Source organism: Tenrec ecaudatus, chromosome Y (assembly GCF_050624435.1).
Source record: "Tenrec ecaudatus isolate mTenEca1 chromosome Y, mTenEca1.hap1, whole genome shotgun sequence".
NCBI lineage: Eukaryota > Metazoa > Chordata > Mammalia > Afrosoricida > Tenrecidae > Tenrec > Tenrec ecaudatus.
Genome location: NC_134549.1, coordinates 19012825 through 19117121, shown reverse-complemented (window position 1 = coordinate 19117121; position 104297 = coordinate 19012825). Strand labels below are relative to the sequence as shown.

General features: G+C 46.7%; 2 protein-coding genes and 1 pseudogene across 9 annotated transcripts; 2 read left to right on the top strand and 1 right to left on the bottom strand.

Moving 5' to 3' along the window:
• Nucleotides 1-7274: 7274 nt before the first annotated feature.
• LOC142435521 (uncharacterized) lies at nucleotides 7275-31683 on the top strand. Of its 5 annotated transcripts, none has more exons than XM_075539747.1 (6): nucleotides 7275-7397; nucleotides 11284-11522; nucleotides 13375-14029; nucleotides 21777-21903; nucleotides 23410-23542; nucleotides 30128-31683. In XM_075539747.1, exons 3-6 carry the CDS (start codon nucleotides 13712-13714, stop codon nucleotides 30201-30203), a joined length of 654 nt encoding a protein of 217 aa, XP_075395862.1. In that variant the 5' UTR covers nucleotides 7275-7397; nucleotides 11284-11522; nucleotides 13375-13711; the 3' UTR covers nucleotides 30204-31683. The 5 variants fall into 5 exon arrangements, with proteins under 5 accessions (XP_075395862.1, XP_075395858.1, XP_075395860.1 ...); XM_075539743.1 differs by lacking the exon at nucleotides 30128-31683 and adding an exon at nucleotides 24639-26769; XM_075539745.1 differs by lacking the exon at nucleotides 30128-31683 and adding an exon at nucleotides 24639-26768 and having other exon boundaries at nucleotides 23413-23542.
• Nucleotides 31684-33341: 1658 nt separating this feature from the next.
• Nucleotides 33342-77780, bottom strand: LOC142435523 (uncharacterized). 4 transcript variants are annotated; one of them, XR_012781562.1, is made up of 5 exons: nucleotides 76925-77780; nucleotides 75941-76183; nucleotides 62401-62527; nucleotides 60603-60753; nucleotides 33342-42650 (listed from the first exon to the last, which is right to left on the bottom strand). XR_012781562.1 is itself a non-coding variant. In XM_075539748.1 (5 exons), exons 2-5 carry the CDS (start codon nucleotides 75941-75943, stop codon nucleotides 58047-58049), a joined length of 2160 nt encoding a protein of 719 aa, XP_075395863.1. In that variant the 5' UTR covers nucleotides 75944-76183; nucleotides 76925-77780; the 3' UTR covers nucleotides 57714-58046. The 4 variants fall into 4 exon arrangements, 2 of the variants coding, with proteins under 2 accessions (XP_075395863.1, XP_075395864.1); XR_012781563.1 differs by lacking the exon at nucleotides 33342-42650 and adding an exon at nucleotides 55359-55541; XM_075539748.1 differs by lacking the exon at nucleotides 33342-42650 and adding an exon at nucleotides 57714-59925.
• A 2860-nt stretch (nucleotides 77781-80640) lies between these two features.
• LOC142435543 (midkine pseudogene) lies at nucleotides 80641-81407 on the top strand (annotated as a pseudogene).
• The last annotated feature ends 22890 nt before the right edge of the window (nucleotides 81408-104297 follow it).

Genomic DNA, 104297 nt, shown 5'->3' with positions numbered 1-104297 from the left:
TTTATTATTGACCAGCCCTTTTGTATTTATTTCCTTTAAATCACATTATTGGGGGCCCCCTACACCTCTTATCGCCCCCCACCCATCCACTGTGTGTCCCGCACATCTGCACGTCCGCTGCGTCGTCCTGCTCCACCCAGTCGCTCTCTACTTGAGCCCTTGGTATCAGCTCCTCCTACCCCCTCCCTCCCCACCTGCTCTCCCTCCCCCCTGATATGTTATAAATCATTTACTTTTCCATTTCTTGCCCTGACCGACATCCCCCTTCACCCCCTTTTCTGCTGTCCATCCCCCAGGGAGGAGGTTCTTGTAGATCCTTGTAATCGGTTCCCCCTTTCCACCCCACCCTCCCAGTATCGCCACTCACACCACTGGTCCTGAAGGGATCACCCGCCCTGGATTCCCTGTGTTTCCAGTAAACAAGCGACCACGAATTGGGGAAATTTCTCTCCCAATGGCACCCGGCCCGGGACTGATGACTAATGGGCGGGGACTCTTTATTGCAATCAATACAATTCTGCAACACCTCCATCGGGAGGAAGAAAAAAATCATCTAATTAAAAATTAGGCAGACAGAAAAATGACATGAATCGGCAATTAATTCTCCAGGGGCAGCGCGCCAACAGCTAACGAGCACACGAGGACCCTCGCCCAGTTTCTCGCCGCCTGGGGGAAGCCAATCAGGGCACAATGAGGAGATGTCACCTTACAGCCACCGAGTGGCCCAATTAAAAATCAACAACGGAGGACAAACGTTGGAGAGGTTAAAACCCTTCTGCGTGGCGGGTGGGCTCGCTGAGCGCGTGCAAACACAGTTTGTCCTTGGGGATTAAGGAAATGAGAAATGTACCCACCTGGGCTCAAGGGGGATGGGGCATCGAATAAAATGTTTGGCAAAAATAGATAAATGAGCCTATTCCCGTCCATAGGGCCCAATGGATAAACCAGAGCCGTTTCCCAGGCAATGACTTGGGGTTTTTGCTGTTTTAAAATCAGATACATTTTCTTTATTACATGCTAAGTGGCTTCCTTCTAAAGGACACAAGAGAGGGGCACTGGACGTTGATTTTTTTTGGTTTGTTTTTAAAGGGGTCGAGACCCACAGGTTGGGAACCGCTTCACTGGGCCTGTTACAAGGTTGTAGGCGTCGGACACAGCGATCTCTCCGAAATCTAGGAAGGACTTTGCTTTATCACGGTGGCTCCCTGGTCATGCGTTCGGCTGCGGTTCAAACCCACCCGCCGCTCTGGGGCAGAAAGGAGAGGCGGGTCCAGGGCCTTGCTCTGTGTCGCTGCCCCTCCGCTTGACCCAGCAGGACGTTCGTCCTTCTCCGGGGACTGGCCTCTCCTGTCCGCATGTCCAAAGAGCAGGGATGGAAGTCTCATCTTTCCCACTCGGAGGGGCTCGTGGTTTTGAACTGCTGGCCTTTCGGCTACCACCCTGCGCCCACCGGGAAGGGCTGGGCCTTCCTGTGGGATCTCAGGACAGCCTGGCGGGAGCCAGGAAGCTCCGACAGGGATGCTGGGGGGACAGGCTCCTCCCAGGCTGCTTCCCGAGGGGCACCCCTGCCCCCAACTCACTCAGCAGCCCCCTTCCTCCAGCCCCGTGTTCTTTGGAAGCATCAGGTCTTATTCTTCATTTTAATAGGCAGGGGGTAGGTGTGCCCCCCATCTCTGAGCACTGGCCCCCCACCCAGAGCCATGCCCACTGTCACCCTCCCTGGACACCCCTCGTCCTTCCGAGGTCCCCAGTTCCCGCCCTGGAAGCTGAGTGAGCACAGAAGGGTCACAGGGAAGAGCCGCACCGAGGAAACACAGACACTCCTCTAGCTCTTTAATGCCCCCCCTGTCCCCCCACAATCATGACCCCAGTTCTGCCTCACAAATCCCGCAGGACAGAGTGTACACTGGGACGGAGACGAGCTCTCCATACACGGAATTCCAGGACAGATAAACCCATCTCAGCGCTGGCGTGGCCTCCACGCGGCTCCTCCAGCTCCACCTGACTGGCCAGCGGGAGGACCAGCAAGTGACTGCGAGGGTCCCAGCCAGCGAGCTATTTATCTCCTGCGGGGCTTCCCCGTGAGGTCATCCGGCTGCGACCTGGTGGACAGGCTTGGCTCCACCCCTTCACGCTCTGGGCTCCAGGCGCCAGTAGATGACGTCACGACCACAGACGCCCAGGGCTCCATGAGAAAGAAGGTGTTTTGGAAATGATGGTGGCAACCTGTGCGCACAGCGTGTCCAAGAACACCCCCTAGAGGCGGGGACAGGGAGGTTCTGTGTCAGAGCACCCCCTAGAGGCGGGGACGGGGAGGTTCTGTGTCAGAGCGCCCCCTAGAGGCGGGGACGGGGAGGTTCTGTGTCAGAGCGCCCCCTAGAGGCGGGGACGGGGAGGGTCTGTGTCAGAGCGCCCCCTAGAGGCGGGGAAGGGGAGGGTCTGTGTCAGAGCGCCCCCTAGAGGCGGGGACGGGGAGGGTCTGTGTCAGAGCGCCCCCTAGAGGCAGGGACGGGGAGGTTCTGTGTCAGAGCGCCCCTTAGAGGCGGGGACGGGGAGGTTCTGTGTGAGAGCGCCCCCTGGAGGCGGGGACGGGGAGACTGTGTCAGAGCGCCCCCTAGAGGCGGGGACGGGGAGGTTCTGTGTGAGAGCGCCCCCTAGAGGCGGGGACGGGGAGGTTCTGTGTCAGAGCGCCCCCTAGAGGCGGGGACGGGGAGGTTCTGTGTCAGAGCGGCTTGATGGCCTCATCTGGAGGGACCCCAGCAATAAATAGCTCCCTGGAGGACAGACACACTCCCTCCCCGCAGGACACTCCTGCTGACAAGACGCAGGGAGCCACGCGAGAGCCCTGGAGCTGGAGGAGCCACGTGGAGGCCACGCCGGCGCTGAGATGCTTCCACGGCCACTGGATCCACAAGACTCTGCACCCGCCGGCCTGTAACTGCAAGTCCATTCTGCAACCGACAAGGGCCCGTGGGGACCGCCTGCCCCCACGTGGTCACTCTCTGCAACTGCAGGACGGCGTGGCACAGCCTCCCACCATTTGAGGACAACACCTTGTCACCTGCCAGGTATCACCTGCGTGAGCGGTCACCTGAGTGGAGGGCCGTGGGCGTGGCCGCTGGCGTTGCAAACTAGAAAAAGAGCATGCGGCTGTCAGAACGGGCTAGTTCACGTGCACTGTTCATGTTCTAGGAGGAAAACACAACGATATTTGCATTAGGGTTGATTCAGACGCATGCTGACCCTATAGGCAGGACCCTATAGCGTTGCCCCTGTGTGATTCTGAGGTTGATCTTTAAAAGCAACACGCAAACCGCATTGACACGTCATGCACGTGTCTCACGAGTCAAAAGTCCCCTCGTATCACGGGGCGCGGCAGCACCACGTTCAAGTCTAGAGTGTTTTCTTCTCCTTTGTTTTTCATGTGTTTTGTAAGTGGTGGCAAATAGAGACACCGTAAGACAATCTCCAGGGGAACCCACAGTTGCTACGTGTATCATTAGGTGGCATCGATGACTCCGTTCTTGCTGTGCATCGATCGTTGATTCGCTATTCCAAATGACTCCAGCAACATTCACATACACTCCATGCCCCCCAAGCAAAAATTATTTTTCTGTCTCCAATGGAAGCCGTTGGTCGAGTTTGGCTTGTTGGATTTTTTTAAATCATTATATTGGGGACTCATATAACTCTTATCACAATCCATCCATCCATCGTGTCAAGCGCATTTGTGCATTTGTTGCCATCATCATTCCAAAAACATTTGCCTTCTACTAGGGCCCTTGGGATCAGCTTCTTGCTTTCTTTTTGAAAATTGTTTTGTTAATGTCGCACGTCAATACGGTTTGCGTGTTGTTTTTAAAGATCAACACCATCTGCGGTGCATTTCAGAGGATTGAGAGTGAAGGGGTGGAGATTAGCCTGTCAACTAGGTCAAAGCTTGAGGACCTCATTTGGAGGAGCTAAGGAGATCAATACCTCGCTGGAGGCAGGACGCAGGCTCAGTCCCTGTGAGACATTCCTGTTAAGAAGCCACACGGAGCTGCACTGACGGAGCCGGAGCCCTGGAGCTGGAGGAGCCACGTGGAGGCCACGCCGGCGCTGAGCTGCTTCCATGGCCACTGGATCCACAGACTCTGCACCCGCCGGCCTGTGACCCTCCTGCATTCGGCGACATTGCATGTGTTTCGTGAGTCTGAAGAGGAATTTATTCACTGGTATCGAGCATATGGGCCAATATCGGGCTTATGGACTTGACCTGCACTGGGATGTTTTCCCAATATTCAGTTGCTCTTGCATTAAAAGGTCTTTCTTAGACACACATGAGTCTCCCTGGATTTATTTCTCTAGTCTACCCAGACTCACGCACATAGCTTTTTAAAAAATCATTTCACTAGGGGCTCTTACAACTCTTATCACAATCCATACATGCACCAGTTGTGTAAAGCACATGTGTACATTCCTTGCCCTCATCATTCTCAAAGCATTTGCTCTCCACCCAAGCCCCTGCCATCAGCTCCTCATTTTCCCCTCCCTCCCTGCTCCCCCTCCCTCATGAACCCTTGATAACTTATAAATTATTGTTATTTTTCATATCTTACACCATCCGACATCACCCTTCACCCCCTTTATGTTGTGCTGCCCCCAGAGAGGAGGTCACATGTAGATCCTTGTAATCGGTTCCCCCTTTCCAACTCACTCACCCTCCACTCTCCCAGCATCGCCCCTCACACCCTTGGTCCTGAAGGTATCATCCACCCTGGATTCCCTGTACCTCCAGCCCTCATATGTACCAGTGTACAGCCTCTGTCCTATCCAGTCTTGTAGTGGGGGAGGAGGAAGTATTTAGAAACTAGAGGAAAGTTACATTTTTCATCGTTACTACGTCACACCCTGACTGGCTCGTCTTCTCCCCAAGACCCCTCTGTGAGGGGATCTCCAGTGGCCGACAAATGGGCTTTGGGTCTCCACTCTGCACTTCCCCCTTCATCCACTATGACATGATTTTTTGTTCTGATGATGCCTTATCCCTGGTCCCTTTGGCACCTCGTGATCGCACTGGCTGGTGTGCTTCTTCCATGTGGAATTTTTTGCTTCTGAGCTAGATGGCCGCTTGTTTACCTTCAAGCCTTTAAGACCCCAGACACTATCTCTTTTGATAGCCAGGCACCATCAGCTTTCTTCACCACATTTGCTTATGCACCTGCTTTGTCTTCAGCAGTTGTGTCGGGAAGGTGAGCATCATGGAATGCCAGTTTAATAGAAGAAAGTGTTCTTGCATTGAGGGAGTACTTGAGTGGAGGCCCAATGTTCACCTTAATACTAAACCTATGAATATATGCACATAGATCTATTTCCCCGTCCTCATATATAAATATATTTGTATAGGTACATGTCTTTATCTAGACCTCTATAAATGCCCGTTGCCTCCAAGCTCTTTCCTCTATTTCCTTTGACTTTCCTCCTGTCCCACTGTCATGCTCAGTCCCCACCAGGGTTTCAGTAATTCCTCTTGGTTACATTACCCTTGATCAAGCCCTACCAGGCCTCCCACACCCTCCTCACCAACAATTTGCATCACTTGTTGTTCCCTTGTCCCTGGGTTTATTAACAACTTCCTTACCCCTCACCTTCCCCATCTCAGTCCCCCCGGAATTGTCAGTCCTGTTGTTTTCTCCTACAGATGATTCATCCAGCCTGTCTTTTAGAGACAGACCTGCAGAGATTATAACATGCACAAAAACAAGACAGACCAAAGCCAAGCAACAAGATACAACAAAAGTCGGCGCTCGGAATCTTTACTGAAGTAGACAACCTCATTGCCCTCCCACTCTCACAAGCAAATAAACATTTGTGTCGGTCTGGGTTGACTAGAGAAGCCAATCCAGAGACACTCATATGTGTAAGAGAGAACATTATATCAAAGAGCAATTGGTTATTGAGAAAACATCCCAACCCAGATCAAGTCCGTAAGTCCGATATTACCCCATATGTCTAAGACCAATCTATAAATTCCTCTTCAGACTCCCGTAGCTCATGCATGATACCGAATGCAGGAAGATCACAGGCCGGCGGGTGCAGAGTCTTGTGGATCCAGTGGCCGTGGAAGCATCTCAGCGCCGGCGTGGTCTCCACGTGGCTCCTCCAGCTCCAGGGCTCTGGCTGCCTCGGTGTAGCTCCATGTGGCTTGTCAGCAAGAAGGTGAAGCAGAGAGAGTGTCTTCCACCTCCAGGGAGGAAGACAGGAGTTTCCAGAATCCTCAGGAGAAGGCCACGCCCACACAGAAGCCTCATTGGCTGTGGCACGATTGACAGGCCAAGCCCCACCCCTTTGCAAGTTGACAGCAGGTGATGTCCCTGCTACGGAGGTCTTCCTCTGCTTCACTGCCCTTGCACATTCCAAAGCAGGATGCCCTTTTCCAGGGACTGGTCTCTCCTGACAACCTGTCCAAAGTACATGAGACCCAGTCTCACCAGAGTCACTTCTCAGCAGCATCCTCCCTGTACTTTGTGCAAGATGTTTGCTCTCCCGGACGTCCACGCTGCTTTCCAAATCCTTCCCCTGCAACGTGATTCGAAGCCATCGATTCTTCTTCTGTCTTCTTTATTCAACGTCCAACCTTCACCCTTTGTCTTCAAAGAGACATCCGTGCTCTCTCACATTTTGAAGAGGTCTCGGGAAGCAAATTCATCCAAAGCGACAAATCATTTACTTTCTTAACTAGTGACTTTGAACGCAAGCAAGTTAAAATCCTTGACAACATGCATGTTCTCTCCAGTTACCACCATGCCATGTGTTGCTTCCCTGGCGGCCTGAGAGTCAGTTTGCTAACGGCAGGGTCTGCAGTTCAAGACCACCAGCCGTCCCAAGGCGGCAGAATGAGACTGTCTGCTCCTGTGAAGGTTGGCCGTTTGCGGAGTCACAGGGGGCAGTTGCACCCCATGCTTTAGGGTCTCTGTGCATTGGGCTGCTCTCAATAGCAATGCTTGCTTCTTTGGAAAAATACCAGTTAATGCAAAGCAAGAAATAGAAAGCAAAGTGGAGATTTCCATTATTCCAAAGATGGGGAGGTGTTGATGGGAACACAGGGATGATTTCTCGAAGGAACGCAGTGCACTGTTTGCCCCGGGCCTCGCGCGCGAATACCCAATGGGAACCTGGGTCAGTGAGCCAAGCCCAGGCCAGGCGGAACCACGGAGCCCAGCGGCCACCAGTTCAGGCGCCTCTGTTTCCGCACGGAGTCCTTCCGCTGTGACACCGACCGGTCCTCAAACCGGAACCGGAAGTGTGTGCTCGCGCTTTGGCTTCCCCCGCGCTGCGAAGACGCCGCGGAGCCGGGCGGCGCGTCTCGGGGCGCAGTCGGGGTGCCGCGCCCCCGTCGGGGGACCCCGGAAGCGGTGAGGCAGCGGGGCGCGGACGCGGGCGGGTGCTCCCGGGCCTGGGCGCGCGCGCGCCGCCCTCCTGCCGGGCCCCGCTTTGTCCGCCTTGGGCCCCGCCCCCCCACACGCCGGCCTTGGGGGGTCGCCATCGCGGCGGCCGGTCCCCCCCCCCCCGTTAGCCGAGGGCCCCCCCTTGCTGGTTCCTCGGGGCGACGCGTCTCCCGGGGATGCTGGTTCCCATGGCGACGCGTCCCCCCCTCCAGTCCCCCCCGCCCCCCCAACCTGCAGGGATTCCTGGTTTGCGTTGTTTCCCGGGGCGAGGAGCCAGCGCAGGAGGGGGCGGCCTTGGACGGGAGGGCGGACGCGGGGGTGCAGCGATCGCCTCCAGCTGCCGACGAGCCGGATCCCGGCGGGGCCCCCTGTGTTCCTGCAGCTGCGCCCACCGCCCTGCGCGGTTGCGGTTTTCCTGCGACCGGTGGCTGCGTGTCTCCCTGACTCTGTGTGTGTAATTGTGTGTGTGTGTGTGGGGGGTCTTTGTGGAAAGGCCCCTCTTACTTCCTGGCCCATTTTTGAAAAAGGTTTTTGCAGCTGGAAGCGGTTCTGTGTGTCCTGGATCCCCCCCCACCCCCAAAGCAGGATGATTCCCTGGGAGAGCCGGGAACTGTGCAAGCTGGAAACCTCTCAGGAAAGGGAGGCACCAAGGGATTGTGTTAAAATGAGCAACACCCCCTGCCGCCCCCCCAGGACCCATCATGAGAAGCCGTGCCAGGAGGGTGAGGGTGAGGTGGGGGGAGAATAGGGGGACCGATCACAATGATCCACACATAACCCCCTTCTTGGTGGGCGGACAGCAGAATAGTGGGTGAAGAGAGACATGGGTCAGGGGAAGACATGACGAAATAATAATAATTTACAAATTATCCAGGGTTCGTGCTGGAGGGAGGGGAAAAAATGAGCCGATACCAAAGGCTCACGTAGAAAGAAAGTGTTTTGAGAAGGATGGTGGCGACCTGTGTACACATGTGCTGGACACAATGGATCGATGGGTTGTGATAAGAGCCGTACGAGCCCTCAATAAAATGATTTTTTTTAATGCAAAATAAAATGAGCAAAGGAAAAGTCCTGTCCCTGTCCAGAGTGGGAATTCGAGAAAGGCAAGGCGGACCCGTTGCGTTCCGACAGCTTTCTTCCACTGGGTTGGTTGTCCTTTATTTTGCTGAGCAGATCCTTTGGATGAGCGAGGCTTGGTTTGCCTTTTATTGCTGGTGATATTGATAACGTAGGAGCCCTGGCAGCTTAGTGAATTTCACACCTCTAGGCAACCAAGGTCAGTGGTTCCAACCCACCCGCAGCTCCGAAGGGCAAAAGCTTTCTTCTATAAAAATTTATCTTTTTATAGAGTCAGGGTCTCAGCAAGTCGCAGGGGCGGTTCAGACTTGCCCTGCTGTGTTGTGGAGAGTCAAGGTCGATTCAACAGCAGTGAATTTGGTCTGGCTTCATTTGGCCGCTCCCTTACACAAGAATGTGTCGCTGAAAACGAGTGTTTGAAGACAACCAACGCTTTGTAAAAAATACTATCAACAAAACTCACGGGGTCGATTCTGACTCATGGCGGCTGTAAGAAAAACCATTTTACTGGGGGCTCTTACAGCTCTTACCCCAACCCATGCGTGCATCGTTGTGTCCAGCACATTAGGGCAGACGTTGCCATCATCATTCTCAAAACATTTTCTTTCTACTTGAGCCCTTGGTATCGGCTCATTTTTTTTCTCTTCCCTCCCTTAGGAACCCGTGATAATTTTTTTTTTTCATGTCTGATACCGACCGCTGTCTCCCCTCAAAGCGGCTTTTGCATCCCCCAAATCTCAAAAATGCTGAGAGTAAAAACCATCAGTGAGTGAGCACCATTTAGCGTCTCAACCTTGTTAGAAAAATTCGAGTCCTTTCTGCTCCTAGAGAGAGAGAGATAAGAGTTTGCTCTCTTTGGATGAAAGTTCCCTGCGGAGATGTGGAGCCCTGGTGGCTTCGTGGTTGTGTGTTAGCCTGTGGTCGGCAAGATCAGCAGTTCAAAACCACCAGCCAGCTGCTCCTCACAACCAAGAGGGGAGTTTCTACTCCAGTTAAAGTCTCGGAGATCCCCGACGGGCAGTTCTCTGTCCTGTCAGGGTTGCTGTCAGTCGGAGACAGGACTGGAAAGTGCACGGGCTTCTTATCAAACAAACCTCCGTTCAAAACTACTGGTTCAGAGTCTCCGATAACAACACGGTGTTCCGTCTCGCTTTCCTGGGGAGATGGCGTCGTGGTGGTCAGGGGCCAGGGCGTTTGTTCTAGCTCACAGGCCCCCCTCACCCCCCGTGCCTAATAGAAGGCAGCACTCTCCGATCCTGCGTGACGTCAGCGTTGCTATATTTGAGCGCCTGGCGGCGGTCACTATTGAATAACTCCCTCCTCTTACTGACCCCGTGCCAGGCGTGGTGTCCTCCCCAGGGGCAGGTCCCTCTTGATCCCATCTCCAAGGTAGGTGACGTTAAAGCCTCGCCCTCTCTGCTGCTCAGGGGCATTTGGTTGTAATTCCCTTCAGACAGATCTGTCTGTCCTTCCGGCAGTTCACATGGATTTCGCGCTGGGCTGCTAATCACGAGGTCAGCGGTTTGGGACCACCGGCCACTCCTTGGGGAAAAGAAGAGGCTTTTCTGCTTCCTTAAAGAGTTGCGGCTTTAGAAGCCCATGGGGTCGGCTCTGTGCCCTAGAGTCTCTGTGGATCGGAATCTCCTTGATGGCCATGAGAGAGAGAGAGAGAGTGTGTGTGTGTGTGTGTGTGTGGGTCTCGCTGCAGAGGGCTGGGAGCATGTGTGCAGTAGGTGGAAGGGGGTAGGAGCATCTTCGTGAAGAAGAATGAGGATGTCAATCTCTGAGCAAGAAAACCCCCAAGAGCAGCCGTCTCCCTCGATGAAAGGTTTCAGGGGAGGAGAGGAGCCCGTCCTCAGGGTGTAGGGTAGCCATGGTGAAACATACAACTTTCCTCTAGTTCCTAAATGCTTACTCCCCCCCCCCCACTATCATGATCCCAGTTCTACCTTACAAATCCGGCTAGACCAGAGCATGTACACTGTTACAGATAGGAACCGGAAACAGGGAATCCAGGACAGATAAGCCCCTCAGGACCAGTAATGACAGCAGAGATACCAGGAGGGGTGAGGAGAAGGTTGAGGGGAACGGGGGAGCCGATCACAATAATATACACATAACCCCCTCCCTGGGGGACAGACAACAGAAAAGTGGATGAAGGGAGACACAGGACAGTGCAAGACGTGAAAAAATAATTTTTAAATTATCAAGGGTTCGTGAGAGGAGCAGGGAGAGGAGAAAAATGAGGAGCTGATACCAAGGGCTCAAGTAGAAAGCAAATGTTTGGAGAATGATGATGGCAACAAATGTACAAACGTGCTCGACATGATGGACAGAAGGACGGATTGTGACAACTGTACGAGCCCCCAATAAAATGATTTTTTTTAAAGAAAGAAGTTTGGATTGAAGCAGAGCCAGCAAAGTATGGTTGGGGAGGGGGCTTCGTGTGAGCCCAGACGGAGGCAGCACAGCCTGTTTGGAACCAGGCTGACGATGCTGAGCCCTTTAGAGGCCCGTGGGCAGCCACTGATGACCACGCAGCACGTCCTGTGCTGCCAATAGGATTTGGGAACGATGACCATGAGGGAATGATGGCAGGCAGGAGCTTGTTAGGAGCAAGTGAAGACCAAGGGGAAACCTTTAAAAAACAAACCAAAACTCGGTGCCATCGAGCCGATGCAGACTCAGCCGACCGTGTAGGACAGGGTAGAACTGCCCCTGCGCGTTTCTGAGACTGTAACTCCCTTTTGATGTTGTTTGCTTGCTCTTTGCTCAGGATAAGACCCTGTTTGTGCCAGCGCAAAAGTACGCATCGAGCGTCAGTGGGAGAAGGCCCCGCCGACATCCAGAAAGCCAGGGAAGACTTATCCGTCATGGAATGACTAATCGATGCTTGCACCCCTACAGAGTCTGTCAGGAGGTCGGCTGGCCAAGCGTCAAGTTCGATCCAGCTGCACCAAGGTCTCAATGGTCTCCGCCTGCGCGCTGGGCTCCGTCAGACTGTGTCCTTTCCAGGTGGGTGAGGCTGTAACGTTTTTCCATCAGTACAAAGCCCTGTCTTTCTCCCTCAGAGCCCCTGGTGGTCTCGAACCTCCAAACTTGTGGATCTCAGCCCAACACATAAGCACTGCACCACCAGGATGCCGTGCGAAGGCCTCCATGGGGGGCTTGACTGTGGATCAGGGAGACCGTGCAGAGATGTCTGACGGATGCCGATGGTCCAGAGCGCGTCCGCTGACAGGATGGTGGTGCACAGAGCTGGAGCCTGGGCCGCACTGAATGCCTGCCATCCTTGCATGTCTGTGTGGGTGCCCAGGGCATCTTGTTACCACGTGGGTTTCCAAAGAGGCACCTGCTTTGTGCTGGAGAGTAAAGACACTACAAGCAAAACTACGGACGAGAATCAGGGAGTTGGACGAGAATCAGGGAGTCGTGGCGTCCAGGGTACCCATTGGCCGATTAACCTCCAGCTCAGCAGTTTGAAAGCACTCAGCACTCCGGAGGGGGGTGCAAGGGTAGGGAATGAGGCATTCTGCTCCAGTAAAGTGCTGCAGTCTTGGAAATCCACAGGGATCGCTCTACCCCGGGCTCTTGGTTGCTCTGAATCAGAATCGGCGTGACAGCAGAGAGGTTTTGTTTTGGTTTTTTCTCCGTATTAGAACACATGGAGCCCTGGTGGTCTGGGGTGGGGCTGCTAAGCACCAGGTCCGCAGTTGGAAACTACCAGCCGCCACCCAGGAAAAAGGCGGCGTTCCACTCCCTCAAAGCGTGTCAGTCTTGGAAACCCACTGGGGGGCGACCCTACCCTGCCCTGTCGGGTCGCTATAAGTCGGACTTGACCCGGTGGCTGGGAGCGATTCCAGAACCAGTCGCAGGAAGGACCTGGGAGGGAGGGAGAGAGAACATTTGCACGGAGACCCAGAAATGAAAGCATGGGCGTCGGATTAGGGGAGTAGGGGACACGCAGGGTGGAAAGAAATGGGAACCAGGTTGGAAAAAACCGGATCCTTCGAGAACATGCAACGGTTTTCTGGTTGACTATTGACTGATTGACTATTAGGTTCAGGAATCGTCTTGGTCAGTGAGAAGCTTAGAGACTGGCTGTGTCCTCGTTTGAGACAGGAACATGGGGCGCTCCCGGAAGAGGAAGAAAGTCCTGCTGACCGCACACCCCCGGGAGCAATTCCCTGACAGGTAGTGTAGAGCGGTGTGGGCTGCGTTCATTGCTCTTGAAAACCCACCTGTGGAGATCTCAGAGACGAGCAGAGATAAACTCGCAGACGCTCCTAAGAAAGAGCTTTCTAGAGAAGAGCAATTGAATATGGAGAAAACTTCCCAGCCCCGTGCAGGTCACGTCCATCAGTCTGATGTCAGCCCATCTGTCCAGTATCGATCTATAAATCCCTCTGCAGACGCAGGCACCTCATGCAATGACACGGATGCAGGGGGACCCCAGGCCGCCGGGTGCAGAGTCTGTGGGTCCAGTGGCCGTGGACGCGGGTCAGCGCCGGCGTGGCCTCCACGCGGTCCCTCAGCTCGGGGCTCCGCGTGGCTCCGCGTGTCTCCCAGGGCGGGAGCGTGTCCGCCTCCGGCGCGCGATGAGGCCATCGAGCTGCGAGCTGACTGACAGGCTGGACCGCACCCTTCGCACGTGGACTCCGCGTTACGTTGGGGGGGTTGGGGCGCAGGAGGGGCCCCCACGATTCCACGCGCCCCCCCGGAAGGCGGGCTGCGCTTCTCCAGCCTGACCAGGCCCGGCCGCTTCTGCTCTGGGAAACGGGGTTTGGGTTTCGCTGTGAGAACGAGACCCCGGAGGAAGCCCAGCGCCCGGCCTGCTCGCCCCTCACTGTGTCCTTTCCCCTTCCAGGTCCCGCCGGTGCCTCAGGGTCAGCTGGGGGGCCATCGGCTCATCCGGAGCCCTGAGGAAGGCGCGGACCGGACACGCTGCTTCTGCGCCTGCACCGCACCGCCCCCGGAAGTGACTTCGAAGACACGGACCTAACTCGCTGCTTCTGCGCATGTGTCACGCTGCCTCCGGAAGTGACTTCGAAGACACAGACCGGACTCGCTGGTACTGCGCCTGCGCCACACGGCTCCCGGAAGTTACTTTGAAGACAAGGATCGGACACGCTGTTTCTGCGCCTGCGCCATACCGCCCCCGGAAGTTACTTTGAAGACACGGACTGGATTCGCTGCTTCTGCGCATGAGCCACACGGCTCCCGGAAGTGACTTCGAAGACACGGACCGAACTCGCTGCTTCTGCGCCACACCGCCCCCGGAAGTGGCTTCGAAGACACAGACCGGACTCGCTGCTACTGCGCCTGCGCTACACGGCTCCGGGAAGTGGCTTCGAAGACACGGACCGGGCTTGCTGCTTCTGCGCATGCGCCCCACCACTCCCGGAAGTGGCTTCGAAGGCGTGGGGAGCAGACACGCTGCTTCCGGCCCTCGCTCCGCGCATGCGCCACACCGCCCCCGGAAGTGGCTGCAGAGAGCGTCCGGCATGGGGAGCGCCAGAGCGGTGAGTTCCCGGCAGAGCCTGGCTCCAGGCGGTGGGGATGGTGGCGGCCGCTGGGTGCCCGGAGGCTGTTGGCCCCGGGAAGGGACCAGGGGCCGCAGAGCGAGCAAGGGGCGGAGTCGCCGCCTGGGAAGCCCCGTGGGCTTGCACGGCCGCTCGTGGACTGGCTGCACGGGGCCCAGGGGCACCTGTCGAGGACGGGGGGGGGGGGGTCCCTGTAAGGCTGCGACGCGTGCGAGACACGAACCACACGACTCACAGGTCGCGGTGACCGTTCCAATGCTGTTCCTGCAAAGCCTCAACTCTTCGTGGCTTAAAGCCTGTGGCCTGAGCGCCTCCATCCATCAGGAAATGCTCCTCAGGCCACAGGACCGTGACAAGCTACGTCAATCACATCTGGATTCTTGGTTAAAAATCACACATCTTGCAGCCAAAGCGCTGAAGCACAAGGGTGATAGACGCAAGCCTCCTAACGGTAACGGAGCACTTTCCAACGAGGGCGCATTGTTCTCCCTGTGAAGCCAATAAATCATCAATACATTTCATTATCCAACATTACTTCACAGGCTTTGCTTGTCCTTCCTTAGGCTGCTCCTCTGGGGCTTTCACTTCTGGTTCTTACTCTTCCACTAAGTTCCCATAAACTAAACTCCCCAAAGTCTTTCTGTGCCCAGGTGTGAGTGGCCTCACAACAGGTAGCTTTGCTGCAGTGGACTTCAGACATCACGGAGGCCCTCCTCGTGCTAACCTTTCCGTAAAACTTAAACTACTAACAGGAACTTGTTCACCTTCTTTGTTAGCTATTCTTATGCCATTTTCATTACAAGCCCCTGTATGAGGTAAATCAGGGCCAGGAACTCTATTTCTCCTCGGGTGATTTCCTGGAGGGGGGTGCCGCATTTTACCCCCATGTGGTAAACAAGATAAGGAGGGGAAACCGTGGGAAGAGGATGATAAACTTTTTTAGAGTCTTGCACAAACGCTTCCAAACGAGCCTCTGAGATTTCTGTAGGTTTCGGTTGCAATAGCTCAGCCTGCTCAACATCTAACGTAAATTCCTTAAGGGGGGTTTCTGGCTTCCAGGTTCTAGTTTTATTATACAATACACTTTGCACGCAGTCAGGACGTGGATCTCTCAAAGCCACAGGAAGGGGAGTAACCTCAACTTTTGGGGAATCTTCCTCAGTTGACATCAGTTGTTTCCTAAAAGGGGAAGTGATCAAAATTATCAAGAATCAGAGAGCAGCTACAGTCATCAGTAATGATATCAGGCCAATAATTCCAAAAGGTTCACGGGAGAGACTTCCTTGGTGCAGCCTTCTTTGAACGCTCCTCCTCCATGCGCTGACTTTGTCAAGGCCCATGGTTGGAAGTGGTCTCGGCCACAGAGGGTCTCCAGGAGCCCGGATTGCCCTGATGGCAGTGAGTGAAGTGGTACTAAAGGTAGAAAGGTGGGATGCCTTCCCACCCCCTATCCCCCCAGTCCTTTTTTTTGTCTTCTGGAAATCTACTTGCCTTTCAGCTTTCGGGGAGAAGGACTTTCTGCTCCTGTGAAGAGCGCCAGTCTCAGAAACCCAGAGGGGCAGTTCTCCCTGTCCTGGAGGGTGGTTGTGTTAGTCTGCATTGACCAGAGAAATTCATAGACACTCGTGTGTAGAAGAAAGAGGTTTAAAAAAAAATAAAGTTTATACACAAGAGCAATTGAACATTGAGAAAACATCCCAGCCCAGTCTAGACCAACTCCATTAGTCCGATATTAGCCCATATGCCCGATACCAATCTATAAAGTTCTCCAGACTCATGCAGCCCATGCAATGATGCCGAATGCAGGAGGATCACATGCTCGATGATCACAGCCCTGGGGGTGGGAAGTCCTGTGGGTCCAGGGGTGTTTGTTGGAAGCCACTCAGCGCTGGCGTGGTCACCACGTGGCGCCTCCGGCTCAGACATCTGGCTGCATCAGGGCAGGTCCATGGGCTTCTCTGGCTCCCAGGGCTCAGGAGAGCGTCTCTCAGGGAGAGAGCAGAGATGTGTCTTGCATCTCCTAGGGGAAAATATAGGAGTTCCCAGAAGGCCATGTCCACACAGGCCTCATTGATTACATCCTTACAGGCCAGACTGAAATCCTCCCAGGTCCCAACCGACACCACGTGGTGTGACTTCCAGTCGATGAGAGCTGGCATGGCTCCAGGGCCTTCAGTCTGCAGTCTGAGTCGGGCAGGTGTGTGCAGAGCTGGGTCCCCAGCTGGGTCCCTGTCCCCTCACCTGCGTTTCCAGCTGGTGTTTATTGCCCGTAAACCTGGGGCAACAGAGTCGGCGTCTGAAAGGACAGCGGTCTCTCTCACTGGAGAAGCCCAACTTGGGGGCCGTGCGGTCTCGGTGCTGGGAGAGAATTGCTAAATGGCTGGATCTGTTTCCATTGAATTCTTTTCAATGTAACGGGCAGAAGCGACTCAACCCGGATGGCGCGGCGGGTTCCGAGCAGAGCTGCTAACGACCAGGTCAGCGGTTCGAAACCACCAGCCGCCCTGTGAGACACACGAGGCCCTGTGCTCCAGCAGAGTGACAGCCGGAGGATTGTCAGTGCAATGGAATGAAATTCCTCAAAGCCCAGAGGGATGCCTGTTTGCACGGATGTAAACGCAACCCTAAAGCGTCTTGGGCTGGTCCTTTGACCCCTGTGGCAGACAGCCTTGTACAGCACCCACCCTACACTGATGGATGCATCGCACGCAGAAGATTGGTGCCATCCTCACCGCAATCCAGTTCAGAAATTTTCTGAGCACACTCGATGTTGTGGGCTCCCCATTCCCCCGCACCCCAGCCTCCCATGCCATGCCCCTTAGGCGGTTACTGCCCTTACGGACCTACCTCTCCAGGATTTCATGTACAGGAAATCTTCCGAGGAGGTACCCCACCCCCCCCAAAAAAAGAGATTTCTACCCCCCCACACACAAAGCTGAATATTTAAACTTTTTTTACAGAACAACCTTATCACCTTCAAATTACGCTCCATTACACTTAATACAATTGCCAAGTCTGGGGGTTCTCACAACATTCCACTCATCAGTGTGTCCAGCATACATATGTTACCATTATCATTTCTGGGGGAAGCGGCCTATAAATCCAACCTTGGGATGGGTTCCCCCTTTCTCCCCCTACCCCTTCCCTGACCATGCCCCTATCCTGCTGGTATCATTACTGTCAAGATTGGTCCCGAGGGACTTATCTGTCCTGGATCCCCTGTGTTTCCAGCTCTGATCTGTACCAGTGCGCATGCTCTGATCTAGCTGGATTTGTAAGGCAGAATTGGGGTCCTGATAGTGGCGGGCAGGGAGCGGGGAGGAGGAAGCGAGCATTCAGGAACTAGAGTAATGATTTTGATTCGTCATTGCTACACTGCACCGTGGTTGAATCATCTCTTCCTTGTGGCCCTTCCGTAAGGGGATGTCCAGTTGCCTACAGATGGGCTACAGGTCTCCACTCCTGATAGGACTTTTTTTGTTCTGGGTCTTTGATGCCTGATAACTGATCCCTTCAACACCTCGTGATCACACAGGCTGGTGTGCTTCTTCCATGTGGATTTTGTTGCTTCTGAGCTAGACGGCTGCTTGTTTACCTGCAAACATTTAAGGTCCCAGATGCTGTATATTTTGATAGCTGGGCACCATCAGCTTTCTTCACCATACTTGCTTATTCACCCTCTTTGTCTTTAGCCATTGTGTCAGGAGGGTGAGCATCATGGAATACCTGTTTAATAGAGCAAAGTGTTCTTGCATTGAGGGAGTCCTTGAGTGGAGGCCCAATGTCTGTCCACCTGCTACCTTAATACTAAACCTATAAATACATGCACGTAGATCTATTTCCCCATCCTCACATGTAAATATTGAGTATGTACATGTCTTTCTCTAGACCTCTATAAATGCCCTTTGCCTCCTAGCTCTCTCCTCTATTTCCTTTAACTTTCCTCTTGGCCCACTATCATGCTCGACCATTCATTTGGGTTTTGGCAATTCTTCTCGGCTACGTTGCCCTTGATCAGGCGCCAACGCACCCCGCTCTCGACGTTTCCATTGTCCTTCTCGTTGTTGAGGGGCCCTGCTGGCCTAGGGGTGACAGGTTGGGCTTCGATCCACAAGGGCAGCAGTTTGAAACCACCGGCTACTCCGCTGGAGAAACGACTGGGGCTTTCCACCCCCATCAAGAGCTACCGTCTCGGGAACCCACAGGGCTTGCGACGAGTCGGCATTGACTCAGTGGCAGTGTTTGGATTTTGGTTTGCTCCCCATCTTCACACACACACACACACACACACACACACACACACACACACACATACACACGTGAGGAACCGTGGAAGCACTTAAAGCAGGAGAGTCCTCCTCTTTCTTTCAGTGTCGGGAAGCATCGTAGGAACCTTTAGCACAAACAGTATCGAAACGTGCTTCTCGGCTTCTCCTCCGGAAGGAGCGGTGCTCTTCCAAAGGGGGTGTTTCCATCCCTCGCAGCTCCCTGGAGAACTCTGCGCTCTGCCAGCTCCCCGGTCCCTGAGGGGCGCGGGCTCCTGGTTCTTAGAGAGAAGCCAGGACCAGGCCCTGCTAGATCAGGGCCACTTGCTGAAGGGGTAAGATTTCCCGGTGATATTCGCGTAGGACGGCATGGCCCTTGCTGCCCTTGAAGAGTGAGCGGATGCCTTGTGCCGATGGGAAAAACAATGGGAAACGCTTGGATACACCTTTCCTGGCTTTCTTGTTTCTCGCTGGGATAAGTTTTACTTTTCTTAAACATTCCTAACACTGGTCCCTCCTGATCATCTTGGGGCCTCGGACCTGCTTGAGAATAATTGTGCAGATGACGCTTCCTTCCCGAAGCCAAACCCACCGCCGTCAGGTGGATCCAGAGTCCCCTCGACTCCACAGCGCACAGGAGAGCTTCCCTGTGGCCTTCTTCACACCGAGTCTTCACGGCAGGAGCTGTCTTAACCCGCTGAGCCGACCTCTCTGCCGTCTGTGGAACTCAGTGAACAACCTTAGTTTCTGTTAGTATTTTGGGCATTTTTGTTTTGAAGGCGCCTTCATGAGACTGAGACCAGGGTCAGAGGCCCAGTCGGGCGCTGTCACTGATCGGATCACAGAGACACAGTCTGTTTTCATGCACGTGAGGACTGGGGCCCAAGTAGTCGTACTTTTTTTTTTTCTTTTTTTAAAAATCATTTTATTGGGGGCTCTTACAGCTCTTATCACAATCCATGCATCCATCCATTGTCAAGCACATTTGTACATTTGTTGCCATCATCATGCTCAAAACCAGAGTCTCACAATGTAGGCTCGGATACTACTCCCCCCTTCGATTTTGCATTATATGATTTATAGTCTTCATGACTGATGTTGGAATGCTTCTTCCATGTGTGCTTACTTAGCTGGCATCTAGTCGTACTTTTTTTAAAAGCTTTTTTTCTCAATATATTTTATAACCGTTTTATTGACACTTCATCCACCTATCATACAAAAGCAATAGCGCAATCATTTCGAGAGGAGCTGATCAATCAATACCACGGTCAATTTTTCCAGAACACTTTCTTCCTTGTACGGATGGTTACTAATGCAATTATCCTTTTCAATTGTGGCAAAAAGGTACCATACACAGGGGCACCGCGAGCCAGCTCCACAGAGGAGGGAGCTGGTGGGCTGGTTCTGCCTGACCACGTGGGGCCTCTGTCACACACCAGGGAGTCACGTGCTGTCATGCACGCGGAACCTCCGGAAGCTGCACGCTGGAGAACAGTGTCCGGAAAGCTGGTGTGCTTTTGCGCTCTGCATTTCACAGGCGACTTGACAGGCGCGCGGTCGGCACTGCCCCTTAGAAACCAGCGTTGACGCTGGCGTCTGTCGCCTTCAGCGTGCATGTGGTCACAACCACATGGGATTCACAGCCTCTTCTCAGCAGACACTGGGATCCCTGCTGCTCAAGCACAGTTCAGTTCTATCTCAGTGCCAGTTCTTGCTTGTTGGCTTTAATTTTGTGTCTTCTTAATCACTTTACTGGAGGCTCATTCAGCTCTTATCATAACCCACCCATCCATTGTGTCAAGCACATTTGAACATCTGTTGCCAGGGCATGTCGACATGCACGATTCTCCCAAGACGTACTATTTCCCCCCAGCAGGCGTGCCTATCCCCCGTTCTCACAGACGTTAACGTTTGACTGCTCCGATTCTTGGGTGACTGTCCGGGTGGGACACTGAGCCAACACAGGACACTGCCGCCCCCCTGCAGGAAACAGCACGGGGCAGCACATCCAAACCTACGGCTTCATCATTGCCCAGAGAGCCAGGCACCCTGCACAAAACTCTCTCCCTGTGCTCACACCAGCCATTCCCTCTGCTGGTGCGCCGGGTTCAACTGTTTGTTTCCGATGCCACGCAGGGCTCACGGGCCGCACCGACAATGGCGGGGGGGGGGGGCGGTTTACTCAGTCTCCCTCACTGCCAGGAGTCACGTCCCACCCTACGGGCCAGGGTAGACCTGCCCCCTTGGCTTGACCAGATGGTACCTCCTTGCACAGCAGTAGAAAACCTGGGTTTTCTACCCGAGGGCAGCCGATGGTTTTGAACACAGGTCTGCGGCCCAGCACACGGTCGCTACGTCACCAGGGCCCCCAGGGTGGATTTTCCGGGGCAGCTAGTCATTGACCACAAGGCAGCATCAGTAAAGAAGAGGGTACACTCACGACACAGTGTCCCTCCCGCCCTCAACCTCGTGGTTCCCCTAGATCTTTGCCACACAGTCTTGGCGTTGCCGCTCCTGTTCTGTCCCACCGTCTCGGCCTCCTTCTTGTCAACGATCTGGAAGGTGCTCTTCCCGTGGACCGTGGAACACGGTGCCGTGTTTAAGGAAGCGAGTGTAGTGGTGAGAGATGAGGCTGCTCGTGTGAGTCTGGGTGGACGAGAGAAACACATCCAGAGACACTAGTGTGCGTATAAGAGACCTTTCTATTAAAGAGCAATTGTACATTAAGAAAACAGCCCAGTCTAGTCCAGGTCAAGTCCATAAGTCTGATATTACCCCGTATCTCAATACCAGTCCATAAATCCCTCTGCAGACGCATGCACTTCATGCAATGACACGGATGCAGGAGGGTCACAGGCCGGCGGGTGCACAGTCTTGTGGATCCAGTGGCCGTGGAAGCAGCTCAGCGCCGGCGTGGCCTCCACGTGGCTCCTCCAGCTCCAGGGCTCGGGCTGCATCAGGGTCTCCATGGGGCTCGTCAGCAGGAAGACTGTGTTAGTCCGGGTGGACTAGAGAAACAAACTCAGGGAGGCTCATATGTGTGTACGGGAGAACTTTATATCAAAAAGTAATTGTTTATTTTGTTTATTAAACATCCAGATCAAGTCCGATATTATCCCATATGTGCGATACCATTCTATAAATTCCTGCACAAACCCCTGCAAAACATGCAACGACGCCAATTCCCGGGAGGGAGTGTGGGTCTGGCCTCCAGCCAGGTGTTTATGTCCATGGCGCCTCCAAATGGGGTCATCAAGCTGCGACCTGACTGACAGGCTGAACTCCACCCCTTCACACAAGTACTCTCCTTGGCATCAGATCATGTCCTGACCACACTGGTAGTTGTTCCGATCGGTAGAACCGTGGCAGAGAACACACCTTCTGTCGAGTGCCCAGAAATTCTCGGTTCTGCATCCGGGTTGGCGGTCCGTTGATGACCCAGAGCGTGTGGGCTGTTTCAGGGCTCCGTGGTCCCCGAGGACGTGGCCGTGGTCTTCAGCCGGGAGGAGTGGGCTCTGCTGGACCTCGCTCAGAAGAAGCTCTACAGGGACGTGATGATGGAGACGCTGACCAACCTGGACTCCGTAGGTAAGCATGGTGTGCGTGTCATCAATGCCTGTTCTTTCACAAACAAACGGTTTGATGCACCGCCTTCGTCGGTGTATTGGGGCCGCGGAATATGAAAACCCTGTTAAATCAGAGAGGCCTGGTCCCATGGATTTCCCAGGAACATAATGTTCCAGCTTTTAAAGTGAGTTTTCCTTCCTCCACTTAGCCTGAAGCACTTTAAATGTTGTGAGCGTCAACCTTGGCCTCTGTGCTAGTCCGGGTAGACTAGAGAAATTCATTGATGCTAAGAAAGAGCTTTATAGACAAAAGCAGTTGGGAGTTGAGAAAACATCCCAGCCCAGTCCAGATCAAGTCCATGAGTCTGATACCAGTCCGTAAATCCCTCTTCACACTCACGCAACACATGCAAGGATGCCGAGTGTGGGAGATCACAGGCCGGCGGGTAGTAGGTCTCGCGGGTCCAGGGGCGCTGGGGGAATCTCAGCGCTGGTGTGAGTCTCCACGTGGCTCCTCCAGCTCTCTGAGTGTCTCCAGAGCAGGAAAGGGACGGCAGAGAGTGTGGGTCTGGCCTCCAGTTACTGATCTCCATGGCGCCTCCCAGTGAGGTGATTGACAGGCTAGACCACCCCTCACTCAAGGTGACACGAGAGGAGTTCACTGCTGCAGCCTCCCAGACCACCTCGAGGGACTGACGGGTTGGGAACCTGCAGAGTTTCACAGTGCTAATTACAAGCGAGATTCCTTTGTTTGAATAATCCCACCTGTCTGGCTTTAAAGACCCTGAAGTGGAAAGACATTGGTTCACTCTCCGCAAAACTGTTTCTCGCTCTGCACCGGCGTTTCTGCATGAGCACCGTGCCAACGCCCCCTTTCGATTCCCTCGAGAACCAAAAAGATTAAATAAACCCCCTGCCACCGAGCCAGTGCTCCCTCACAGCTCCCCCCTGTGGGTTTCCAAGACAGCAACCATTAGCAGGAGAAGGGAGCCCAGTCCCTGTCCCGCAGAGCAGCTGGTGGCTCTGGATGCCGACCATGCGGATCACAGCCCAGCGCTCACTTTCCTAGAGAAGCAAGGGGGAAGGTCTGAGCACAGTGGGGGGAGGACTCCTCCAAAGCCGCTGTGCCGGGAAGCACAGCGAAGCAAGAGTTTGAAGCAGCAGCCCCGCGTGGAGGGAATTACTTCCAGACCAAGCAGACGGTGTCCTTAGGCGTGAGGACCCACCTCCACCAGCTGCTTCCCCGAGCTTCCTTCCTGACTTGAACGATGCTCTTTGTGGCTCTTTGCCATCGAACGTCACACCCGTGTTGTGTGCAGTGTGTGTCTTCCTCGCTCTCCCAGTTACCCTGTTTGTGCCGCCACCGTTGCCAAGCCTCGCAGAAGGATTTCCTCATAAGTTGTTTGTGAGCCCTGGACAGCGTGCCCCCGGGAAATGGAGCCGAGCCTCTGTCCATGGAGTCTTTCCTTCCCCCTGATAATTTTCCTTGTCCTTTCTTACTGGGAACCTCACCTTGGATTCCCGGAAGCAGTCTCTGGAGTGCGTGATGGTGGAGAAGAGTTATCCAGCGAGGAGAATGGCACGTGGTCCTCCTTGATAGGGGAAATCACCAAATCGCACAGCAGTAAAAGTGAGCCTGCAAACCGGGGGATGCATTTAAGGTGAGTATCATGCAAACAAGAGGAAACAATGTGTGTTGCTCTGGGTTCATTAAAGAAACCCACAGAAACTCATGTATACGAGGACTTTTAAATAAAGGGTAAGTGCACATCAAGAAAACATCCCAACCCAGTGCCGCCCAAGCCCACAAGTCCAACATTAACCCACAAAGTCCTCCTCCATCTCACAAAACACACGCAATGACGCCGACTGCAGGAGGAAAGCTGAGTCAGTGAGTGTGTCAGCATCTCAGCGCTGCAGGGTCTCCACACGGCTGCTCCAGCGCCCAGGGGTGCACTGGGGCAGGTCCATGTGGCTTCTCCTTGGGGGTGTCTTTCAGGAAGTGAGCCTTGCAAACTAAAGCAGGAAACTGACTAAGGCAGCTGCACCCTGGTCCGATCATCACAATGCAAGAGACCCAAGAACTAGAACAGCGAGGTTCCCTGAGCCATTTATCCCTCTGCCCTTCAATGAACCCCACGTTTGTCGGCCAGATTGGCACAATAAACTTAAACTGTATCATGGTGCCTTGGGACAAAGGTCCTGTAACAGTGACCTGCACACGCATACACGTGTTTACGTGTGATTTTGTGCATCCATCTGTCAGGGCTTGTTCCATTCACGACAGTTCAGCCAGAATCGAAATCAAATAGCGCCTAATAGCCAAGTCTTTTGCTGTCTATTGAACCAACTAGGAAACCGTCGGCAGTACCTGACTCAGAGACGGCAGCCAATCTTTTAGCTTCTAGCACGTGCTGTGAATTGTACTGTGCATGCTCCACAGTCTCACCAATCACGCAGCCTCCTGCAGGCATCCTGAGAGTTTCAGGAGGCTGGTGTTGGGAATGGGTCAGACTGGCTAGAGGGGTCGAGGCGTCAGGATGCGCCATTTTATAGACGTAAGTCGGACAGCAGGTGTTTGAAACATGCTTTCCTAAGACGTGGCGTTCAGAAGGACTCCGGTGAGAATTGCACAGGGAGAAAAAATAATGCACAGGCAGTGGTCGTGATTCTATTGGATGACGTCACCTACAGGGCACGCCAGGGGGACATACCGTGCACGTCCGTTCTGTTTTAACGGAATTTCTCTCCCAACAGCGTGCTGCCTGTTTCTAACAGAAGTTATCCAATAGAGAACCTCTGTGAAAGTCAAGGCAGTCAGTCCGGGGAAACCGAGAGCCGCCTTTCCAATCTGCCTGTGCTGCAAAGAAATCCTCGTGAAGGAAATCCCCTGGCCTGCGGTGAACGTGGGAAAGCCTTCACAGTTCAGTCGTTAGATAACCGTCCTCGTACCGGACCTCGCCCTGGACGCAGCATCTGTCGGTGCCAGGGATGTGGAGAAGCCTGCAGTTGCCCCTCTCAGCTAGCCTCTTCCGGGAGCATTCTGAATGGGAAAACCCCCCACAGATGTAAGGCATGTGGGAAGGACTGCATTCGTACGTCCACCCCTACAAATCCTGTGGCCACACTCGCTGGTGAGAAGTTCCCTGAAAGTCGCAAACGTCTGGAAGAATTCCACGGTTTATCCTCCTTCTGGACACATCAGAGTACATGCAAAGCCTATTGTCAACATTCCACCCCTCCCTCCCTGCGTGTACCTGAAAAACCTCACAAGAGAAATAAACTTTACGTGTGCAAGGAATGTGGGAAAGCTTTAAGTGACGCCTCGTCCCTGACTCAGCATATGCGAACCCACAGTGGGGAGAGGCCGTACACATGCACGGAATGTGGGAAAGCCTTCACCCAGCCCTCGAGCCTCACCATACACCGAAGAATCCACAGTGGGGAAAGGCCGTACGTGTGCAAGGAATGTGGGAAAGCCTTCCGGTGCGCCTCCCATCTCACCACGCACATAACCACTCACAGTGGGCGGAGGCCGTACAAGTGTCAGGAGTGTGAGAAAGCTTTCAGTCAGTCCTCATCCCTCACCCAGCACAAACGGACTCACAGTGGCGTGAAGCCCTACAAGTGTAAGGAATGTGGGAAACCCTTCAGGTGTTCATCCCACCTCAGTCGACACATGAAAACGCACAGCGGGCTGAGGCCTTGTGAGTGTAAGGAATGTGGGAAGTCTTTCATTGACTCCTCGGCCCTCAGCAAACACTTAAAAACTCACCGGGAGAGGCCTTATGAATGCAGGGCATGTGGGCGAACCTTGAGACAAGCCTCCAACCCCCCTGTATGTGGAAGAACGTACAGTGACGAGCGGCCTTACCAGTGTAAGGAATGTGGGAAAGCCTTTAGCCATTCCTCGCATCTGACTTCACACGTGAGAATCCACAGTTCGGAGAGGCCCTACATCTATAGGGAATGTGGGAAAGCCTTCAGGTGTTCCTATTGCCTCTCTGCGTAAGAAATTAACACGGAGACAGGCCTTCTGAGCATAAGGACCGTGGAAAAGCATCTAGTCGTTGCTGACACGCCACTACCAATGTCAGAACGCTCAGTGGAGAGGGGTCTCATGGATGTGTCAGATGTGGGACATTGTTCCGTGATTGCTCAGCACCCATTCAACATATAAGAGAGAAACCTGTGATTGTGAGGAGTGAACCCAAACAGTTCCTTATCCCTCCGTCCTCAGTGAGCCTGTGAGCAAAGAACTTACCGTGGGGAAGCCTGAGGAATGTAAGGAATGCTGACCCGTCTTCAGGTTCTCAGCCTTCCTCATGCTGCGGCCCTTTCATACAGCTCCTCATCTGGTGGTGACGCCCAACCGTCACATTATTTTCGTTGTTACTCCATCACTGTCATTTTGCTACTGTGATGAATCTGGCGGCCCTGTGAAAGGCCCCCCAAAGGGGTCGCAACCCACAGGTTGAGAACTGCTGGTCTAGAAGAGCTTAGAGTAGAAAGCAATAGGTTTTGGGGGTTGGGGAGATTTTGTTGGTTTTTTTACTGCCATCATTTCAAAAGGGAAGTTTCTGAATGTGTACAGTTAAAGAACTGATTTTTGAAGTGAGTGTGTGACCCTTATTAGCAGGAGGAAAAGGTCCTTATCAGTACTTTGTATCTGACTCAAGGGAGTGTGTCCTTGTGGTGAGGCCGTCTTCGTGCATGTGTGCGCTACCTTCTCATCGCACGACTGGTTGTGCTGCCTTAGTCTCTGATTATTACATTTAAGGCTATGCCGTCTGCTCTTGAGACAATGTGGTTTTATAACTTTCAGTGCCCTTGTTGGTGTCATTTTTGAAACAATTAAAGCTCCTCATTTTGTTTGTCTTGAGTGTTTTGTGTACTTGTGTAATGTATGGCCTTCCTTCTTCCCCTGTTGTAAGGGTAAATGCTTTATTTTTCTTCGTAAGTGTCAAGTTTCTCACAGGTTCTTCTCTGATACAGTCCAGATAACCTCCTTTGTGTCATCGCTTGATCGACTACTTTTTGTCTCCAATGACAACACCTGCCTATGATTATTGCTACTCCGGTGATTAGGAAATGGAGTTCTCCATTCCCATCTCTTCTCATTGGAATTCATCAAGAAGGGGCTTCCTCTTCCGTTCATCTCACTTATTAATTAAGATGTGTATAGCAGTACGGGAAATCAACAGATTACAAATGATTCTGTTTCTAAGTTGAAAATGTAGGTTAAGTCGGAACAGGTAAGTGTTTTTCATCGTACATCAGGGAGCTTCAAACAGCTCATGGAACAGGGGATTGAAAATATCCTAAAAAACTTCGGCAAACTTTTTGAACCGCCCCCCCATCCAATTTATACCAAACCAAAGCCTACTCTGATGCAGCTCATTTTGACTCAGAACAAACCTAGGTAGGCTTTTCAAGACTAGGAATCTTGACGGCAGCAGACAAGCTTATTTTTCTCCAAAGGCACGGCTGTGGGGTTTGAACCACCAGCCTTGTAGCCAAACATCAAACCCAAGGGCCGAGGGCTTCTAAATACAGCATGAAGCGTACCATTCTGCGTGTGGAATTGTAAGGACCTGCGTTCAGATACAAAGGAACACGTTTAACAGCAGTGCAGTTGAAATACTTTAGGGTGTTCGTTTACAAAGTAGCACTCACCAGCTAATTATGGGTCTTTGCTGCTGCAGTGCACCTGTCCCTCTCGGTCAGTGACGGGAGTCTCAGAGGTTGCATGCGTGGACACTGGGTATCAGGGACAGGGAAGAGCATGGGGGCGGGGCCAGACAGCCCCTGTGGCTCCAGCCAGTGAGAGCGAGTGACAGACAAGCATCTGATACCAATGGTCAACGGACGGTAGACTTGAGGCCCTATAGGAGGAGGCCTTAATTTCCAAAAGGCTGGACACAGATCAGGACCCCTGGTCGCATAAATGGTGGTGCATTGGGCCGAACGCACAAGGTCAGCAGTTCGAAACCAGGAGCCGCTGACCGGGTGGAAGGTGAGACTGTCTGCTCCTGTAGAGTTACTGTCTCAGAAACCCACAGGGCAAGTTCTCCCCTGTCCTGTGGGTTCGCAGTGAGTTAGTATCCACCCCACGGCAGTGAGTAAAACAGTTTGATTTGTTAACGACTGGCTGTATGTAAGTTAGACTCTTGCAGCCCAGGGACGTATAGAAAAAAAACCGTATTATTGTTTCCCGTTTTTGTTCAAATTGTTTGTGATCTGGTCATTAGTACTTAGAGATCTAAGTACCTTTATTCTTTAATAGCTTTAAAAACAAAAACAGAACATGGACCCTTGATCATCTGTGCATGATTTCTGGCCCACCCTCAAGGCATGTCTTGCCCTTTTTCTGTCCGAGGCCCAGCTTCAGACTTTTTCTCTATGACGCCCTAGTTCATTTTATTCAAGAATGATATTTACCAGCAATCATCTGAACATCCAGTGTGCCGATTGCTCCTGGGAGAACGTGTGCCCACAAATGACTAGACGGAATGTGCTGATTTGGAACTCAGCCATGGGTCTGCAGAGGGACAGGTAGCCATCTGCTACCCCACAGAGAAGCACCGTGGTGCCGCCCCACTCTGTGTGTGCTCGTGTTAGGTTTATAGATAGATATAGATGGGCATTTGTGTGTGTACACGCACACGCACATACAGAGATTTAAACTCATCTTAAAATGACCTTTCTGTAAATTCAGTGCATTATTGAACTCCAGCAGGCTTAGAAGATGGGAGCAGGGATCTCCAACGCTGAAACTGGTCTTCTTAGATGGAGAGAATGAACTCCCAGACTTTTACAAATTGGGTATCATTTTAACATCCAGCCTTGCAAACAAACATGCCTGCCTGACTGTCTGCCTGTTTGGCCACCTGTCTGTCTGAAGGATGTTGGTTTGACTTGTCCGTTCCCGCCGAGCCCCAGATAACAAGTGGAGGGAGATGCCTCTGTGAGGCACTGGTGTCAGAACTAGACAAAGACCAAGGACTTGAGACGACCGCACATTGCACTTGGCATGTGATGTGAGATGACTTAGCCTTGAGCTGAGCCAGTACATCGTTGATGCAGCAAAGCTCTGCGTGACGGTCAAAGGGAGGTCTTGCCGACTGTTGTGTTAGCGACCGGTGGACATCTTACTGACGTCGTCAAAGGGCTTGAAGCATACTCACGGCAAGGCCCCTACTGTTTGTAGTTAGCTTCAAACTCACTGCCATCGAGTCGATGCCAACTCGGCGACCCTGTAGAGCAAGGTCGAACTGCCCCTCTGGGTTTCTGAGACTATCACTCTCGATGGGAATAGAAACCCAACTCTTCCTCCCATGGACAGAGTCAGGACTCAGTTTTCAGTGAATGCTGGGAGGTGGGAGGGAAATAAGCAAGTACATTTAACAATAATCGGGCAAGGACTTACATAATTTTATGCCCTCGCCACACAAAAGATTCTGCTTCCACATCCCTATACTCTGTCGTGGAATAAACAGACCCTCCCCATGAGCTATGGGTCTCCTCCCGTCCTGATCCCTTGCACCGTCTCGTCTTTCTCAGCGTCTTTGGTGTCACCTCTGTCTTCACCCTGGACCCTCAGCACCCAATAGCTCCAATCTCATGCAGCCCTCTCCTCGTGCCGGCTCACCCCGCTTCATCCCCTTCTTTGGGAAGGTGCTAAAGCTGCCGGTGGTAGTTATACCATCTGGCGTCCACTTGAGAGGATTAGCAGTGAAGGGGTGGAGTCTGGCCTGACAAGATATTACCAATGAGGCCTGTGTGGGCGTGGCCTTCTGAGAATTCTGGGAACGCCTGCCTTTTCCTCCGTGGAGGTGGGAGACACTCTCTGCTCACTCCCTGAGAGGTGCTGTACTGACAGACACATGCTGCTACACCCAGGGAGCTGGAGAAGCCACATGGAGCTACCCTGATGCAACCAGACCTGTGGAGACGAAGAAGCCACCTGGAGATCCCTGTCAGCACTGAGATGCTTTCAACACCACTGGACCCACAGGACTGCCCCCCACCCACTGGCCCATCTTCCTGCATTCTCCGTCATTGCATGAGTTTCATGACTCTGAAGACGACTTTGTACATAGATTTCAGCCATATGGGCTGATATCAAACGTGTGCACTTGACCTGGACTGGGCTGGGATGTTTTCTCTATCCAATTGCTTTTATCTATAAAGCGCTTTATTATACACATGAGTATCCATGAATTTGTTTCTCTGGTCTACCCCAGACTAACAACACATGGCCCACGGTCTTGGCTGCAACTCACCCGCTCAACAGTCATGACGGAACCCACTGGCGTGTGATTGCGATTGACCCGAATACATCGATCACGTGGGGATGGACTGGAGTCCTCAGTATTGCACATCCCCTTGCCTCCACATGCAGTGGCTCTCCTTTAATGATCAGGATTCCAAGAGTCGTGGGGGCATGGTAGGTTACACGTTGGCCTGTTCACCTCAAGGTCAGCAGTTCAAAAGCATCAACTGATCCACAGGGAAAGATGCTTTCTACTCTCATAAAGAGTTACCATCTATTGATGAACCCCTCCATGACCCATCATGAGAGTAACAATACCAGGAGGGTAAGGGTAAGGTGGGGAAAACAGGGGGAATGAATCACAAGGATCTATATATAACCCCCTCCCGGGGGATGGACAACAGAAAAGTGGGTGAAGGGAGACACTGGCCAGGTTAAGATATAAAAATAATCTATAAATTACCAAGGGCACATGAGGGGGCAAGCAATGAGCTGATACCAAGGGCTCAAGTAGAAATAAAATGTTTTGAAACTGATGATGGCAACTTATGTACAAATGTGCTTGATGGATGGATGGATGGATTGTTGTAAGAGCTCCCAATTAGCAATGTAGCAGCAACGAATTACTAAACCCGAATGAGGGCTGAACATGAGGGTGGGACAAAAGGAAAGCATGAAAATATGTTTGTGTGTATATATATATATATATATATATATATATGAATAGATCTATACTCATATTTACATGACTAAGAATTAAGGTTGCAGATGGATATTGGACCTCGACTCAAGTACTCCCTCAACACACGAACACTTTGTTCTAACAATCCAGCACTTGGGGGGGCGGGGGGGGGTTTGGAAACAATCCAGCACTCTTTGATGCTCACATTCTCAACATGATCACTGAAGACAAAATGGGTGCATAAACAAATATGGTGAAGAAAGCTGATGGTGCCCGGCTATCAAAAGATATCCTGTCTAGGGTCTTACAGGCTTGAAGATAAGCAAGCTTCCATCTAGCTGAGAAGCAGCAAAGCCCACATGGAAGAAGCACACCAGCCCGTGTGATCATGAGGTGTCAATAGGATCAGGTATCAGGCATCAAAGACCCAGAACAAAATCATTCCAGGGGAGCATGGGGTGTAGATCCAATGCCCATCTGTAGACAACTGGACATCCCCTCACAGAGGGGTCACAGGGAAGAGATGAGCCAGTCAGGGTGCAGTGTAGAACCGATGAAACACATAATTTTCCTCTAGTTCTTTGGTGTTTCCTTCACCCCAATATCATGACCTCGAATCTACCTTACAGATCACATTAGACCAGAGCTTGCACGCTGCTACAGATAAGAGCCCTCAACACAGGGAACCCAGGACAGACAAACTCCTGAGGTCCAACAAGGAGAGTAGAGATACCAGGAGGATTAGGGGAGTGGTGGGGGAGAAAGGTGGAATTAATCACAAGGATCATCCTAGAACCCCCTTCCAGGGGGATTAAAAAAAAACCCAGAAGAGTGGGTTTGGGGAAACGGAGGACGATGTAAGATATGAAAATGATAATCTAGCTTATCAAGAGTTTTGGAGAGAGGGCGGGCGGGTGAGGAATAGAGAAGAATCGGGGAGCTGATATCAAGGGCTCAAGGGGGAAGAGAATGCTTTGAAAATGACGATGGCAAGCACACCAGCCAGTGCGATCACGAGGTGCCAAAGGGACCAGGTATAAGGCATCATGCAATATATATATATACATATATATGTATATATACATATACACATATACATATACAATATATATGTATGTATGTGTATATGTATATATGTGTATGTAGATATATGTATATATATATATATATGCCATATTGAATGAAGGGGGAAGTGCAGAGTGGAGACCCAAGGCCCAAGTGTCGGCCAATGGAGATCCCCTCATAGAGGGGCTTAGGAGAGGAGATGGGTTAATTAGGGTGTGAGGTAGTATCGATGAAGAACACAGCTTTCCCCCAGATCCTGGATGCTTCCTCCCCCCAACTACCATGACCCGAATTCTACCTTGCAGGGTTGGATAGGACAGAGGCTGTACACTGGTACATATGAGGGTTGGAGGTACAGGGAATCCAGGGTGGATGATACCTTCAGGACCAAGGGTGTGAGGGACGATCCTGGGAGAGTGTAGGGTGAGTGGGTTGGAAAGGGGGGACTGATTACAAGGATCCACATGTGACCTCCTCCCTGGGAGAGGGACAGCAGAGAAGGGGGGAAGGGAGACTCCGGATAGGGCAAGATATGACAAAATAACGAGGTATAAATTACCAAGGGCACATGAGGGAGGGGGGAAAGGGGAGGGAGGGGAAAAAAAAAAAGAGGACCTGATGCAAGGGGCTTAAGTGGAGAGCAAATGCCTTGAGAATGATTGGGGCAGGGAATGTATGGATGTGCTTTATACAATTGATGTATGTATATGTATGGATTGTGGTAAGAGTTGTATGAGTCCCTAATAAAATGTTTAAAAAGAAAATGACGATGGAAGCATAGGTGCAAAAGTGCTTGACACACATGATGAATGTCTGGATTGTGATAAGAGATGTAAGAGCCCCCAATAAAAGTATTTAAGGAAGAAAAAAAGAGCCCCCAATAAAATATTTTAAAAATATTTTTCAATTATTAAAAAATAAAAACTTACAATCTCGGAAACCCACAGGGTGGGTTCTAGCCGGCTTTATAGTTTCAGTGACTGAGTCCACTGGATGGCCGTCAATGAGGCCCCATCCGCATGGGAACAGGCTCCAAAGAGTTTTAGTTTTACCACAATCACAGCCCTCTGCTGTTTGACCACTGTCAGCCAGTATTCCGCTGGCTTTTAAACCCAGCAACCAATCCTGCCACTCTCCCGTTTGGCATCTGTGTTTCTACCTCACCTGCTTCGATGTTTCTATTTCAGTTTTGTCTGTTTATTCATTCATTTCACATCAAGACTTTCTATAAGGCGACCACTTCTGAGGACCCGCTGCTGTCATCCCACTGTGCCTTCTTCTACGCAGCCTTGGTGCTCCTGTCTGGCTCCTGGTACAGCACCGGCTGTGCTCCATCTCACTTGCTGCACAGAGCACCTCATGGGACAGAGCTTGTGAGTTTTCTGTTGTCTGTGCCTTTCAAGGGCCTCAGAGTTTGAAGCACAGAATGTGTGGGTGAACTCATTACTTAGAACACACCAAGGTCCTTTTTTAAAAAATCACTTTATTGGGAGCATAACATTCCTGAGTTCGAGCGCAACAAGCAGCACCGTACAATGGCTACCAGTCAGTCTCAACACATTTCTCTCTTCTTGGACTCCGTGATATCAGCTCCCTTTTATACCCTCCTCCTCCAGGAGGCATGATTACTATTATTTATTTTTTGCCGTGTCTCACGCCATCCAGCATATCCATTCACATACACAACTGTGGTTCACTCCCCTGGAGCGGGGGCTATAGAGTCATCAATGGACTCAGCTCCCCCTTCTCCCCTCGCCCCTCACTTCCTGTTCCCTCAAGGAGCCATTACTCCTGTTACTGTTTCTGAAGGGTTATCTATCTTGGCTTTCCTGTCTCGAGTGATCTTAATTCTACACATGAACACACAAAAGTCTAACATGATGAATGAGGCAAAGCGAATAAAAACCGTGACCGTCGGGCAGGAAATATTAAAGAACTAGAGGACAGTTATCTGTTTCATCAATGCCACACCGCACCCTGGATTTGTCACCCCTTCCATGTGGGCCCTCTGAGAGGGACTGTCCAATCATCTCGCAGGTGGATTTTGGTGTCCACTGCATCCATGGGCCTTCACATGGATTTGGTTGCTTGTTTGAGGAATGATACCTTTTCCTGCCAACCTTCAAGGTTCCTCTTGTGTCACCATCACACAGAACAGGGCCAGTCACACAGCAAGCAGTCCTTCGCTGAATGCGGACCGTATGAAATGATAAAGATCAGGATGAAAGGTGAGTGAAGTCCCGGTCACTCGGTGGGTCGTGCGTGGGGCTGCAACCCCAGGGCCAGCAGTTCGAAACCACCAACTACTCCTCAGGAGGGACACGAGGCTCTCTATTCCCGTCAAGAGCTGCATCCTCGGAATCTCACAGGGGCAGTCTTGCCCCTGTCCTGCAGAGTGGCCGCGTAGTGACCATTATTCTTCAGAAGCAATGTGCCTCTTGTGTGTGTCTCTCTTCTACTGAATGCCACTCACCTTCAATGAAGATCCAGTCGTTCAGGAGACGCGGACCACAAGGTGGACATGGATTCCCTCTGGGTTAGAATACAGGTCCAACACGGGCCTTTGGGATGAGGGGCCCTGTCCAGGTCGCTGGGCTGTGCGCTGATCTCTGCTACCCACAAGGTCGGCAGTTCAAACCCAAACCTTCCAACTTCTCTGCAGGAGAAAGATGACCTTTTTTTTCCTTTTTCTTTCCCGTCACGTTTTTATTTTTAAATCAGTTTATTAGTATTGCACCTTTCGGTTCCCCTAAAGATTCATTCTCAGAAACCCAAAGGGGATGTTCTATTCTGTCCCAAAAGGGGGTCACGGTGGCACGGAATCTGCTCTGTGGCAGCGAGTTTGGTTCTGGAACGTTTCGGGGTTTTGTTGGTCTTGAGAAAAAGAACCCCCAGGAAGCAATGATGGAATCCTTGGTGCTGGTCATGGCTGAATCTCAACAGATGGCTGATGGTAATAGTCTGTTTTTTAAGCAGCAGTTCTCCATAAGGTCGTTTGTCCTTGCTGTGCAGAATCCTCAGGGATGGCTTTCTTATCTAGAAAGATCCTCCTTCAAACAAATACCCACCTCCTGGACACACAAAAGCCAACTGTAATCCCTTGTCCTCAGGCAACTCTTAAAGTAGTCCAACACACCCCCTTACAGAAGGGTCTTAGGGAGCAGACGAGCCAGCAGGGCGCAGTATACCAACGATGAAACATACAACTTTCCTCTAGTTTTTAATGCTTTTTCTCTCCCCTCCCCCATCATGACCCCTCGACCTGACACATCCAGCAAGATCAAAGTGTGTACATGGATACAGATAAGAGCTGCAAACACAGGGAATCCAGGACAGATAAGCCCCTCATGACCAATAATGGGAGTAGTGATACCAGGAGGGGAAGTGGAAGGTTGGAGGGAGTTCCAAACTCATGACCATCACCGGGACTCTGACTCACAACAACCCCATATGACACACAACGGATTCTGGGGTCTCCAAGGCTGTAGACCTGCACAGGAGCAGAAAAGGCCATCTTTCTCCTACAGACCCAGGTGAAGTATTATGTCAATAAAACACTACAAGCACAATTGATGATGAAAAGAGCATATAAAGATTGTTAAAATTAAAACCAAAATTGTCTCCTGCACGTTCTCTACAATAAACTGGTTCTAGAACAATCAAAACACCTGTTCAACATACAGCACAAGCAGATCTACTGTGAACTCCAGTGATCCAGGGACTGACGCCTGGTTGCTGGTGAGATCTTGCCTTCAAGAGAACCCCCACCCCGCATCTTTGGAACCCTACATCAAGTGGACACCCCCCCCCCATTACCTTGTGGAAGAGTTGGAATTCCTCCAGCTTCACGGACAGGAGATCAAGTCTCCATTTCGTGCACCAGTATCCCACACCCTGAGTAACCATTCCCAGGGGATATTCTCCAGGCTTTTGCTTGTACGTATTTGAGAACTCGAGCAGGTCTTTATGTGTGTAGCGCACTTCTTCTTGGATAATCCTCTCAACCTCACCTGTAGGAGGTTTCTGAGACTTAATTTTAGTGACAGGTCTAGCGGAAATAATGGGTGGTGAGGGTGTGTCCTGGGTGCTCTCAGCAATATCTTGCGAGGCATCTTCCTCAGGTAATGCTACTGATGCAGCCCCACCTGGCACATCAACTTGAATAGTTTGGCTAATCTGCTCAGGTATTTCTAAGGGCTCAATATCCTCTTCTTCTGGATCATCAGCCCATATGTTCCCATCCCATGTTTCAGGGTCCCAACTTTTCCCAATTAATGCCCTTACTTTGGTTTCAGATACTACTCTAGATCTGCAATTCAGCTGCCGTTGTAATTCAGCCACTCGTATAATGAGACTCTGGACCTGGTTCTCAGCAATGTCAGCTCTTTTACTAGAGGAGAGAAGGCTCTCCTTTGTAGCACAGATGGAAGTTTTCAAATCTGTTAGTCTGCACCTGAGGCGTGCTTTTGAGGCTCTGAGATCATCCCTCTCCTTAATCACACTTTCCATCGTATGAAGGACCAGCCAACCAGCTTCCCTATACTTGTCATTATCACAAAACTCCTGGAACTTATCAAATATACGATTGTCTAGAGCAACTCCTTTATCCTGCACGTCATCTACTTTAGGTATTATCTTTGCTATTTCACTCCATGGATTAGTATGGGTAGTAGACGTATCCCCGTCAAGATTAAATAGGTTGGAAAACCAATTTAAGAAATCCATATTTATAGTTTATTTCTCTAGAAGCACTCCTGTACCAAATGTATTGGACAGGGTTCTCTAGAGAGACAAACCAGATTGCTAGTAATTATATATAAACATATTTATAAAGATAGATATATAATTCAAGAAATGAACCATTAAATTATATACAGATAGATAATACAAGAAATTAACAGTTAAATTATAAAGCAGTGAGACACCAGCAGTCCTTTAAGGCTTGAGAGCCGCCAGTTGCCAGTCCCCTTCTGTAGAGAGAGCTGGGCTATATATACCCAGGCAGCAAACAGCAAGGCAGGTCCCCAACTGTCAGTCCCCAGCTCCAGAGATGAACATTCCAATCGTGTGGGCTTAAAGGGACCTCAACTTACAGCGACACAGTCCACAGGCTAGGCATCCCACAGGTAGTGTACCCCTTTAACTGAGGCACAGAACAACAAAGGTGAGGCTCACCGAGCCATTTATCCCTCTGCCCTTCAGGTAATCCTACTTGTGTTTATCTGCCAGGCTGGCACAAACTATCACACTTACCCTCCCGACACAACTATTGAAGCCATGAAGATAAACGAGCATCCATCTAGCTCAGAAGCAACAAAGCCCACATGGAAGTAGCACACCAGCCTGTGTGTCCACAAGGTGTAGACGGGACCAGGTACCAGATATCAAAAAACGAGAAAGAATTATTGTAAATGAACTGAAGACCCAAAGCCCATCGGTAGGAAACTGGAAACCCCCTTACTTAAGGGTCGTGGTGAGGAGAGGAGCCAGTCAGGGTGCAGGGTATCAACGATGGAGCATACAACTTTCCTCTAGTTCTTAAATGCATACTCAGTGCACTATCATGATCCTAATTCGACCGTAAATATCTGGCAAAAGCAGAGAATGTACATGAGTACAGATAAGAACTGGAAACATAGAATACAGGACAGAGAATCTCTTCAGGACCAGTGGTGAGAGTGGCGATACCTGGACGGTGGAGGGAATTTGGGGTAAAGGGGGAACTGACTACAAGGATCGACATATAACCACCTACCTGGTTGATGTACAACAGAAAAGTATGTGAAGGAAGATGTTGCACAGTGTAAGATAAGAAAAAATTATAATATATAAAGTATCAAAGGTTCATGAGGGAGGGGGAGTTGGAGGAGGAGGAAAAATGAAGAGCTCATATCAAGGACTCAAGTAGAAAGAAAATGTTTTTAGAGTGAAGATGGCAACAAATGTACAAATGTGCTTCACACAATGGATGGACCTATGGATTCTGATAAGAATTGTATGAGCCCCCAATAAAATTATTTTAAAAAGGAGGGTCCTGAGAACCTCCACCCCCCTCTGCCTTCACCTTCCATCTGCTGACCCTGAGTGCTTCACAGCCCTGTGACGACCACCTGCACTGTACGCACTGTCCTGTGACCTCCTGCATTCTGCATCATGTGGTTGTGTGACTCTGAAGTTAGGACGAGTATCAGGACTAGTATCACACGCTAGTTGTGTGACTCTGAAGTTGGACTTCAGTTGCATTGGGCTGGGATGTGTCCTTGGTATGTAATTACTTCTTGATATAAACCTCTTTCTTACACGTGTGTCACTGGATTTGCTTCTCGAGTCAACCTCAGCCTAACACAATAAGGTATCAAAAATGTTCAATTATAGCACATTTATCAGGCTAAGGGAAGATGCACTGAAAACTGAAACGGGAGGAAAGAAAGAGGAAGTGCAGGATCCACTCCATTCGTCTGTCACCTAACCTCAGACACCTCTTAGAAAGAAAATCGTGACTAGACAACAAAAACGAATGACGACTATCAGAGAAGCTAAAATGTGTAAGAGTCCTTATGTAATTGTGATACATTCTTGATAATTCAAAGGATTCCCCTACTCTACAGGTACAACAATCCAGGAATCAGCAATACATCAAACCCCTCGCTCCTGTGCGGTGGAGAAGCACAATGGAGACACCAGCAACACAGTGGGGTCCAGAGCGGTGGCAGGGCCGAGAGTGAAAGCAGCAGCACTCACTGGACTCTTCAGACTGGACTTCACTGAACAGACGCACCAGAGCTGAGACTTGAGGCTGCAATGGGCACATCCAAAGGATCGCTGAGGAGAGATTTCCCAGACAGAGGAAACAGCCAGAGAACAAGCCTCAAGGTGGGAATTAGGCTCCTGTGTTCGAGGAAGAGCCAAGGGCTGGGCGTCACTGGAACAGACCGAGATGTGGAAGAGCAAGGGGAGAGGAACCTGACCTGTGATTTGTGGTCAGAGGACAGATATTCTCATTCTCGGGGACTTGTTGGAACTGAAGAGAGTCTGACTTCTTTCTCATCGGGGAGCAGAGCAAGGTAACATTTCAGAGCAGAAGAGGAAACTGATCACACAGCTGCCCAAGTATTGGTGTGTACAAAAGAGGCAGGAGGAACCCTTGAGTTATGGACAAAAGCAGGGAAAAAATTATAAGTTTAACCTGTGTGGGTGTCTAAAAAAGTTAAGAAACACAGATCCACATGACACGGCTAGAACCACACACCACATTTCCGATCATAAAGCAAGACTAGCAATAAACAGAGCCCACTGCAGAGTCAAGTAGAGAAGATCAAAGCGTAAATTTGACTTGAACCTTTAAAACTTTGGCAGCAGATTCCGACACCTGTGGGGGGAGGCCAGATGCTCAGACATCCCCCCAGAGTGAGATCAGTTACCAGACTCTATGGCAGGCCCCACTCCCTGCTGTCAAAGCCAATGGACGCCTGCAGCCATCTATCTGGTTCCAGCAGTGGGGCTTACACCCTACTGACAATGGCTCCTATGGAGATGTGGGGAATTAGGTCAAAGTTAAGCCGCCATCCTAAACTAGGACCTGTCCATCTTGTCACATGTAGAACCCCAATCCCTCCCCTTCCTATTGCCTGTGTATCCTTGGACCACCCATCTCTCCTTGCTGTATTGCTTATAGGACAGCCCCTTCCTGTGACGTAAGTCCTCACCTGTAATTAGGGGGCTTGCACGTCCCCAGAGAACATAAAAGGGCCCTGGGCTACCATTAAAGATCTCTCTCTCCCTCCACGTGGACCATCAGCGGGGCTGAGGTGAGCATGCTACCATGAATCGTGTATGACTCCATTTATTTCAATACTTCACTTCTATCTCTGATGCTCTCTGTAACTTTACTATGATCTTTTCTTGTTATCTCTGTACAATTGCACCTACCGGACCCGTAATGATGTGTTAGGGGCTGGCTCGCCCAGACACACACCCCCTTGGATGCGTGCTAGAACTGCTCTGGTGTCTGATAGTTTCTGTATTTGGGGTGGGTATTTTTTGTTTCCTTTTGGTTTGTTCAATGAGGGGGTGTTTGGTCAATGGGGTCACCCTCTTGAAGCTAAATTCAATCGTATTTTTTTTTTTGGTACAAGAAACCCAGACTACATGAGCCTATATCATAAATAGAAGTTTTTAGGGAGGAGGGGGTACAGTGTTGGTATCGAGGTGAAGTGGAGATGTCAAGCTCATGTGAAAAAGGAATGTTTGGGAGCTGACTGTGGAGCACACGTACAATTCTGCTCACATGAGTTTACTATGGAGTGATATATGTATTAATTCCCAATTAATACAATTTTTAAAAGGCAAGAAATACCCAAAACGGACAAAGACTAGCACAGGTGGCCCAGCACTCACCATTTCCTGGCTGCAGTTTGGAGGTCTAAGGGTGTGTGAATGGATTACATGGAGTTCGAGCCCCAAGCTAAGAAAAAGTCCTCCTTAGGTAATGGTGCTCCTCAATACTTGCCATCATGAGATCACTGAAGATATGGGGGCAATAGGGAAATGGAAAGAAACCAGAAGATGCCTGCCTCTCATGCTATCACACAGAATTGCATATGGCGGTCTTAAAGATTCGTCTAAAATCAAGCACCTGTCTAAGTCAGACATCAACTGTCCACCTGGAAGGACATCTAGGTGATGGTACAAGGATTGTGAATAATAAATTCATAATACAAAGGAAGAAAGAGTGTCCGAGTTTAAATTCTTGGCACAGCGTGCGGAGAAGACAATGGATGACAGTGGAAGACAAACGTCCATTTGTAGGATCCTCACCTGGATTAAATCTTCCCCGTGTCCTTTCAGACTGTCCTCTAGGGGTGTGAATAGCCTAGCTATCAGACAGAGAACAATTATGACAGTTATATAATCTGGTGTCCATTTGGGACTTGAGAGGATTTAGAGGGAAGGGTGGCGTCTAGTCTGTCAATCGGGGTGGCTATCTTACCTATGAGGCCTCTGTGGGCATGGCCTTCTCCTGAGAATCCTGGGAATTCCTGGATTTTCTCGTTGTTGGGACACAGACTGCCTCTCAGCTCACTCCTTTGGATAAGACACATGACACTATGCTGAGAGACCGCATGCCCTGGGACCTGGAGAAGCCACAGGGAAACCCCTGCAATTGCTGAGACCCTTCTACCACCACTGGATCCAAGGACTTTCTACACACTGGCCTGTGATCCTCCTGCACTCGGCATCACTGCATGTGTTTCTTGAGCCTGTGAGGACTTTATAGACATATGGGCTAACATTGGACTTCTAGGCTTCGAATGGACTGAGTTGAGATGCTTTCTTTTCGTTTTTAATAATTAATTATTGGTGGCTTGTATAAGTCTTATCACCATCCACACATATATTCATTGTATCAAGCACTTTTGTTTCCCTCATCATTTTCAAAACATTTGCTTTCTAATTGAGCTCACTTACCCTTCCCTCCGCACTCTGTCCCCCATGAACCCTTGGTAATTTATAAATTACTGTTTTTTCATATTTTACACCGTCTGATGTCTCCCTTCACCCACTTCTGTCTCTCTGACAGGAGGAGGTTACATGTACATCCTTGTAATCTCTTGGCCCTTTCTCGCTAACCTTCATTCCACCCTCCCAGTATCAGCATTCTCGCCAGTGGTCCTGAGGGGTTTATCCGTCCTGGATCCCCTGTGTTTCCAGTCCCTATCTGTACCAGTGTCCATCCTCCGGTCTAACCAGATTTGTAAGGTAGAACTGGGAACATGATAGTGATGGCCGTAGGAAGCAATTAGGAACTAGAGGAAAGTTGTATGTTTCGTTGTTGTAACATTGCACCCTGACTGGCTCATCTCCTCTCCATGACCATTCACTAAGTGTCCGGAGCCATGAGGCCCGGCCATTACTTGGAATTTATTAGCCTGAGCTCGGAGTATTCTTCCACCCCAGCCCTCGTGACAGAGCACTGCAGCTGTGTTTGACACACTTAGCTTGCTAGACATAGATATGGAAGTCTCTGTTCTGTGGTCAGCATTCCCAGGAAGTACCCAGCCTGTAAAGCTTAAGCAAACGTGGTGCGATGTTCTTTAGATAAGCACCTGCATCCTGCTCCCCCCTTTGCTGGCCCACATAAGCTGTAGCTCTTTACTCAATAGACGAGACTTGATCAGGCTATTGTCTTGTTTCCATTTCTCATGCCTCTTGTCACCACAATTCCCACTCCCTCCTCCAGGATCCGTGTTGAAGGTCCCACGGGACAGGACAAGTAAGGGGACGTCTAATTGCCTACAGATGGACTTTGGGTCTCCACTCTGCACTCCCTGTCATTCACAATGATGTGATGTTTTGTTCTGATGATGCCTCATACGGACGAAGCGATCTTAATTGTACACATGAACATAAAAAAATCTAACATGACTAATGAGGTAAAGCAAATAAAAACCGTAACCTTCATGGCAGGAAATATTAAAGAACTAGAGGACAGTTATCATGTTTCATCAGTGCCATACCGCACCCTGGATTTGTCATACCTTCCGTGCGGTCCTTCTGAGAGGGTCTGTCCAATCATCTCACAGGTGAGCTTTGGTGTCCACTGCATCCATGGGCCTACATCTTGATTTGGTTGTTTGTTTTAGGACCGATACCTTTTCCTGCCAACCTCCAAGTTTCCTCTTATGTCACCAGTACATAGAACAGGGCCGGTCACAACACAAGCAGTTATTCACTGAATGCGGACCAGCTGAAATGACAAAGATCAGGATGAAAGCTAAGTGGAGCCCGGGTCAATCGGTGGGTCGTGCGTGGGGCTGCCAACCCCAGGGCCAGCGGTTGGAAACCACCAAATACGCCTCAGGAGGGAGACGAGACTTTCTACTCCCGTAAAGAGCTGCATCCTCGGAATACCACAGAGACAGGCTTACCCCTGTCCTGCAGAGTGGCCGGTGTGTGTGTTGTGCAAGGAATGCAGAAGCAAACCCATACGTACCCAGTTGAGTACATTGCTTTTTGTGAATGTCACCTTCACTGCAGATCCACAGATGTTCCGGACACTCAGGCCACAAGGACATGGATTCCTTCTGGGTTAGAGTACAGGTTCAACATGGGCCTTTGGGATAAGGAGGAGCCCTGTGCAGATCGTTGGTCTGTGTGCTGATCTCTGCTACCCATAAAGTCGGCGGTTCAAACCCAAACCTTCTACCTGCTCTGCAGGAGAAAGACGAGCTTTTCTTTCCCCTCACATTTATTGTTAAATCATTTTATTGGCATTTGCAGTTTTCAGCTCCCTATAAAGATTTAAAGTCTCAGAAACCCAAAAGGGCCATCCTGTTCTGTCCCATGGGGGGCTCACCTTGGCTCAAAATCTGCTCTGCAGCAGTGAGTTTGGTTCTGGAAGGTTTTTTTTTTGGGGGGGGGGTTCTTGGTCTTGAGCAATGAGGGAATCCTTGGTGCCGGTCGTGGCTAAAGCTTAACAGAAGGCTGATGGTAATAATTTTTTGTTGTTTTGTTTTGTTTTTGAGCAGCCAACTCTCTACAAGGCTGTTTGTCCTTGCTGTGCAGAATCCTCAGGGATGACTTTCTTATCTAGAAAGATCCTCCTTTACACAAATATCCGCCTCCTAGGCACACAAAAAAAACCAACTGTAATCCCTTGTCCTCAGGCAACTCTTAAAATAGTCCAACACATCCCCTTACAGAAGGGTCTTGAGGAGGAGATGAGCCATAAAAGGGTGCAGTTTGTCACTAAGGAAACATACACGTTCCTCTGGTTCTTTAATAATTCCCCACTCCAGCTCCCCCACTGTCATGACCCCAATTCTACCTTACAAATCTGCCTAGGCCAGAGCAGCTACACTGGTACAGACGAGAGCTCACAACACCGGGAATCAGGACAGATGAACTCCTCAGGACCAATAATGAGAGTAGCAACACCAGGACAGAAAGGGGAAGGTTGGGATGGAAATGGAGAACCAATCACTACGATTCAGTGATTGACATCTAAGCCCACGCCCCCAGGGAGTCAGAAAACATAAAAGTGGGTGAAGGGAGACACTGGGTGGTGTGAACCTTTAAATTATAAATGGTCAAGGGATCACCAAGGAGGTAGAGTGGGAGAAATGAGCTAACACCAAGGTCTCAAGTAGAAGGAAATCTCTATGAGAATGATGTGGGCAACCAATGTGCAAATGTGCTTCACACCATGGATGGATGTATGGATTGTGATGAGTTGTATGAACACCCAAAAAATAATAAATAAAATGGTCCACACAGCCACAAAGACCACAGAAAGAAAGCAGGGTTTGGGACACGTGTAACCATCAGCCAGGTTCCAAAGCCAACTTCATGCATTAGTCAGACACTGCTGGGAGTTAGGCAGACTACTGGGAGGAATGGAGAGGATTTAACAGCCAAAAGATGTGAAAGGAACATGAAATTTCACAAGCATGGGGGAAGGTAAGCCCCTACATGGTACAAAAGATTGGGAACAATTCTGACCCTCCTGGGACTGGAGAGGAACAAAGCCTGTGAGATAAAATTCCAAGGGTGTGAGAAAAAATTGGACCCTCTGAACAGGTAAGTGTAAAATCCCGACACAACCCAGAGAAAGGAGACCTTTGAACTCCGAGATCACTAACCAACAAGAGATCTGGGAATAGCAGGAGTCAGGTTTACTCTTCCCACCTGTTTCCATGTCAACAGTGACTTATCCCATTCCGCTTAATGTTTCTCAGAGTGTCTTCCAAATTTCATAGCTCTGCTTCTGATTATGTGCATTTTGTCCTTACCTTGAAGGGTGTGAGACTTACCCTCTGCTGTTTATCCAATGATACTCAACCTGTCTACTCTCTCAAATGCGCAATAACCTCCTCTAAAATTGTGCGTCTGTTTCCGTAGAGAATTTGCAGTTCCCTCTTACAGGTGGTGATGTTTCCAGTGTCTCCCCTTCGTTTCTTGTGTACCCGATGATTTGTGGTTCCATGGTAGACATGGACTACCCACAGAGGATGCAGACACCTGCAGATGAGTGGAAGAGACCGGGGAACACCCTCACTGCACCAGAAAACAGGTACGTGAAACCCTCACTCAAGTATAAGCTGAGGGGATACTTTCAGAATAACAAATGTGCCGAAAACCTCAGCTTACATACGAGTATCTAGAGTATATCTCAATCGGAAAGAACTGAAGAAAAACGCAAGGCACAGGTTTCATGAGTGAAAGATTCTATTGGAAAAAAATATTCAACAATGTAGGAAACATCAGAAGAGGATGGAATCAAGGAATACCGAGGATGACTAGGCTAAAGGCTTGAACAGGTATGGAAGGAAGAAGTCTAAGACGCCCTGAAGGCAGTGGCCCCAATCCTCCAGGAACTGACAGGATACCAGTAAGGTGATAAAGCACCAGGAGCACTTATTAATCTGCCAGGAATCGAGGACAGAGCTTTATGGACAACTGACTGGAAGACGGCCATACTTACACCCATGCCAAAGACAGGTGACCACAGAACGTGCCAATTAGCAATAATGTCATAATTTCAATCAAAAGCAAATTTTTACTGATCGTAATTCTACGATGGTTGAAATGCCAGAAATCCGAACAGATCAGAAGAGGATGTCTCCTTTGGGCTATCACTGATGACATGAGGCATTTCTTGGCTCCAACCATCGAACACCAGAAAGATGCCTACCTGTATTTTACTGACTACGTACACGCATTCGATGGTGTACATCCTAACAAACTGTGGGTCAGCTTGAGGGAACTGGGAATTCCAGAATACCTTTGTGCTCCTGCACAACCTGTACAGAATCAAAAGGCAGTTGTTGGCAGGGGACAAGGCGTGAGGGAAGAGGGAAGGGACAAGGAAGGAGAGAGGGTGCGAAAATCAAAAACAAAACATATTCAGGGATGGGGGTATAATGAGATACTGTCCCTGATTGGATGCCATGGGCTGCATGACTACCCAGAATGCCTTTCTTTGTATATTTTAGATCTCACAACAAAAGCTTGCTGCCCTTGCAGTAAGCAGCCCAATGAATGAACATTGTGCCACCAGGGCACCCGTGGGGGCTGTGCGCTGGCCTGTTCACTGCATGGTCAGCAGTTTAAAGCTACAAGCTACGCTACGCAGGAAAAGATGATGCTTCTATTGCCAGAAAGAGTTTCAGTCGGATGGGGAGAAAATGGCAACCAGGTTGGACCCATCCCTCCGGAGCTCCTGATGCCAGACCAGAAAATCGGGAGGTAAGGCAAAGGAAACGGGAGGTAGAGACCTGAAATTCGAACTAGGATACCAGGGTTTCTCCTGAACCCCTTTTTGCGTGGGATTTCCACTCACTAAGCAAACCAAGAATGCTTTAAAGTACTCTAGCACTGGTGAGCCCACAGGCGCTGGCTGTGCCCTTGCCGGGAATAGTGATTTCTGCAGGCAGACAACCGAGAGAGGACAGAATCCCAAACACGTGGGAAACCTCACTCTGGAGCTCTCCATGTGGTTGGCTACCTTGAGCCCATGGCCAGTGGAGTGGTGGCAGGTAGCCATAATTTACAGTAAAAGAAAAAATATTGTATTACCTTAGGAAGATCATGGTGTGGGACAAAGTAAGCAGAAAGTTGGGAGTCCAGGGAGCAAATGTAGTTCCAATTGACCCAGAAGGAAATAACCCCCATATTAAACTGGATTTCTCCCTCTGAGGGCCAGCCTGACAGCCCCCAAATTGGAGCACATCATAAGCAAAAAAAAAAAAAAAGGTGAAATACATGAAATATATATGATTGGTTTAAAACTCAAACCCAAGTCTGGTTGCTCAGCTCCAAGGAGCACATAGGTGGAGGCTGGTAACATAAATCAGCATAAGAAGCAACCTAGATAAGGAACGCCAGCACTCAGCCACAGGGCCTGGCGCCTTTGAGCACAACAAAGACCTGCTGTAGCAAGAGTCAGCTTTAAACAGCCAAGAGCTGCAGCCCAGTGACTATGAGAGACAATTACATGAGTATATTCTAGCTGGCCAGGGAGATAAAAAAATAAAATCATCAGGCTCAAAGGGCTTGCTTTTTAACTTTTTTGTTTTCTCTTTGCCTCTTTCTTGGTCTCTCACATTCTACTGCTCACCTCCAGACCATTCTCTTAGCCTAGGTCATTTACACCTGCGCCACACCCAGCTAGGTGAGCTCCACCCTGTGTAGCTAGATATCCTAGGGAAAGCCCTGCTGACTCCCACCAGGGGATACTCTGCTCAATTTTTACCGGGCGATTCCTGCCTGTGTTAGCTGCTGCAGGAACCTCTGCCCAACCTCCAGAACACCAAAGCAGGCAACCCTTCTCGGTCACTCCCCTGAGAGGGAAGCCAAAGGAGGATAAAGTGGTAGATTAATTCCATAGTGAAATAAGCTATAGGCAGTTCGAAGAAGCACTCCTACAAGTCTCCCAGAGAGAGCCAGTGCTCTTCGACTCCCAGGAAAAATGACACCTGGCTCACCTAAAACCGCAATGAAAACAGCCATCAACCCCAACGACCTCAAAGGGAAAAAATAGGAGAAACAAAAGGCAATGCCAGAAGATGTACTGAACATAATGACATGCAGGGAGAAAGCAGACATTGAGCTGCCACAAAAAGAAATTTTCAGAATGCTACTTGGAGTCACAGAGGATATGAAGGAGACAATGAGAACAGAAATCTAGTAAGATCATCGGAGAAGCTGAAGAAAACTTAAATGCTATGCCTGATGCTATGAAGCAAAATAGCATTAGAATTATTGACTTACCGGAAGGAGACACAACAAAGTCATCTGCAACAATACTGAGAGAATTCAAGGGAAAAGCTTCCACAGCTCAGTGAATGAAGACCAGGCAACCATTCAGGAGGCTGAAAGAACCCCAGCTAGACTAAATCCCAAGAAGTAGTCACCAAGGCTCATAATAGTTAAACTATCCAACTTTGACAAAAAGGAGAAAATCATGAGAGCAGCCAGGGAAGAACAAGCAATCACATATAAAGGTTCCCAAATAAGAATATGCTCAGACCTATCAGCAGAAACTATGAAGAAGAGGACAGAGTGGAGTAACATATTAAAAACATTGAAGGAAACCAATGCAGAACCAAGAATACTCTACCAAGCCAAATTATTGATCAAGACAGATGGAGAAGAGTCTTCCCAGACAAGGAAAAACTCAAAGAATACGTTAGAAGAAACCCAGCCCTACAAAAGAGCCTTCCCGACCCAGTAGGGGCAGAGCAACACTCACCAAGTATAAAGAAAAGAGACCACCACATAGAAAAATCTCACCCAGAGGGTAAAAAATAGAAACCAGATCTAAAAATAGCATTGACTTACATATAGAAAGACTTCAAAGCTGCTGAGGTAAGTTTTAAAAATAAAAAAAGGCAAATGGCGCATAGGGAAAAAGCTACGGTACACGAATATTCAAGGGGTGAGGACCCAGGTGGTGTGGCGGGGACCAAACTAAATACAGGGATACACATGGTAGACAACTAAGAAAGGAGGTGGAGAAAGGAAAAAATGAAGAAAAAAAAAGGGTAGAGGTGGCACAGGGCACTAAGCCGCCCAAGGGGAGGATATTGTTTGCCTCCCCATAGGGAAAGCGGCACCAGACTTCAACCCGATGCTCCAAGATGTGAATGCAACATGCCGGCGTGGAGTGGGGAACCAGTGGAGAGGTCTGGGAGGCTGGCCACAGTACCAAATAGTAAGTGGATGCCTGTCCCTCCCCCAGAAGAATTTATTTCAAAGGACAGCATTGAATCTGTAGCTCCGGGAGAGGGACATATCTGATCCAAGCACTCGGGAGCAGATGACGGGGGAGTAGGAGTAGAGCACATCCTGGCCCACCAAGGCCTAAGGTCGATGACACCAATTAGAGCAGCCAGTCCACAGAGAGGACCACACGGCCAGCTCCACCATGAGACATGATGTCCCTCACTGACCCATGGCTCTGTAGGGGACAGCACTGGAGACACAGTATGGGAATTGCGCCCGACCTGATCCCACCATGCCGAGGAAGGCACTGGGAGAGTGCAGCGGAACAGCAAGGGAATGGAGTGGCAAGGTCCCCAGGGAATGCGGAAAGTGGACTTTGGGGCCAGGGCATGGTGCCCCAACAGACTGGACTGGAAAACACTCCTAAAGGCCAATAAACGGCCGTTGAAATAACTAGAAGCTTTTCTTTCTTGTTTTATTCTTCTGTCAGTGGTATGTGATGGTTGTTCTGTTGTATATAGTTGCTTGGTTTTGCTCTGTCTATATAAGATAGGCTGGACCTTGAAGTTAAACCCCAAACTATTAGGGCCATCAATGAGGGAATTGGGACTAACTTGAGAACTTTGGCGCAGGGAATACACAGGCTATCAGAAATAGGGAAAGACACAAACACAGAGGAGGCACAAATTGACGAATGGGATATACTGAAGATAAAACACTTGTGTACATCTAAAGAATTCACCAAGAGAGTAATAAGAGAGTCCACAGACTGGGAAAACATCTTTAGCAATGACACATCAGACAAAGGCCTTATTACTAAAATCTACAATACTCTGCTAGCTTCCAAAAAGAAAAAAACCAATAGCCCACTTGAAAGGTGGGCAAAGGACTTGAAAAGAAATTTTACAGGGACAGAAATTCGAATGGCCAACAAACATATGAGAAAATGTTCCCGATCTTTAGCCATAAGAGAAATACAAATTAAAACAACAATGAGGTACCACCTGACACCCTCAAAGGTAGCCCAATTCAAAAAATCAGAAAGCAACAAGTGTTGGAGGGGCTGTGGGGAGACAGGAACTCTCATCCACTGCTGGTGGGCCTGTAAATACGTACAGCCACTATGGAAATCAATCTGGCGATACCTAAAACAGATGGAAATAGAGTTACCATATGACCCAGCAATCTCCCTACTGGGCATATACACAGAAGAGGCAAGAAACAAACCAAGACCAGACATCTGTGCTCCAATGTTCATTGCGGCACAGTTCACATTTGTAAGGAGTTGGAAGCAACCCAAATTTCCATCAACTGACGATTGGATTAAAAAACTGCTATATACATACAATGGAGTACTACGCATCACTAAAAAGCAGTGATGAATGTATGAGGCACATAGCGGCATGGGAAGAACTGGAGGAAATCATGCTAAGCGAAGTAAGTCAGGCACAAAAGGACAAGTACAACATGAGCCCGCTGAGGTAAGCATTAAAAAATTTTTTAAAAAGCAAAAGTGGCATAGGGGAAAAAGCTACTGTATACCAACATTTTAGGGGTGAAGACTGTGTAGTATGGAAGAGACCAGACCAAAACCAGGGATGTACATGGTAGACAATGGTGGAGGAGGTGGGGAAAGGAAAACAAAAGGATGAATATAAGGAAGAAAAGGGTAGTGGGGTCATGGGGCACTAATCCACCCAAGGGGAGGGTATTGTTTATATCTCCACAGGGAAAGTGGGACCAGACTCCAACCCAGTGCCGCAAGGTGTGAATGCAATATCCCGGCGTGGAGTAGGGAACCAGTGGAGAGGTCTGGGAGGCTGGCCCCAGCACCATAAATTAAGTGGATTCCTGCCCCTCCCCTGAAAAGAATTTGTTCCAAAGGACGACATTGATTCTGCAGTTCCTGGAGATGGACATATCTGATCAGAGCACACGGGAGCAGATGAAGGGGCAGGAGGAGAGAGTGGAGCACAGCCTGGCCCACCAGGCCGTGAGGATGATGTTCCTGATTAGAGCAGCCAGTCCACAGAGAGAACAACATGGCTGGCCCCACTATGAGACATGATGCCCCTCAGTGACTAAGGGCGATACAGTGGACTGCACCGGAGACACAGTGTGGGAATTGTACCTGACCTGATCCCACCACACCGAGGCAAATCACTGGGGGAGTGCAGCGGAACAGCAAGGGAATGGAGTGGCAAGGTCCCCAGGGAATGCTGAAAGTGGACTTTGGGGCCAGGGCGTGGTGCCCCAACAGACTGGACTGGAAAACGCTCCTAAGGGCCAGCAAACGATCCCTGAACTAACTACAAGCTTTTCTCTTGTGAACTGTTTTGTTCTGTTCTTTGTCAGTGGTTTGTTTTGGTTGTTTTGTTGTCTGGTTGTATACTGTTGCTTTGTGTTCCTCTGTCTAGTTTCCGTGCATGTTAGTGACTCCACAGGTCTGTCTGAATAGGACAGGCTGGATGAACTATCTGGATGAAAAACAACGGGACCGACAGTTCCGGGGGGACTTGGGGTGGGGGGTATGGGGGTAAGGAAGTGGTGTTAACAAACACAGGGACAAGGGAAAAACATGGGACCCCAAATGGTAGAGAAGGGGGAGTGGCAGGCCTGGTGGGAAATGATCAAGGGTAAGGTTGCTTAGAGAAGAGGTATACTCTAGCCCAGGTGGCGATGAAGCATGGTAGTAGGGCAGGAGGAAAGTCAAGGGAGATGGAGGAAAGAGCTAGGAGTCAAAGGGCATTTATGGAGGTCTAGACAGACAGGTACATGCAAATATATATAGGAGGATGGGGAAATAGATCTATGTGTCTATATTTATAGGTCAAGTATTAAGGTGGCGGAAGGCCCTTGGGCCTCTACTCAAACACTCCCTCAATGCATGAATACTTTCTTTTATTAAATTGGAACTCTATGATGCTCACTCTCCCGATATAACTGCTGAAGCCAAAGTGGATGAACAAGTAAATCTGGTGAAGAAAGCTGATGGTGCCTGGCTATCAAAAGAGATAGTGACTGGGGTCTTAAAGGCTTGAAGATGCACAAGCAGCCATCTAGCTCAGAAGCAACAAAGTCCACATGGAAGAACACACCAGCCTGTGTGATCGAGTGGTCCCGAAGGGATCAGTTACCAGGCATCAAAAAACAAAAAATCGTATCATTGACTGCACACCTCCATGATAGGATCGCTGAAGACAAATGGGTGCATAAGCAAATGTGGTGAAGAAAGTTGATGGTGCCCGGCTATCAAAAGAGATAGTGTCTGGGGTCTTAAAGGCTTGAAGGTGAACAAGCGGCCATCTCGCTCAGAAACAAATAAGCCCACATGGAAGAAGCACACCGGCCAGTGCGATCACGAGGTGCCAAGGGACCAGGTATAAGGCATCATGCAAAAAAAAAAAAAAAAGATATAAGTGTGTGTATGTATGTGTACATATGTTTATATGTATATATGTATGTATATATGTATATATATCATATTAAATGAAGGGGGAAGTGCAGAGTGGAGACCCAAGGCCCAAGTGTCGACCAATGGAGATCCCCTCATAGAGGGGTTTAGGAGAGGAGATGGGTTAATTAGGGTGTGAGGTAGTATCGATGAAGAACACAGCTTTCCCCCGGATCCTGGATGCTTCCTCCCCCCAACTACCATGATCCGAATTCTACCTTGCAGGGCTGGATAGGACAGAGGCTGTACACTGGTGCATATGAGGGTTGGAGGTACAGGGAATCCAGGGTGGATGATACCTTCAGGATCAAGGGTGTGAGGGACGATGCTGGGAGAGTGGAGGGTGAGTGGGTTGGAAAGGGGGAACTGATTACAAGGATCCACATGTGACCTCTTCCCTGGGAGAGGGACAGCAGAGAAGGGGGGAAGGGAGACTCCGGATAGTGCAAGATATGACAAAACAACGATGTATAAATTACCAAGGGCATATGAGGGAGGGGGGAAGGGGGAGGGAGGAGGGGAAAAAAAGAGGACCTGATGCAAGGGGCTTAAGTGGAGAGCAAATGCCTTGAGAATGATTGGGGCAGGGAATGTATGGATGTGCTTTATACAATTGATGTATGTATATGTATGGACTGTGATAAGAGTTGTATGAGCCCCTAATAAATTGTTTTTAAAAAAAGATAGGCTGGATGAACTATCTGGCGGAAGAACAATGGGACTGACAGTTCCAGGGGGACATGGGATAGGGGAAGGTGGGGGGAAAGGGAATGGTGTTAACAAGTCCAGGAACAAGGGAAAAAATGTCCCAAATTGGTGGTGGGGTGTGTGTGGCTGGCATGGTAGGTCATGATCAAGGGTAATGCAACTAAGAGGTAGAGCTGAAACCCAGGTGGATATGGAGCATGATAGTGGGACAGGAGGAAAGTCAAGGGAAATAGATGAAAGAGATGTGAGGCAAAAGACATTTATAGAGGTCTAGACAACGACGTACATATGCAAATATATATATACGAGGATGGGTCCAGGTAGCTCAGAAGCAACAAAGTCCACGTGGAAAAAGAACACCAAGCTGTGCAATCACGAGGTGTCGAAGGTATAAGGCATCATCAGAACAAATAAATCTTACCCTAGAGAATAAAAAGGGGAAATGCAGAGTAGAGATCACAGCCCATTTTTCAGCCACTAGAGATCCCCTAGCAGAGGAGTCTAGGGGTGGAGATGAGTCAGTGAGGGTGCGCTGTACCACCGAGGAAGAATACAGCTTTCCTCTAGTTCCTAAATGCTTCCACCACCCACCCCGCTTCCCCCGCCTATTGTGATCCGAATTCTACCTTGCAAGTCTGGATAGAGCAGAGGAGGTACACTGGTGCAGACAGGAGCTGGAAGCACAGGGAATCCAGGGCGGATGATACCTTCAGGACCAGAGGTGTGAGTGGCAATAATGGGAGGGTAGAGGGAGAGGGGGCTGGAAAGAAGGAACCAATTACAAGGATCTACGAGTGATCTCCCTGGGGGACAGACAACAGGAAAGGGGGTGAAGGGAGACGTCAGACAGGGCAAGATATGACAAAATAATTATTTATAAATTATCAAGGGCTTATGAGGGAGGGGGAAGCAGGAAAGGAGGGGAAAAAAGAGGACCTTATGCAAAAGGCTTAAGTGAAGAGCAAATGCTTTGAAAATGACGAGAAAAACTGTACAGACGTGCTTTACACAACTGATGTATTGATTGTGATGAGTTGTATGAGCCCCTAATAAAAGGTTAAAAAAAAACCCAGCCCTACAAAAGAACCTACCTGACACGAAGCACAAATAAAAGATATCACCACACATAAAGCATCCTCACCCAGAGGGCAAAAAACAGAAAACAGACCTAAAGATAGCATTGACTTATATATGGTAAGACTTCAAAGGCTGCTGAGGCATTAAAAAAGAAAAATGAAAAAAGGCAAATTGGGGGATAGGGAAAAAGCAATGGTATACAAATATTCCTGGGGGGAGGACCAGGTGGTGTGGTGGGGAGCAGACCGAATACAGGGATACACACGGTAGACAACTGAAAAAGAAGGCAGGGAAAGGAAAAAATAATAAAAAAGAAAACGGTAGAGGGGCACAGGGCAGTGAGCCACCCAAGGGGAGGGTATAGTTTGTGTCTCCACAGGGAAAGAGGGATCAGACTTCAACCCGATGCTCCAAGATGTGAAGGCAACATGCTGGCGTGGAGTGGTTAACCAGTGGAGAGGTTTGAGGGGCCAGCCCCAACCCCAACTACTAAGGGGACATCTGCCCCTTGCCTCAGAAGAATTTATATCAAAGGACAGCAAAGCATCTACAGCTCTGTAATAGGGACATATCTGATGAGAGGATATGGGAGATGAAGAGGGAGGAGAGTGGAGCACAGCATGGCCAGGGGGTTGATGGTACCAATTAGGACAGCCAGTCGACTGAGAGGACAACATGGCCGGCCCCACTATGAGACAAGATGACCCTCACTGAATGATTCATAACCCCACAAGCGACAACACCGGAGACACAGGGAATTGTACCTGATTGGATCTGACACACCGAGGCAAAACATCAAGGGTAGTGCAACAGAACAGCAAGGGAATGGAGCAGCAAAGTCCCCAGGGAAAGCTGAAGGTGGACTTCGGGGCCAGGGCGTGGTGCCCCAACAGACTGGACTGGAAAACACTCCGAAAGACCAACAAACAATCCTTAAACTAACTACAAGCTTTTCTTTCTTGTGTTGTTTTGGTTATTGGTCTGATATTTTGTTGTATATTGTTGCTTGGTTGTGCTCTGTATTGTTTCTGTGCATGTTACTATCTCCGCAGGTCTAAGACAGGCTGGATGAAAAATCAGAGGAGAAAACTGGACCGATAGTTACATGGGGACATGGGATAGGGGGAGGTGGGGGGAAAGGTAGTGGTGTTAATAAACCCAGGGACAAGGGAACAACATGCGATCTAAATCTGTGGTGAGAAGGGTGTGGGGGGCCTGTTTGGGCATGATCAAGGGTAATGTAACTAAGGAATTACTGAAACCCTGGTGGGACTGAGCATGATAGTTGGACAGGAGGGAAGTCAAAGGAAATAGAGGAAAGAGCTGGGAGGCAGAGGACATTTATAGAGGTCTAGATAAAGACATGTACATATGCAAATATATTTATACATGAGAATGGGGAAAAATATCTATGTGCATATATTTATAAGATTAGTATTAAAGTAGCAGAGGGAGATCAGGCCTCCACTCATTGGCATTCTATGGTGCTCACCTTCCCGACACAACCGCTGAAGACAAAGTGGGTGAACAACTTCAATGTGATGAAGACAGGTGATCGTGCCCGGCTATCAAAAGAGAGCGTCTGAGGTCTTAAAGGCAAACAAGCGGTCTTCTAGCTCAGAAGCAACAAAGCCCACATGGAAGAAGCACACCAGCCTGTGTGACGACGAGGTGCTGAAGGGATCAGACATCAAAGAACAAAAAAAATCATATTTTTGCTCACTTCCTGATATGATCGCTGACAAATGGGTGCATAAGCAAATGAGGCGAAGAATGGATCAGGTAACATGACAACAAAAATCTTACCATAGTGCATGAGGGGGGGAATGCGAAGTGGAGACCCAAAGCCCATTTGTAGGCCACTGGACATCCCCTTACGGAAGGGTCGAGACAGGCTGCGACATAGCAATGATAAATAATACAACTATCCTCTAGTTCCTAAATGCTTCCTTTCCCCACCGCCGACTGTCAAGATCCGAATCCTACCTTTTAAACCTGAATAGACCAGAGGAGGTACACTGGCACAGATGGGAACTGGAAACACAGGGAAGCCAGGGCAAATGAACCTTTCAGGACCATTGGTGTGAGTGGCAACACTGGGAGGGCATAAGGAGGGTGGGTTGGAAAGGGGGAACCTATTTCAAGGATCTGCATGTGACATTCACCCTGGGGAACATACAACAGAAAAGTGGGGGGGAGACGTGGGACAGAACAAGATATAACAAAATAATAATTTTTAAATCATCAGGGATTCATGAGGGAGGGGGAGTGGAAAAAATTAGGACCTGATGCCAGGGGCTTGGAAGGACAGCATGTTTTGAGAATCAAGAGGGCAATGCATGTACAAATGGACTTTACACAATTGATGTATGCATGGATTGTGATGGGAGGTGAGTCCCTAATAAAATAATTTTTAAAAAATAAAAAAAAATGAGTTCCCCACTCCACAGGGCAGTTCAAGATTGTTCTGCAGTGTCACCGTGAATAAGTCGCCTATGTGGCAGTGAGTGTGCTACAAAGATACACATACATACACACAAAAATACTTAAGTACATACACATAAATATATACACGTACATACACAAAAATATATAAAACCTACACAGGTACACACACAGACATATATATACATATACATATTTGAACACTAAGAATCTTTTGTGTTTTTCAAAAAATAATCACGTTCTTCAAAGCACCCGACTCTTCACCTATCAGGTCTACAGTGTTCAGGATTGATATAAATAGGAAAAGGAAAACTAAGACAAATTTGGATGATTTTTGTGGCCAACAAGCTGGTTTTAAGCAAAACAATTATCTGTCTTCCAGACGCGTATCACATCACTGTTGAAACCTAAACTACTGAAGTCCGTTGGGTGATGACTCGCACAGGGACTCCACAGGCAGAGAAGACGTGCCTCATAAGATCGTACAGGCTTTAAAATCATTTTGTATGGTCACTGCACCATCTTTCTTCTTGAAGTGCCTGGTGGGTATAAAATGCTGGCTTTTCCATGAGCACCCTGATAGCTACTGCACCATGCCATCTTGCTGCCATTGAGCTAATGCAAGCCCGTGGGTTTCTGACACTGAAGCCGTTTACAGTAGACAACCAGTCTTTCTCCCGCAGTGATACTGGTACTTCCCACCTGCAGGACATGAAGATCAAAGCCCAACATGTGGCCACTACATCACCACAGCCCTTTATTTTAATGTGAAAGATGATTCAACACATCTGGGTGCATCTCTGCAATCTTCCTAATGCACCGAACCTGTCATTACAATCGAACTGGAGGAGCTGACACCAAGGGCTCCAGGAGAAAGAAAAAGGTTTAGAAAATGACGGTGGTCACATACGGACAGACGTGCTAGATAAGATTGATGTATGGGTTGTGATAAAAGCTGTAAGAGTCCCCAATAATCTATTTAAAAAAATCAAACTATAATTAGTTCATTCCCACATAGGAGGGACTTTAACTTACAGATAGACGAAGAAGAATGTGTTCATAATATGGAGGATGCCGGTACTGAATTTCTCAGAAACACCAGCACTCCAATTCATAAGTATTTGAACAAACAAGTAAAAAGAACACTCCATTAAGAAAACATACCACAAAAAACATACCACAAATCATATACTCAATAGGTATCAATGGATACTACAATTCATAGGATCAGATATGAAGAAAACCAAATATGTGAATACCTCAAAATATAATAGTGATAATTATATTAAAAGTCGAAATAATAGCATGGAAAGTCATCATATATAAAAGTGAAAGAAAATACTCTTGAATCAAACACAAGGTCAATGTAATTAATTACATTCAAGTTTTAATTATTGGTTAAGGGGATTTTCTGAAGCATTCTTGTTAAAAGCCAAAGATATGAAGAAATAGGTTAAAATCCACAAAATGGCATTTATCTTCAAGGCACAAAATACTTTAAATCTTCTGGGAATCAACATTCCTTTCTTACTAAGAAACACTGCTAATACAACACTTGGTGATTTATGTTTGAAATGATAGTAGCAAGCAGGAGACCTCGGATTTTCAATCTCTCAACTATAAGTTCTTGAAATGATGTAAAAATCTTCTCCCAGTCCTTATATTCTTAAGACCTCGCTCCTGTAAGTTGTGATACCAAAAGTGGTGTCAGACCTTAAGGATCTCCCACAATACTTAGGGCTTCTCTTTGCTGTGAATTTCTCTGTGTCTTCTGAGGTTAGAGGATTGCCTAAATACTTTGCCGCAGTCTTCACATGCATAAGGCATTTCCCCACTGTGATTTCTCAGATGGATCTTTAGCGTAGAGGAAGAAATGAATGCTTTCCCACACTGTTGACATTCATAAGGCTTCTCTCCACTATGGGTTCTTAGATGGACAGTGAGAGCTGAAGACTTAGCAAAGCCTTTGCCACATTTACACTCAAATGGCTTTTTTCCACTGTGTATTCTTTTGTGCCTTCTGAAAGCAGTGGAATCCCTAAAAGGCTTCCCGCATTCTTTACATGCATAAGATCTTTCTCCACTATGAGTTCTCTTATGTGCAGTCAGGTGTGTGGCTTCTCTAAAGGCTTTCCCAGGAACTCTGAATTTATGTGGTTTCTCTCCACTGTGGGTCCTTATATGTATCTTGAGGGCAGGTTGAGAAACAAAGGCCCTCCTACATTCCTTGCATTTGTAAGGCTTCTCCCCACTGTGAATTCGCAAATGTGTGTTAAGGTTGAAAGATCGATTAAAGGTTTTCCCACACTCTTTACATTCATAAAGCCTTACTCCAATATGAGTTCTTCTATGTACCCAGAGAGCTGAGGACTGTCTGAAGGTTTTACCACATTTCTCACACAGATACGGCCTGTCTCCACTGTGAGTTCGCATGTGTGCAGTGAGACCTGAGGAATAGGTAAAAGCTTTCCCACATTCCCCGCATTTAAAATGTTTCTCGCCACTGTGAATTCTTTTATGCAGAGCTAGGCCTGAAGAAGAAACAAACTGCTTCCCACATTGTTTACATTCATAAGGTTTCTCTCCACTGTGAGTCCTTTTATGAATATTCAAGTTTGAAGATTGACTAAATGTTTTCCCGCACTGATTACATTGATAAGGCTTCTCTCCACTGTGAATTTTTTGATGACAAGCAAGGTTTGATGAGCAATAGAAAGCTTTCCCACATTCTCTACATTGAAAAGGTCTTTCTTCACTGTGGGTTTTTAAATGTGCATTGAGGGTTGAAGAAGTTTTGAAACCTTTCCCACATTCTCTACATTTATAAGGCCTTTCTTGACTGTGGGTCTTTAAATGTGCCCTGAGGGTTGAAGTATATTTGAAAGATTTCCCACATTCTCTACATTCATAAGGCCTTTCCTCACTGTGGGTCTTTAAATGTTCACTGAGGGCTGAGGAAAATTTGAAAGCTTTCCGACATTCTGTACATTCATAAGGCCTTTCTTCACTGTGCATTTTTAAATGTTCACTGAGGGATGAGGTAAATTTGAAAGCTTTCCCACATTCTCTGCATTCATAAGACCTTTCTTCACTGTGGGATTTTAAATGTACCCTGAGGATTGAGGAATATCTGAAAGCTTTCCCACACTGCTTACATTCAAAAGGTTTCTCTGCACTATGAGTTCTTGAGTGTCTGGTGAGGGCTGCAGGAACCCTAAAGACTTTTCCACATTCTTTACAACCATGCCGTTCCACACCAGTGAGTTCCATCACAGGAGTTTCATGGGCAGACACACAAGGGGCATCCTTCTTCTGATCCTGACATGTAAGAGGGTACCTCCCTTTACGAGTCCTTACAGGAGTGCTTAAGTGACAAAGACACCTGCAGGATTCTCCACATTCCTTACACGGACAGGTGGTACATTCAGTGTGACATCGAATGTGCTGGCTATGAGATGCCTGATCCACGAACGCTTTTCCACAAGTACAGCATTCAAAACGATTGGGTTGGGGAGCATTTCTTTGTGGCACATCAAGACATGGAAGCTGGCCAAAGGGCTTCTCACAAGGATAGCCTCCATTTCCTTCAGCACCACTCTTTGCTTTATGGATCCTGTTAAAAACAGGCAGCATACAGTGAGAAAGACATATGTCCGCCTTTCACGACGACCAGACACGGTTACTGTGTATGGTATTTACGCCAACTCATCTCATGTTAAATGGGCTAAATGATCTGCCAGAAATGCAACAACTTCAATCACGGTTTTTCAAAAGTGAGACTTTCACATTATTGCGCTCAAGGGAAATGTTTCAAATATTCAATACATTAAATTCATGGATATATTTTTATTATAAAAACCATATGAATACTTCATTTCATGTCTAGTCTTTTCTTCAGGATCCTGAATCCCCGGGGAATCATAGCAGAAAGTGTACTACTGCCAGGATGCTGGAGAGGGACACATTCCAAGTAGCAAAAGCTGCCACCGTTTTTGGACAGGACAGCAAGGAATGTTTCTTTCATGGGTCACTATCTGATGAGAAACAAATCTGGTTGCTATGGAACATCTACTCTATCCTCATTTAGGCTGGGAGTCAATCGTAATTGGGGACTCACTAGAAGCTGATTTGAAGTCATGATATGCAAAGTTCATGGAAATATTCCATAACTTTTTATACCAATGTTCTGTGAACTTTTTGAATCCTAATCATAGAATCAGAAATTGTTTTTCTTGATACCTTGTGAATTTTCTCCCAGGTACTGGCTACCATTGCATGGATGGTACTCACCTCAAAAGCCTAACATGGTATCTCCGCTGGTCTTTACTGCCACGTGACTGCAAGATTTCCCCTAACATGGGGGATCCGGAGTTACTGAGCATGAATGCTGCCAGAATATGTTCAATGGATAACTTTCCTCCATCATTAAATCTTCCACAACCTGATACAGTAATACAGGTTGAGAATCACAATACAAAGCAAAAAGAAAGGATCAAGAATGAGAAAAAACAAGAACAAATAACTCATAAACAAAGATAGACCTGGCCACATTTTTGAAATTTCACCATGTTAGGAAGGTTTAAAATAACTTATGAGGAAATACTACCACGAAGATTGAGAGTGATGGAGACACAAGGAGCTGCAATTACAGATCTACATAGAAAGACAGTGTCCAAAATATATATGCAACTCTTGAAGGGGAGGCAGGGTCTCACGACAAAGAAGTGAGGTTTGCTCATCAGAGCAGTGTGCTCAGCCATCGGTGGGCCTTTGTCCACCCAACACATACATACTGATCTGTAAACTGCTGGACTCAAGTCTACTTCCCAACCTGCAATGCTGGTTATCCCAAAGTTCCCTCCTTTCATCCTGCTTCTTCTGCAGTATCCCTGGATAAAGCTGATCTCCATGGTCCTTGCTACTCTGGGAAAACGAGCAGGTATAGTGGGAATTGTACCTGTCACCAATGCATTCACTGCAACATTGCAGTGCAGAACAATGGACATTTTCCCAACACAAACAAATACTTCGCTCTTCACTCTCGGAAGATGGGCAGCTGTATGTTTACTTACAGCAAAATACTCAGGCAAACTTTAACAGAAAAAAGAAACATTTCAACAGTGTCTTTAAACAAAAGGGTTCCAGAAGGAACCACATGGTTTGCAAATGCACACACCTACACTGTTTCCTTCATGAAGGGCTCTTGTACCAGGGTCTTTAATTGCCACAGGGAGAAAGGAGCACACAATAAAACTTTAGGTTCATGGGGAAACCAGGATAGTGAGCTTGTCAAGGGGCTGTAACGTGTATTTAAAATCGCATTTCCACTCACTCATTCTCTCTCTCACTCACTCTCTCAACTAACTCTAACTCACCCACTCACTCATTCTCTCACTCTAAATCACTCTCTCACTCACTCACTCACTTATTCTCTCACTCACTCACTCTTACTCTAACTCACTCTCACTTACTCACTCACTCACTCTAACTCACTCACTCACTCTCACTCTCTCTCTTACTCACTCTCACTCTAACTCACCCAACTCACTGTAACTCACTCTCTCACTCACACACTCACTCACTCATTCTCTCACTCATTCACTCTCTTACTCTAACTCACTCACTCACTCACTCACTCACTCTTACTCTAACTCACTCACTCACTCTCACTTACTCACTGACTCTCTCACTCACTCACTTACTCTAACTCACTCACTCACTATCTCACTCACTCATTCACTCTCTCTCTTACTCACTCTCACTCTAACTCACCCACTCACTCTAACTCACTCTCTCACTCACTCTCTCTCACTCACTCACTCATTCTCTCACTCATTCACTCTCTTACTCTAACTCACTCACTCACTCATTCTCTCACTCACTCTTACTCTAACTCACTCACTCACTCACTCATTCTCTCACTCACTCTAACTCACTCACTCACTCTCTCTCATTCACTCACTCTCACTCACTCAAACAAAAAATAAATAAAATAAAATCGCATTTCCATTCTTCAGCGCAAATACTCAAACAAATGGCAACAGTGAAATATTGTTATTTACTGAGGGTAGGGATGAACCATTCTTACCTATTGAAGCTAGATTTTCCAACGTTTCCACCATCACATCTTGGTAGACTTTCTTCTGATAAGGATCAAGCAAATCCCACTCTTCCTGGCTAAAGACCACGATCACATCCTCAATGTCCACTGGATCCTAAAACAACCACGCATTCAAGATGAACACGGTATCATGTGTTCAAATGTTACAAGAACAAATAGCGAGGCTGACAGTTCTGGGGAAGGAGAATTCAGAAAAACGTAACACAAAATTCTGAGTTCTATCAAGGGATGCTGGATACAGTACAGACACAGTCTCATCCTCCCACAAATTGCCAATGACATCTTGCACCACAGCTTTCCAGCACAGTGACATCCCCTTTCCTCTGACTGTGACCCACTGCAGTTGTCCTCCCCTCTTTTTATAGTCAGGGACAAAGTGCAAGTTTCACATGTCCGTGAAGAGTGACACTGGTGAACTCAGGGGCAGTGCTACTCTGTCCTCCAGGTTGACACTAAGTTGCACAGAAAGAAGGCATGACCTTGAAGAGATAGAGAATAATCTATAAACACTCAAAACTAAGCTGCAAGATAAAAATGGGATGGAATATACGAGACCTGTGGGACAATCTTCAAAGGGAGCGATCCTCTCATTCAGAAGATCGCAAAGGAAAGACAACACAGATGCCCAGCAGTCAGGAAAGGTCATAACACCTGAGAAATTTAGAAAATTAACTATGCTCACCAAATCAGATTCAAGAAGTTCAGGAAACACAATCAAAGCTAAATTCAAAAAAATCAATTGAGTGCTACATGAAGACTACACATAATCTAACAGAAAACACTAGTGGAAGGTTGGCATACTAGGTTACTGAATTGCTAACTGCCAGGTCAACAGTTCAAAACTAACAGATGCTTCAGGGAAGATAGATGAGGTTTTCCATTCCTGTAAAAACCAGCAGCCCTGCAATCTCACAGCAGCAATTCCACCCTGTCCCATAGATTCTCTGTCATTCCTGACTCGGTGGTAGTGATAATTCATTGAAGAGGATGCTTAAGAAACCATGGAAGCAAAATGCAAGTGGCATGAAGCATATAATCTTTAGGATAGTGAGGAAACAAGACAAGTTGAAATTCTGTATCCAGCACAATTACCCTTTTGGAGAAGGCAGTGAAAATAAAAACAAGCATTATTGACAATGATAAAAATACAGTGTAAGCATCATGCATTGCTGTCTAGAATGAAGAAAGAAACAGCAGCTGTCCAAGATTTGGCAGTTCCTAAAAACAAAGGTTGACAACAGAATGACCCAGCAATCTCTAGGCAAATACACAAAAGATCTCAAAGCAGAGTATCATGTACAACCACTGAGGAAAGTGATATGGGACTATCTCTAACCGCTGGGGATAGAAACGCCATGGGCCAGCTGTATCTCTACTGGGCATTTACTCTAACGAATGAGGGAGCCTTAACAAGCACAGATCAGCACTCCCATGTTCCTCACAGCAATGTTTACGGCAGCAAGAAGCTCGAAACAGCCTGGATGCTCATCAGTTGACCAATGAATACAGGTATTATTATGTATACACAATGGAATACTACATGGCTAGACCTGGAAAACATTACTCTAAATCATTCACGAAGGATAAATAATGCCTGAGATCAAGACTAGCAGGATAAAAGCAGGACAGACCTGGTTCTCGCATACCAAAAAGAATACACAGTAGGGATTCCCGGGGGTGGGAGGGAACAGATAGGAAGGTAAAGGAACAGACCAGAAGGTAGACCAGGACTGACTCTGGTAAAAGGGAGGATGAATCCTGGTTAGCATCAGACTTAGGGACTTCAGGTGGCCTGGGCTGGGATGCCTTCTGGATATAAGACTGTTTCTTAATTTAAAAAAAAAGTGTTTTATACATACACGAGTGAGCACTGGGTTTGTTTCTCCAGACAACGCAGCCCAATACAGCCTCCTTTGATCACAGACCTGCCCGACCTGGGCAAGTGTGATTTACTCTACGTACACAAGGCTAGTAGCCAGTACAAAATCACCTGACATAAACCCTCATTTCAACAGGCTTAATAAGAAAAAGCATATGAACATATCAACTCTGGCAGAGAGATTACTTAACAAGGTCCAACACCTGTTCAAAATAAAAGTAATTAGCAAAGTGGGCAAAGAGTTTAATGGCTTCCTAATGAAAAAGAACATCTACCCAAACCCTACCACTGACATCAAGTTTACGAGCAAAAAACCAGATTTATCTGGAGAAGATGGGAAAGAAGGCAAGGCGTGTCCCAACTCACCACTACAACCTGACACTGTGCGAGAAGTCTGGGGTAATGAAAGAAAACAATAAAGGAAGTAAGGCAAACAGACTTTCACGGAAAACTCTAAACAATCGATAAAAATAATCATGAAATCAGTATTCATATTAAACTTCCTGTACAAAACATTAATGTCCAGTTCAATCTGCATGCAATTTAGCATACCAGATAGCAATTAAGCAATTGTCATTTGTAACTCAAAACACACAAGCATTTACACGGGTAACACCAAAAACGAAATACTCTAGAGGTCAGAAAACAAGGTAAGAAAATGGCAAAGCTAATGAATGAACTCAAAGGTCAGACTAACAGGAGACAAAAAACTATTTCCTTGAGGTGATTTCCACCCAGAAATATGTGGCTAGTGGGTTGTATTAACACTTAGGGGTCACCTCAAATCTTGTGATTCAAAAAAGTTACTACGCTTTATTCATCATTGTATTGGTAGCTCTTACCGATGTGTTAATTTTCCACAATTCAAAGACATGAACACAATTTCACAATGGCTACTGCAATCTGTTTCACACCATTTTTCTGTCTTCTTGAACTCTTTCCTATCAGCCCCCCTTTGTCCCCTCCCTGTCCTTCAATCAAATTATGATGGAGACTTGGAACCTTCTGTTAGGTTGTTTCTAAACCAATTACTTCACTGTTTCTCTTTAGTGAAAAGTGTCTTCCTTAAGAAGCATACACAAACTTTCTCCAAGGAGAGAGAGTGGTCCCATGAGGAGAGGCCACAACACAGTAGGGTATGTAAGTATATGGGCACACAAATACATGACTGATGGCCGTAGACATAGGTAGAAATCTGCAGTGAGCTTTTTTTGTTTCTGTGGGGAAAGGGTTTTTGGGTTTTTTTTGTTAAACTTTTATTGCTTATGTGTACCTGGTCCGACCAACTTTACTAAATTTGAATGTTGAAATGGCTATTTATTTATTATTATCTCCACCGACATCAATTTGCACAAACTCGTTAACAAAGGCAATAAAAGAGTTCTATCCCCTGCTTTGGGGATGTTAACTGCACTGAGTGGCCTTCCTTCCAGAAGAAAGGATGTTGAAAATCAAAGACACCTGGAAATTAGTCTGATGGAAGAGGCACATCTCTAATCAGAGCACACGGGAGCAAATGAATGTGGAGGAAGAAGTGGAGACCATCCTGGCCCAGCAGGCCTGGAGGACAATATCCCCTCTCCGAACAGCCAATGCAGAGTGGGCTGTATGGCGGATTTCACTATGAGACACGATGTCCGTCGCTGACCCAAGGGGGACACATGATGAACCAGGGTTTGGATTGGACCTGTGTGCTGACCGGACCACAGTGAGGCACAACACTGAGGGCAGAAGGGGCGGGGGGAGCAGAGCAAGGAGCTGCCAAGGGAGTACGAAGAATAGACTTTGGGGCCAGAGCGTGGTAACCAGTCTGACTCAACGGGAGGATACTCCTAGAGGTCAAAATCGGACCTTGAGCAATTTACAGGTTTTTCTTTTTAAAAATTAATGAATTTTTATTATTTTGGTTACTGGTTTTCATTTTTGTTGTCATTGTACTCTCCTTTGTTGCTTTGTCTTGCTACGCCTTGTTTTTTTGGTGCATATCATTACATCTGCAGTTCCACCTAGATAAGATGTGCTCGATGAAGAGTCTGGAGGAGAAAACAATGGGACCTACGGATCTGGAGGGACATGGGAGAGGGGGAGGCGGGGTAAGAGGACGGTGTTGACCAATCCAGGGACAGAGGCAAACCAAGTGATACAAAGTTACTGGCAAGGAGGGTCTGAGAGGCCTGGTAGGGATTGATCAGGGCATTGCAACTGAGAGCAATTACTGGAATCCAAATGCAGGTTGAGCATGACAGTGGGACAAAAGGAATTCATGAATAAGGAGGGTCCAGAGAGCTGCCGAACCTACTTCCTCTGACTGAGAAAGTGCAGGGTGAGGAAGGATTTCAACGTGATTGGGTTGTGAACCAACTCCACTTGACTTCAAACAGGGAGTGCAACGCTGGGCTTCCTGAGGACAGTTCTGGGCGGAGGACCTTGAGGTGAAGTAGGAGAGCGCCACTGTACAAGGCCCCAGGCTGTCCTGATGGTCACGATCTGAGATCTTTGATCATCTCTCTGAATGATACAATTCACTAGCCTGCAGATTGTGAGTCACCAGCAGATAAGAGGAAAGAGGAATAAGTGCTTCATTTTTGTATTATTATTTCTGGGCTGTCCTCATGAGATTCAAACACGTGAACATCATCAGAGCTGATCCAGGTAAGACAAAACAGACCATCTCATTTGCCGGCAGTGTTCTAAGGATAAAACAAAACGACCAATGCTCAGGAATCACTGACATTCAACGATGTGGTTGTAAAGTTCACCGGGGAGGAATAGGTGCTCGTGAACCCTGCTCAGAAGACTCTATATCAGGATGTGATGTTGGAGAACTATCACAACCTGGTTTCCATCGGTGAGGACAATTCTGAAGTCACTGGCTTTTCCTATCTAAGGTGCTAGAATCTAGCAGTGTCTGTGCTGTTCTGAAAGAGGTCAATTCTCATTGCATCCTCTGGTCCTAAGTTAGTGGGTAACGTCCTCTACCCTTGAGAGAACACCTTTTACTTTGTTCCTTTGGACATGAGTTTCCTAGAAATACAACATTCTGCAGGCTTTATGATCCTTAGGTAAATTTTTGTGTGTCTGATTCTGTAACTGCTCATGAACAGGTTATCGAGTTAACACCCCAGTAGCTTTTACTTAATTGGAACAAGGAGAACAGTGCTCTGTATTAGAAACAAGCTATAGTGCGGAAGAGAGCTGATGGTATCCACCTATCAAAGGATATAGTGTCTGGAGTCTTAAAGGCTAAAAGGTAAACAAGCGACCATCTAGTTCAAAAGCAATAAAGCCCACATGGAAGAAGCAAAACAACCTGTGACACCACGAGGTGTCAAAGGGATCAGGTATCAGGCATCATCAGAAAAAAAAATCTTGATAGTGAATGAGGGAGGGAGCGTGCAGTGGAGACCCAAAGCCCATTTGTAGGCTACTGGACATCACCTAACAAAAGGTTCTGGGGAGGAGACAAGCCGGTCAGGGAACAATGTGGCAACGATAAAAAATACAACTTTCCTCTAGTTCCTAAATGTTTGCACCAATCCCCACTATCATGATCCCAATTCTACCTTGCAAATCTGGCTAGACCAGAGGATGGACACTGGTAGGGGTAGGAACTGGAAACACAGGGAATCCAAGGTGGACGATCCATCCCTACAGTACAAGTGGTGTGCATGGTGATAATGGGAGTCTGGAGGGAGGGTGGGTTGGAAAGCAGGAACTGATTACAAGGATCTACCTGTGAGCTCCTCCCTGGGGGACTGACAAACAGAAAAGTGGGTGAAGGGAGATGTAGGTCAGGGAAAATTATGACAAAATAATAATTTATAAATTATCAATGGTTCATGAGGAAGGGGAAAAATGAGGAGCTGGTGCCAGGTGCTTAAGTGGAGAGCAAATGTTTTGAGAATGATGAGGGCAATGAATGTAAAATGTGCTTTACACAATTGATGTATGTATGGATTGTGATAAGAGTTCTATGAGCCCCTAATAAAAAGATTAACAACAAGAAAAAGAGAAAACAGAAAAAAAGAGACAGGCTATAGTGGACTTTTTCAGGTGTGTGGTCAAAATACCTTAAGAAGAACTGGCCAGGGTGATTGATTCAACTGGTAGACCACACAGCCATGATAGGTATGGCTGATGCATGAAAGTGTGTACGTCTTATTCGAATGTGAGAACTTTTCGCAGAAGTTGAGAGAAGTACTCCTGTAGCTCTTCTGAGATTACATTTCTATTTATTTGATTTACACTACCGTATGTTTGGTTCCATAGTGTTCTTTCTTGAAGATTCTCAAACCTTTACCTCTTTTATGTTCTTCCACCTTAGTATGAAAGCCCATCTTGGACCTCCACTCAAGGCCTTACTCAATGCAAGAACACTTTGTTCTATTAAATAGGCATTCCATGATGCAAAGCTTCTGAAAGAATCGCTGAAGACAAATATGTGCATAAGTAAATGTGGTAAAGAAAACTGATGGTAGAACAACATGGCTGGCCCCACTATGAGACATGATGCCAATCAGTGACTAAGGGCGACACAGGGGACAGCACCGGAGACACAGTGTGGGAATTGCACCTGACCTGATCCCACCACACCGAGGCAAATCACTGGGGGAGTGCAGCGGAACAGCAAGGGAATGGAGTGGCAAGGTCCCCAGGGAATGCTGAAAGTGGACTTTGGGGCCAGGGTGTGGTGCCCCAACAGACTGGACTGAAAAACGCTCCTAAGGGCCAGCAAACGATCCCTGAACTAACTACAAGCATTTCTCTTGTGAACTGTTTTGTTCTGTTCTTTGTCAGTGGTTTGTTTTTGTTGTTTTGTTGTCTGGGTGTATACTGTTGCTTAGTTTTCCTCTGTCTTGTTTTCGTGCATGTTAGTGTCTCCACAGGTCTGTCTGAATAGGAGAGGCTGGATGAACTATCTGGAGGGAAAACAACGGGACCGACAGTTCCAGGGGGACTTGGGGTGGGGGGGTAGGAGGCGTAAGGAAGTGGTGTTAACAAACCCAGGGACAAGGGAAAAACATGGGACCCCAAAGGGTAGAGAAGGCGGAGTGGCAGGCCTGGTGGGGAATGATCAAGGGTAAGGTTGCTTAGAGAAGAGGTATACTCTAGCCCAGGTGGCGACGAAGCATGGTAGTAGGGCATGAGGAAAGCCAAGGGAGATGGAGGAAAGAGCTAGGAGTCAAAGGGCATTCATGGAGGTCTAGACAAAGACATGTACATGCAAATATATATAGGAGGATGGGGAAATAGATCTATGTGTCTATATTTATAGGTCAAGTATTAAGGTGGCGGAAGGATCTTGGGTCTCTACTCAAACACTCCCTCAATGCATGAATACCTTCTTTTATTAAATTGGAACTCTATGATGCTCACTCTCCCGACACAATGGCTGGAGCCAAAGTGGGTGAACAAGTAAATGTGGTGAAGAAAGCTGATGGTGCCCGGCTATCAAAAGAGATAGTGACTGGGGTCTTAAAGGTTTGAAGATAAACAAGCGGCCATCTAGCTCAGAAGCAACAAAGCCCACATGGAAGAACACACCAGCCTGTGTGATCGAGTGGTCCCAAAGGGATCAGTTACCAGGCATCAAAAAACAAAAAATCATATCATTGACTGCACACCTCCATGATAGGATCGCTGAAGACAAATGGGTACATAAGCAAATGTGGTGAAGAAAACTGATGGTGCCCGGCTATCAAAAGAGATAGTGTCTGGGGTCTTAAAGGCTTGAAGGTGAACAAGTGGCCATCTAGCTCAGAAGCAAAAAAGCCCACATGGAAGAAGCACACCGGCCTGTGCGATCACGAGGTGCCAAGGGACCAGGTATAAGGCATCATGCAAAAAAACAACGATATAAGTGTGTGTATGTATGTGAACATATGTGTATATGTATATGTATATATATACCATATTAAATGAAGGGGGAAGTGCAGAGTGGAGACCCAAGGCCCAAGTGTCGACCAATGGAGATCCCCTCATAGAGGCGTTTAGGAGAGGAGATGGGTTAATTAGGGTGCGAGGTAGTACGGATGAAGAACACAGCTTTCGCCCAGATCCTGGATGCTTCCTCCCCCCAACTACCATGATCCGAATTCTACCTTGCAGGCCTGGATAGGACAGAGGCTGTACACTGGTACATATGAGGGCTGGAGGTACAGGGAATCCAGGGTGGACGATACCTTCAGGACCAAAGGGTGTGAGGGACGATGCTGGGAGATTGGAGGGTGAGTGGGTTGGAAAGGGGGAACTGATTACAAGGATCCACATGTGACCTCTTCCTTGGGAGAGGGACAGCAGAGAAGGGGGGAAGGGAGACTCCGGATAGGGCAAGATATGACTAAATAACGATGTATAAATTACCAAGGGCACATGAGGGAGGGGGGAAAGGGGAGGGAGGGAAAAAAAAAAGAGGACCTGATGCAAGGGGCTTAAGTGGAGAGCAAATGCCTTGAGAATGATTGGGGCGGGGAATGTGCGGATGTGCTTTATACAATTGATGTATGTATATGTATGGATGGTGATAAGAGTTGTATGAGTCCCTAATAAAATGTAAAAAAAGAAAAGAGGAGAAAAAATGATTAGGGCAAAGACCGTACAGATGTGCTTTATACAACTGATGTATGTATATGTATGAACTGTGATAAGAATTGTATGAGCCCCAATAAATTGTTAAAATTAAAAAATAAATAAATAAAATAAAATGTAAAAAAAAAAAAAAAGAAAACTGATGGTGCTCGGCTATGAAAAGATATAGCATCTGGGGTCTTAAAGGCTTGAAGATAAACAAGCGGCCATCTAGCTCAGAAGCAATAAAGCCCACATGGAAGAAGCACATCAGCCTATGTGACCACGAGGTGTAGAAAGGACCAAGTACCAGGCATCAAAGAACAAAAAATCTTGGGGATGGACAACAGAAAAGGGGGTGAAGGGAGACGTCAGACAGGGCAAGATATGACCAAATAATTTATAAATTATCAAGGGCTCATGAGGGAGGGGGTATTAGGGAGGGAGGGGAAAAGAGGACCTGAGGCAAAGAGCTTAAGTGGAGAGCAAATGCTTTGAAAATGATGAGGGCAAAGAATGTACAGATGTGCTTTACACAACTGATGTATGTATGGATTGTGATGAGTTGTATGAGTCCCTAATAAAATGTTTGAAAAAAGAAAAGAACAAAAAAATCCTATCATTATAAATGAGGGTGAGTGCAGAGTGGAGACCCAAAGTCCATCTGTAGGCAACTGGAAACCCATTACAGAAGGGTCGGGGGAGGAGAGGAGCCAGTCAGGTTTCAGGGTACCAAAGATGAAACATACAACTTTCCTCTATTTCTTTTTTTTAAAGGTTTTATTAGGGGCTCATACAACTCTTATAACAATCCATGCATATACATACATCAATTGTATAAAGCACATCTGTACATTCTTTGCCCTAATCATTTTCAAAGCATTTGCTCTATTGTTCAAGTGCATAACATACTAACCCACTACATGAACCCAATTCTACATTATAAATCTGGCTAGACCAGAAGATGTACACTGGTACAGATAGGAACTGGAAACACAGGGAATCCAGGACAGATGATCCCTTCAGGAACACTGGTGAGAGTGGCTCTACCTGGAGGGTGGACGGAAGGTGGTGTAGAAAGGGGGAACTGATTACAAGATCTACATATAACCTCCTGCCTGGGGGATGGACAACAGAAAAGTGGGTGAAGGGAGATGTCAGACAGTGTAAGATAACACAAAATAAGAATTTACAAATTATCAAGGGATCATGAGGGAGAGGGAGCATGGAGGGGGAAAATGAGGAGCTGATACCAAGGGCTCAAATAGAAAGAAAATGCTATGAGAATGATGATGGCAACAAATGTGCTTGACACAATGGATGGATGGATTTTGATAAGAACTGTATGAGCCCCCAATAAAATGATTTTTTAAAAAAGGAGGGTCCTGAGAACATCCATCCCACTCTGCCTTCATCTTCCAGCTCGCTGACTGATTCCAGAGACCTGCAATTACCACCTCCACTGTACCCACTGTCCTGTGACAACCTGCATTCTGCATCATGTGGCTGTGTGACTCTGAAGTTAGGACTAGTATCGGACTTATGGACTTGGTTGGACTGGGCTGGGATGCTTTCTTGGTATGTAATTACTTCTTGATAGAAAACTCTTACACATATGTGAGTGTCACTGAATTTGTTTCTCTAGTCAACCCACCCTAACACAATAAGGTATCAAAAATGATCAATTACAGCACATTTATCAAACTAAGATAAGATGTACTGAAAACTGAAACGGGAGGAAAGAGGAAGAAGTAGTTCATGGGAACTCTGCAGGACCCCCTCCATTTTATTGTCAACTAACCTCAGACACGTCCTAGAAAGAAAATAGTGACTAGAAAACAAAAGTGAATGACAGATTTTCAGAGAAGCTAAAATGTGCAAGAGAGTCCGTATGTAATAGTGATATATTCTTGAAAATTCAAAGGATTCCCTTACTCTACAGGTAGGGAGATCAACCATCCAAGAATCAGCAATACATTAAATCTCCCGCTCGTGTAAGGCAGAGAAGCACAATGGAGACACCAGCAACACAGCGGGGTCCAGAGCGGTGGCAGGGCCGAGAGTGAAAGCAGCAGCACTCACTGGACTCCTCAGACTGGACTTCACCAAACAGACGCTCCAGAGCTGAGACATGAGGCTGTGAAGGGCTGATCCAGAGGATCTCTGAGGAGAGATTTCGCAGACAGAGGAAACAGCCAGAGAACAAGCCTCAAGATGGGAAGGCGTCTTGTGTGTTTCAGGAAGAGCCAAAGGCTAGGTGTCACTGGAACAGACCGAGATGTGGAAGAACGAGAGGAGAAGAACCTGACTGCTGATTTGGGGGTCAGAGGACAGATATTCGCGGGAACTTTTTGGAACTGGAGAGTGTGACTTCTTTCTCATCAGGGTGCAGAGCAAGGTCACCTTTCTGAACAGAAGAGGAAAGTGATCGGACAGCTGTCTAAGAAGTGGTGTGTACAAAAGAGAAAAAGAGACAGGAAGAAGCCTTGAATTGTAGGCAAAACCAGGTAAGGCTCTTTTGCTGTGGTCTCTCTCTCAATCCTTTCTTTCCCCTTCCCCCCTCTCTCCCCTCTTTCTCTTCTCTTCTCTATCACCTTCTTCTGTCCTTAATAAAAACCCATTTGGATGACCAAAAAAAAAAAAAAAACTCACACACACACACAAAAAAACAAGGTAAGAAATGATACTTTAACCTGTGCCAGTGTCTAAAAATGCTCAGAAAGACGGATCCACAGCACACAGCTAGGCCCACACACCATTTAAGATCCAGCCTCACTCATAAGCAAAGAATAGGACTAAACAGAGTCCACTGCAGAGTAGAGAAGATAAAAGCATAAATTTGATATGAACAGGTTAAAACTTTGGTAGACCTCCCCCCCCCCCACCTCTGATGCATGCTAGAACTGCTCTGGTTTCCAACATTTTCTGTACTTGGGTTTGTTTGTTTTCTGTACATATGAGGGTATATCTCAGAGGCGTTTGGTCACTGGGGAGACCCTCTTGAAGTTGTGTCATATGTGATATCGTTTTTTGGCACATGAAACACAGAAGGCATGAGCCTACATAGTAAATAGATTTAGGGGGGAGTGGGGTACAGTGTTGGTGATGAAGTGAAGGGAAGAGGTCAATAAGTCCATGTAGAAAAGGAATATTTGGAAATTGATGTGGTGCAAACGTACAATTCTGCTCACATGATTGAACTATGGACTGATATATCTATTAATTCCCAATTAATACAATTTTTTAAGTGAAGAAATACTCAAAACATAAACAGACTAACACAGGTGCCCCAACACTCACTAGCTTGTGTGACCACGAGGTGCCCAAGGGATCAGGTATCATCAGAAAAAAATTCATCAGAGTGAATGAGTGGGGGAGACCGGAGTGGAGACCCAAAGCCTCTTTGTAGGCTACCGGACATCCTGGACATGCCTTGCATAAAGGTGTCAGAGAGGAGACGAGCCAGATAGGGTGCGATGTAGCAACGATGAAAAATACAACTTTCCTCTACTTCTTAAATGCTTCCTCACACCCCCAACTATAATGATCCCAATTCTACCTTGCAAGTCTGGCTAGACCAGAGGATGTACACTGGTAGAGAAAGGAACTGGAAACACAGGGAATCCGGGGTGGATGATCCCTTTCGTATCAGTGGTGTCAGTGGTGATACTGGGAGGATGGAGGGAGGGTGGGTTGGAATGCTGGAACCGATTACAAGGATCTACATGTGACCTCCTCTCTGGGGGACGGACAACAGAAAAGTGAGTGAAGGAAGACGTTTGACAGGGCAAGATATGACAAAATAATTTATAAATAAAGGGTTCATGAGGGAGGGCAAATTTAAGGAGTTGGTGCCAGGGGCTTAAGTGAATAGCAAATGTTTTGAGAATTAGAAGGGTAATGACTGTAAAAATATGCTTTACACAATTGATGTATGGATTGTGATGAGAGTTGCATGAGTCCCTAATAAAAAGATTAACCAGAAAAAAAAGGGGGGGGGGAAACAGAGGAAAAAATAAACAGGCTACAGTGGACTTTTTCAGGTGTGTGGTCAAATACCTTAAGCGGAATTGGCCAGGGTGGTTGATTCAACTGGTAGGAGACCACACAGCCATGATAGGCATCCGCTAATGCATAAAAGTGTGTACTTCTTATTAGAATGTGATAACTCACTTTTCATGGAAGCTGAAAGAAGTACTCAACTGTAGCTCTGTAGCTCTTCTGAGCTTACATTTCCATTTATGTGATTCACACTACTGTATGTTTGGATCCATAATGTTCTTTCTTGAAGATTCTCAACCTTTCCTTCTTTTACGTTCTTCTACTTTACTATGAATGTCCATCCATTCAAGTCCTTACTCAATGGAAGAATACCTTGTTCTATTAAATTGGAATTCCATGATGCACAACGTCCTGACACAATCACTGAAGACAAATGTGGTGAAGAAAACTGATGGTGCCTGGCTATGAAAAGACACAGGGTCTTGGGTCTTAAAGGCTTGAAGGTGAACAAGCGGCCATCTAGCTCAGAAGCAACAAAGCCCACATGGAAGAAGCACAGCAGCCTGTGTGACCATGAGGTGGCGAAGGGACCAGGTACCAGGCATCAAAGAACAAAAGATCATATCATTTTAATTGTGTGAGTGCGTGCTAGAACTGCTCTGGTTTCTACCATTTTCTATATTTCCCTTTGCTTTTTGTCTGTACACATAAGGGTGTATCTCAGAGGTGTCTGGTCACTGGATTCACCCTCTTGAAGCTGTGTCACATGTGAATTCATTCTTTGGTACATGAAACACAGAAGGCATTAACCTATATATTAAACACAAGGTCTTAGGGGGGAGGGTGACACAGTGTTGGTAACGAGGGAAAGGGGAGATGTCAAAATGTCCATATAGAAAAGGAATATTTGGGAAATGATTGTGGTGCAAACATACAATTCTGCACACATGATTGAACTATGGACTGATATATGTATTAATTCTGAATTAACACATTTTTTCTAAGTAAAGAAATACTCAAAACACACAAAAAGACTAGCGCAGGTGCCCCAGCACTCACCATTTCCGGGCTGCAGTTTGGAGGTCTAAGGGTATGTAGTCTCTACGGTCAAGAAGCCCCTTCAGGAGGAGGGATGGAAGGGGAGGCAGAGCACAGGGCAGGCTGGAGTGAGATGAGGAATGTTTCGTCCACACAGAGGTCAGAGCACTTGAAGTCCTTCCTTCAGACTGACAGATGTGCAAGATGAACGCCCATGTCCCCAGTTACCTGGGATGGACAGGGTCTCCTGCACCACAGAGAGAGCTGAAATCGAAGCAACACAAGGAGACAGAGGTGAGTAAGCAGCAGGCAGCAACAAGTGTTTGGTTTCACACAGTTTCCGGCACTGCACCACCCTGGGGACATGTGCACTGAAGGCAGAAGAGAACAGGCTCCAGCCCCCAAGGGAAATCCCGCTTTCTTCATTTCCAATTAACATAACTAATCATCATCCATCTCCCAGGACTTCCTACATTGACTGTTTTACTGTGTAAAATAATCATTAGAAATGTAGAGGAACTTTTTCAAAACTATAATTCGGCTGTCTTAGCACCCACTAAAGGATTTTGAGTAGTCTCTTGATACATGATTCGCATCTGACCCTTGATTCTAATGTTCACTCTTATGACATTGAGAATATACACACAGACTTCAAAATCCTTCACACTTATGTGATTCTTTGTTGTTCAATCTGGAGAATTCCATCCCACACAGCTCTCACCCACATTAGGTTCATGACTCGCATAAACCCTCACCACCTACATTAGGATTTCTCCTAAACATGGCAGTGTGGATCACAAACACTGGAAATGACTATACTGTTTCTCACATGCCACTGATGAAAATGTGTGGTTCACAACCAAAGAAATTCTACAAAGTATTAAATTGGGATATAGTCTTAGATGTATAATCCTATTTTCAACCCACGTTTCTTAAACCTTACGTGTTGTAAAGTCGCACAGTCCTTCAAGGAAGGGGGTACATTCCGCACCATCCCCAGTTTACCTGACCCGCAGGATGAATTCTTCCCTGGGTGCCTGGTCTGGGTCAGGAGCAGTCCTCACAAGTCCAAGGACAGGAAACACAGCAAACAAAGCGGGGCCACCTTCAGGTCGCGGCCTGTACCCGAGACCACGCCCTTGACGGAAGTCACACCTGATTTTGAGTCCAGGCCGTGAACACCCGAGATAAGCGTCCAGTCAGTTAACGTTCCTAGTTGACTCCTTGTCTGGAAGCCGCCCACGATCCCTACCTCACACTGCACTTCCGTGCGTTACAGCAGGCGCCGTGCGGACCTGCTCCAACTGCTGCCCCTCCGACCGGCGGAGGCGGCCTTCCTGAGGGGGCTCCGCGTGACGGGCCGAGGGGGGAGGGGAGGCCACGTGACGGAGCGCGCGCCACTCTGAGGACCGAACACGACGTTAAAAGAGAAAGAAAAGCAAGGGCCCCGCGTGGGGACTGCGGGGCGCGCACGGGGACGGGGCGCAGGCCGTCAGCCCGGGGTCCGGACGCTGCACGTGTCTCCACACGCGGGGCGCCGGCAGAGACGCCGAGACCGCGCGGAGACGGGCGACCCCCGCCCGGCGGGCTGCGGACGGGCGCGCAGGGGGCGCTGGGGACCCGGGAGGACGCGGAGGGCGCCCTCGGGCCGCGGCAGGGGCTGCGGGACCCCGGACGGGGCGCTGGGACCCCGGGAAAACTCACCTCAGACGCGCGCGGAGAAGCGCGACCAAGCGCGCGGCCTTTCAGGGAAGAGCACTTCCGCTTCCGGTGCGAGGTGCCTCGGGCTTGAGCTTCCGGGCGGGAACAAGGCGTGTCCGTAAGCAAGTGGTGAAAACCACAGAAGGTGCAGAGAGCCAGTGCAGCTGGAAAAGATTTGTTGGCTTCAAACTCAGACTCAGCGCGGAGGGGCCACACCAGGCTCTGTCGAGTAGCGAGTGTGGACCCCGAGCTTCCCCTGGGACAAGCTTTTATAGGCCGACCTGTGATAGTAAGCCTAAATAGAGCCATTTTATATTAAGCAATCATTCTGCACCAGTCCTAAGTGCAACCTCAGGCCTTATAGCATTTTCAAAACAAAAAAAATAAAGATAAAAGCCCAACTAGCGCCTTGTTCCTAAAACCAGCAAAAGACTATCCTGTACCAGGAAATTGTGCAACCGCAAAGTCGGTTTGCTCAGTTGGACTGTTTAACCGCAAGTTCTGCTTCTGTACCAGCCTGCTTGCACAGTATAGCAATCTAATGAAATCTTATAAAAACCCAAGTCTGTAAGCAGGAGGGACCCGCCAGCCAATTTTTTTTTTCCTTTCAGGCTGCTGGTCCCTGTGCAAGTTCTTCTTTTTTACCCAGTACTCTACAGACTTTTTTAAAATTCATGGTTTCCATTGTTTTGCTACTATAGAAATTGCTGCAGTAAACGTGGAAATGCAGATGTCTGTTCACGTCTTGTTCTTTCATTCTTTAGGGTATAAACCTAGTAGAGATTCTAGGATCACAGGTATTTGTATTCGCATTTGTTTAAGGTAGCGTCAGACTGTTTCCCATAATACTGGTTCAATTCTGCAATCCCCCCAACAATCCTCTCCAGCATTTATTTCTGTATCTTTAAATATTGTTAAGAGTGTCAGTGTGAAGTAGTATCCCACTATTGTATTTATCTTCTGACATTTCTTCATATGATTGGTGACAGCCTGAATGTCATCTTTAGTAAGTTCATGCCTTGTGGCCATTTTTAAATGAAGTACGGTAATTTGTATTTTTCTTATTAAGGTGTTGTGGTTTTCTGTACATTATTGACTTTAGTTCTTTAACTGATATGCCATCCCCAAATAGTTCTGCTCTGTCTGTGGGTTCTCCTTTTAGTCTTTTGATGAAGTCATTTGATGTACAGAAATGTCATATTTTTAGAAAGTTCAGGCACACTCCCTGTGAGACATTCCTGTTGAGAAGACACATTAAAAAAAAAAAAGACAGTTCCAGTTCGCTATCATCTCATTTTCACATACATCCAGCACAGCTTCATCCAGTTGCATAGTTTAACAACGAACCCTTTTAATAGCTATATCTAAAGTGAACTCTCTTACCAATTCTTCACAGTCCAGACACTAGCTGCTTAGAAGACATGTCTATTTAAATGTGCTCCAAGAGCATTTTGAATCCATTTGTTCAAAATGAAGTTTTCTTCTTCATAATCCTGGGCTTTGCCCTCTGTTCTAAACCTCAGTGACTGATATTATCATCCACCAGTGCCTGGAAAGCATCTTTATTTCTCTCTCTTTCACTTTTCATTCAGACTGTCATGGAATTCGATCAACTTTATACTTTAGGAGAGTATTTTCCTAGAAGAGAACACAGCATGATGGAAGACAACAGATGGGAATAAAAGTAGTACATGATGGAAGACAACAGATGGGAATAAAAGTAGTACGCAGAGCAGACCAGCCTGACAGAGGAGTATTTTATTAAGGTCATCCTGAAAAGTAACTGAACTTTAGGTAGAAGAATACCTCAGAAGAGAACTTAAAAGCCCTAGAGGACCTCAGAGTTGAAGTGCTCACAGAAACCATCAACATTAGGCAGGTGTAGGAAATGTCATTTCAAGCAGCACTAAAAAATACCAGTCAGATGAGACATTGAATGGCAAGTCAGAGCAACTATTACCTTCACTATTAAGAGTAACCATTTTTTTGAAAATTTGGTTACAGCTAAGAGTTCAAGGAGTCTAACCTTCAATTTAAATTTGAATGCAATTGCTATTTTAAAAATATTAAGTTAGTTCTCATGGAAGCAGGCAAATTGAATTTAGTTCTGTTACTGTACTGGCAATTTAGCTAGAAGTCAACCATGTTGAAAATAACTGCAAGAATGACATGGTCTGATTGAAAGTTCTCATGAACTAATTTCTTAAGCATAGCCGCCATTTAAATGGACTATATTGATTATTTATATGTTAAATATGTAGACTATGCAATTATTGTTTTCAGTTATACTATGTTCTATATTTATATATGTTCTATATATTTTAAATAACTTAATTGAAATGTGATGATTTCTCAAATATCTCAATCCATGTCTCACATATTTTAAATGAAACATTATAATTTAGCCACTATATGAAATTTACATATTGATAAATATGGCAATACTAATTTTTATTTGGCTCAGAAATTAATTCAGAGTGAATGTTTATCGCCCACCCCCACTCCAAGCCCTCTGCTGCTGTGTATTCAGTCAATAGTAAATAACGGGGAAGTATATACCAGGAAGCTCTCTATATATGCCTTGTTTCAAAGGAAAAATAACAATATTAAAGTAAGTTCCAGGAAATGATTTGAAAATAAACTTTGGATTTATGAAGCAGAGGCTTCAAAGAATGGAAGCAAAGCCAAGTTTATTTGTTGAAAGTGCCAAGAATCTGAGTGCTGGATTTTAGTTTTCCATTTACGAAATGCAAAGAGACCATGAGTTTCAGCACAGTAACTGAGAAACAAAAAGCATGTATGGATTGTGATAAGAGTTGTATGAGCCCCTCACAAAACGATTTTAAAAAATGGTAAAACAAAAAGTTTTCATGCTGTCATCATTGCTATTCATCTAGTGTTGAAGATCTTAACCAAGGCAATAAGAAAAACGAGATAAAATACTAGAAAATAAGAATTAAAACCATCATTATTTTTAGATGAACAAACGTGTGCTTATAAATATTAAGAGTTCGAAAAGGGGCCGCAGCGGCCGGAGCAGGATGGGCTGGAGCCGGGAGGGAGCTAAGCATCGCGGACAGCGAGCGAGATGCAGCACCGAGCCTTCCTCCTCCTCGCCCTCCTCGCCCTCCTGGCGCTCACTTCCGCGGCGGCCAAAAAGAAAGACAAGGTGAAGAAGGGCGGCCCGGGCAGCCCGTGCGGGCCTGGGGGCCCTGCACCCCCAGCAGCAAGGACTGCGGCGTGGGTTTCCGTGAGGGCACCTGGGGACCCAGACCCAGCGTATCCGGTGCAGAGTACCCTGCAACTGGAAGAAGGAGTTTGGAGCCGACTGTAAGTACAAGTTTGAGAACTGGGGGGCGTGCGATGGGGGCACAGGCACCAAGGCCCACCAGGGCACCCTGAAGAAGGCGCGGTATAATGCCCAGTGCCAGGACACCATCCTCGTGATGAAGCCTTGCACCCCTTAGACCAAAGCCAAGGCCAAAGCCAAGAAGGGGAAGGACTAGAGGCCAGGTCTGGATGCCCGCGCCCCCTGGCCTGCCCCTTCAGAGATGTCACCCACCAGTGCCTTTGTCTCACTCGTTAGCTTTATCAAACACACCGGCCTCTCCCCTGCCCCCCACACTCCCCACCCCACCCCCACACACACTCCAAGTGGAGAGGGACTAGGGTTGGTTTCTGGAACGCTCCAGGCTCCTCCCAAACGGATTTCACTCGTGCACGCTCCCCACAACCTTTTGTACTTCCCCACATGGCGCCATTACTAAGAAGCAAATAAACCGTTTTCTGTCCCCCCCCCCCCAAAAAAAAGAGTTCACCAAGGTGGCTGGATACAAATCCTCAGTAATAATTAATAAGAAAATGTCACAGAAGGAAAAAAAATTCCTGTTTGTAAGCATCACACAGCCCATAGAGTACTTAGGAATTAATCTAAGAAGAAACAATGATTTACATGAAGAACTTTTACTTAAAAATTCAATACATTATTTTAATAAATGTACAGACGTTCTATGTTTCTAGATAAGAACTTAATATTATAAAGATAATGGCACACACCCCCACCCCCACTGAGTAATCTCTAAATCCAAGGCAATCTCAATGATAACAGTGACAGGATTTTTCATGGAACTCAACACACTACTTCTCAAGTTTTCATGAAATAAAAAATAACAAAGAAACTTAAGAGGGGAAAAATGAGGTGGATAAATTGCTTTACCGTAAATGAAAACCTATAATGTCACAGTAATTACAATAATGCTTGACTAGAACAAGAATAAGCAAACAGATGAATGAAATAGAATACAGTCCGGAATCTGAATTTAGTGTATGATAAAGATGGGACTTTAAAATAAAATCATTTTATTAGGGGCTCATACAACTCTTATCATAATCCATACATACATCAATTGTATAAAGTACATTTGTAAATTTGTTACCCTTATCATTCTCGAAACAAGATGGAACTTGTAAACAGAAAATGAAAGAAAACTCAAAAGATCATTTGAGACAGTAAGCAATCCAAAAGGAAAACTTAAAGTAAACTTCACATCATACTCAAGAAATTAAATTCCAGATTAATTCAAGGTCTAGAAAAAGTATCATAAGACAATCATACATTTGTACTCATAGGTAGGAAATAACTAGACACCACAAAGAAAAAAATACCTTATGAAATAGAAAATAAAAATTCCTCCTAGTACAAAGCCGGGAGAGTTTGCCATATATACCACAGACAAAGTTTTGATAATTATAATACATAGTTTCTGCAAACATGTGATGATTAAGTGGGTAGAGAAAATGACAGGATAAAAATAATTTTTAGAAGAAAAATGCAAATGGTCCAGTAAATATTCAAAAAAATGCTCATTCTGTGATGCTTACCTCCCCCCAACACTATCGCTGAAGACAAAATGGGCACATAAGCAAATGTGAAGAAAGCTGATGGTGCCCAGCTATCAAAAGATATTGCATCTGGGATCTTAAAGGCTTGAAATTAAATAAGCAGTCATCTAGCAGAGGAGCAAGAAGCCCACATGGATGAAGCACACCAGGATCAGGTAGCAGGCATCAAAAGACTCAAACAAAACAAAAAACATATTGCTGAGAATCAGGGGTGTTGGAACAGAGACCCCAAACCCATCTGTAGACAATAGGACATCCCCTCACAGAAGGGTCACAAGGAAGGGATGAGTCAACCAGGGCGCAGTATAGCACTGATGAAACACACAATATTCCTCTGGTTCTTTGAGACTTCCTCACCACCACCACCACCACTATCATAACCCCAGTCTTGCCTTTCAGTCTGGCTATACCAGAGCTTGTACATTGGTTCATATAAGAGCTCAGGATACATGGAATCCAGGTCAGATACAGCCCTCAGGAACAGGGGGATCCCCCCTCCCCCCAGGAGACAAACAACAGAAACATGAGTGAAGGGAGAAAATTAGTATAAGATATGAAAATAATAATTTATCAAGGGGTGAAGAGGGGAGGGGGAGAGAAAAGAGCTGATATCAAGGACTCAAATAGAAAGTAAATGTTTAGAAAATGATGGTGGCAACATATGTACAAATATGCTTGATACAATTGATTGTATGGATTGTTATAAGAGCTGTAAGAGCCCCAATAAAATGATCTCTTTTTAAAAATGCTCAATCTCACTCATACTTAAAACCAAACCCACTGCCATTGCGTCAATTCTGACTCACAATGACCCCATATAGGATTTCCCAGGCTGTGAATCTTTATAAGAACAGACAACCTCATCTTTCTTTTATGGAGTGGCTAATGGTTTTGAACCATCAACCTTGTGATTAGTTCAATGCTTACCTGACAGTGTCACCTGGCCTCATTTCACTAGCACTTCTCAACCTGTGAGACATGATCCATTTGGGGGTTGAATGACCCTTTCACAGGGGTCACCTGATTTATAACAGTAGCAAAATGACAGTGATGAAGTAGCAATGAAAATGTTATGGGTGGGGGGTCACCACAACATGAGGAACTGTATTAAAGGGTCGTGGCATTATAAAAGTTGAAAACCACTGTCCTGTAGGATCGCTGAGTTGGAATCAACTCAATGGCATTGAATGAGGAAGTGAAGGAGTAGGGAAATATAAGCGAAACTAAAGAAGAATTATTAATATTATTTTTGCCTATCAAATTTGAAAAAGTTAAAGGATATGTATAATGCTGACAAAGGTGCTGGGAATGTAAATGACCACATCCTTTTTAGAGAACAAATTGGCAAGATCTACCTGATTTTTAAGTATACATAATTTTTGTTAGTATACATAATTTTTGTCAATTCCACTTCAAGTCACTCATTACACACACACACACACACACACACACACAGATAAGTAAAAAGTATTGCTATAGGGGTCTAATTCATACACTATGGTATATTCTAACAAATTATGCTTAGAGATATCTCTGTGATCAGTGGATATGTTCATAAGAAAGAAGTACACAGTCATAAATGTAAAACTCAATTACAAAGAAAAAATACTGTAACCACAGCCTGGGTTTTAAAAAAAAAAACAACATTATTCCAGGAGCCCTCTCTCAATCACTGCTTCCGTATTTCTCAGGTTCTCCAGCATCCAAGGCTATGCTGCCCAGGCAAACTCAACTAGCCTGGAATAGGAGAAGTGTCCTAGGCAGTGGTTTTCAACCTTCCTAATTCCTCGACCCTTTCATACAGTTCCTTATGTTGTGGTGACACCGAACCATAAAATTATTTTCGCTGCTACTTCATCACTGTCATTTTGTTACTGGTATGAATCGGGCAACCCCTGTGTAAGAGTTGTTCTACCCCCCAAAGGGGTCGTGACCCACAGGTTGAGAACCGCTGTCCTAGAGCCCCAAGTAAAAACACCTAGAGGCCAAGGGGAAACATGTCAATAACATCCTGGTCTACCCTCCAAGATGAGAGTGCCAGGCCAGTGCCAAGGTGGGATGCCAATGTTTACGAAAGGCGGGACGCAACAACACATAAAGGTAGGATTTTAAAATGATGATGGCAACAAATGTACAAGATTGCTTGACACAATGGATGGGTGGATTGTGATAAAAGTTGTACAAGCCTCCAATAAGACAATTTAAATAATAATAATAAAAACCCGCAGGATTTTAAATTTCCTTGAGTCACTTTCTTTCAGTCTCCCTCCACTGTTGCCCTTGGGGAAATGACAGGCCAACTGCCACTGCAGGAAGGAGACTAGGAGGCAGGAAACCTCCATGCAAAAGAGAATCACCCATTTCTTCCCGCATCCTGGGATGGTGGAAAGCAACCGAGTCTGGGGAAGAGAGATTGCAAAATGGAGGGGCAGGGCAGAATGTTAGTTGTCTTCATGGATAGCAGATATTTGGGGTTTTCATGGGATGAGAACTTTTAATACAGGAATTGTCCTCCACAACACAGACTACAGCCCCAAGTGACAAGTTCGATTCTTTTGGTGAACTCTGAAAAAGTATTACACCCCATGTAGAAGGCTAAGAAAATTGTGATTACATAGAAAATAATAACATTGTCTTCTGTTAAAAAGAGAGGTAAAAAAAAAAAGAGAGAGGTATGCACCCTGAGCCTTCCCAGGGCACAGAGCTTCTTAGTTAATCATCATATTTGTGGTAATAAAACAAGTCGTGGGCTGAATTTAAAACAGTGTTGCAATCTGAGAAACAAGCAAGATCACCAGGGTAATGTAATTGTTTACATAATTGTTTCTTCTATTTCTCAAATATGATGGAGGTACACAATCCGCAATAAATTTTTGTTAATTCCCCCTTTCACACCTATCTTTTTTTCCACAGCCAATGTGTTCCTTTCTTCTCTAAAAAGTTAGGGGGAAAGCCTGCTGCATCCTCCCCTCTTCTTCCAATCGCCATCTTTAATGCTCCGTTGCAGTCTCCACAAGGCAGCAGGGAAAAGCACTTCCATGCGGACAAGGTAGAATCCTCTTCCTGGGGCAAAGGGAGGGGCAGACCTCACCAAGAAAGTGTGTGCTTTCCCAGGCCCTAGTCAGTTAATCTTGGAGAGCACACACCCCAATATAAAAGCTCAATATTTTAATGTGTCACCTACAGGCTCTTAGTGTTGGTATTAAAGAAAAGAAATTAATTTTCTCATAGTCCTGGAAGTCAGCGGTTCTTAACCTGTGGGTCACAACCCCTTTGGGAGTCGAACGACCCTTCACAGGGGGTCCCCCAATTCATAACAGTAGCATAATTGCAGTGATGAAGTAGCAACAAAAGTAATGTTATGGTTGGGGGTTCACCACAACATGAGGAACTGTATAAAAGTTTTGACATCAGGAAGGTTGAGAACCCCTGCTGGAAGCTAATGGACAAATTAGAGGGTCAACAGAATAGATTCCTCCCTTGTGCTAATCTGCTCTTTTTATGACCCAGAAATTATTAGATTTGGATGGTACCCAACTTGAATTAGAGGGAAGTTGTATGTTTCATCGGGGCTATACTGCACCCTGTCTCGTGTCTTCCTTGTGACTATTCTGTAAGGGGATGTCCAGTTGCTTACAGATAGGCTTTAGGTCTCCACCAAACACTCCCCGTCATTCACAATGATATGATTTTTTGTTCTGGGTCTTTGATGCCTGATACCTGATCCCATTGGCACCTCATGATCACACAGGCTGGTGTGCTTCTTCCACGTGAGCTTTGTGCTCCTCAGCTAGATGGCCACTATTTTACCTTTAAGCCACCAAAGGGCACTCCAGGAAGAAGCAGCACAGGAACTACTGCAAAAGCAATTCAGAAGAATAAATCTCAAGTAACTCAATGAATGGAGAAAATGATTGAGGATAAGAGTTTGGAAAAAGAAAGGAAAAGCTGTAGAACTTGGGAAAACACTTCAAGAGTAATGTGATAAGACAAACGAAAAATTAGAAACCCTATGAAAACTCCAAACATGCAGTTAACGTGCTGAAAAAGAAAAAAAAGGAAACTCCAAACAGAAGCCCAAATGATTACTACTAAGATATTAGAATTAGATAAGACTTTGAAAGTGCAAGAATATGGAATTAAAGCAAAGGAAGGCAAAGTAAGTGAGCTTGATGACAAATCTCTTGATAGAAATCTATGAGAAGAACGATCAATAAAATAGAGCCAAACAATCTGAAGAAAGTCTAAGAATTATGAGACTATCCAAAGGATTCGAAAAGGCAGGACCTGGTAGGCATTCCAGAACAGGAACACACAAAAAAGGGAACAGAGAAGATAGTCTTAAGATTGGGAGAAAACCTCCCTACCATCATAAAAGAAGAAAAAACATCTAAAAGAAAACCAAACAGGAGAGAGTCCCGGAAAAAAGATTTACCACAACATACCACAGTCAAACTGCAATATGAGGGAAATGAAAAATCCTGAGAGCATCTCAGGGAAAGAAAGAAAAATCCCTAAAAAGGGGAATCAATAAGAATAAGCTCAGATTTTTCAATAGAAATTGTGCAGTCAAGAAGACATGGAATGAGAAATAAATCTCTTTTTTTTAATGATATAGAATTTATTAATAAAACAGACCTGATTTTTAAAACTTTTAAAATGCTTTTGGTGCTCTGTGTTTTACTTAAGAAGACAATCTATATCCACTATTCTTGGGGGTGGGGTGGGGTTTGGTGATAAATAAAATCTTTTTTAAAAAAACAACTGCCAACAAGACCCTTATATCAAGCAAAATTATTCTTCATATGTGGGAGAGAAATAAGGGCATTTTCAGGTAAGGAGAAATTTAAAAGATTTTGTAAAAACAAGATCAAATTTATAAAAAATACCGAGGAAATCAGAAAGTAGAAAAAACAATAGAAAGAATCGACCAGACAAGAAGTTGGTCCTTTGAAAGGATTAACAAAATCGACAAACCACCAGCAAACATAACAAAGAATAAGGAGATGAAAATATCTTGCCCGTCCTCTCCTCCCTCTCTCCGTTTCTCTGCCACCCCGAGTGTGCTGGTGCTCCGACTTCACCATGTCGTCTCATAAGGCTTTCAGGATCAAGAGATTCCTGGCCAAGAAACAGAAGCAGAATTGGCCCATTCCCCAGTGGATTCGAATGAAAACCGGTAATAAAATCAGGTACAACTCCAAGAGAAGACACTGGAGAAGAACCAAGCTGGGGCTGTAAGGAGCCCCCTGAAGGGTGGCACGCATGGCCGCATTTTCCCAGGCTCAAATTTTGTCCCCATCTGATGACTTGAACTTCTATTGGCAAATAATCTGGTTTATTCCTTGGTTTTTTGCTTCCTAATCAAGTTTAACAATAAATGATGTAAGGCTGTTGGTGTGAAAAAAAAAAGAAAATATCATGAATGACAAAGGAAATGGATGATATCACAACTGCACCAACCAAAATAGAAAAGACAATAGCAATACTATGAAACATTATAATCCAACACATTTGAAAACCTAGAACAAATGGGCTAATTTCTAAAACACAGTACGTACCTAAATCAGGAAAGAGTGATGCAGAAAATCTCAACACACCCATAAAAAAGGAAGAAACCGATCAGGTTATTTAAAAACTCAAAAACAAACAAACAAAAAACCCCAATAAAAAAAGTCCAGGGCCAGATGATTTTACTGGGGAATTTACGAAGCATTCAGAGAAGAGTTGGTTCCAATCCAGAATATAGAAAAGGACAGCAAACTCCTGGATAATTTTTCTGAAGGGAGTAAAACCCTGATACGCAAACCAGGCAAATACATTACCAGAATAGAAAATTATCAAACAATATCCTTTATGGCTATAAATACGAAAATTCTCAGTAAAATTCTTCCCAAGGGAATCCAACAAAATTTCAAATATGTATCTTGATCAAGTGAATATAGCATACAAAGTATGCAAAGATGGTTCAACACTAGAAAACAATCCCTGTAATACACCATGTAAATAAAACAAAGGAGAAGAGTCACATGGCCAGATATAAACTATGCAGAAAAGCATTTCACAAAATCCAATACCTATTCCTGATAAAAACCCTCAACAAAACGGAAATAAAGGGAAAGCCGACAGCCAGTATCTCACTCAATAGGGAGAAACTGAGAAGAGGGACCGGACAAGGATGCCCTTTATTACTGCTCTCATTCAATATTGTTCTGAATGTTTTAGCCAGGGCTTTTAGACAACAAAAAGAAATCAAAGGTTTCCAAATTGAGAAAGAAGAAATAAAACACTATTTGCAGATGATATGATTCTACAAGTAGAAAACATCAAAGATGCAACAAGAAAATTGTTGGAAACAACTGAAAAATTCAGCAACATTGTTGGGTGCAAGATGGATCAGATTCCTGCACAGTAACAACGAGAACTCTGAAAAGGAAATCAAGGAAACAATACCATTTATACTAGTTACCCCAAAGATGACATACCTAAAAATAGAGTTGTACAAAGAAAGCTACACTACTAAAATAAACCAAAAGAGACGTACAAATATGGAGAAGTATTCCATATTCCTGGATAGGAATATTTAACATTGTGAAAAATGTCAATACCACCTAAGCAATCTATAAATATAATGCAATTCTGATCCAGATTCCAGATTCATTCTTTGAAAAGATGGGGGAAATTTAAAAAAATAAACAATAAAAAAAGATGGAAAAACTAATCACCAACTTTATATAGAAAAGAAAGAGACCAGGTAAGAAAAGCATGACTACAGAAGAACAACGTAGAAGGCCTTCCAACCTTAAAAACATCTACATATTCAAAACATCTTAGTATTGGTTATAGCAATGGCTATATAGACCAATGGAATAGAATAGAGAACACAGAAATAAATCCATCTACCTCCAAACAACTGATTTTTTTTTTACAAAGGGTCTAAATACATCAAATGGAGAATAGACACCACCACCATCATGATCCCAATTCTACCTTACAGATCTGGCTAGACCAGAGGATGAACACTGGTACAGATAGGAACTGGAAACACAGGGAATCCAGGACAGATGATCCCTCAGGACCAATAATGAGAGTAGTGAGACCAGGAGGGTAAGGGGAAGGTGGAGGGAGAAAAGGGGAAGCAATCACAATGATCTACATATAACCCCTTCAAAGGAGGATGGACAACAGAAAAGTGGGTGAAGGGAGACACTGAACAACATAAGACATGAAAAAATATATAAATTATCCAGGGTTCATGAAGGAGGGAGGGTGGAAAAATTGAGCTGATACCAAGGGCCTAGTAGCAAGAAAATGTTTTGAGAATGATGATGGCAGCAAATGTACAAATGTGCTTGACACAATGGATGGATGTATGGATTGTGATAAGAGCTGTAAGAGCCCCAGTAAAATGATTTTTTAAATGGACACCCCCTTACAGAAAGGTCTCGGGAAGGAGATGAGCCAGTCAGGGTGCAGGGTAGCAATGATGAAACATACAACTTTCCTCTACTTCTTACATGCTTCCCCCACCCCACTATCATGATCCCAATTCTACCTTACAAACTCGGCTAGATCAGAGGATGCACACTGGTACAGATAGCAACTGGAAGCACAGGGAATCCAGGATGGATGTTCCCTTCAGAACCAGTGGTGAGGGAGTTGATACTGGGACAGGGGAGGGAAAGTGGGGTAAAAAGGGGAAACTAATTGCAAGGATCAACATGTCACCTCCTCCCCATGGGACGGACAACATAAAACTGGGTGAAGAGACACGTCGGACAGTGTAAGATATGACAATAATAATTTATAAATTATCAAAGTCTCATGAGGGAGGGGGGAGAAAGGAGGGAGGGGAAAATGAGGAGCTGATATCAAGGACTCAAGCAGAAAGAAAATAATTTGTAGGCCACTGGACATCCCCTTACAAAATGGTCTTGGGGAGGAGATGAACCAGTCAGGGTGTGTTGTAGCAGCGATGAAACATACACCTTTTCCCTAATTCCTAAATGCTTCCTACCCTCCCCCACTACTATCATGATCCTAATTCTATCTTACAAATCTGGGTAGACCAGCGGATGTGCACTGGTACAAATAGGAACTGGAAACACAGGGAATCCAGGGAGGATGATCCTTTCAGGACATTACCTACTACCAGACACATACAGGTTCCCTGCTCATACGAACACATTACCTACTACCAGACATACACAGGATCCCTTCTCATCGGAACATATTACCTGCTCCCAGACACACGTCAGCAGCTATTAGAAACACATTACATGTTCCCAGACTTACACCGGTTCCCTGCGCATAGGAACGCATTACGCGATACTGGGAGGGTTGAGGGAGGGTGAGTTGGAAAGGGGGAACTGATTACAAGGATCTACATATAACCTACTCCCTGGGGGACAGACAACATAAAAGTGGGTAAAGGGAGACATCGGACAGGGCAAGATATGACAAAAAAAATTTATAAATTATCAGGGATTCATGAGGAAGGTGGGAGCAGGGAGCGAGGGTGGAAAATGAGGACCTGATGGCAGGGGCTTAGGTGGAGCGCAAATGCTTTGAGAATGATGAGGGCAATGAATGTACAAATGTACTTTACACAATTGAAGCATGTATGGATTGTGATAAGAGTTGTATGAGCCCCTAATAAAATGATAAAAAATAAAACCAACAAATTAAAAAAAAACAGGAAAAGATGAGTAATACAACTGAAAATGGGCAGAAGACATGAACAGACATTTCTCCAAAGAGAAGCACTCCCATGCCTTGCGGCTAACTACAAAGAAGATCTCTAGGCAGTTGAGGAACGTGAAGAAATGCTTGGAATCCCTAGTCATTTCAGAAATGCACATCAAAACAATGAGATAGCACTTTACCCTAGCACTGAGACAGTCAAGTAAAAAACCAGAAAATTACAAATGCTGGAATGTACGGATGTGCTTTATACAATTGATGTATGTATAAGCCCCTAATAAAATGTTTTTTGAAAAAAAAACAAATGCTGGAGAGGATGTGGTGAGATGGGAACACTCATACCCTACTGATGGGACTGCGAAACAGTATAACCACTGTGCAAGGCAGTATGGCACTTTCTCCAGCCCCTCCTCACGACAAAAATGCCATAGGCATATGCCCTAACGAAACCAGAAACAAAGAGCAGACAATTACACCCTTGTTCATCACAGTACTATTCAGAACAGGAAGAAGCTGGAAACAACCAACATGCCCATCGGTGGAAGCATGGATAAAGAAAACACGATCCAGACACTCCATGGAAGATTATGCATCACTAAAGAATAAGGATGAAAATGAAATATTCCATGGCATGAATGGATTTATGCTGAGTGAAATTAGCCAATCACAAAAGGACAAATATTGTATGAGACCACAGTTCTAAAGGAAAATACTAATATAAATCATGCCCAAAAAAACAACAACAAATTTTGATGGTTACTAGGTGGGGAGCGATAAATAATAGGAGAGAGGAGAGAGGCCCAATTTGTTGAAGGGGAAGACAGTATGGTTAGAAGACAGATGGAAAAAAAGGTTAGGGTGTGGGGCAAGCTAATGGGAGGGCTGACAAATTGTTAAAGTTGAAGAATATTTTTAAATGATATATAAAGCTCCACCTAATTCACAATTAAGTTTTTTTAAGCTTCTTCACATTAGCATACACGTCAAGAATTATCTCCTGCTAATTATGTGTTGGCCTCCTAGCTCCCATAGCTCTAAACGTAAGAGCAGTTCTTGGAGAGGGACATCATGCTTGGTATAGTGAAGAGGCAGTGAAAAAGAGGAAGGTCCTCCACGAGGATGACATGGATTACACAGCTGCTCCGACAATGGGTTCAGACAGAGGAACAATGGCGAGGATGGTGCTGGGCTGGCAGTATTTCATCTTGTCGGTCCACGTGGGTTGGAGTCGGAACTGACTCTATGGCTCCTAACCACCAAAATAAATACCCGTAAAAAGGAGCTGCAGTGATGCTGTGGATTAGACCCTGGCTTCTAACCCCAGGTTAGACTAGAATAGGTTCAAACTCACAGGCGTTTCACACAAGGAAGATGAGTTTGTCTGCCTCCATAAAAATGTAGTTTCCGAAAACCTACACAGGACCACTACGAGTTGGAATCCTTGAATCTAGTCTCATGCAATGAAACTGCTTGTCACAATGTAATCTAGTACAAATAGTTGAGGTCATGCCAGTGTGGGGTGGATCCTATACCTAATCATTTTTTAGTTGTTAAAAAAAATGAGACTGACTACAGAGCCTACTGGGCTCTTAACCACAAGCTCAGCAATGCAAACCCTGCAGCAGGTGAAACGTGAGGCTCGTAGGGTCACTCTTAGTCAGAATTGACTGTGCAGTGTAAACTGTGGCTGCGGGTGCATCAGACGCTCGCAGGCCCTGGGCCCAGGACTGGTGCAGAAGCTGATGGGCTGCGGCTGACTGACACACCTCCAGCGGTTGGCAGGCTACCCCCACAGGGGACTGAAGCCATTGAACCTGACCAGGCTGGCGAGTCTGGGGGAAGGGGCAGAGAGGGCAGGATAGGGATGGCACGGGATTCTGTAGGGTCTTGTTCAGAGGTTTTGGGGCGGGGCAGGTGACAACATGAGTTACTACCCTGGGTGACACCAACCCCAATGATAGTGCTGTAGAAGGAACTGTATCAGGAAGAATTACTACCCTGGGTGACACCAACCCCAGTGACAGTGCTGTAGGAGGAACTGTATCAGGAAGCACAGTTCTGTGTTATAGCCACCCACTCACGGCATTTGCATCACAGCTATTGGAAACTGAGACAGTCCTAGAGGACAAGTCATTCCAGGCTTCCCAGAACAAAGAAAATCGATAAGCACCATGCCTTTCCACCTACATTTTATTTGAGAAGAGTCTGAAATATGAAATAAATGTTAGTTTTCAATGGTGGGTGTAACTGCTGCATGAGGCTTTCTGAAATAGACAATCAGCATCTTTTGTATCTCAAAGAGGAACAGCAGTCAAGTTGGTATACTGAGCCTACTCTGCAGCAGATGGGCTTCTCCAGGAAGCTAGCTCTTTGGAGGAAATGAGTGTGCATATTATTAGAAAGTGCTCTCCTCTATGGATGCAAGAGGAAGGAAGGAGGACTAGGGAGAGGACGGAACTGAGCTACAAGGTGGACTTCACGGCATTCTCGGCCAATCCTACCGAGTTCTGAGGGTGGGGTGATCTCACTGCAATTTCCACTTGCAATGTGGGGGCAGGCCTTTATATCTCCTATGGTCAATTATGAAATCAATCTGCTCGATCCCGGCAGAAAAGGGAAACTGAACACTCAAGACTTTCCTCAAATATAGGCAATAAATTGAAGAAAGCTGATGGTGCCCGGCTATCAAAAGAGATAGTGACTGGGGTCTTAAAGGCTTGAAGAGAAACAAGCGGCCATCTAGCTCAGAAGCAACAAAGTCCACATGGAAGAACACACCAGCCTGAGTGAGCGAGTGGTCCCAAAGGGATCAGTTACCAGGCATCAAAGAACAAAAACTCATATCATTGACTGCACACCTCCATGATAGGATCGCTGAAGACAAATGGGTGCATAAGCAAATGTGGTGAAGAAAGCTGATGGTGCCCGGCTATCAAAAGAGATAGTGTCTGGGGTCTTAAAGGCTTGAAGGTGAACAAGCGGCCATCTAGCTCAGAAGCAAATAAGCCCACATGGAAGAAGCACACCGGCCAGTGCGATCACGAGGTGCCCAAGGGACCAGGTATAAGGCATCATGAAAAAAAAAAAAAAAGATGTAAGTGTGTGTATATATGTGTATATATGTGTATATGTATATATGTATGTATATATGTGTACATATATATCATATTAAATGAAGGGGGAAGTGCAGAGTGGAGACCCAAGGCCCAAGTGTCGACCAATGGAGATCCCCTCATAGAGGGGTTTAGGAGAGGAGATGGGTTAATTAGGGTGTGAGATAGTATCGATGAAGAACACAGCTTTCCCCCGGATCCTGGATGCTTCCTCCCCCCAACTACCATGATCCGAATTCTACCTTGCAGGGCTGGATAGGACAGAGGCTGTACACTGGTGCATATGAGGGTTGGAGGTACAGGGAATCCAGGGTGGATGATACCTTCAGGACCAAGGGTGTGAGGGACGATGCTGGGAGAGTGGAGGGTGAGTGGGTTGGAAAGGGGGAACTGATTACAAGGATCCACATGTGACCTCTTCCCTGGGAGAGGGACAGCAGAGAAGGGGGGAAGGGAGACTCCGGATAGGGCAAGATATGACAAAACAACGATGTATAAATTACCAAGGGCATATGAGGGAGGGGGGAATGGGGAGGGAGGAGGGGAAAAAAAAGAGGACCTGATGCAAGGGGCTTAAGTGGAGAGCAAATGCCTTGAGAATGATTGGGGCAGGGAATGTATGGATGTGCTTTATACAATTGATGTATGTATATGTATGGATTGTGGTAAGAGTTGTTTGAGTCCCTAATAAAATGTAAAAGAAGAAAAGAGAAAAAAATGATTAGGGCAAAGACTGTACAGATGTGCTTTATACAATTGATGTATGTATATGTGTGAACTGTGAAAAGAATTGTATGAGCCTCAATAAATTGTTAAAATTAAAAAAAAATAAAATAAAATAAATGACATGAAAAAAAAAAAGAAGAAAAGAGAAAAAAATGATTAGGGCAAAGACTGTACAGATGTGCTTTATACAATTGATGTATGTATATGTATGAACTGTGAAAAGAATTGTATGAGCCCCAATAAATTGTTTAAAAAAAAATATATAGGCAATAAATGTAAATCCTTGTTTGCAACTAATCTCTGTTAGCTCCCATGATCCAGTGGCTGCACACTTACTTTCAAAGAGGCTCCATCTCCACTGTTTTTATTTTTTTTTAAATAATCAAATCATTTTATTGGGGGCTTGTACAACTCTTATCATAATCCATCCATCCATCCATTGTGTCAAGCACTTTTGTACATTTGTCACCGTCATCAGTCTCAAAACATTTGCTTTCTTTTTTTTAAATAAAAAAACATACGACTTTTTTTTCCATCTTGTCTCCCACCCCCCAAAAAAAAAACATACAACTCTTATCACAATCCATACATACATCAATTGAGCAAAGCACCCTTATACATTCGTTGCTGTTTATATTTCTCCAGTTGTCTTTTAGATCAGAATCAAAGTTTCACGCAGGGTGATTTCTATAGCTGGACGTGCTAACTTTACAAGATATGGAACCTCCCAAGGAAGCTCCTTCTTCCTCCCTTCTCTGAATCTTCTTCATTTCACCACACCACTCCTTGCTTGGTAGACAGCGAACAGAGCCAGGCGTTGAAGTTGGCCAGAGCTGCTTTTCCATTCTAGCTCTGACGTTTCTAGTCGATTAATCTTGGGCAAACTACAGAAGTTGGTTAAAGTTGGTAACACTTCTCAAGAAATCTTACTTCATGACAAAATAACGATGTATAAATTACCAAGGGCACATGAGGGAGGGGGAAAGGGGAGGGAGGGGAAAAAAAAAGAGGACCTGATGCAAGGGGCTTAAGTGGAGAGCAAATGCCTTGAGAATGATTGGGGCAGGGAATGTATGGATGTGCTTTATACAATTGATGTATGTATATGTATATGTATGGATGGTGATAAGAGTTGTATGAGTCCCTAATAAAATGTAAAAAAAAGAAAAGAGGAGAAAAAAATGATTAGGGCAAAGACTGTACAGATGTGCTTTATACAATTGATGTATGTATATGTATGAACTGTGATAAGAATTGTATGAGCCCCAATAAATTGTTAAAATAAAAATAAAATTAAAAAAAAAAAGAAATCATACTTCATAGGGCTGTGACTGACCTCCAACAGAAACCCCGTGCAAGTGCCCAAACAGTGCCTAATGTTCAGAACGCGCGCATCGTCCTCTCCCCGGCCAAGGCAGAAAGGGGCCACAGGCTTTTGGGAGTAATGTTGAGGTGGACCTTGGTCTCGGTGACTATCATATCTGTTTGTACCATTATATTTTTCTCAAATTCAACTTCACCATTCTCACTGCGGTCAGTCCCGCAGGATGAATTCCTCCTCAGGTGTCTGGACCGTGGCGGGAGCAGTACTCACCCCAACTCCCAAGTCCCCGTGGCCGGAAGCACAGGAAACAAAACGGTGTGGGCTTCAGGTCGGGGACTCTAACCGAGACAAGGTCCCTTTGTGGAAGTCACACCTGATTTTGAGTCGAGGCAGTGAAACACCTTAGATAGGTCTCCAGTGATGTAATTTTCCTGGTTGATTACTTCTGTGCAATGCCCCCGCCCCCGCCCCCACCCCGCACTTCCGCGAACTACAGGGAGCGCAGTACAGACAGACCTACTCCAACTTCTGCGCCTGTGACGTGCTGACTCACCCTTCCTGACAGAGTTCCACATTTCAGACGGAGGAGGGGGGGCACGTGACTGGATGGGCACCATGCTGAGGACCGAAGGCAGCGTAAGAAACAAACAAAGACGCAAAGGAAGGAAAGCAACCAAAAAAGAAAAATAAAGGAAAAGGGCCCCCGGCGTGGGGACTGCGGGGCGCGCACGGGGACCGGGGCGCAGGCCGTCAGCCCGGGGTCCGGACGCTGCACGTGTCTCCACACGCGGGGCGCCGGCAGAGACGCCGAGACCGCGCGGAGACGGGCGACCCCCGCCCGGCGGGCTGCGGACGGGCGCGCAGGGGGCGCTGGGGACCCGGGAGGACGCGGAGGGCGCCCTCGGGCCGCGGCAGGGGCTGCGGGACCCCGGACGGGGCGCTGGGACGCCGGGAAAACTCACCTCAGACGCGCGCGGCGGCCTCTCAGGGAAGAGCACTTCCGCTTCCGGTCGCGAGGTGCCCCCGGCTTGAACTTCCGGCCGGGAGCGCGGCGAGTCCTAAGCAGGTTGTCGAACCAACAGGAAGGACGGAGGCCGAGTGCAGCTCCAAGAGGTTTGTTGGCTTCAAACTCACACTCAGCGCCGAGGGTCCACACCGGGCTCTGTCGAGTAGCGAGTGTGGACCCCGAGCTTCCCCTGGGACACGCTTTTATAGGCCGAACCCACACACGTGTCCTTTATTTAAACAGAAAAGTGGACCTTGCATTATCTTTAGCTTGCAGTTTTCCCACAAAGCTGCTGGGCCCGCACGTGGATTTGCTAAAAGAAGCTACAAAGCACTGAAGCGGAATATCTTGCAACGAGACTAAACTTTGGCACATGTGTCGCCGACCGTTCTTATTTCATATCAAGACTCAATAAAAACTTGTTCATCCCCAAAGCGTTTTGAGTCCTCACTGAGGGGTCCTTTGATTCGCCTTCTGTTTAGATCCACACACTCAAACCAAAGCGAACGCAGTGTACACCCCGCCCCCGGAAAACGAAAGCAAGTCTTATTCAAGGGCCAGACCACAGACAGGGATGTACTCACAGTATCTGGAAGCTTTCAAATGTCCCATGGCCCTCAGTGTACGTTCCCCAATCACAGTGAAGAAAGCCCTTATGAAAGTAAGGAAAATGTGAGAGCTTTTAAGTGTAAGGTTAGCCCTCACTAGACATATGAGAACGCACAGGGATGAGAGACCTTATGAATGTAAAGAATGTGCAAAAGGCTTGAAGATTAAACCTGTTAGTCTGTGTGATCACAGGACAGAGGGAGGGAAGTCTTGTGGATCCAGTGGTAGTGTAATCATCTCAGCGTTGGCGTGGGTCTCCACATAGCTCCTTCAACTCCAGGGCTCTAGCATAGCTCCATGTGTTTTGCCCACAGGGATGTCTCACAGGGAGTGTGGGTGTGCGGGGGTCCAGCAAGTGAATTATCTCCTTGGCAGCTCCAAATGAGGACAGCAAACTGAGACCTGATTGGCAGGCTAACCTCCACCGTTCATGTTTACGTCCCAAATTGACCACAGGTGATGTCTCGACCACCATGGGAGAGAGGAGAAAGGATGGTCACCAGAAAAGGACATCATGCCTGGTAAATGGAGTGTCCGCAAAAGAAAAAGAGGTAGCCCCTGGGTAACACGGATTCATAATGTCAATGCAACCAGGAGCTCCAACATAGGCGGAATTGTGAGGATGGCACTGTCTCCTTGTCTGGTACACGGATCATGATGAGACAGGATCAGCTATGCAGCCCCTAGCAATAACAACAACAACCAGAGTAGGCCTCCTAGGCAAGTCGTGTGCTACGGAATACAGGGACATTCAACTCAGTCTTTCTGAAGGCCCATGACATTCTTTGTGGGCCTCACCAGAAAGGTTGTGTATGGAAACCCCACTAAGTGAATTTAGCAATTACTCCAGCTCCCTTTGGTAGCAGATTTAAGGAGCTGAGAATCTCCACAGCACTGAAAGCTGAAATGCCCTGGTGCTAGATCCCACAACAAAAGTTTGCTGCCCTTGCAGTGAGCAGCCCAAGGAATAACCACTGTGCCACCAGGGCACCCGTGGGGGCTGTGCGCTGGGCTGCTCACTGCATGGTCAGCTGTTTAAAGCTACCAGCTGAGCCACACAGGGAAGATGATGTTTCTACTGCCATACAGAGTCTTAGAAACCCACAGGGGAAGTTCAACGTTGTCCTTTAGTGTCACCATGAGTCATCTTGGAGTCCATTGCAGTGAGTTTGTTATATAGATACATATACATACACACGAAAAAATACATATACACACTTACATACACACAAAAAATACGTAAACATACAACCATATTTATACATACACGTACATATATATACATATACACATACATATACAAATGCCAATTTTTTTTTATTTTTCAAAAATAAATACAATAAAAAAATTTAAAAGACAGAAATGTCACATTCTTAACAGCCCCCAGCCTGTTCACCTATCAGATCTACACAGTTGAAACCTAAACTGCTGAAGTCCGTTGTTGGGTGATGACTCGCACAGGGACTCCACAGGCAGAGAAGACGTGCCTCATAGGATCGTGCAGTTTTAAAAATAATTTCGTGTGTTCACTGCACCATCTTTCTTCTTGAAGTGCCTGGTGGGTATAAAATGCTGGCTTTTCCATGAGCACCCTGATATCTAATGCACCATGCCACCTTGCTGACATTGAGCCAATGTGAGCCCGTGGGTTTCTGACGCTGAAACCGTTTACGGGAGTAGACAACCAGTCTTTCTCCCTCCATGATGCTGGTGCTATCCACCTGCAGGACATGAAGATCGAAGCCCAACATGCGGCCACTGCATCACCACGGCCCTTTATTTTAATGTGAAAGATGATTCAACACATCTGGGTGCATCTCTGCAATCTTCGTAATGCACCCAATTCTGTCATTAGAATCAACCTGGAGGAGCTCACACCAAGGGCTCCAGGAGAAAGAAAAGGCTTTGAAAATCATGGTAGTCACATATGTACAGACGTGCTGGATAAAATTGATGTATGGGTTGTGACAAAATATGTAAGAGCCCCCAATAAAGTGATCTATAAGAGAAACAAGTAAACAAATTGTAATCACTTCATTGCCATATAGTAGGGACTTTAACTTACAGCTAGACGGAGAAAGAAGAATTTGTTCATAATAAGGGGGATGCTGACACTGATTTAGTAAAAAATACCAGAACTCTAACTGATAAACATTTGACAAAAAAGAACATTCCATTAAGAAAAAATACCACTCGAAGAAAGCTGATGGTGCCCAGCTATCAATAAGGATAGCGTCTGGGGTCTTAAAGGCTTGAAGGTGAACAAGTGGTCATCTAGCTCAGAAGCAACAAAGCCCACACGGAAGAAGCACATCAGCCTGTGGGATCACGAGGTGTCAAAGGGATCAGGTATCAAGCATCATCAGAACAACAAAAAAAAAACACCTTATTATAGTGAATGAGGGGGTGGGGTGTGCAGAGTGGAGTCCCAAAGCCCATTTGTTGGCCACTGGAAATCCCCTTGCAGACGGGTCTAAGGGAGGAGAGGAGCTAGTCAAGAGGCAATGTAGCAACGATGAAAAATACAACTTTCCTCTAATTCCTAAATGCTTTCTCCCCGCCCCCTTGAGCGAAGGCCCAATGTCCTTCGGCTACCTTAATACTGAACCTATAAATATATGCACATAGATATATTCCCCATCCTCATATATAAATATATTTGCATATGTGCATGTCTTTACCTAGAACTCTATAAATACCCTTTGCCTCCCAGCTCTTTCCTCTGTTTCCTTTGACTTTCCTCCTGTCCCACTATCGTGCTCCGTCCCCACCAGGGTTTCAGCAATTCCTTATGGTTACATTACCCTTGATCATGCCCTACCAGGCTTCCCGCACCCTCCTCACCACCAACTTGGATCACTTGTTCCCATGTCCCTGGTTTGTTAACACCACTACCTTTCTTTTACCCCCACCTCCCCCTCTCCCATGTGCTCCTGGAACTGTTGGTCCCCTTGTTTTCTCTTCCAGATTGTTCATCCAGCCTCATTTATTTAGACAGACCTGTGGAGATTATAACATGCACAAAAACAAGACAGAGTAAAACCAAGCAATAATATACAACAAAACAACAAACGATGACAAACAAAACAAGAAAAACAGCTTATAGTTAGTTCAAGGATTGCCTTTTGGCCTTTAGGAGTGTTTTCCAGTCCAGTCTGTTGGGGCATCACATCCTGGTCCCAAAGTCCACCTTCACCATTCCCTGGGGACCTCAATGCTCTGTTCCCTTGTTCTTCTGTTGCACCCCCTTAGTGTTTTGCTTCGGTGTGGTGGGATCAGATCAGGTGCAATCCCCACACTGTCTCTGGTTTTGTCCACTGTAGGGCCATGGGTCAGTGAGGGGCATCATGTCTCAGCCATGTGGTCCTCTGTATGGACTGGCTGCTCCACTCTCTCCTCCTCCCCCTTCACCTGCACCCAAGTGCTCCCATCAGATATGTCCATCTCCAGGAGCTGCAGATTCAATGCCGTCCTTTGAAATTAATTCTTCTGGGGGGAGGGGCAGGAGTCCACTTAGTTGGCATTGGGGCCGGTCCCCCACCAAACACTTTCCCACATTTCTGACATCCATAAAGTCCTTCTCCACTATGAATTATTACATTTCTTAAGGTGTGACTGATATCCAAAGACTTTCCCACGTTCCTTACCTCCAGAAAGATTTTTTCCCATGGTGAAGTCGTAGACCGAGAAGGTTTTGCAACATTCCTTACGGTCATGAGGCCTCTCTGCCGGATGAGTACACATTTCTTGAGTGAGGGAGTGAGGGAGGCATATCATCTCTCCCAGGTGTCCAAAGGGAAGAGTAATCACAGGAATCATTTCTGAATTGGGCCCATTCATAGCATTTCTCACCATTGCTCAATCTTGCAGGATTCCTAATGATTGCTAAGTGACTGAAATCCTTCCCACACACATTTTGAATAAGGGATTTCTCTCTATAAGAGTGCTTACTGGAGTGGCTTGCATAGAGTGAGAACTATGGTCTTCTCTACAGAGACCCCCGCTATAGGTATTGCATCCTGGGTGAGAGCTGATACGGTGACGGTATGATGAGGGAGCACTGAAGATTGTCCCCCACACGCACAGCATCAAAACAGATCTTCTTCTGGAAGACTGCCTCGTATCGCACTTAGATCTGGAATCCGGCTAGAGGTTGTCCCACAATGATTGTCTTCAGTACGTTCACAGAGTTTCTCTAAGGAACATTTCTATTAAAAATAAGGGGGAAAGTATTGCACATGCATTTGCCTTAGGTCCAACATTACCAAACACAATGAGCTTGCGTGTCATAATTTGTGTCCTGTCTCATGGAATCAGTCGGTTAACAGCATTAACATCATTCTTCTCATAAAAACTTCTTATTATGTTGATGTGTTTTTCAAATAGTCAACATCAATTGGTGAAAATGTTTTCCTGTCTCAGCGATACAATCACTGAAGACAAATGTGTGCATAAGCAAATGTGGTGAAGAAAGCTGATGGTGCCCGGCTATCAAAAGGCATAGCGTCTGGGGTCTTAAAGACTTGAAAATAAACAAGCGGCCATCTAGCTGAGAAGCAACAAAGCCCACATGGAAGAAGCACACCAGCCTGTGTGATTACTATGTGCCGAAGGGATCATTTACCAGGCAGCAAAGAACAAAAAATCATATTATTGTGAATGAGGGGGAGTGCGGAGTGGGGACACAAAACCCATCTGTAGGCAACTGGACATCCCTTTACAGAAGGGTTGTGGGGAGGAGACGAGCCAGTCAGGGTGCAGTGTAGCAACGATGAAACATACCACTTTCCTCTAGTTCCTAATTCATTCCTCCATCTGCCACTATCATGATCCCAATTCACCTTAAAAATCTGCCTAGACCAGAGGATGTACAGTTACAGATAGGAACTGAAAACACAGGGAATACAGGACGGAGGATCCCTTCAGGACCAGTGATGAAAGTGGCGATACCAGGAGAGTGGAGGGTAGGTGGGGTGGAAAGGGGCTATCAATTATAAAGATCTACATATAACCACCTCCCTGAGGGATGGATGTCCGGAGCCATGAGGCCCAGCCATTACTTGGAATTTATTAGCCTGAGCTCTGGGCATTCTTCTACCCCAGCCTACGTGACAGCACTGCAGCTGTAAAGCTTGAGCAAACAAGGTGTGATGCTCTTTAGATAAGCACCTATGTCCTGCTTCCCCTTGATTGGGTAAAAGATTGTCTTTGCCTCCACTTGATTTGCATAAACATGCCACTCCGCACACCTGGTTGAAGATTGTAAGCTGGCAGGGCGTGCTCCCCCGAGCTCCCTGATTGGTCTATCACCAAAGTAGCCTAATTTGCATGTGCGACGGATGCTTCCCCCATTGCTGGCCTATATAAGCTGTAACCCTTTGTTCAATGAACCAGACTTGATCAGGACACTGTCTTGTCTCCATTCTCGGGGTCTCTTGTCCCCCTAATGCCCACTCTCTCCTCCAGGATCCACGGTGAAGTTCCTGCGGGACGGGACAGAAGGATAACAGAAAAGTGGGTGAATGGAGATGTCGGAAAGTGTAAGATATGACAAAACAATAATTTATAAATTATTAAGGGTCCATGAGGTTGGGGAGAGCGGGAAGGGAGGGGGTAAAATGAGGAGCTGATGCCAGGGGCTTAGGCAGAGAGCAAATATTTAGAGAATGGCGAGCGTAATGAATGCACAAATGTGCTTTACACAGTTGATGCATGTATAGATTGTGATAGTTGTATGAGCTAATAAAGTGATTTTTTTAAAAAAGAAAATGTTTTCCTGTGAAGAATCTTTTTTTTTTTAATTTTAACAATTTATTAGGGGCTCATACAATTCTTATCACAGTTCATACATATACATACATCAATTGTATAAAGCACATCTGTACAGTCTTTGCCCTAATCATTTTTTCTCTCTTTTCTTTTTTTACATTTTATTAGGGACTCATACAACTCTTATCACAATCCATACATATACATACATCAATTGTATAAAGCACATCCATACATTCCCTGCCCCAATCATTCTCAAAGCATTTGCTCTCCACTTAAGCCGTTTGCATCAGGTTCTCTTTTTTTTCCCCTCCCTCCCCATTCCCCCCGTGAAAATTCTTTTAAAAAAATTTTTTTAATCGTTTTATTAGGGGCTCATACAACTCATCACAATCCACACATAAAACACATCTGTACATTCTTTGCCCTAATCATTTTTTCTTTTTTTACATTTTATTAGGGGTTCCTGTAAAGATTCTATTAACACATCACATCTAAGATAACGTACACACACACACGACACAC

Coding starts and splice junctions, on each gene's coding strand:
- LOC142435521 (XM_075539743.1), top strand. CDS start 13,712: ATGAGCCACACGGCTCCCGGAAGTGACTTCGAAGACACGGACCGAACT. Junction 14,030..21,776: donor GCATGGGGAGCGCCAGAGCG/GTGAGTTCCCGG, acceptor GGGCTGTTTCAG/GGCTCCGTGGTCCCCGAGGA. Junction 23,543..24,638: donor AACCGGGGGATGCATTTAAG/GTGAGTATCATG, acceptor CTCTCCCAACAG/CGTGCTGCCTGTTTCTAACA.
- LOC142435523 (XM_075539749.1), bottom strand. Junction 60,754..62,400: donor GGAAAATCTAGCTTCAATAG/GTAAGAATGGTT, acceptor TTACTGTATCAG/GTTGTGGAAGATTTAATGAT. Junction 59,926..60,602: donor TACCATGTTAGGCTTTTGAG/GTGAGTACCATC, acceptor TGTTTTTAACAG/GATCCATAAAGCAAAGAGTG.